This window comes from Centropristis striata, chromosome 2 (genome assembly GCF_030273125.1).
Source record: "Centropristis striata isolate RG_2023a ecotype Rhode Island chromosome 2, C.striata_1.0, whole genome shotgun sequence".
Lineage (NCBI taxonomy): Eukaryota > Metazoa > Chordata > Actinopteri > Perciformes > Serranidae > Centropristis > Centropristis striata.
The window spans coordinates 30,432,613-30,549,021 of NC_081518.1; the positions used below are offsets into that span (position 1 = coordinate 30,432,613).

General features: G+C 41.6%; 3 protein-coding genes across 8 annotated transcripts; 2 read left to right on the forward strand and 1 right to left on the reverse strand.

Annotated features, from left to right (window-relative positions):
* The first annotated feature begins 22,346 nt into the window (after positions 1–22,346).
* On the forward strand, positions 22,347–78,974 carry fhod1 (formin homology 2 domain containing 1). 6 transcript variants are annotated; one of them, XM_059354699.1, is made up of 28 exons: positions 22,347–22,614; positions 27,901–28,007; positions 32,452–32,516; positions 42,613–42,680; positions 43,255–43,360; positions 43,951–44,045; positions 44,502–44,613; positions 46,031–46,125; positions 46,871–47,014; positions 47,174–47,601; positions 50,508–50,618; positions 51,657–51,719; positions 52,559–52,585; positions 53,093–53,143; positions 53,568–53,731; positions 53,828–53,878; positions 54,447–54,581; positions 54,830–54,990; positions 58,663–59,277; positions 65,420–65,575; positions 66,999–67,181; positions 67,546–67,665; positions 68,284–68,445; positions 68,585–68,775; positions 69,360–69,552; positions 69,733–69,904; positions 72,574–72,753; positions 78,257–78,974. In XM_059354699.1, exons 1-28 carry the CDS (start codon positions 22,450–22,452, stop codon positions 78,334–78,336), a joined length of 4,200 nt encoding a protein of 1,399 aa, XP_059210682.1. In that variant the 5' UTR covers positions 22,347–22,449; the 3' UTR covers positions 78,337–78,974. The 6 variants fall into 6 exon arrangements, with proteins under 6 accessions (XP_059210682.1, XP_059210690.1, XP_059210721.1 ...); XM_059354707.1 differs by having other exon boundaries at positions 50,511–50,618; XM_059354738.1 differs by lacking the exon at positions 52,559–52,585 and having other exon boundaries at positions 50,511–50,618.
* A 3,760-nt stretch (positions 78,975–82,734) lies between these two features.
* Positions 82,735–100,005, forward strand: slc9a5 (solute carrier family 9 member A5). The gene is made up of 16 exons (XM_059359576.1): positions 82,735–83,336; positions 89,885–90,187; positions 90,809–90,972; positions 91,677–91,755; positions 92,029–92,206; positions 92,431–92,651; positions 92,783–92,985; positions 94,382–94,471; positions 94,897–94,967; positions 95,896–96,022; positions 96,216–96,307; positions 96,516–96,642; positions 96,837–96,986; positions 97,492–97,561; positions 97,639–97,770; positions 99,413–100,005. Exons 1-16 carry the CDS (start codon positions 82,964–82,966, stop codon positions 100,003–100,005), a joined length of 2,973 nt encoding a protein of 990 aa, XP_059215559.1. The 5' UTR covers positions 82,735–82,963.
* A 5,613-nt stretch (positions 100,006–105,618) lies between these two features.
* Positions 105,619–115,889, reverse strand: LOC131991532 (apoptosis regulator BAX-like). The gene is made up of 6 exons (XM_059356990.1): positions 115,654–115,889; positions 114,148–114,196; positions 111,716–111,877; positions 110,260–110,392; positions 109,198–109,302; positions 105,619–108,458 (listed from the first exon to the last, which is right to left on the reverse strand). The coding sequence occupies exons 1-6, from the start codon at positions 115,721–115,723 to the stop codon at positions 108,360–108,362; spliced, it is 618 nt and encodes a 205-aa protein (XP_059212973.1). The 5' UTR covers positions 115,724–115,889; the 3' UTR covers positions 105,619–108,359.
* Positions 115,890–116,409: the final 520 nt, after the last annotated feature.

Consider the following 116,409-nt stretch of genomic DNA (forward strand, 5'->3'; position numbering starts at 1 on the left):
CCAGAGGATTGTGAGTGAAAAGACAAATTTTCCTACGTTTATATGCATAAATTATTTCTGTAGAGTGGAATTTGCGGCCTGGAACGCAATTTTTCAAATTTATTTTTTGACAATTTTTTCTCTCCCTCTACACTGGTGATGATGTCACACACTGTGACACGAACATTCCATGCAATACACACCCATTATAATCTCAGAATTTCTCCAAAAATGATCATGGTCATTGAACAGGGATTGATAAAAAACTATATGACCTATCGAAATGTGGATTAATACACCTTTACACAATACTTGTGTGTCTTGTGACTTCTGTTTAAAGTTTAAATGGAGTCTCTAGGTGAAATTATGCCGGAGAAGTAGACGTCTGAAAATCTCCAATTATTGTTCTTTTTCGCTCATTGCCTCTTACCACCTCCTCCTTCCTCCTCCTGTCTCCTCCTGTCTCCACCTGTCTCCACCTGTCTCCTCCTGCCTCCTCCTGTCTCCTCCTCCTGCCTCTTTAGAGACTAAAATACTTTAATACTGACTGTTTGACACATGATGAGCAAATATCAAGAGATAAATCAACAATAACTGAAGGAAACAGGACTCATTTCAGTCAGGATCACATGGAGACTTCTAGACAGAGGTTCAGAAACATGTTTCATTAGATAAAACCTTTCCAGAGAGTCTGTGGGACTGTAGATCAGTGACAGAGTGAGGTCAATCTGCAAATTCATGTTTTGTATAATTTGGCCTGATGGAAGCAAGTAAATATAAAATAGAAGAGGACAGTGGATAGAGCCCTGTGGAACTCCACACAGCATGATTCATTATTTCCACTTCAGACGACCCTGTTCCTGTCCTGCAGATCTGACTGAAACCTCTTTGGATCAGAGTCAGGCCTCATATTTTATGGACGCTTTGATCTAATCAGCCTGAATCAGGAAATGTGTCCTGAACGCCTCACCTGAAGCCTCGTGTGTGTTCAGTGTGTGTTCAGTGTGTGCCTGAGAATAATGAGCAAACAGAGCCGGGTGAAGGCCTGGCCGTGCTGCAGGTCCTGGTCTATTCAGACCTGTCCTGGTCTCTACAGTCTAAATATTAATTCCTCAGATAGCACAGAGTGACCTGGATACTCAGACAATACGGCCCGGCCTCGCTTTGTGTTTCCTGTGTGCTGTATCGCTGTAATTTCCAGCACTGATAAGATGCAGATAAAGACAATCTGGCCTACTTTTCTCTCTCTCTCACCTGACAGCAGGAGCACTGAGAGCGGCCAATCAGCTCACTTAGCTGTGGGACAGTGTGATGACATCATTTATTACAGTAATAATCTGAGCTCAACTGTCATAAAGTGCTTCATGTAAAATACGCTGAGTCATGCTGCAGGACAGACTTCCTTGACAACATGCAGGAAATGTTACTGAACAGAAGCAGCTGTTAATGCTGCTGAAATATTCAAACATGTTAACTGACATCACTGCCCTGTTTCCTGTTTACACAAATAAAAACTCTTAAATCAAAACAGTGTTTTAATCTGAGAAACATCTGTGGACACGGCTTTGAGACATTCTAGTCAGAAACACACACACACTCGGTGCGGACTGGACTCGGTGCAGGCTGGACTCGGTGCATTGTAGATTTAGAGCAGACTGGACTCGGTGCAGCCTGGACTCAGTGCAGGCTGGACTGGTGGAGGCTGGACTCGGTGCATGCTGGACTTGGTGCATTGTGAATTCGGTGCAGCCTGGACTCGATGCAGGCTGGACTTGTTGCAGTCTGAACTCAGTGCATGCTGGACTTGGTTCATGCTGGACTCGGTGCAGGTGGAATCTGTGCAGTCTGGACTCGTTGCATGCTGGACTCGGTGCAGCCTGGACTGGGTGCATCGTGGACTCGGTGACCTGCTGCTCGGCTGAACGGTGCTGCTGACCTTTGACCTCCTCAGCTCCTCACAGGTTAATGAATAAACCTCCAAGTCGTTCAGAGACTCGTTATGGGATCATTTGTCTCCGTCTCGGGTTTTTATGACCAATGAGTTTGATCTCTAGGGCAAGCAGACGGTCAGAGTCCTCCAGACATCTTCAGAGGACAAACAGTCCATCAGGTCTTTCTTACAGTTCACTGTTAAACTGTTTCACCTGAATAAAAGACAACATTGTGTTTCTGATAATAATATAATAAATGCAGCAGCTGTACCATGTGATTTAAATGTATCTGAAGTTATTTTAAAGCTGTTCCAACCTTCTGCTCTGGATTGACTTGGACTCAGATTGTGTATGTATATGAAGAAGTTTCAGAGCCAGAACTTCTTCTCCTCCTCCTCCTCCTCCTCCCAGCTGCATGAAGAGCAAATAGTGTTTCTCCAGTATTCAGGTGAACTTGGATGAAGAAATAAAAGGTGCATAAAGGGCAATAAAACATAAAGTCATGCAGAGAGGAACAAAAATGAAACAGCTGCCAGGAAAAACAAAACAAAGCAAAGGGACAACAAACACAATAAAAATCACAGTTAGAGAATAAAAAACTGGATAAAGAGAAGAGAACATATGGAAGAGCTTCTAACCACAAAACAGCTTTTATTTAACATTAAAAAGTTTCAAATAAACCACATACACACACAACAGCCAGCAGGTACAGAGAGGTGTGAAGCTTCATGAACGCTGACTCAACTTTTGATTTCCCAGAGGAATAAAAGTGACTAAAAACATTTGTTTCCAAAGTCCTCAATGGATGACAGCCTGCAGAGAAACTGTGTGTGTGTGTGTGTGTGTGTGTGTGTGTGTGTGTGTGTGTGTGTGTGTCAGATGAATGATGTGTTGGAGGTAATTGCTTCAGTTTGCAGAGGTTCCTGCTGCTGTGTCTCATTAATCGGGGCTGTAACTCAGTGAGGCTGTGGCCTGGCAGTGAGGTTAGCGCCGCGGCTAGCGCTAGCAGCAGGTAAAGATGTCACACTTCACGATGAGGTCACCATGATTCACTGCCGAGGAATGAAGTCAAACCGCCGCAGAGAACCATAAATCCACAGCGGAGAAGACGTAGCAGCAGCTGATCTCAGAGCTGCAGGAGAGCTGATCATCACTGATCACATGTCTGACAGAAACTCAATAACATGTTTAGTGTGTTGATGGAAACATTTAGTCCTGAGGCAAATAATTTCTTTAATTTGTACTTTTCACTTATTTTTAAACCATCTCTGTACATCAACAACACAGTGACAGACAGCAAAAAGGACTTTATTTTCTCTGTTGTTCCCTTCAGTATGTGTCCTACTGCTGCTGCTGCACACTGCTGGTGCATGCTGCTGCACGCTGTTGATGCACGCTGCTGATACACTCTGCTGCACGCTGCTGCTACATGCTGCTGCTGAACACTGCTGCTGCACGCTGCTGCTGCACGCTGTTGATGCACGCTGCTGATACATTCTGCTGCATGCTGCTGCTGCACGCTGCTGCTACATGCTGCTGCTGCATGCTGCTGTTGCACACTGCTGCTGCATGCTGAAGGCTACAAGCTGCGGCTGCACGCTTCTGCTGCATGCTGCGGATGCATGCTGCTGTTGCACACTGCTGCTGCATGCTGCAGGCTACAAGCTGCGGCTGCACACTGCTGCTGCATGCTGCATGCTACACGCTGCTGCTACACGCTGCTGCTGCTGCTGCATGCTGTTGTTCCCGTCAGTCTTTGTCCTGCTGCTGCTGCTGCTCCTGGAGGACTTCAGGATGTTTTATTGTCTGGTCTGTCGCCGTGGAGACGCTGCAGTAGCTCCTGACGTCCCTGAGGTCTGGACCTCTGAAACCACAGACTGTTTCTGGTTTGTGGACGACAGGCTGTTGAAGCAGCAGCTTCAGTGAGTTCCTCTGTGGACGCAGAGTTTCTGTTGGCTGAGAGAGAGAACATATTCATGCAGTCAGACTACTTCTTCTGATCAGAAGTGACACTACAACGTCTCTGACGGGAGGAATCACTGATCACACAAAAAATAAGTGGTAAAATGTGAATCAGTGGTAGGTATCCTTGTCTCACTGCTGCAAAACAATATCCTTAAAGTGTATAAAGTCATTAATTTGTGTCAGCTGCAACAATGTCAACACTGAGCCTCCTGCTGCTGTTCTGACTGTATATATTGAATATTATTGTACAGCTCCAGGCAGGCAGCTCTGCAACCAAGCTACCAAAACCTCCAGACCAGCAGGAGGAGCAGCTGCAACTCACACTCTCAGCTCCTGCTTTAAGTCTGTGTGTTGCATCTTTCTGATTTCAGCAGAGATCAGCTGGAGGAAGAGGAGGAGCAGGAGGAGGAGCAGGAGGATGAGGAGGACGAGGAAAGTAGGAGGAGGAGAGAGGAGGAGGATCAGCAAGAGGAGGATCAGCAGGAGGAGGAGGAGGAGAGAGGAGCAGGAGGAGAGGAGAAGGAGAGGAGAAGGAGAGAGAGGAGGAGGAGAGGAGGAGGAGGAGCAGGGGAGGAGGAGGAGGAGGAGGTGAATGACCGCCTAGGGACCTTTGAGCAACAGTTGAGCGTGCCGTTCTCGTGTCCTCAGTCAGCTTCTGGACGATGGAGGCTGAATGTTTCCTCAGAGTCTCAGGGGAGGGGGGTCGTCCAGCTGAGCCAATCAGGTTGGCCGATTGGCGATGACCCCGACAAGTCAGCGAGAGACAGACTGAAGGAGGGACGGAGAGATGGACGCCACCCAACTGGAGTCCTGTTGGAGGGACGAGAGGGTCAGACTGGGTGAAGCTGTTGCTGCGCTGTGATTGGTCCACAGATATTAACTCGCAGAAGAAGAAGTAGAGCCTGATATTTGCATTCAAAAGTTGTCAGAATAATCTGAAGAGTGAGTTCCTGACAGGGAAGATTAATGTGAAAGCCGTCAAGTTTTATGCACATTTTATTTGTGAAACATTTTAGAATCCAGTGAGAGACTAAAGACAGGTGTTATCAGTGTTGGAACAGATCATCGGTTACAAAAAGTGACCAAAATTTGTGTTAAAATGTTAATATTTGTGTCTCAGGATTCAATTCTGGGACCACTTTCAAATTTGGAACTCTTTGAACCCCCCACGTATGTTTTCTTTAAAAGAACGAAACTGTAAAAACAGGCATTATCATCAGAGTTAGAACTTTCCAACGGTCCTTGAACGGACCATCAGTTATGAAAGTGACCAACATGAAGCTTAAAATGTTGATATTTCTGTCAGAGTCAGGCTGTTTACACAGAGCAGAGAGGAGAGGACAGGAGAAAGCTGTTTACACAGAGAGGAGAGGACAGGAGAGGTTGGAAACATAACAATACTTCAATATGTACAATATTTGGAAACTTTTGCTACCTTTTGTTACTAAATAATGATAATATTAATGAGCTTGATTAAGTTTCAGTGAACAGCAGGTTGAATAGCTGCAGGTTCAGGTGTTCTGTTTGTGGTTCAGGTGGTCAGGTCCTCAGTGAGGCTCTGTGTCTGCAGCCTGATCTCTGCCTGCAGGACGGTGTGGTTATGAAACAGATCTCCTGGCAGCGTCTAAAAGGCCTGTTGCTCAACGATCCCTCCTTTCATCATCACAGCTCACAAATTAAACAGAGCTGATGGTTGGAGATAAGATAATCGGAGCTGATCTGCAGAGTCTCAGCTCGGCGGCGTTATCTTCAGACTTGGCAGCCGGACGGCGTGATAGCAGCAGCACGTCGTCATGACACCACTGTCTGACCTTTGTCACCATTAAACCAGTCAGTCACTTTATCACTGGGAACATTTCATTCAGCAGCGTGTGACGGGAAGAACGGCAAGGTCGACTGACCGCAGGTGTGACCTCACCCAGAAACTCGCCGACCAATCAGATCGCTCCAACCGCACACTGACGAACCAAAGATCAGAAATAATGTCTAACAGTCTGAAGACACGCTGGACAGCAGCATGTGACCTCATTAACCCACAGAGGCTTTTATTTTGACGTTCTTCCCCTCTTGCTGGTGCAGTTTGATTCTTGTGATTTCATGATATTTCAGCTCAGAGTTTAACTCCAACTTAACTTAACTTTAATTAGATACACACAGAGCAGCACACACACACACACACACACCCACACACCCACACACACACACACACACACACAGAGTCACACACAGATAAACACACACACACACACACACACAGTAACACACATAAACAGATACACACACACATACACACACACACGCACACAGAGTCATACACACAGTGTAATACACACACACACACAAACAGAGTCACACACACAGTGTCACACACACACACACACACACACACACACTCACTCTCTCTCTCTCTCTGCCACATCAGAAATGTGCCGCTGCAGCTGATTTATTGTGATTTATTGTGATTTATTCTGCTGGATTAGCTGCAGATCAAATTAAACATGAGTTATTACACGCAGAGAGTTACAGTCATTATGTGAAGAACGTAAATCTGAAACATTTGATTCGATTGGAGACACGTGGAACCATCCATCATCTGACAGCAGCAAACACACAGAACCAGCTCAGAGAGGATCCACATCTCTGTTTATTACAGTTTATTAAATACAGCTCATGATGCACAAATAACACAACATGTGTTTCTACCTGAGCTCCAGCACCAGGTACAGATACAGCTGTGTGACGTTACAGGACAGACGGAGTCTTTGTTTGATCCATTATGAGATGCCTCAGTGTAACACACACACACACACACACACACACACACACACACACACACACACACACATGAACATCAGTTTGATAAAAAAGAGTTTAAACAGCTTCACCTTTCTCCTGACATGACGGGGGACGGTCGGATTCAAGGGACACCATTAAAAGAAATGAAAGTACAACAAACTCAACTGACCCCTCAAATACACAAAGACACACACACACACACACACACACACACACTCAGTGGGACCTTATTAATCACTGGTGTCTGTTGGTGCTGATGGAGCTGCTCGTTGCATCAGCATGTTTTGAAACTCCTCCTCCGGGAGCCACACGCCACACACACACACACACACACACACACACACACAGCAGCGGTGCTGGGGGGACGGGGACCAGCTCTGGAGGAGCCTGGTCCAGCAGGCCGGTTGAGCAACAGCAGCGAGCAGAGTGGAGCGCCACCCTTCACCCAGTTGGTCTGCGCTCTGATTGGCTGAGGCTGTGGGGGGAAGGTGGTGAGGAGAGTGACCTCCTCTGAGTGCTGACTGACCCACGGAGACTCACATCAACACACGCTGCCAGGCGACGGTTCAACTCCCCGCTGGGCCGATAACACGTGGAGCCACAAAAACTGCTGCTAGGACCACCCTGAACCCTCAGTACTACTGTACTACTGTAGTACTACTGTACACACTGTAGTACTATTGTACACACTGTACACACTGTAGTACTACTGTACACACAGTACACACTGTAGTACTACTGTACACACTGTACTACTGCAGTACATTTCCATTCAGTCATTTAACAGACGGTTTTATCCAAAGCGACTTACAGGAAAAAAGGTAAACAATCAAGGTATGATTGTATGATTGCAGTACTACTGTACTACTGTAGTACTACTGTACACACTGTACACAATGTACACACTGTAGTATTACTGTATCACTGTAGTGCACGTGATGCACTCTGTATGTTTCATGTTTTATGATGAAAGCCTTCAGAAAGTGAATGTTTGATTGTTTTGTTTGTGCATCAGCTAAGCTCCGCCACCTCTCCCCCTGCTGCAGACAGGTTAAAACAAACGCCCCCCCCCCCCCCCCCCCCCCCCCACACACACACACACACATCTGCTGCCAGTGAAAAATAAAACTATAAAACAGGAACATGCTGCTGCTCGTTATCAGCTCTCACCGAGCCGTGGCATCTTCTCATGATGGAACACAAATAAATCAGAGAGAGGCCTGACACACACACACACACACTGTGACATTGCTGACAACCAGAGTTTGGGCTGTTTCAGCCTGTTCACCTGTGAGAGCGCTCAGTCCATTTCTGAACATCAACATTTCACTAGTGCAGTGCCCGTAGGAAGTATGTATTCGTATAGTGGGAAAGTAATTCGATTTTTCAATTATGGCCAAATGAGGTTGTGTGTGAAAGTGGGATGTACAATGTGGTGTAGTTATTTTGTAACTCCATAAAACACTTACTTTTCATAAGGTACGCACACCACCCAGCTCATACACATATTGGAAAATCGAACATTGTAGCGCACTTTAAAACTCTGAAAGATAGGTAGGCTAAATAGACTTAAAGATGAGATGAGTCAGGCATGGAAATCCAGAGTGAATTGAGTTACTGACCAGGTGTAGGCCTATCACACAATGGGACGGATATCCCCTAAAAGGCGTCCGATCGGAAACAGTGCAATGCCGCAACATGTCCTACGTAAATAATGATATTTTGAAAAATCGAGGATGCACACCTTCGTGCCATGCGCAAGTCACATACGATATCTGAGGTCAGTCTGAACGGTCAGCGAGATATGCCCTAGACACACACACACTTCCAAATTTCCAACCAGTCAGAAATAAACCCGGGGATATTTCAGCCCTCAGCCTCGTACTCACTGCTGCTCTGTGAGAGATAAACACCAAACCAACCAAAAGCACCGACTTAACTCTGATGCAGACGAACGAGATGGATCTGAAACCCGAAATGTTTCCATTTTACGTGTCTGGAAACCACAGGAACTTGTTTTTCTTTGTCCGACGACGAAGCGGCATTTGGCGCTTTTAGCCATGTGTGCCGGTCATTGTACAGGTGGTAGAGCGTCGAGGTGACAGGACATTAAAGTCCTGATGTTGTGAACTGTAACCAGATGGGATCGGTGACTAACCCGAACCAAGGGCTTTTACACAGGGATTCCACTGGATGCTTTACAACTCTGAAACGGGTCAGTCCGCAACTACTACGTATCTCCACAGTCCGTCAACACCATAGACTGTATAAAGGTCAACACACACCGGATCCGTCTGTGTCAAGCTGTTGCAGACAGCGGAGTCCTGAGGACGCACGAGATCTCGCGAATTCACGAGTAATCAAGTGATATAACCGGAAGAGAATCAACATCTCCTCATTAATGACAAAGCCAGCGACTCGGTCTTAACGAGCGCTAACATGGTCGTTCGGCAAGAGCCTCTTGTTAACAAGCCAGCCAACATCGTTAGCGGCAGTTAGCTACAGTCAGCTATGTAGCAGTACAGTGTGTATGTGCTGCTGCTGCAGGAGCTGTTCACTTAGCGATCTCTGTTTGTTTGCAACAAGCACCGGAGTGAGCGGTGTCAGTGGGGTGAAAAGACGAGTGAAAACCTCTAACCTGTTGACTTCAGGTCTGTCCCCGCCCATCATGACATCTTCAAGTTGTGAAATACGATCCACCGTTAACCTGAGGTACTTTATTTTGAAAAAATACTGGATGTTTTATTTTGTGTCTGTGCATGACTTCCTGCCCCGAACGATCTGCTCTGTGCTGAATTGATGCGCCGTGCTGAATTGATGCGCCGTGCTCCGTCGTCCGACAAAAATAGAAGCTCTGTGCAAGTGTTGCGAGGGCTGACGGATGGCCGTGCGACGTCGGACTCACTACACAGCGGATCTGGAGGCTGTGGAATCTCACACATTGATTTTAATGAGCGCGTAACAGCTCCGCCAATGGATCTGCAGCCTATTTGCAATGTGTTTACATCATGTTTGTTTGGAACGTGCTGCAGTCGTCACGTGTCACCAGGAGAACAGGTCGCAGCAGTTCAGACACTTTTATTTCATTCAAAATATTTTTGTTTGAATTATTATTAGACTTCTATACATTCAGGCTTCTTTTTGCAGCCAGTGGAGTCACCCACTGCTGGACACAAGACAGAATACAGCTTTAAGGTACTTTGCAATGGACTTTACTTTACAGACCCAGTGGGCGTTGTTTGCAGCACTGGGACCAGAGTTTGCAGCACCGGTATCAGGGTTTGCTGCACCGGGACCAGGATTAGCAGCACCGGGACCACAGTTTGTAGCACCGGGACCAGGGTTTGCAGCACCGGGACCAGAATTAGCAATTTGCAGCACCAGGACCAAAGTTTGTGTGCAGCACCGGGACTAGGGGTGGCACCACCATGACCAGGGTTTGTGTGCAGCACCAGGAACAGAATTTGTTTGCAGCACCAGGACAAGAGCGTGCAGCACTGGGACCGGTTGTGGTCCCTGAGTGAAACAGGGCAGTGTGTGGTGAGTCTGACAGCAGGTGTGGTGTGTCAGCAGCTGTGGCTGGGCGGGGCCACCTCACACCTGGAGTTGTTTACAATAATAACGCTAATGTCTCTAAATGAATTGTAATGATTTATTAGTGTTAAATGTTTGTTAAAGCAACAGAGCACACCTGCAGGATGACGCAGACTCACCTGTGTGTACTGGTCCCTGTTGTATCAATAGAGGTGCTGTTGACAGAGCGTTTACAGCCGCTGTCTGTCACCGTGTTGTTTTAGTCCTGCAGCCAGAGAACATCTGGCTGCCGCCCAGCTGCAGGTTCACACTCATCAACCTGAGTCCTGCTGCTTCTGCAGGTCGGACCAGATCCACCATGTCACGGGAAAAACGTCTCTCCACTTCAACAGCAACACGTTCTCCGCTCTGAAGCATCTGTCAATCACACACACACACTGGAAATTCCAACACACACACACACACGTTCAGGTATGATGGACAGGTGTGAGGTGAAACTGGAGTTTTAGACTTTGAATGGCGTGTAAATAAAACAACAGAACTCTTTGTGTGTGTTTTCTGATGTGGCGTCACTGGGGGAAGTTTGGTTTGGTTGTCTCTATATTTAGACTATTAAGACCCTCTAGAGACTCTTTGTCGCTATATTTAGACTATTCAGACCCCTCTAGAGACTCTGTCTCTATATTTAGACTATTAAGACCCTCTTAGAGACTCTTTGTCTCTATATTTAGACTATTAAGACCCTCTTAGAGACTCTTTGTCACTATATTTAGACTATTCAGACCCCTCTAGAGACTCTGTCTCCATATTTAGACTATTAAGACCCTCTTAGAGACTCTTTGTCTCTATATTTAGACCATTCAGACCCTCTAGAGACTCTTTGTCTCTATATTTAGATTATTCAGACCCTCTTAGAGACTCTTTGTCTCTATATTTAGACTATTCAGACACCTCTAGAGACTCTTTGTCTCTATATTTAGACTATTCAGACCCTCTAGAGACTCTTTGTCTCTATATTTAGACTATTCAGACACCTCTAGAGACTCTTTGTCTCTATATTTAGACTATTCAGACCCTCTAAAGACTCTTTGTCTCTATATTTAGATTATTCAGACCCTCTAGAGACTCTTTGTCTCTATATTTAGACTATTCAGACACCTCTAGAGACTCTTTGTCTCTATATTTAGACTATTAAGACACCTCTAGAAACTCTTTGTCTCTATATTTAGACTATTCAGACCCTCTATAGACTCTTTGTCTCTATATTTAGACTATTCAGACACCTCTAGAGACTCTTTGTCTCTATATTTAGACTATTCAGACCCTCTAGAGACTCTTTGTCTCTATATTTAGATTATTCAGACCCTCTAGAGACTCTTTGTCTCTATATTTAGACTATTCAGACCCTCTAGAGACTCTTTTTCTGGTGTTATTGGAGACTTTTGGAGTCTTCTTAACGAGTAGCAGGCGCCGTCCCAAAGCACTCACAAGGGGCCCAGTCCTCCAGCAGCAGTCTCTCCCAGCTGCAGTCAGAGCAGGAGATGTTAACCCCTCAGCGTCCAGTCTGCACCAGTCTGACAATGAATCATACCTCAGCCTCAGCCTTATGATCTTTTTTCTGAACCTAAACAAAGAGTTTTGTGTTCCTCTTCCCTGAGAGACAGAACCTGACTCTGTCTGATCTGTCACTGAGGAAATGTTGGTCCATGCAGCGGTGACTTCATATTTACCGGAGCAGCTCTCAGGGCCTCTGTGGGGGGAGGAGGGGGAGGAAAGGGGTGGGGGGTGGGGGGGTCGGTCCAGAGTTTGCAGGCCGTCCATCACTGGTCCTTTCCTCCCACAGTCAGCAGACTTGCATAACGTTTATCAGATGCTCTGTGTGTATTTTCGTCTCCTCTCTAGAAACCGAGCAGCAGCGGTTGTGAAACAGCTGGCGAGTCGCTCCAGGGCCGATCTGGAACAAAGTGCTGGCTCAGCAGGATGCATGCTGGAGGTTAATGAAGCCGGCTCTGTGCGAGTCCTCCATCAGCATCACGACATCACGACTAAACACCGAAACTATCACTCAGAGAGGAGGCTCGTTCTTCAGTCTCTCCTGTCCCTCTGTCAGTCAGCAGGAACATCAGAACTCCAACACAACGAACTCTCCAGAAACAAGAAGCCGACTTCAACATGAACATCAGATCTGATCAAACCATCACAGACTCTGCAGGGACACAATCAGGCTTCTGTCGGCTCAAATCATCTGTCACTACATGATTATTATGAGCAATGTTTGTTGTTTGTCTTTATTTCTCATGCAGTGTATCATCCAACTGACATATGTGTATATGTACAACATACCTAACCTAACTTAACCTGTGTAGTATGCAACTATTATTATCTCTCTCTGCCCCCCCCCCAACCCCAGAACCAGAGTATTTATTAATATTTATTACTCTGAGTCTGCACATATCACTCCTTCTGTACAGTGCATCCATATTTTATATATTTATATTTTCTCATTAGACTGCCTTATTTCATAATGTTGTATATAATGTCCATATTTTGAGCTGATACACACATATATTTTTATTTTTTATATTTATTCTCGCCCTGCGATAGTCTGGCGTCCTGTCCAGGGTGTACCCCGCCTCTCGCCCAATGACAGCTGGGATCGGCTCCAGCCCCTGCGACCCGATTGCGGATAAGCGGTTAATGGTAATGAATGAATGAATATTTATTCTCCTTATTTAAGTTCTTTTGTTGACCACGTGAGAGCCCTGCACAAAAAAACGTATGTGTTAGGACTGTGGTCTGTTCACAAATGGCAAATAAAAACCCTGAACTTGATTTGTATATTTATTGAATTACTGTAATGGACAGCTCTGTTATTTTCAGCTCCTCTCCTCTCATCCCTTCAGCTATCGAGGCTCTCTCTCTGAGGTAGTTTTCTCGTGTTTGGATGAACTTAGGAGCCTGAGGAGAGTTTGCAGATGTAGAAGAGGTCCTGGTGCTGTAGCTCAGAGGGAGAGGTTGAATGGTGAAATGTTGAGTTGCTCTGTCAGTGTCCAGCAGCAGCAGGACCCCACTGTACCACCAGTCCTCATTCACACGGTTCACCACCAGAGTAACGAGCTGGACTTCATTGGTTTCACACAAATATAGGAAAAGAGATGTTAGAACCGAGCAGCAGGAGCAGGAGGAGGAGGAGGAGCAGCAGGAGGAGGAGCAGGAGGAGGAGGAGCAGAGATCGGACTGCTCCGCCTGCAGTAAACCCTGTTTGTTTCTCTCCTTACAGGAGTTCCTCTGGTGCCTAAACTTCTCTGATCAACTTGTTTGAGACCATCAGACAAAAAAAGTTTTCATAGTAAATTATACAATCCTTTTCACGTTTTGATCAATAGAAACATTGCAGAGTGAAGCACTGAGCAAACAGAGAATCACAAACACAATCAGAATCAGCTGAAGATCAAACCGCAGCTTGACTCTCACAATCTGATCTGACTCCATAAAAACACTGAAGATTCTGTTGGAAACACCTGAAACAATCATTCATTCATTCATTCTCCTTAACCGTTTATCCAAACTGGGCCCTTAGCGGGTGGAGCCGATCAGCTGACATTAGTGAGAGGCAGGTTCACCTGGCCAGCTCTCAGACTATTACAGGGCTAACACATAGAGACAGACAATGACGCTCTCATTCACTCCTACAGGACATTTAGAGTCACCAGTTAAACCTAAGTGCATGTTTTTGGCCTGTGAGAGGAAGCCGGAGAACCCGGAGAGAACCCACGCTGACAGGGGGAGAACACGAGAACTCCGCATGGAAGAGCCTCAAATTACACATAGAAGAGCTGCAGGTAGCCCCCTGAAACAATCAGACTGTATTTATTTTGTACACACACACACTCACACAAACAAGCTGTAAATAACTTAATAATTAATATTGTTAGTTAGAACATTCAATAACAATAAAAACAAGAAGTGAGCTGAAACACATTCAATTATATAAATAAACTGAAACTATAGAAACCAATAAAGAATTCAACAGAAAAAAAACAACAGTCATGACAATAATAATAATTAGAATTATATACATTTTAAAAACCTCATTAAATACTACACTAAATTAATATACATCAAAAAATAAATAAAAATAATAATATAAAGAAAGAAATGATAACAATAAGTATCATTATTGTAATAAAACATAATTAAAGACTTCACAAAAAAAGTAAAATACGGTAAATAATTAAATAAATAAAGCTTATTAAAAGCCACTAAAACAGGAAAGATAATAAATAAGCATGTAGATAAAAAACATTCATAAGATTTAGAACATTAAAGTTTATTAAAGATTTATGAAATGTTTGAGTGAGCTGATGGCGCCACCTGCAGGTCTCACACCAACTATCCATCATTTATCATTTATATTTCTTTTTTATATATATTCATTTATACAACAACAACAACAACATGGTGCTGTGTTTTGACTCATGTTTTTTTCTCATTCAATCATAAAAACTTTAGTTAAAGTCAAAATAATCTCCATTAAAACATTTAATTCATTCTGCCTCCACAATAATAATGATTTAATTAGTCAGCTGTGAGGGTCAAAGGTCAGAATGTGTCGAACCTGTTCAGACTGAAGATCTTCAGATCACAGATAAATAAAAATGTAACATAAAGCTGAGTTACAGCGTCTCCGAGTCTCCAAGTCTCCAAGTCTCTGAGTCTCTGATCTGTTTGTCTCTGCGAGGCGTTCGAGGACACTTTCAGCGTCCGACGTCTGGCACTCTGATGAGGTCACAGAAAACAAACATGACAGATAAGTGTTTGTATGAAAATCTGCAGAGACAGTTTGATTGACAGCAGAGCGAACTGCAGGTGAAGCCCCGCCTCCTGACTCCTGCCCAGGTGAGTCAGCTGATAGCTGTCAGGAGCCTGCTGATAGGACGAGGTCAAAGGCCACCGTGATGAGTTTATTCCATCTCCGCTCTTTTCATCTCCTTCTTCACCTCTTTTTTCCTTCCTTTCCTCCTTTCCTACTCACTTTTGCTTTGCTTCCTTGAATAATTTCCCTCCCTGCTTCCTTCAATCCTTCCTCACCTCCTATTTCCCTTCTTTTATCCTCTTCTCCTCCTGCAGGACGTGTCCTCTGGGACACTGCAGGACACTGCAAGAAGTGTCCTCTGGGACGCTGCAGGACGCCACAAGACGTGTCCTCTGGGACGTGTCCTCTAAGACCCTGCGGGATGTGTCTTCTGGGACGTGTCCTCTGGGGTTGACAGCGGGTGGAGCAGCTGGAAACATTCTGGCTGTCAGAGGTCTGGGACAGAGCCGGTAACCGTGGTAACTGTGGTAACAGTGTCTGCTGCATCATGAATCATCAAGATGCCTGAAGGTCAAAGATCATAGTTGATAATCCAAGACACAAAATATAAAACATGCAAAAGTTAAATTATATATATAATTTATTAATTATTGCATAACCTGATGACTCATTGATTCATTAAATAATTTAATGATTGACAGCTGAGAGGAAATAACCCACACTGTCTCAGTTTGTCCTGTGTGTATGTGTGTGTGTGTGTGTGTGTGTTTCAGCCTGTTTCAGCCTGTTTCATCACTTTTCTTATGCAATCTCACTGCAAGCTGCTCTCACCGTGACTGTAGAGGAACAGCTCCACCTGCTGGACAAACACTGAACTGCAACAACAGCTGCACACGTTGTGCTTAATTATTATTATTTTTATTATTATTATTATTACTTTTAGGAGGAGGAGAGAGAGAGGAGGAGGAGAGAGGAGGAGGAGGAGGAGGAGAGAGGAGGGACAGAGTGAGAGAAGGAGAGAGAGGAAGAGCAGGAGGATGAGAGAGGATGAGGACAGAGAGAGAGAGAGAGAGAGAGGAGGTGAGAGAGAGGAGGAGGAGAGAGGAGGAGGAGGAGGAGAGAGAGAGAGAGAGGAGGAGGAGGAGGAGAGAGAGAGTGGAGGAGGAGGAGGAGGAGGAGGAACTTGCTCGCTGCCTAAAGAGAAACAACATAGAGAAATGACCTGACCCAGTCGGGACACAAGAAGTTTGACCTGCTGTTATCAGACTGACCCGTCAGCCATCAAGACCTTAAATTAAGTTTTTTTTATTTTGCACAATAATAAGACAAAAATTTCTTCTGGGGAAATTCTGAAAGGGCCACAGGGGCGACTGTGTGTACACTATGATGAGATTCTTCAGAGATTTCAAACAATTAATACTAGTAATGTTATGATACTATATAATATACAAGGAGCACACCTACGACAAGCATTCCTTTTCAAGTATTTATTTATACAGCAACCTATGCCCTTTAACCTCAAAATGTGTGTGTGTGTGTGTGTGTTTGTGTGTGTGTGTGTGTGTGTGTGTGTGTGTGTGAAAAATGTGTATTTGCATGCATGTGTGTGTGTGCCCATCAATCTATTTTCCTCCACTTATCCGGGGCCGGATCACGGGGGCAGCAGGCTAAGCAGGGCATTCCAGACGTCCCTCTCCCCAGCCACAACGTCCAGCTCCTCCTGGGGGACCCCGAGGCATTTCCAGGCCAGGCCAGAGATATAATCCCTCCACCATGTTCTGGGTCTTCCCTGGGGCCTCCCAGCAGTTGGACGTGCCCAGAACACCTCTAACGGGAGGCGCCCGGGAGGATCCTTACCGGATGCCCAAACTACCTCAGCTGACTCCTTTCGACACGAAGGAGCAGCGGCTCTACTCCGAGCTCCCTCCGGATGTCTGAGCTCCTCACCCTATCTTTAAGGCTGAGCCCAGCCACCCTACGGAGGAAGCTCATTTTGGCCGCTTGTATCCGTGATCTCGTTCTTTCGGTCACTACCCAAAGCTCGTGACCATAGGTGAGGGTTGGAACATAGATGGACTGGTAAATAGAGAGCTTTGCCTTCCGGCTCGGCTCCTTCTTCACCATGACGATCCAGTACAACGCCCACATTACTGCTGACGCCGCACCAAACCGCCTGTCCACTCCGTTCTACCCTCACTCGTGAACAAGACCCCGAGATACTTGAAGTCCTTTGCTTGAGATAGTACCTCTCTCCCTCCCCACCCAGAGGGGACAGTCCACCATTTTCCAGCAGAGAACCATGTCCTCAGACTGTGAGGTGCTGACTCTCATCCTTACCGCTTCACACTCGGCTGTGTGTGTGTGTGTGTGTGTGTGTGTGTGTAACTAAAATCACATAAAGTTACCTGTTTGTGTGTGTGTGTGTGTGTCTGGTTCTCTCTTTCTGTGAGAGATGGATGAAAGGATGAAAGGCTTTGAGGTCGACCAATCAGAGCAGAGCAATCAACAGCTGTTGAATCTTCTGGCACAGTGGGGGCAGCCAGAGGTGGACAGACTGGAATTTCTGGCCTCGAACAGAAAGCATTTTTGGCAAAACCATAATATCTATCATTGATCCGACTTCACTTTGAGCGTCCCGAGTTCTTCCTGAACAGCTACATACGTTTTTTGTGAAGATAAATGAAGAAATTGCTTTCTAAGAGTGATCTGAAAAACTGTTAAATATGCTTTTCTACAGAAATCTTCCTGCGTTTTTAATATGGGAGTCAATGGGCCTGTTGGTGCGTGTTGGTGGCGCATCTGTGCGTCCTACGCCCAAACTATAACTCTGACAGCTTTACCAGAGGATTGTGAGTGAGAAGACAAATTTCCCTATGGTTCTATGAATAAATTATTATTATTATTATTTTTTTATTGGTGAAATTACGTAACAAACAAGGTGACATGAGAGACATATACACTACACCATGTGGACCACAAGTAGAGACAGCAGACATACAGTGCAAACAACAACAAAGAAAAACATAAATGATTAACGATTTGCACAGAGGCATCACAGGTGTATGTGTGTGTGTGTGTGTGTGTGGGTGTGTGTGTGCGTGTGTGTGTGTATGTGGATGAAGGGCAGATGCTACGACATATATATAAATATATATAACATGTCTCACTTATATGTATAACACAATGAAAATAAATAGGCATGTATAAATTATTTCTGTAGAGTGGAATTTGCGGCCTGAAGCGCAGTTTTCAAATTTATTTTTTGACAATTTTTTCTCTCCCTCTACACTCTGGCGATGACGTCACACACTCTGACACGAACATTCCATGCAATACACACCCATTATAATCTCAGAATTGGATTGATAAAATAAACTATATGACCTATCGAAACGTGGATTAAAACACCAATACACAAGACTTGTGTCTACTGTTTAAGGTTTAAATGGAGTTTCTAGGTGAAATTATGCCGAAGAAGCAGATGTTTGAAAATCTCCAATTATTGTTCTTTTTCGCTCATTTTTACGTCGCGAAAAATTCATATTCCGTAGAGAAAAGTAATAGCACACCGATTCCGATCAAACCAAACATTTTGATATATAATTTGTCCTGCAACTCGTCCTGACACAATTTCGTCTCGCTACTCGTAGCGAGACGAAATTGGGTCCGAAAGAGGAAGAAGAAGAAAAAATGTTTTATTGCATAGCTGTAGGGGCCACTGCTCAGTGCGATTGCCCCATGGCCCTAATAAGAAAAGCATAAAGAAAAAACAACAAAACCAAGCTGCAAGGTAATGGCAAGAAGCAAAAAAGGGCTTCTCCAGTCCTCTACCTATATTAAAATTCACAAGTTCAATTAAAAACAAGTCACTATGAGATAGGAAAAAAATAATTACCAATGTTGAAAATTGTGATCTCTGATTAATTATTTTATCAGTATGTATTCAGTTTTTCTCTTGTGCTTTTATTGATTTAGGCTATTTCTACATTTTCAACTGCCATACTGTGAAACAATCTGAGTTTAATTTAAAGCTATTATTGTTGTTGTTGTTGTTGTTGTTGTTGTTGTTGTTGTTATCAGTATTATTCTTATTATTATCATTATATGTGGCTCAGTTGGTAGATCGTTCATCAAGTGATCGAAAGGTTGGTGGTTTGATTCCCGACCATTGGAGCCTACATGTCGAAGTATCCTTGAGCAAGATACTGAACCCCAAATTGCTCCCGGTGCTGCGTTCATCGGTGTGTGAATAAATTCACAATAGTGGCAGGTGGCACCAGTGTGCCCTGGTAGCCTCGGCCACCAGTGTGAATGAGCGTATTGTTAAGTGCTTTGGATAAAAGCACTACATATAAGCACTATATAAGTGCACAATTTACCATTTATTATATTGTAAAAATGAAGCAAAGTTATAATAATGTTAAATCGTAAAATAAAACAAAAGTGTAGAAATGTGTGTATGTGTGTGTATGTGTGTGTGTGAACTACTTAGTGAGCTGAGCATCAGAGCCACTAAACTGCTCTTGAATGAATTAAGAGAGGAAAACGGTATTGAACTATTAAACTGATCATTCCAGATTATTGTTCCTCTGTATTTTACAGAGAATTGACCGAGGCTAGTACAATAGTGAGGAGGTGAAATCTTGTCAATTGTCTAGTTTTGTACTTATGTAATTATGAGTTGACATGGAAATATTCACTGAAAGCTTTAGGAATGGAATTTAGACTATACATATACTTAAAGATAACAATGCATTTCTGGTATATTGACCTGAAAAATTGTCATTATCTTGAGTTTTTGGAAAATGATAAATTATATAAATATGTTCTTTTCTTTGTTTATGTTTGTTTGTTGTTGTTACATTTTTCTCCTGTTTTTAAGTTCCTACTATTTATTTATTTATTTTTCGCTTTGGTTTATTTATTTTAAATCTAGCATTGACAGGGATTGCACTTAATTTCATTGTACATGTGACAATGATAATTAAGATATTCTATTGTATTCTATCATTTTATATTATATTATATTATATCATATCATATTATATTATATTATATTATATTATATTATATTATATTATATTATATTGTGTGCTGCAGAGGTTCTTCCAGCAGGAGGCGCTGCTGCAGCAGCTCATTAACCTCCACAGTCTTCTTCATGTGCTGTTAAACTGTGAATCATATCAGGTTTCTTCTTCGTGTGTTTTTGGGTTATAATTGTCAGTGTTTCCACATGACGCCATCCTGCTGCTGACTCTCCTCTGCTTGGTTTTTCCTGCTGCTGTTTCCATACAGGACCGGAGTGACGTCACCGGCAGGCACCGCCCACCACCAAGCCTAACTTTACTTTTCCAGACCGGATGTTGGGCGGCATGTGCTTCAAAAATAAAAGGCTAAATTTTTTTCATGGAAGCTACAATAAGTAATCACAATGGTTTCTTCGAGTTTATTTGTTAGAATTAGGTTCATTTTGTGTCATTAATGTTGACATGAAACAGGATAAATTTTAATGAGACTAATTATTTTTGCTAAAACACTGAACTCACAATAAAATGAGTCACAGATGAATTTTAATGATTATTTGTAGTCATTGTTGTGTCTTTATTGATGATTTTTGATCATTTTTATTCAGTTAACTGGTCAGTTTCCCAGCATGATTCTCTAAATGATTTTCAAACCTTCTGCTCACGGCCTCTACTCTATTCCTACTATTTAATATTTATTTATTTGAAATCTAGCACTGACAAGAAATGCACTTAATTTTGATGTACATGTGACAATGATAATAAAGGTATTCTATTCTATTCTATTCTATTCTATTCTATTCTATTCTGTTACAGTTTGACTCTGATTCTTTCTCCTCCTCAGAACAAACTGATCTGATTCTTCAGGAAGAGGTTTGACTCTGAAACTGAGGAACTAAAAGCTTCAAACGTCATAATAATAATAATAATAATAATAATAATACACACACACATCAATAAGTTGCAGATCATTGAGTTATTTCTTATGATTACCATACAGTGAAATCATGATATTGTGATGCCTTTATTTTTAGTCATTGTTGTGTCTTTATTAGTTCACTTTCCCAGCATGATTCTCTCAATTATTTTCAAACCTTCTGCTCACAGCCATGATTAAATCTGCACAAAACTTTATTATTATTACTATTATTATTGTTATTCTTCTTCTTCTTCTTCTTCTTCTTCTTCTTCTTCTTCTTCTTCTTCTTCTTATTATTATTATTATTATTATTATTATTATTATTATTATTATTATTATTATTTATTCTCAGTCTGAAACCCTGGAGTTAATTAAAAATGATCATGTGAAAGATTTAACTCCTCACAGTCAGTATCTGTGTGTGTCGGTGTCCTGATGTGGTTTGTTTATGAGTTTGCATGAGCAGGTTACTGCAGGTCAGTCTGCAAACACACACACACACACACACACACACACACACCTGTTTGAAAGTATACAGACTTTAATGTGACTCAGTTTCTCAGTTCAGAGAGGAAAAAAGGATTTTAGAGTTCAGTCATCAACCTGTGTGTGTGTGTGTGTGTGTGTGTGTGTGTGTGTGTGTGTGAACCAGAATTTGCGTGTGAAAGAATCTAATTTTCCTCTGAGCTCATCAATTTGTCTCATCATTGGACAGGAAGAAAACTATTTTTAATCTTTCAAAAATACCTCAATTATTTATAATATATACAAGTTAAGCTAAAGAAGGACAACAGAAATTAAAAACACAAGTTGTAAAAAGATATGCATTGTATGAAAACATATAAGAACAATAAATACAGGACAATGGAAATAAACAAGTAAAAAAGTCAACTGCAACATATAACAACAGTGTAAATAATAATAATAATAATAATAATAATAATAATAATAATAATTCTATACTTTTTTATTATTATTATTCAGTTGTATCTTTTACTCTTTTTTTAGTTTATTGAAGTTTTTATCTTGGGTTTTTATTTTTTTTATTTTTTAATGCCATACTGTGAAGCTCTCTGAGTTGCACTTAAAGCTATTATTATAATTATTGTTATTATTATTATTTTTATTAGTAGTAGTAGTAGTAGTAGTCGTAGTAGTGTTATTATTATTATTATTATTATTATTATTATTATTATTATTATTATTATTAGTAGTAGTAGTAGTAGTAGTAGTAGTAGTAGTAGTGTTATTATTATTGACTGACTGACTCCAGTTTTCATCAGAACTGGTATTGTCGCTGCCTTTATTTTGAAAGGCGTAGCCGGAAGCAGCCGGCCGTACCGGCAGCAGCTTCACCGGTCCGGTTCTCTGGGAGGAGGACCGACCGACCGGGCTGCTTCACTTGAACAGATCGTCCGGACCGGGCGGATCTACCGGTACCCTCTCTCTCTCTCTGAGCCGCCGTCGGGTCGCTCTCAGCCGGCCATGGCCTCCGTCCTATGCCGGGTCCAGTTCCTGGAGGATTCGGATCCGTTTATCTGCACGAACTTCCCCGAGCCGCGGAGACCTCCGACGGTCAGCGTGGAGGAGAACCTGCCGCTCAGCGAGCAGCTCGGCGGGATACACAAGCTGCTGGAGGCGCCTCTCAAGGTAAAGTCCCTCCGCCAGTAGACACCTGTAGACCTCCAACCAGGGGAAAGTTACCTGGAACTTTTAAACTGTTACTTTGTAACCTATAAACAGGACTTTAAACTGTTGACAGGTGTTTTACTGACTCACCTGGACAGGTAACAACAACCAGAACAGTTTAAATGACAAGCAGAAAGCTCTGTTTTCCCGTCACGCCGAACTCCGTTTAAAATCGGCCAATTGTATGTGTTGTTTGTTATTTGACCGCGTAGAGAATAACTTAAAGGGTTAAAATGTTATTTCGTGATACATTTAATAGAGGTGTGAATCCTCAGAGGTACTTGAGTCACGATACGATTTTATCCTGAAACTTGAGTCACGATATGATATTATTGTGATTTTAATCATTGTATGATATGGTGAGTATTGATACAATATTGTGATTTAACTGTTTAACTGCATTTTGGGTCACAAAATTAAATTCAATCAAGAATTGTTTTGTCAAATCAGAGAAAATTCTCAGTGTATTTAATCATCTCACTTCAGTCTTTTTATTTGTCCACAATGAGAGTCAAACCCACAGACTGACCAACAAAGTATTCAGTCAAACTGAACTGAACTGATACACACTCAAACATGTATGAACGACAACAACTGCAACATTTTATCAAACTTTCACAAACAACAAGCTTCACTGCTAAAAATGTTTCTGAATGACACAGAAAAAACGACAAACTTTGCCGTGTTATTTCCACAACTTCCCCACACCATATCCTGACGCATATCCCATCTGTAATGAGCCCGCTACATCCTCTGGAAAAAGAAAAAATGGAACGCTTATTATTGATACTTGGCAGTTATGAATAGATATTATATCGCCACGCAAAATATCGCGATACTATGTTGTATCCATTTTTTGCCCCACCTCAAACATCAATAATATTTCTGCTGTGAAAATGAGATGAAATGCTGCTCGTTGCTGAGGTTACCAGCATGTACTGATCAGCAGTGTGTTTTCTAGGTATGGTTGGTGATTATTTGTTCCACAGTAGAAATGCCATGTTTGTGATGGGAGGCTGGCATGAGGGTATTTCTGTCCCACATTTAACAACTTGTTTTTGGACAGCTGGAGTCCTCAGGGATCACTGAACATTTAGAGTCACTCTGCTGCTTTATTTGTTCGTCAGGCCAACTTTTCAGTTTGACATATGTGAGAAGATGTGTGTGTGTGTGTGAGAGTCAGGGCTCAAACCCTCTAGTTTACTCTTTATGAAATAATGATAGCTCGATAGTATAGTTAGGCCTGTCACACCATCTTAAAATACCCGGATCATCCACTATGCAAAACCTTTATGGACCAAAAAAACAGCAGTGGACTAACTGAATTTCCCCTCAGTGATAAACGAAGTAATTTTGATTGATTGATTTGATAATGACTATATCGACTTATCGTTCAGTATATAAAAATGGACACAATCAGGTTTTTTGGACTCAATATATTGACTTTTTGTGCTTTTTTGTGTTTAAAGTAAAGCTGTAAATGTTTGACAGGCAGTATGAATTGACAAAAAAAACCTATATTCCCCAAGCAGCCATTCCAGCTATTTATATGTTATTTTAATAATAAAATAAAATAATATAATACATAATGATTTTCTCAGTACAATGTTTTGTTAACAGCCTGAAAGTCTATTTCATTTGTTTTGGTTGTAGTTCATTTATTTATGTTTTATTTATGTAGGATATTTTAATATTTCTTTTCCAGATTTCAATTCCAATGTTTAATATTCTCAAGATTTAAAAATTCATTGTTGTGGAACAGGACGTACTTATTATGGTCTAATATGGTTATAAAACCAAAACAACATTGATACAACGATACTATTGTTCATCCTGATAGTTTCTGGGGAAATATATTTAAAAATGTGTTATGTAGCTACTGCGCTCTGGTTTTGCTGTAAAAGATTCTAATAGTAATGCACAAACAGAGTGCAGTAACTACAATGTTGTTTTCAATGTAACTTTCTTCAACAATTCTATTAAAAAATGTGTGTAATTTAGACTTAATATTATAAAATAATGTTAGATTTTAGTCTTAATATCATTTTATCTCACTTTTTTACTTAATCACTATCTAGATAATAATTTCCCTATCAAATAAAGTTATGATTTCTATTATTCTTGTCTTCACTATTCAACACAATGAAGAAATACAAGGCTGCACTGTATCACACTGTTATTTCTCTAGAATAAAGCCAAATTGAAATCTAAAAAAGGAGTTCATTTTTAGTTATAACTCAATTTCGACCAAAAATATAGTTACTGCAGTTGGGCTTTGTAGGGCAGATCTGGTCTTGATCACTAAGTGTCTTGTTTTATCCAAGAAACAGTTAAAACATTCATTCAGTTTCTTGTTGGCAGCCTGGAACAGTCCTGCAGAGATCTGTTGGTCAGAGTCTAAATGTTTAGAATATGACGTAGAGAGATCAGTCAGAGCCTCCTGACGTCACACTGACCAAACTAAACTCTGATATCTGAGGTGTGAGCGTCTCAGCCTCGTCACGTTAAGGTCTCAGTGATTCGTTAGCAGTTTGAATGTGTTTGTGTGGAAACAAAGACTCTGCTGCAGCAGCTTCCTGCTGAGCTCACTAATCATCTGAGACTCCGTCCTGTTGGACCAGCGGGGAGCTTTCCTGACTGTAAGCAAACGCAGCGTCAGAGTGAGGTCACACAGAGGCTAGAGTCTACTGACTGAGAGGAGACTAGAGTCTACTGACCGGGATGAGACTAGAGTCTACTGACCGGGATGAGACTAGAGTCTACTGACCGGGATGAGACTAGAGTCTACTGACCGGGATGAGACTAGAGTCTACTGACCGGGATGAGACTAGAGTCTACTGACCGAGAGGAGACTAGAGTCTACTGACCGAGAGGAGACTAGAGTCTACTGACCGAGAGGAGACTAGAGTCTACTGACTGAGAGGAGACTAGAGTCTACTGACCGGGATGAGACTAGAGTCTACTGAATGAGAGGAGACTAGACTCTACTGACCGGGATGAGACTAGAGTCTACTGACCGGGATGAGACTAGAGTCTACTGACCGGGATGAGACTAGAGTCTACTGACCGAGAGGAGACTAGAGTCTACTGACTGAGAGGAGACTAGAGTCTACTGACTGAGAGGAGACTAGAGTCTACTGACCGGGATGAGACTAGAGTCTACTGAATGAGAGGAGACTAGACTCTACTGACCGGGATGAGACTAGAGTCTACTGAATGAGAGGAGACTAGACTCTACTGACCGGGATGAGACTAGAGTCTACTGACGGAGAGGAGACTAGAGTCTACTGACGAAGTTCAGGTCCTGACTCAGCATTCTGTGTTTCTACACACTGATCTTCATCTTTCTTCTTATGATCAAACAAACAGTCATTTTAAACTCTGATGATTCTCTGCAGCATGACTTTTATTCTGACTCTATGAGCTGTGTATCAGGTCAGATGTTTCTCTCTCTGCTGTGAGAGAAACTCAGAGCTGCAGTCTGGCTTGCGAGGCGTTTGGGAGCTTGGTTGGAATCTGCAGGATCAGATAAAGTCCAGAGACCAGCGGTCCCCGTAGATTACATTCCTCCACTGACCCCATAATTACTCCCATCATGCTCTGGGGCTCGACCTGCAGGCCCAGATCCAGAGAGGTGATACGACCCACACAGACTCCAAACAGAGCTGCTCTGCTCTGCTCCTCCTCATCCTCCTCCTGCTCCTCCTCCTCCTGCTCCTCCACTTCCTTCTCCTGCTCCTGCTCCTGCTGCTCCTCAGAGGAGTGGTTGAGGACCAGGGTGGGGCTGTAAACAGCAGATAAGCTGGATGATGGAGGATGTAACATTAACAGCAGCGTGTTGATAAGAACTGGAGAAGCTTTTGCTTCCTGCAGGAGGGTTAGCCTAGCTTAGCACAAAGACTGGGAGCAGAGGGAATCTGTTAGGGTTAGGGTTAAGCTGTCTCTGTCTCTGTGTGTGTGTGTGTGTGTGTGTGTGTGTGTGTAGAATGTGGTCCTGCTGGTTCAGGTTCTCTATCAGTCTGATTGTTTTCAGCTTCATACCTGACTGAGTCACGGTACACGCCTGCTGCCAGCTGCACACTATATATGGACACACACACACACACGTACATGCACACACACAGCAGAGATTAGATTATGAGTTGTTGATTATTGAAGGAACAGGATGAAACCAACAGCTTCATCACAGTCCAAACTCAACTCACACTTTTTCTTCATCACCAATCTTAAGATATAATGTCTCTTTTCATAGATAAATACTGGAGCTGATGCTCATGAAGTGAATGAAAGCTTCAGAGTGTTAACAACACACACACACACACACACACACACACACAAATGAATTACTAGGAGTCCGCTGCCTGTAAATCAGTTCAGTTCACTGTTCAGTGTGTGTGTGTGTGTGTGTGTGTGTGCGTCCATATCATACACCTCATACACAAACATACACACACACACACACACACACACACACACCGTCACACAGGAAAGTGAACAATGTTCAACAACAAAGTGTAATGGCGTTATGATGATTATTATTATAACTCAGTAGAGATCAGAGTGTTTCCTCCTTATGAATGATGTAACGTAACATTTATAAAGTTATTAAAGGCTCTGAGGACTCACTCAAACTCTGTAACACACAAACAAATACACATAAACAATAAGTGATTGGTGCTCTGCCAGGATGAGACCTGGTGTTATTATTTTCAGAGAGAGGATGTTAACGTAAATGTTTAATGTCTCTCTGGTGATCAGAGGTGATCCGTGTGTGTTACAGTAAACAGTAGAGTAAAGCTGGTGTGTGTGTGTGTGTGTGTGATGAGCTCATCTTTATTTGTGTGTCCCAGCTGCTGCAGGATCAGATCAGACTGAAGCTTTTTATATTAGCAGTCTGACTCACAGCATGAAAATAACTGATTATTCTGTTATTCAACATCACTTAACATAACAGGAGTTAGAAGAACATATTCTGAGCACTTTCACTCTCAGGTTTGTTTTGTCCTTGTGTTGCACTGCAACATATAAAACCTATATAATCTATATAATCACCAAGTCCTGCAGCACTATGGAATCAGAACAACTCAACATGTCTTTGTGCAGAATAACACAGTTAGAATGACAGAAACCAGAAAAAAAGTTGCATTTCTCTCATAAATTATTTTACGGTAATGTGACCAATAATAATATTAATAATAATAACCTGTCCCCTGACTCTCTGTCTGTCTCTGTTTCTGTCTGCTTCAGCTGGAGGAGTGCACCCTGCAGTTGTCTCCTAATGGAAACTATCTGGACCTGGACTCATCTCTGGCCGAGCAGAGAGACGAGCTGGAGAGCTTCTACGAAGACGTGGCGTAAGGACACTTTAGTTACATATATTCTGTCTCAGCTGTCCTCTGTCCCTGTCTCTGTCCACCTGTCTCTGTCCCTGTCTCTGTCCCTGTCCCTGTCCTCTGTCTCCCTGTTGACAGTCCTCAGCAGAGACCTGGTCCTGGTCTCAGGCTGCTCTGACAGCAGATCAGGGTGTGTGGTGACGAGGGAGGGACCTCCAGTTTTGTCTCTATTGTCTCTGAGCTGCTGGTATGTTTAGTCCTCAGAGTGACTGTCTGTCTCACCAGGACGTGAGAGGGTTAACCCCTCGTGGTCCTGCTCTGTCACAGAGGGACAGTCCGTGAGGGGGATCAAAATTTAACCTTTTCCTTTACTGGATATTCAGAACTCCTCCAGAATCATTCAGACACCCAGCAGAGAGAAACATTCATGCTGTGATCTGGTTTCAGACACTTTTTGTGTATTTTGTGCGATTGCATGTCAGCTCTTGTGTTGTGTTTCTGCTTATTGTGAATGTAGTGTCTCACCCATCCTCTGAATGCTCTAGGTCTCTAGTTTGTGGTTTATGTCTCATTCTCAATTATGTCTCATAAATTGTTGCAAAACTTTTGGGCTTGATACCATTTGTTGAACAGATCTGGTGCTAAATTCTGCCATTTCAAATGACTTGACATTGATAATAATGGTCAGAAAGTCCTCCAGAATACCACATTAAGACGCTAAGACCTAGAGGAACACCAGAGAAAAATCCAGCTGTGATTTGGTATCAAAAACATTTTTAAGTTTTCTGCATTTTTTGGTAACCTTTGAAAACTGCTGAAAAACTCTTCAATATACTTAGGAAATCTATCCAAAATATTCTCTAGGTCTCTAGTTTGTGGTTAATGTCTCATTCTCCATTATGTCTCAGAAATTGTTGCAGCACTTTTGGGTTTGAAAACATTTGTTGCACAGATTTGGTGCTAAATTCTGCCAATTCTTTGTGCTTAAGATTCCTGCAAGAACTACCGTTTTTGTGCGATTGTATGACAGCTCTTGTGTTTTGTTGCTGCTTATTGTGAATCTAGTATGCCAGCCATCCATCCTCTGAATGCTCTAGGTCTCTTGTTTGTGGTTGTAAAGTTTCATGAGGCTGTGATTATCCTGGAGGTCACAGCAGCTCATTTTATAGACTGAGCTCAAGTTTCACTCACTAACATCATCACACATGAAGAACATTGGGCTCACTGAATCCACAAGAGTCTCAGCTTTCCAGTCAGACCCCATTTAAGCAGCTCACAGACTCTTTAGGGACCCCAGGATGCACAAAGATTCACACACAAGAGGACACAATAACACATTTTACTCCCTTTCTCCTGGAATGTTATTGATTTTGGTACCAATGAATTGGAGGACCCAGAATGGAGCCCTGCGGAACTCCGCATGTCATTTTTGCTTGCTATCTTCATGAAAACCTGTATGGTTTCTACCGCAAACTACATTTGATTTGCATAAGTAGGCATGTCTGTAAAGAGGAGACTTGTGGGTACAAATAGAACACATTTTTATTCCGATATCTTGAGGTCAGAGGCCAAGAGTCTCAGCTTCCCAGTCAGACCCGATTTATGCAGCTCACAGACTGTTTAGGGACCCCAGGATGCACAAAGATTCACACACAAGAGGACACTACAACACATTTACTGCAACAGGTGTGGTGCGTTCAATGTCTCCTGTTAGTGTTAAACTCTTCTCCACAGTGAAGTGCATGTTGGGAGAGTGACACACAGTTTCTGTCGGTGTGTTAGGGTGTGTGTTCAGCTGAGAGTCTTTATAACTGTGGGCCCAAAAATATCCTTTTTTAGCCTCAGACAAACAAACTCTGCTTCTTTTTCTCCTTTTTCTCCTTTCCCTCTCTCTCTCTCTCTCTCTCTCTCTCTCTTTCTCCCTCTCTCTCTCTCTTTCTCTCTCTCTCTCTCTCTTTCTCTCTCTCCCTCTGTCTCTCTCTCTCTCTCTCTCTCTCTCTCTCTCATTCTTTCCATACCTCCATGCTGTCGTTCTTTCCATACTCTAATCCCTCACTCAGCCTGTGAAGCTCTGTGTGGAAGCTGATCTGTTCTCTGCCCGGAGATAAAATATAATATATAGAATGAAAAGATATAAATAAGTTTACAGAGGAAGGAGACACAGAGCTCAGAAACACTGTGTGTGTGTGTGTGTGTGTGTGTGTGTGTGTGTGTGTGTGTGTGTGTGTGTGTGTGTGTGTGTGTGTGTGTGTGTGTGTGTGTGTGTGTGTGTGTGTGTGTGTGTGTGTGTGTGTGTGTGTGTGTGTGTGTGTGTGTGTGTGTGTTTCTATATTTATCTGAGTTATTGTGTTGCCGACTGACGAGTGTTTCTAAACAAGTCAGTGAGTCAAGTCACTCTGACTCACTGCATGTTCATGTCACGCCAGTTAATTAAGTCACAATTAAGAAGATTTTAACTTAACTTAGCTTGTCTTTGTGTTTGTTCAGAGTTATTAAGAATAAAAGGACACAGGGGCGGGTCCTGGGAGTGTCTGTCACGTCATCCTGAGCTGTGATTGGCTCTCTGAGGGCCACAGGCAGAGCACACACACTTTTCAGACCCTTTTTCTTCAGTTTCTTGTTCATTTTAATGGCTGGCACAACTAAAGGTACATTTATTTGGACAAATATAGTTATAACAACAAAAACAGCTGAGTTTAATTCAAGCAATGGTATCTAGACATTTTCCATTGTTTTATTCATAATAACCAAAATAATTATTAATAAAACCATGGAAAATGTCTAGATATCAGCTCTTACATTACATACTATCAGCTCTTACATTACATACTACAAAAAAAAGCTGGTTCTGTGGTTGGAGCCAGGTTGGACTCACTGGAGGAGGTGGTGGAGAGATGCACTGTCAAGATGTTCCAGGCCATCTTGAAATACCCAGATCATCCGCTACACAAAACCTTTATGGACCAAAAAAACAGCAGTGGACGGCTCCTCCTCTCTCTGTTGCAGGACGGAGAGATGCAAAAGATCCTTCGCTTCTACAACCATCAGGCTGTCTCATTCTTCAAGAGATTCTACCAGACTAAGTGAATTTCCCCTCTGGGATGAATAAAGTAATTTTGATTTGATTTGATTTGATTAAACTCTTATCAGCTATTTTTGTTGTTATCATTATATTTGTCCAAACAAATGTACCTTTAGTTGTACCAGACATTAAAATGAACAAGAAACTGAAGATAAAGGCTGGTCTAATAATTTTTTTCATGATTGTACATTATGGGATTAGAACACTGACATAAATCGCGCACTTGTAATGAGACTGCGCGCGCATATTTTTTTTCCGAGCGCTTTCAAATCACTTGCGAGCTATTTTGTATCCTTTATCTCTGCTCCCTTGAGCAATATTGTAACCTGCAAGGAGAAAATCACGCTTTGCGCTCGCAGGTCCGCAGGTTTTTTTTTTTAGTGGGCGGTTTTTGTCAGTAAGGGGGCAGGCCTTGGCAGGCATGCCAATCACCATTGTACCGAATATGATTGGTTGAGCGACTTCGCTGATTAGACAGCAAGGTAAGGCAACTCCACCAGGACAAACAAAAGACATCGCTCAGACAAGCATATTGAAGTACATTGCTCTGTGTGACAAACTTTCAAGTCAAGGCAATATATAGTACCAAATGACAACCCATGTTCTTCAGGCATTCAGGGCTGTGAGATTTGTCCCGTTTGTCCTAGTGGAGCTGCCTTACCTTGCTGTCTAATTAGCAAAGTCGCTCAACCAATCATATTCGATACAATGGTGATTGGCATGCCCGCCAAGGCCTGCCCCCTTACTGACAAAAAATGGCCACTAAAAAAAACCACCAAAGTTTTGGAAGCGAGCAGAGGAGAGTGGACCCGCGCGCAAAGCGTGATTTTCTCCTCGCAGGTTACAATATTGCTCTAGGGAGCAGAGATGCAGGATACAAAATAGCTCGCAAGTGATTTTAAAGCGCTCGAAAAAACAATATACTCGCGCGGATGTTTGATTTGCGCGTGCACGGGTCTCATTACGAGTGCACGATTTATGTCAGTGTTCTATTCCCATAGTACATTAAAATAAAAAAAACTGTCACAAACTGTAATGTTGTTAATCGAAGTGAACATTAGAGACGGAAATGAGACATGATTCTGTTCAGCCCTCCTGAATAAATCATCAAAACATCTGGACAGAATATTACAATAAAAACATCTGAAACAAAACCATTCAATAAAAGCGTTTTCTAAGGAACTGTGCAGGATTAAACAAAACCTGATCAACTGATGTTCAGAATCTGCTCACGTTGTCATGTCAATTTAGTCCTCTTACTTCCCTTTCATTTCCACAAATGTTTGTTCATTCCCATTAAATCTTTGCTCTGTAAATAATCAAGTTCAGTTTGATTCTCTGCTCAGTCTCTCTCTCTCTCTGTGTGTGTGTGTGTGTCCACAGAAAGGGGAAGAAGCCGATCCTGATCCTGAGGACTCAGCTCTCCGTACGCGTTCACTCCATCCTGGGTAATTATCAAAGCGATGATTCAGGGGAAACTCTGTGTGTGTGTGTGTGTGTCCTCACCACAGAGCTGCTGCTGCTCCACATTCACTTTCTCTCTGTCTTCACTTGTGATCTGAGCTCTTATTGTGAAGGAAACAGACAGACAGACAGCTGCAGGTCTGGGCTCTTATTGTGAAGGAAACAGGCAGACAGTTGCTGGTCTGAGCTCTTATTGTGAAGGAAACAGGCAGACAGTTGCTGGTCTGAGCTCTTATTGTGAAGGAAACAGGCAGACAGCTGCTGGTCTGAGCTCTTATTGTGAAGAAAACAGACAGACAGCGACTGATCTCAGCTCTTACTGTGAAAAGACAGACAGCTGCTGGTCTGAGCTCTTATTGTGAAGGAATGGACTCAGACAGACAGTTGCTGGTCTGAGCTCTTATTGTGAAGGAAACAGACACAGATGCTGGCCTGAGCTCTTATTGTGAAAGAAACAGACACACAGCTGCTGATCAGAGCTCTTATTGTGAAAAGAAAGACAGCAGCTGTTTCTTTTTGTCTTCACTCAAACTAAAGTTTATCAGCTTGAACTTTTAATGTGTCAGAGTGAGATGAAAAGTGTCAGCCTCCCTCAGTGTGTTTCATTATCTCACTGAGTCAGAAGCTGTTTGGTGGATCAGTTCCTCTGCAGTTTAACCACAGCAGCTATTCCTGTGATCCCATGACTCTTGTGGATCCAGCTGCTTGTCAGTGTGTGTGTGTCTCTGTTTGCAGTGTTGGTGTGTGAGCTGCATACTTTTTTCTCGCAAATTTGTCACTTTAAATCTCGTAAATCGGCAACTTTTTTTTTTTCTAGATTTGCCACTTTAATCTCGTAAATTTCCTACTTTTTTCTCGAAAAATTACCCCACTCACCCGGGTCCGTATTATTATTATTATTATTATAACTTTTTTCGTACTTGGCCCTAATACACCGTCTTACATTCCAACTGTTGATGTGTTATTTTAATAATAAAATAATACAATACATCATGATTATCTCATTGCAATGTTTACATGTTGCAATGTTTTGTTAACAAAGCCTGAAAGTCTATTTTATTTGTTTTGGTTGTAGTTTATTTATTTATGTTTTATTTATGTAGGATATTTTAATATTTCTTTTCCAGATTTCAATTCCAATGTTTAATACCTGTCACGATAACACCGTTTTTAGGACGATATATTGTACCAGAAACTATCAAGATAAACGATAGTATCGTTGTATTGATTGTTTTAGTTTTACAACCACATTAGAGCATAATAAGTTCATCCTTTTCCACAGCAATGAATTTTTAAATCTCGAGAATATTAAACATTGTAATTGAAATGTGGAAAAGAAATATTAAAATATCCTAGATAAATAAAACATAAATATATAAACTACAACCAAAACAAATGAAATGGACTTTGAGGCTCTGTTAACAAAACATTGCACTGATGTTAACATTATGTATTATATTATTTTATTATTAAATGTCATATAAACAGCTGGAATGGCTGCTTGGGAAATATAGTTGCTTTTTTCATTTTTCGTCAATTCATACTGCCTGTCAAACATTTGCAGCTTTACTTTAAACACAAAGAAGCGCAAAAAATCAGGCATGTAAACGACAATATATTGAGTCCACAAAAAAACCCATCATGTCCATTTTTATATATTGAGCGATAAGTCGATATAGTAATTATCGTGACAGGCCTAGCTAGTTTCAGACACTCAGCTGCTGATCCGAGCTCTTATTGTGAAAAGACAGACCGCTGCTGATCTGAGCTCTTATTGTGAAAATACAGGCCGCTGCTGATCTGAGCTCTTATTGTGAAAAGACAGACAGCTACTGATCTAAGCTCTTATTGTGAAAAGAAAAAGGAGGAAACAAAGATATAGAATCAGCTATAATATAATTTTCTGAGATAATCACTTGTTTCTGTCTGGTATGAGAACATGAAGCTGACAGAAATGTTATAATGTTGCCTTGGCAACTCCTCCTGAGTCATGAGACGGTTCATCAGCGTCTCTCGTCTCTTCAGTGAACACCAGATCGCCTGTTCTCCTCTCACTCTGTTAATAATCATTTATTAATAAACTTTTATTAATGCTGACTCGTGGTCCAGTGACTGAACAGATCAGTTCTCTCTGAAAGAAACATGAAGTTCTGATTATTGATTTACTCCAGCTCTGAATGTGATGTGGTCTGATGACCTGATGAAGATCCTGGTCTGGTCTTCGTCTCAGTGACTGGAAGGGAAAAAGTAAAAACTCCTCACAGAGAGAAATAGGATTCAACATAATGAACTATTAAATTATTACTTCAGCGTATCTACGTTTTTATTGCTTTAATCCCAGTGTAAAAAGTATCCGTATTACAAACTGTTGAGTCATTGAACAGAATGAACTCTGATCTGATGGTGAATCAGTGAATCTGAGTTCTTAGTGTGAAGGAAACAGACAGACAGCTGCTGGTCTGAGCTCTTATTGTGAAAAGGAAGACAGCTGCTGATCTGAGCTCTTATTGTGAAAAGACAGACAGCTTCTTATCTGAGCTCTTATTGTGAAGGAAACAGACGGATAGCTACTGATCTGAGCTCTTATTGGGAAGGAAAATTGTGTCAGTTATACCAGATGACGTATGTAGAGCGACAGAAATTGATGTTTACATAGCCAGACTTGCCCATCTCTACTTTGAGACTAAAATGCTCAATTCTGCTTCTGCAACGTTTTTCTGCAGCATGTTCTGACTCTGGCTGCTCACAGTCTACTGTGTGTGTGTATGTGTGTGTGTGTGTGTGTGTGTGTGTCTGTGTCTGTGTGTCTGTGTGTCTGTCTGTCTGTCTGTCTGTCTCTGTGAGAGAGTGTTGCTTGCTGCTTTGCTTCTCCAGTTCTCACTTTCTGCAAGATTATTTATTTTTACGCCTTAATTCCCCCCATGTCATTCAGCCACATACATCCACTGATTTTATGGGCAATAGACAAGCTGCTGCTGGTCTTTCAGCGGCTCCGCTGTCCCCCGGCTCGTAGCGAGATCACCGGCGTTACAGCAGCGAGCAGTAGCGGAGCTAGCTGGTAGATTAGGCTTTGGCCAAATCCTGTCAGAAGCAAGGCTAAAACATCCCTTTTCGTGGTGAAACAGGAGTTTAAAGTCAAACGTTGTTCTTCTTTTAAAATCAACTTTCGCTCTAAACTATTTAAAACGCCGTCTACAGCTAAAGAGAGTTTCGTGTCTGCTGCAGCCATGTTGGATCCGTAAGGAAACTACAAAACTACATGCTTCCGTCTGCCGAGTAGTACGCGTCATCGTCTTGCCGTCCCTCCCCGTTCTGTGATTGGATCCCTAAAACAGGGCTAAGAAACGGCCGTAGTCGCCAGACCGCCTGCAGGTTCGAAATGAGATCGAGCGCGCAAGGCATTATGGGTATACCCAGGCTAGTCCCCTTCAGTCCTCTTCAGTCCTCAGCTCAGTTTCTGTTTCCTTGTTGCTGTTTGCTGTTTGTTGTTTCTGCGGTTTCAGGCTTTTATTTTCAGACCTTTTTTTTTTTTTTTTAGCCTTATCTGAGAGTCTTGTGTTCCTGTTGTGTTCCTCTTCTCAGCAGTTAAACTCCAACAGTTTCACTTCAGTTTTATTTTCTTTAGGGATTTTATATGAGGCAGAAGGGTGTGAGCTGTATGAACATGTGAGGTTCTGATTGGTCCTGACTGTTTGTTTGTAAACAACCTGCTGCAGATCAGAGGAAATATTCTGAAAGACACAACCTTCAAATCCAAGTTTTTCTCTTCAAACTGAGACTAACTTCTGTTGTTGTAACTCGGCTAAAACACATTTCTTTAAACTGGACAGAAACGAAATAAAAGTCACCAGCAGCTTCTTTCCGTTCTAACCAACACAAACTCTCATTAGGACCAAACTAAACTGTAACTCAGTGATCCAGTCCTGTAAGTTATATTGTGATGCTTTTTGTAATTGTTTTGGAAACTTTGGAGCAATCTGGAACTAGAATTTCCTTCTGGATTAATAAAGTTCTATCTTATCCTATCTTATCTTAAGTCTCTGCAGCAGACTGACTCCTGGTGGCAGCTGCTGTGCACTGCTTTTATTGTGAAAAGACAGACAGCTGCTGATCTGAGCTCTTATTGTGTCAGCTGTCAGTTCAAACATACTGAAGGAGTAGCGGCTGAATTCATCATGCTATTGAAAATCAAACCTCTGATGACCCGTGGTTCTGTGATCCTCTGATCCTGTGGAGCTGTCCAGGCCCAGCTGAATCATTTAACCCTTAAAACAATAATATAAATCTAATTTAGAGCGTTTAAGGTGAGCTGCAGTGGTTGAAGGTTGATCTGTGATGGAGTTTTCTGAAGCCTTCAGGGCTCATCTTGAACATTTCGTAACAAATTGTATTGGTTCTAATGAAATCTCTGCAGGTAGCAACACATCTGAGCTCGTTGTTTCCGTAGAAGACAATCACTCTGATGTCTGACTAACTTTCCTCAGAAACAGAAAGCAGCAGATTAACACAGAACACGTTCAGACCTGAACACCTTTCTCTCTGACTGACTTCACTTATTATTATCTAACAACAAACAGCCTGAGCCTATGCAGCCTGCAGGAGGCGCAGCAGGTGGTGCAGGAGGAGGACCTGTGTCAGTGTCCTGCAGGAGGCGCAGCAGGAGGTGCAGCAGGAGGCACAGCAGGATGCGCTGTGTCAGTGTCCTGCAGGAGGCGCGCAGGAGTACCTGTGTCAGTGTCCTGCAGGAGGCACAGCAGGAGGCTCCTGCTGTCAGACTTCTCCTCCTCCTCCTCTCTTTCCTCCTCTTCCTCTTCCTCCTCCTTCTCCTCCTTTCTCCTCCTCCTCCCTCTCTCTCCTCCTCCTCCTCCCCCTCTCCCGTGCTGCCTGTAATGACCCTGCCCTTCCTGCTCTGAGGGGATTTCCCAGCATGCTTCCTTCAGGCTCTGTCAGTTTTTTCAGTGAGTCCGTGGTGCGTTCAGGGTCTGTGAACAGAGCGACTCTGTTCTCACGGCGTGTCTCTGCTCGCGCTTCTTACCACGGCAGCTTTTATCTGATACTTCTGGAAACAAATCCAGAAGAACAAAGAGTCAGTGAGAGCAGAGACAGCTTACCAACAGGCAGATATACAAACGTATACAATATTATACTTATAATACAGATATATAGAGAGTATTATACATATAAACCTACAGCTGGATGGATGAGACAAAGACAGAAACTGTTGCATCATGTTTGTTCTCGTCTCCTTTGACGATGCGTTCAGGTGATCCAGCGCAACTCGTAAAGTCAGGAACCTACAGTAAATAACATCCTGCAGGATGTAAACAATAATAAAATCTGCAGGACGTGTTTGTGAATGATTATAATATAATAAATATATTGCTGTGTGTGTGTGTGTGTGTGCGTGCGTGCGAGTGCGCGTGTGTGTGTGTGAATGTATGTGCATGCATGTGCGCGTCACATCCTGACACTAACATGACTCAGCATGGAGCTACAACTCCATTTCTCAGGAACATGACTGTGTATGATGACAACATGAATCAGACTGTTTCCTTCCATGTTTTGTTGCTGGTTTTAAACTCTGTTGTTGAGACTGTCAGCAGGAAGTGACACACATACACACACACCTCACAATTCTACATGTCAGCATTTGGACGCTTTTATCCAAAGTGACGAACATCCTACAACACAAGCAGAGATCTGACAGAAGACAACACGAGTCAAAGTGATGGGTTCAGTCAGAATCCATCAGGACAAGTTGTCAGACAGAGAACAGCTGTTTTATTGTTTTTTAATTATTACCTGCAGTAGAGACCTGTAGTAGAGACCTGTAGTAGAGACCTGGAGTAGAGACCTGCAGTAGAGACCTGTAGTAGAGACCTGCAGTAGGCTACGTTCAGACACTAGGGCTTAATGCTCAATTTGGATTTCTTTGTGGAATCCGATTTTTTTGCAAGGTCGTTCACATTTCCAATTAAATGCGACTATGTGATTTCCAGTGTGAACTTTAAACGTACCAAAAGTGTCCCGCATGCGCATTGGAGGACACGACGACGTCACACGCAGCAAGCGTGCTCAGTGTTTACGGAAGTAGCGGAAAACGTGGCCGCGAGCAGTAAAGCCAGATTTCCACTGGGTGCGTTACAGCCGTATGGTCAGGATTATCGCGTGTTCTCGTTATCTCGCGTATATATGGCTGGCTCGCTATGCTGCAGTGCCGCGGCTGTAATGCGCCCGGTGTGAATTGACGCTGGGCAGAAGACGGAGCAAAACCGCGGTGGAGCCGTTCCGCGGCTGTAACGTCAAAAGATCAGATATGTATCAGTTTTAGGACCACATATCCAAGGCCGCGTTCAGACTGCAGGTGAATCTGATTCAAATCAGATTCCTACTCAAATCTGATTTTTAGGGCTGACTGTCCACACTGTTTTTAGCAAGTGTCCAAATCGGATATGGCTCTATTCAGACTTGCCACATTATTGACTAAATAATTAGTGACTAATAAGGTCACTTCAGTATATTGGCCTTATCACTGTTTAGTAGAGGTGCAGAACATCTCAGACGCACCAGGGGAGAAACCGGGTGGATAGACTCCCCCGTCGGGCCCGTATGAGTCGGGCGCAGCTGCCGGTGGACACCTCGTCTCCGCGCTGCCCGTGCTACGCGTGCCGCGTAGAGTGACGTCACGGACAGTCAAAACCGATCTGAGTGTTTGGAGCGGTTCAGACTGAGACGCATCTGTCCAAATGCGATCTGAAACTACCTCCCAAAGGTGGTTTCGATCCGGTTTGCAAAAATTGGATTTCATGTGATTTGTGACTGTTCAGACTTCAAAAGAGCCATCCAGTTCCAATGTGGATGGGCTAAAAATCGGATTTTGGCTGGCAGTCTGAACGCGGCCCAAGTGGCCTGGATCGCATTTGAAAAAATCGGATCTGTGTCGTTCAGATTGTCATTAAAAGATCAGATGCAGGTCGCATAGGGGCGAAAAAATCGGATTTGGGTCACTTCAGGCTGCAGTCTGAACGTAGCCGTAGAGACCTGCAGTAGAGACCTGTAGAAGAGACCTGCGGTAGAGACCTGCAGTAGTTTGATGAGTTGGACTCATCATCATCAGAGAAACTAACAGGAAATACCAGCAGTTTATCTGGGTCACATCCTGTTCCTGCATAAACACATTGTCCTCCTGTCTGTCCTCCTGTCTGTCCCTCTGTCTTTGACAGTGTAGGACTGTAATGTTGTCAGGTAGACTCTCAGCAGAGCAGGTGTCCTCTTTGTTGATTCAGGCGGTCAGGTGTGTTGTGTTCAGGTGTGATGTGTTCAAGTGTGTAAGTGGGACAGAGACAGGGTGTGTCTCTCTGTGTGTGCTGCTGGACTGAAATCTGATCAAGTTATTATGACTCTGCTGGGAGGGAAACTCAGACAGACAGACAGACAGACAGACAGGTTGTGTTAAATGGTGAATAATGTGTAACACTCTAACTTGTCACCTCATGTTTTTAAATTGAAAAACATTTATTTGGCATTAATGTTCTTTAGAAAAATAGTTTATATATTTTATTGTGAAATCTCAGTGTAATGTGAGTCATGTGACTCTGATGTCGCTGATTTATTTTTACTCTGTGAATCAGTTTGAGCTGCTGTGGTGAAACACAGAGTACTCTGGGATGGACTGTGTGTCCACTGAGACACACTGAGACACACTGGGGGACACTGAGACACACTGAGAGTCTTCTTGTTGAACACAGAGACGTGTGTCCTCGTCCCTTCTAATCTGTCTCAGCTGTTTGTTTGTTTCATCTGTTCGGCTGTAATTTATTCTGAAATGACAAGTTAAATCTGTTTGTCCCTCAGAGCAATTTACAGTCATTACTGCTGAACTCTAAGGCCCCAGAGAATCAAATCTCTGTCCAAACCCTGTCCAAACTCTGTCCAAACTTTATTCAGTCTTTGTCCAGACTGTGTCCAAACCCTGTCCAGACTCTGTCCAGACTCTGTCCAAACTGTGTCCTCACTGTGTCCAAACTGTGTGCTAACTCTGTCCTAACTCTGTCCAAATTTATTCAGTCTTTGTCCAATCTCTGTCCAGTTTGTTTTAATCGTGGTGGAGATCTCAACGTGTCCACATCAGTTTGACACGTGTCTCAGATGATTCAGCAGATCATAATATCTGAAGTCTGTGGTTTGAATATTTGCCTCCCCATCACACAGTATATATTATATATTATTATATATGATATATGATCTGTGTGGGCTCAGAGATTCAATGACTGTCCCCCTCCTGTCTGTCCTCTCAGCTATCTGTCCTCTGCAGCTTCAGAATGTCTCGTCCTGCCGTCTGTCCTCTTAGCTGTCTTTCCTCCTGCAGTCTGTCTTCCTGCAGTTTGTCCTCCTGCTGTCTGTCCTCTGCAAGTCCAGAATGTGTCGTCCTGCTGTCTGTCCTCCTGCAGGCTCAGAATGTGTCCTCTTACTGTCTGTCCTCTCAGAATGTCTCGTCCTGCTGTCTGTCCTCTTGCAGTTTTTCCTCCTGCTGTCTGTCCTCTGCAGGTTCAGAATGTGTCCTCCTGCTGTCTGTCCTGTCAGAATGTCTCGTCCTGCTGTAAGATGTTTGTCCAGTCCTTCCTCAGCTCTCTGTGAGACATAACTCATAATAACTGCTGCTATTTCTGGATACTGATGCAGAGCTGCAACATTTCATTTTGGTTTCATTGTTCAACACACTGACACGTCCACACACACACACACACACACACACACACACACACACACACACACACACAGAGTGTCTGGTAGATCTGCTGAGTCAGTGACAATCTGAGCGCTCAGATAAAACAGATAATGTGTTTTTTGTATAATCTGTGTAAAATGTGTCTGTTGTTGTTTTCTCCTGATAAATATTAAATATAATCATTTATTTATCCTGCCGCATGTTATACAGGAAGGGTTTCTTTAACAAAACTCACCAAAATACTATAATAATAATGATAAAAAATAATATAGACAGAAAGTAAAAACATTCATTATCAACATTTTCTCAACTTTCTGGTGCATGATATGGACACACACACACACACACACACACACACACACACACACACACACACACACACACACACACACACTGAGCACTGTGATACGGCAGCGGACTCCCAGTAGTGTGTGTGTGTGTGTGTGTGTGTGTGTGTGTGTGTGTTCATGTTGTGCAGTTTGTTTGTGATGTGACTTCCTGTCTCAGACAAGCTGTAAACGAAGGAAAGAGAGAAAAGACTAAAGAATTCTTCCTCTCTGGTGTTTACGAGCTTCAGTCTCTGAAACACTCTGTTGTTTCGCAACAAAAGCTGTTGAAATGTTGTAGCTTTTAGTTTATACTGTCTATTAACCACCTCATTTTATTTAGGGTGTTAATGTGGTCATTAGGGTGTTCAGTGTGTTTTTGTAGGGTGTTCAAAGTGGTTTTTAGGGTGTTTAATTTGTTTTTTTTCAGGGTGTTTAATGTGGTTTTTAGGGTGTTCAGTGTGTTTTTAGAGTGTTCAGGGTGTTTATGGTATTGATTGTAGTTTTTAGGGAGAGAAGCAGTCCACCAGGCTCCAACAAGAATCATTAAATATGAGATACATTTACAGAATAAATAAACACACAAACTGACTAAAACACACTAAATACCCAGAAAAATCGCTTAAAACCCCTTATAACCACATTAAACACTATAAATGATGTTAAAGTTGAGTTGTGTTGTGCAGCAGGATGAGTCACAGGTCGTCACCTCTGTAACAAACAGGAAACACTCATTCCTCTCTGCCGACCCTCCTCTGGTCTGCTGCAGCTCCTGAAGTCTCAAAGCTCAGCTCAGATTCAGAAGCTCTGATTGTTTTACAGCATTAATGAAAGTTTATGCTCCTTCTCTCTGGAGTGACGTGTCTTCCTCTAATAAACAATCTATGCAGTTACTGCAGACACTAACCTGCTCTCACACACTTAACCTTCATCAGCTGCAGCTCAGTTAATCACAACAATAATATTAATGTGTTTCTTCTTCTCCTTCTTCTTCTTCTTCTTCTTCTTCTTCTTCTGTGGCTTCAGAGAAGCTGTATAACTCTCAGGGTCCCGAGCTCAGACGCTCTCTGTTCTCCCTCAAACAGCTCTTCCAGGTAACACACACACACACACAAACACAAACACATTATATAGATCCATTACACACAGAATGGAACATTTCATTCATTTAATTTCTTCTAATTATAATGATTATGGCTAACATTTAACGAAGATATAAAATTCAGTGTCTGAAAAAAAAATGTGAATATTAGAAAAGACAAATTTTGAAAATTATGTTTAACATGGAATTGTTGGACTCTGAAAAGTATATCCATCTATATGATTCAATACTTGGTTGACATGAACTACTGGAAATGGACTTTCCATCATATTCTAATGTATTGAGATGCACCTGTATACTTAAAACATGTTCAGCATGTTGGTGTCAGCCTTACCTGTATGGCCTGATCATTGTTTTTCATTTTGTCTCACTGGATCAACATTTAGAACCAAAAACACGCACAAAAACATAAAATCACACACAATCATGCTCAGTGAAGAAATGAACCAGTAATGTACCTCCAGATGGTGAACTCTCACACACACACACACACACACACACACACAGAGTTGTGTCTGAACATGTCTCTAACCCGTGTTGTGTCTGTCCTGTCCCTGTGTCTACAGGACGATAAAGACCTGGTCCCAGAGTTCGTGGCCTCTGAAGGTCTGACGTGTTTCATCAAAGTCGGAGCAGAGGCTGACCACAACTACCAGAACTACATCCTGAGAGGTGAGACTCCCTGACCTGCTGCAACACACTGCATGAGTGTCAATCAGTCAGAATCAGTCAGCTGACTGTTCACTGCTCCCAACAGCTCATTAAATCTCTCTTTCGGATGTCTGAGGTGACAGTTTAGGAACATGTTGTGTCAGTGGACAGCAGAGGTCAGACAGCGCTGTGTCTCTGATCAGACCAGCAGAGACAAGTCTGACATCAGCGTAGGCCCGGCCACCAGATCTACAGGAAAACTATAGTTTTACATTCACAAACTGCAGCAGAATTTTTTTAAATTGCAGTGTTGATAGTTTTGCGCTCAAATCTTTTTTATTACTCTTTGACTGAATGAGAGACATGTCCACCCTGTGATGGTCCATCTGAACTCCTGATGTTAACAGACTGAAGCTGCAGATCAGCAGCTCTCAGATCAGATCAGCAGCTCTTCGTCTGAAGACTCAGAGGACGGAAACAAACCACAGAGAGCTGAGTCATACATCTGGAGCTGCTGGAGATGACTGTGGAAACATGAAACATGACACTGACCTGTCTCTCTGTCTGCCTGTCTGTCCCTCTGACCCTGTCCCCCTGTCTGTCCCCCTCAGCTCTGAGTCAGATCATGCTGTTTGTGGACGGGATGAATGGGGTGATCAACCACAGTGAGACGGTGCAGTGGCTCTACACTCTAACAGGAAGTCTGGTGAGTCTTAAGATCAGATTAGAACGGATCGATCAGGTTTGGACTGATTGATTCACAGTAAATATCAGAGATGTTATTGAGGCGTCTGTCCATCTGATCCATTTCATCACTATAAATCATCCTGGGAAACCTGGGAAATACTGAGTCAGTAGATGGATGCACTGTGTTCCCTCTGTCTGAACTCAATCTATTCAGTCTGAAAACATATTTTCAAATGTAACCTGAACCGAAGGGGACAGATAATACAGCGTGAGACTCTCAGACAGAAGAAGACTTTCACCTCAGACGTCTCCTGTTAAACAGAAACGTCTTTAAATGGGTGAAAGTCTGAACCGTGAGTAAGTTCAGAACAAATGAGTCAGTTTAATATCAGAGCAAAGCAGAGACGCCACCTGGTGGTCACCCACTGAACATCTCTCTGTCTGTCTCTCTATCTGTCTCTCCGTCTGTCTTCAGTCTCGTCTGGTGGTGAAGACGTCTCTGAAGCTGCTCATCGTGTTTGTTGAATATTCGGAGTCCAACAGTCCTCGACTCATCAACGCTGTCAACACAGTGGATGAAAAAAGAGGTACACACACTCAGACACACTGACACACACACACACACACACACACACACACACACAAACATACACAAACATACACAAACATACACTTTAAATGCTACACAGGACTGGCTTTAAAACATTTAAACTATAAAAGTCAGCAGCGTTCAGCTTCTCTGCTGCACCAGACTCCATAGAGAAAACTATTGTTTTAACAGCAGTGTTCTTGTTCTTCAGACCTGACAAAGCATCAATTCAGACTGTTTCCACATCAGCATCGTGTTGTAGTTCTTTCAGCACCTTTAGATTCGTTTATTCACGTTAAATCACAGATAATATATTCATCCTAATTAATGCGTACTGATTCAACATAATACTAGACAAATAACATAAGATGATGAGATTCAACTTTATTGCCATTGAACAGAGTAACAAGTACTAGGACAACGAAATGAACGTGAATGTATCCCTTAATTTATACCTTAAATTATGTAAAATCTTCAGGAAACTTTGCATAATTTGTTGTGTTTTGAACTCTTAAAAACTCCTGAAACTGTCAAAAGTGGAACACTGGGGGAAAAAATCTGGAAAGACTAGTTAACATAAAAATAAATAAAAAAGGAAACCAACAAAAAAAAACGTTTAAACAGTTTAAAAATAAGTTTAAAATAGTAAAACAAAACAATAAAAAATAAAAACCAGTAAAAATAAATAAATAATTAAAAAAACAATTTAAAGTCAGTTTAAAAAATAAAACACCGTACAAACCATGCTAAAAACAACTGTCAAAAGGACGTTTATAAAAAACAATAAAAATAGTTTTAAAAAACACTAAAAACAACAGTTAAAAACAATGAACAAACAAACAAACAAACAAACTCTTAAATTGTTTTTAAAATTTTATAAAAAGAGGTATAAAATACAGTAAAAAAAACGGTTAAAACATCTTTTAAAAACTGTACAGTGAAAAAAATTATAAAAACGATATTCATTGATTTATAACTCTGCTGCACCAGACCTCATTCAGGAAACCAACGTTTAAAAATTGTTCACAAAATTGTTTGTAAATTGTTTGTTTTCAAATAGTAAAACAAAACAATAAAAACTGTATAAAGTAAATTCAATAAAACATGTAAAAGCCAGTAAAAATAAATATATAAATAAAAACCTATTTAAAAACAGTTTAAAAAAATAAAACACAGTACAAACAATGCTAAAAACGAAAAACAACTGTAATGTATGTAAAAAACAAAAAATGTAAAAAAAGTTTAAAAGTGGTTATAAAAAAACACTAAAACAAACTCTTAAATAAATTGTTAAAATGGTTTTGAAAAAGGTACAAAATACAGTAAAAAACACTTAATGTTGGAGTTATTTCATCACCTTTAGATCCGTTTATTCACATTAAATCACACATAAATCTCTTTATCCTGGTCTGTAGGTGTGAAGCCGTGGAGCTACATGATGGAGGTTCTGGAGGAGAGAAACGGGTCGGACACAGAGCTGCTCATGTTCGCAATGACGCTCATCAACAAGGTAAACAAACAGTCAGAGAGGTAAACAAACGGTCAGCAAGGTCAACAAACAGTCAGTCAGAAAGGTAAACAGTAAGCAAAGTAAACAAACAGTCAGCAAAGTAATCAGTCAGCGATGTAAACAAAGTCAGAGAGGTAAACAGTCAACGAGGTAAACAGTCAGAAAGGTAAACAAATGGTCAGCAAAGTAAACAGTCGGTCACCAACGTTAAAAAACAGTCAGCATCGTTAAAAAAACAGTCAGCAGGGTAAACAGTCAGCAAAGTAAACAAACAGTCAGCAAAGTAAACAAACAGTCAGAGAGGTAAACAGTCAGCAGGGTAAACAAACGGTCAACAAGGTAAGCAAACAGTCAGCAAGGTAAGCAAACAGTCAGTGAGGTAAACAGTCAGTGAGGTGAACAGTCAGAAAGGTAAAAAAATGGTCAGCAAAGTAATCAAACAACCAGTGAAGTAAACAAACAGCCAGCGAAGTAAACAAACAGCCAGCGAGGTAAACAGTCAACAAAGTAAACAAACATTCAGCGAGGTAAAAAACCAGTCAGCAATGCAAACAGTCAGCAAAGTAAACAGTCAGCGAGGTAAATAAACAGTCAACAAGGTAAACAAACAGTCAGCAAAGTAAACAGTCAGCAAAGTAAACAAACAGTCAGCAAAGTAAACAAACAGTCAGTAATGTAAACAATCAGCAAAGTAAATAAACAGTCATCAACACGTGTGTGTGTGTGTGTGTGTGTGTGTGTGTAGACTCTGGCGGTGCTTCCTGATCAGGACTCGTTCTACGATGTGACTGACAGTCTGGAGCAGCTCGGAATGGAGACTATCATCCAGAAACACATGAACAACAAGGGGACCGAGCCAGACCTGAAGGCTCAGTTCACCGTCTACGAGGTGACAACAACAACATAAACATCACAGGTACAGTCTAGACAACAAATACGACAGCGATGACAACAGTCTCTGTGTGTGTGTGTGTGTGCGTGTGCGCGTGTGTGTGTGTGTGTGTGTGTGTGTGTGTGTGTGTGTGTGTGTGTGTGTGTGTGTGTGCAGACAGCTCTGCGGAATGAGGACGGTGATGTTGAGGACTCGTCTCTCTCGCTGCGTAAAGAAAGAAGAAAGTTGGCGGTCGGCGAGGCGGAGGGCCGTAAAAGTCGCCGCTCGTCGAGTCAGAACCTCCCGGACCTGCTGGCGTCCTCGGCAGGCTCCTCCCCCTCTGCCTCGCCCACGCCTCCCACTTTCCCCTCCCCCTTCAGCCCCGTGTCCCCCTCTGCCGCTAACACGCCAGTCTCCCCGTCCGTCTCCTCCGCCTCCTCGCCGAGCCCCACGGTGGGCAGCAGGGCCTCGTCCCCGCTGACCTCTGACCCCGGCAGCCCCGCCTCCAGTCCGTCCGGATCCCAGAGAGGTTCCCCGCTGCCCCCCCACATGGCCCCCAACGGCCCTGCCACCACGGAGCAGGACGATAAGTCCCCATCCAGCCCGTAAGTACACACACACACACACACACACACACACACACACACACACACACACACACACACACACACACACACTGATCCTGGTCCTGTTTCCGAACCCCAACCCAATCCTGATCCTTATCCTGATTCTCATTCTGATCCTGATCCTTATCCTGATTCTTATCCTGATCCCGATCCTTATCCTGATCCTTATCTGATCCTGATCCTGATCCTTATCCTGATTCTGATCCTGGCCTGGAGTCTCTGAAAATCCAGTCAGTTTAGTTTGGTTTTAATAAAACAGAATGAACGATGTTTGTGTCGATGAAGAGAATAAAGTTAAGTCTCTAAAACAACTTTCAGAAACATTTAAAGAGTTCATTTGAACATTTCACATAGAAAACAGACTCAAAGTTTCCTCACTGGAATTAAAAAATGAAACTAGTGGGCGGGACCAACGCTGAGACTCGTCTCTATTGATCAGTCTGATGAGCAACAGGTTGTTTACAGCATGGTTTATATACATTTTTAACATAAATGTATTTTACCTGCATCAGAACATTTTTTTACTCTCGGACCTGTTCTGTCTGTTTGATTATATAGAAAAGACCCAAAAGTAAATAAAATAATTTTAATAACAAGTGATTGTTCAGTTGAACTGGACTGACATATACAGTCATGGAACAATTATTAGACCCTTGTTTTCTTCAGTTTCTTGTTTATTTTAATGTCTAGTACAACTGAAGGTACATTTGTTTGGAAAAAAAAGAATGATATAAGGATTTTTTCCACGACTGTAGATGACCAAAAAAGACAGAAAATGACAAAAAATTGTTGTAAAAATTATGAAAAAATTACACAAAATTATCAAAATAGAAACAAAATGACCAAAAATAGATGGAAGAAATGACTAAAAAAAGACACAAAATGGCAAAAAACACAGTCATGGAAAAGTATTATACCCTTGTTTTCTTCACTTTCTTGTTCATTCTAATGCCTGGTACAACTAAAGGTACATTTGTTTGGACAAATATAATGATAACAACAAAAATAGCTGATAAGAGTTTAATTTAAGAGCTGATATCTAGACTTTCTCCATGGTTTTCTTCATATTAAGCAAAATCATCATCAAAGACATTTCTTAAATATCAATATAATTTAAAGTTTTTGGATGTATAGATGTGATCTGCAGGAAACATTAGATTTTTTTCCCCAAACTGACTTTTAATGTTGAAGTAAATAATTAAATAAACCAGCAATTGCTTTAACATTAATATTTCAGATCGATTCAGCTTATGGATTATTGTGAAAAATATCAAACCAAATTTCATTTATGCAACATTGCAGAGAAATCCAAAGGCTTCACTCACAATACACTTTTATTTTGTGTTGTTTGTCTTAACGTATTGAAAACCAATGAAGTTTTGGAAAGTAAGAATAACATTGAAACATGGTTGGATTGATTTTCTAAAAGAATAAGTAAGTATAAATGATAAGTTTCCAGTGTGTAGTTGTGGACATTGATGAAACTTTTTTTTTTCAGTAAAGAAACTCTTTTCTTGATAATGATTTTGGTTATTATGAAGAAAACCATGGAAAATGTCTAAATATCAGTTTTTAAATTAAACTGTTATCAGCTATTTTTGTTGTTATCATAATATTTGTCCAAACAAATGTACCTTTAGTTGTACTAGGCATTAAAATGAACAAGACATTGAAGAAAAAGGTTGGTCTAATAATTTTTCCATGACTGTAGAAATGTCCCTGATAACTTCAGATCAGTGAATTCGACAGAACATCAGTCTGACGGTTTCTGATGAGGAAAAAGGTGCAAAATGTGACATTTTGAGTCCAGCAGACTGTTGGAACAAAGAGACAGTAAAGTCTGACTGTCAGACTCTTTCCAACATGAAGCTGATTAATCTGTGTCACCTGGTTAATTTAATCCAGCTGCCAGCTTCAGTGATTTCTGGTCTGATGAGAGAAATAAACGAAGAATGAAGAGAAAACAGCAGAGCCGACCATGTTTCAGATGCAGTAACATGATTATTCTAACGACCAACCAAACCAACAGAGCTGCAGCTCAGATCTTATCTGAGGAACGGCTGTTTGTTTCCGTCCTGGTCTGCAGGAAGTCTCTGAGCGTTACCAAGTTTAGAGTGACACGCCGACCAGGAAACGTGTTTTATCTGGAAACCAGTTCCCTCTGAGTTAAAGCAGCAGGAATGTTTCTGCTCGGGGAAAATGTTTGTGCAGGAACAGCAGCGATCATTACATGGCGACTCTTTAACCTCAAGTTCAGATTTTAACCTTAAAAAGTGAAATAAAACTCAAACATTCAGTATCAGAGAGATCAGATCTGATTAATCAGGGCCACTTTACTGTCCTCTGCTGTCCTCTATTGTCTTCTGCTGTCCTCTACTGTCTTCTGCTGTCCTCTGCTGTCCTCTCCTGTCCTCTGCTGTCTTCTGCTGTCCTCTACTGTTTTCTGCTGTCCTCTGCTGTCTTCTGCTGTCCTCTACTGTCCTCTGCTGTCCTCGACTGTCGTCAGCTTCTGTTTGTTTGAGTTCAAACCTTCCAGTGTTTCTGCCTTGTGTGGAGCTGAAATCATGGAAGTCACATTAAAACTAAGTCCCTAAAGTTTCTGAAACCAAAGAAAACAATCAGGAGTGTTTGTGAATATTTATCATTTACATTTTCAACTTTTTTTTGTTTTTTAGATCAATCGACAGAGAAAATAACGATCAGATTAATCAATAATAAGAATAAAGATAAGTTGCAGCTGTGATCACTCAGGAACAGTCTAAGGTCTCTGCATCTGTCTGGGTTCTGTTCTGGTTCTGTTCTTGTTTTGGTGACTTGGTGGTGGGTTCCTGTCTCTGACATCACTGCTGTCCCCCCCCTCCTTCCTTTTGGTGTTTCTCGACCAGTAGGAGTCGCTCTTTCCTCAGCCACCACATGTCTGCTCTGGGTCTGAGCAGGAAGTCCAGACTCTTCTCCAAAACCAGCTCCATCTCTGAGGAGCCTTCAGCCGGACACAGGTCTGTAAAGAGTCCTGTTAGCTGCATCTGCAGGTCTGCAAAGAGTCCTGTTAGCTGCCCCTGCAGGTCTGTACCAGAGTCCTGTTAGCTACCCCTGCAGGTCTGTACCAGAGTCCTGTTAGCTGCCCCTGCAGGTCTGTACTAGAGTCCTGTTAGCTCCCCCTGCAGGTCTGTACCAGAGTCCTGTTAGCTGCCCCTGCAGGTCTGCAAAGAGTCCTGTTAGCTGCCCCTGCAGGTCTGTACCAGAGTCCTGTTAGCTGCCCTTGCAGGTCTTTACCAGAGTCCTATTAGCTGCCCCTGTAGGTCTGTGCATAGTCCTGTTAGCTTCCCCTGCAGGTCTGTACTAGAGTCCTGTTAGCTGCCATTGCAGGTCTTTACCAGAGTCCTGTTAGCTGCCCCTGCAGGTCTGTACCAGAGTCCTGTTAGCTCCCCCTGCAGGTCTGCAAAGAGTCCTGTTAGCTGCCCCTGCAGGTCTGCAAAGAGTCCTGTTAGCTGCCCCTGCAGGTCTGTACCAGAGTCCTGTTAGCTGCCCCTGCAGGTCTGTACCAGAGTCCTGTTAGCTGCCCCTGCAGGTCTGTGCATAGTCCTGTTTGCTGCCCCTGCAGGTCTGTACCAGAGTCCTGTTAGCTGCCCTTGCAGGTCTTTACCAGAGTCCTGTTAGCTGCCCCTGCAGGTCTGTACCAGAGTCCTGTTAGCTACCCCTGCAGGTCTGTACTAGAGTCCTGTTAGCTACCCCTGCAGGTCTGTACTAGAGTCCTGTTAGCTCCCCCTGCAGGTCTGTACCAGAGACTTTGAGTCAGGGTTATTATTCATGGACCTCAGGTGGAATCTCCTGACCCGGTAGACTGTCAGAAACACTTTGACCTGACAAACAACAAATGTACACAGCCTGCAACAGAGGAATGAACTGGCAGAAAACAATGTTTGGAAACCAAAAGTCTTCACTCTGTTCTGTTCACTCATTCTGTGTGTGTGTGTGTGTGTGTGTGTGTGTGTGTGTGTGTGTGTGTGTGTGTGCGTGTGCGTGTGCGTGTGCAGCTCCTCAGACGTCTCCTCTCATCAGGAGTTCAGCAACAGGACAGAGACTAAAACCAGTTTAAAGTGAGTAAAGAACTGTTATAGAAAGAACTGTTATAGAAAGTTGATGCTGCAGATTAATGTTAGTCTTGTTTTTTTTATTGTTGTTGTTTTTTTTAAACATTCTTCATGTTTAACAGACACACAGGGACCGGTCTAACTTGTGTCTGTGCAGAGTTTCACGAGTTTAACCCTTTACAGCTCTGATATCAGCTGCTGATACAGCGAGTTTTACATTATCTGCCTCTTTATGTTCTGATGATTTCTGTGTCGTCTCTTGTTTCTTCTGGTTCTGCTGTGGATCTTTGGTTGATAATCTCCTCATCAGTATTTTATCATTTCGAGAGGATCATCATCTTCTGACCTTTTCTGGATTATTTTCTAATATTTTTCTAATACGTTTCTGGCTTTATTTTGATAATTTCTTGACGACCTCTGGATCTTTTGTGGATCATTTATGAGTAATATGTTTATAATTATTGCATTATCTTTGTATCTTCACTCTTTATTTCTACTGGAGTATTTTTCTGTTGTCTGTATGTTTCTGTTTCATTTCTGGATTATTTGTAGGTTTCTGGATTGTCTTTGGATCAGATCTGGATAATTTATTTAGTTTCTGGATCTGGTTTGTTGATTTATGGATCCTTTTTTTGAGTCAAAGAACAGACAAGAAGAAGAGCTTCTGTCTGTCTGTCTGTCTGTCTGTCTGTCTGTCTGTCTGTCTGTCTGTCTGTCTGTCTGTCTGTCCGTCCGTCCGTCTGTCTGTCCGTCTGTTATAACATTATAATAACTTTATAATGTTTGTCTGCTTTAATCTTTTTCTCCTCCATCTTTTCTCTTCTCCTCCCTCGTTCCTCCCCAAGCTCTGGGGAGGAGGACCAGCCCTTCTGGTGAGTACACACCTTCCTCCTCCTCTCCTCCTCTTCCTCTCTCTCCTCCACTACCTCCTCCTGCTCCTCCTCCTCCTCCTCTCTCTTCTCCTCCTCCTCTTCCTCCTCCTGCTCCTCGTCTCTCTTCTCCTCCTCCTCCTTCTCTGTGTCAGTTTGATGCTCAGCTGCATAAAACGTGTTTATGATCTTTAAATTTCGGCTTTGTTGGTTTTATATTGTTAAAATAAGTTTTTATGCAGCTGAGAAGTTTCTTCAGTTTTGAGGTGTTGAAGTGTCCAGCTGCTGTCAGAGCAGAGAGGATGCTGGGAAACTCTGTGTGTGTGTGTGTGTGTGTGTGTGTGTGCTTTCACTTCATACATAGTGAGGACCGGAACACGTTTTTAACCAACTGTAAAGGCTTGTTTGAGAGTTCAGACTTTGTTTTAGACCTGTCCAACAAAACAGAATCCTGCCTTATATATATGTGTGTGAGTGTGCGGTGCTCAGCTCTGTGTTGTGTCTCTGCAGCTCAGATGACTGTAATGTAAATCAGGACAAGCCGGTTCTGAGAAAGTTTCAGTAAGTACTGCTGCAGCCCCAAAGCATGCTGGGAGCTGGAGGAGGCTGGCTGGGCTGGTGTGTGTGTGTGTGTGTGTGTGTGTGTGTGTGTGTGTGTGTGTGTGTGTATTGCTGGTGGCTCTGTGTGTGTTTGGGTGTAGTCTAATCTCTGGTGTTGATCAGTTGTTGTGTTTTGCAGTGATGAAGGGGTTAATCTATAGATTCTTTGTGTTCAGACTCTAATCCGTCTCCTCCTGAACATGAAGAAGATGTAGAATATCTGCAGACTTTTACTTTGAAAAGCTGGACTGTGGTGCTGGAAAATCAACAAATCAAAGTGTTTGATCAGTGTAATTATGTGATCAGCATTTGTTCCCCGAGTGTCGCCTGCAGGCAGAGACAGGCTGTGTCTCACCTGTCCTTGTGTCCCTCCGTGTCCCTGCAGAGACACTTTCCTGCGCAGCCTGGCCGCCACGCAGTGGGAGAAGAAGAGAAGGAGTAAGGACCTGAGCAAGGCCCGGCTGTCCTTGTCTGATGATGTCATGACTCCGAACCTGCAGCCTGCAGAGCAGGGCAGCAGTGACCCGCCTGAGCAACTGTCCCGCCAGGGTCAGCATGTTTTATCATTATTATTATTATGATTATTATTATTATATAAAATTATTAGTTTGTTAATTACACGTGTGTATGTGTCTGTGTGTGTAGTCTCCAGCAGCGTGGACACTAACGGACACTCAGACTCCCAGAATGCTCACGGTGAGGGTATATTACATTACATGACCATTACTGTCAGCCTCAGTGTAGAGCGCCCTCTGCTGGAGGTCAGGAGTCACTGTGCTGCTTTGTATAAATCAGCATTTTAAAAACAGTAAGAGATTTTATAATATAAGATAACATATAACTTTATTCATCCTGCAGTGGGGAAATTTAGTCGTCACAGCAGCTCAAGAAACAGACAGATACAAGAACAGAATAAGAATATACAAAATAAGACATATACATACTTTCTATACACATTATATACATACGTTTATGCTATTTGGCATTAAATATTAATATATATTATTGTGTTGTTTGTTTTCCTGATTGCATTTTACAGATATTGCATGTTGGAAAAAATATATTTTAGCATGTTAAATATGTTAAATAAGTTCTTGCATGTAGTGGTATGAACATCAATGAATAAATATATTTAATATATTTGTTTGTCAGTTAAAGTTTCAGTGTAACAGATTGTTAACATGATCACATGGAGGGGACACCTGCATGATCAGATTCATCCAGTTCTCCTCTGATGACTAAAGTGTTCACTGTGTGTGTGCAGCTCCTCCGGTGCAGCGTCAGTGCAGCACTCTGTCTAATGACCGCAGGTTTCTCCTCGACATGCTCTACTCTAAAACACCCAGTAGTAGCACCGCCGCCACCACCGACACCAGCGAAGAAGGACACTTCCTGCCCAGTAAGGACATGCCGCTCTGCTTATATATATATATATATATATAGATATATATATATATTATATCAGCTACAAATACAGAATAAAATAACTGACGGCTGTTTACTGTTGGAAACTTCTGCTGCAGACTTTTACTGTTTTTCCTGATTATTTCTACAGTTTGCCACTTAAATATAATTGTCTGTCTGTATGTCTTCCCTCTCTCCTGTCTGTCTGTCTGTCTGTCCTCCTGTCTGTCTGTCCTGTCTCAGGCGGTGAGCTGGAAGGACGTGGTCGTGTCTCTGAGCGTTTGTCCAATCTCAGAGCTCTCTCTGTGGAGCCTAGCAGCCCAACAGAGAGCAGCGCCTCTCGCAGGGCCGAGCTGGAAGGACTGGAGGGGACGGCACAGGCAGCCAGGATCAGACTGGAGCAGGTCACACAATACACAATATATGCAATACACCAAATATACACAATGTATAATACACACAGGTAGCCAGGAGCAGGCTGGAGCAGGTCACACAATACACAATATACACAATATACACAATATACACAATACACAATACACAATACACACACACACACACACACACACACACACACAAACAATATACAATACACACACACAATACACACAATATACAATACACACACACACAATACACACAGAAAATACCCTATTTATTCCTTTTTTATAGATGTATTGATGTATATTTATGGAATTCCCAATTACAGGATTTAAAAGGTTGTACAGACATTAATAGATTTAAACAAATGTATAAATGCAGAAAAAATTGTCAACATGTACTAGAATCTTAAACTGATTGTTTATGATCAGTTGTTTTTTTTTGGTCTTTTGTTTTTGAGATGATAACATGTGCTTGTATGGGTTTTTGTTTGTTTTTGTCTTGTTTGTTTTTGTTGTTTTAAGTGTTTTGTTAAAGTCAAAGTTTTGTTGGTGTAGGCTACTGAAAATCCATTGTATGTGATGTCAGACCATCTTTTTTTACTTTTATTGTTCAAGTAGGGGGCAGACAAACATAAGAAATGTTTTCTTCTTGCTGCTCCTTTCTAATCATGAAGGTGTAGAGTGTGTCTCTGTACACATTTTGTTGTCCACTTTCATGAAAGGAACAAAATAAATAAATAAAATAAAAATAAAAAAATAGATTAGATAAGATTAGATTGTAACCCCGAGAGCCAACCTCAATTGGAAATAAGGTGGCGTGCCATCCTGCAAGGACCTCCTCTTCAATCAGGTCCTGGTACTTAACTGGCTAATCTGTCTTCCCAAGGCACTGTTAATTCAACTACGACAATTGTTTTCAAACTTCTTGAGAGAAGGATCATATCCGGTCGGAGTATGGTTGCCACCACCTATTGAGGGAAGACCAGCTTCCTCTTTAGGTTCATGTACAGCTCCCAATCTGTTGCTTGATGCAGAATGGATGGTGGGTTGTTGGGACTTTTTGCCTTGGGAGACTTACTACCCTCTCCTTGGAAGGTTGTGAATCTGGGCGGTGGTGCCAGCTGTTTATTGGCAATAACTCTCTGCCACTCAGTCCACTTGGCGACCTCGGTAAAGACTTTGTTGTGTCTCCATCTATAGCAGCCACCCGCAAGAGCCCTTGGACAGCTAGACAGGATGTGGTTCAGGGTGAAAAAACACATTGACTGCAGGATGAATCCTCCTCCATGCCCAAAATCTTCAAGTTACTTGGGGTGGGTAAGAGATTAGCCACAGCACGCAGCAGGAAGTTCATCTTCCTCTGGTCCGTACCCCAGAGCTCCTTCCATGACAGCGGCCTCTCGAGTACCTCCTCCCACTGAATCCAGCGGGCCTGGGAGGCTAGTCCTACCGCTTTAACATGGTGGTCTTCCTCTGCAGTGGCCCGGACCATTTGCACCACCAGCTCCCTTCTTCCTTGTGCATCAGCTTTTGCCCAGCTCTTGGTGCTGTAGTTGCCAAGGCCCAGGCGTCCCTGACACACTGTGCTGACGATTTCTTGGTGCCTCCAATAAGTTTCTGCCTCCTTCACTGCTTCCAGAGGATTCCATTTTATGCCACAGCTGATGGCGTTACTTGCGTGACGAACTTTCTTGTCCTTGGACAGTAAGAGTGTACAAGCTGCCCTTGCCTTGTTTGCCTTGAATTCCTAAACAACGGAGGACAATGGTAGCCGGAGCTTTGATGTTTTACTGTAGATGTTAACTGAACTAAAAGCTGAGGGGACACCCAACCACTTTCGGATGAACCTACACATTCTCTCCATTCCTTCAACCTTGGTTAGTGGGAAATCATACAGCAGGAATGGCTTGGTGTGATGTCGTACTGGAAGCACCACAGATGAACCTGCCCAGCAGCAAACTATCTTCGATTTTCCTCAACCACTATTTTAGGTGAGCTCTGGTCTCTTTGAGATTCCCACTGTCCTTCAGGGTGTTGTCATAACTCTTCCCCAAACACCGGATTCCTTGTCCCTGGATGGTTTGGATCTCTGACCCCTGGATACTGAAGGTATTCTTGGACAGTTTCTCCTTCATTAGGCACAGGCTCCTGGATTTCCCAGGCTTGAAATGCATGCATGCCCAGATGGCCATCTTATCCAACGGGCTCAGAACCCATCATGTCCCCTGAACAGATGGGGTCATCACAGTGATGCCATCCATGAGAGCCCTACTGGCCGGATGCCTTGTCCTGTCGTCTGCCGTTGGCCCTCTGCTCTGCATTCCTCCGGCTTTAAGTAGCAGGGTCATTGCATGCACAAACTAGCTTGTGCGCTACATTTAGGTATGCTTTTGCTATGTCTAACCAGACCACTAAGAGAGGGCCAATTAAAGACGTATGCTCCAAGCATCCCGAGTAACCTGTGACTCCTCCTTTCTAGACGCTTGCGTCAACATAGCTGTTGGTGAGTAAGTACGAGGTTAACTTTATAGCGATAAATGAACAGGAGACTTTCCCCATCGAGACCTTTTGAATTCAGCTCTTAGAGATGAAGCAGCCCTCGGCGAGTGTCCGAAGCCAGGGTTCCTGCTTCTTCTTCCAAAGTGTATGCAGAAGTGTGGCCAATCTCTACATAACTAATCTAAAAGACTATTTACAGTGGAAATGTGGGTGAAAAATAATGTATAACAAAATGGCTGACGATGGGTGGTCATTTAAGTAAATCAAAATGGCGGAAGCCCTTTTGTTCTTGAAGAACAATAGACCATGCAGCCTTGAAAGTCTATATGTTGTAGGAAGCCAGATAAGTATATTTTATGTGGATTAGTGTGTGAGCAAATCAAATTAGTTATAGTTAATTTACATGTACAACTTGAGGTATGCAGAGCAAGATTAATCATGCAACTTCAAATGATCTTGCTACACAAAATATCACAACAAATATACTTTAACACATAACAGATCAACACCATTAATTAAAGCTTAACAACTTGTTCTTGCTTGTACTTACTGCCCAGTACTATACCACAGAGTCCAGTGTTGAAAGGGGGAAGCAGAAATCCTTTTGAAGAAGAATCCGCTCCTGGTTGGGTTTTGGTGTTTCCAGAGTTATTGGCTCCAAAAGCTTGGTGAAGGTCTCTGTGATTATATCCAGTATAGATCACAGGCAGGAAACTTAGGTGGTGGGCCCAAGCTTGGTTTGGGGCCTTGCCGGCCTTCCCTTAGAGCTGGGGAGAGAGGGAGATTGTCTGGTCTTCTGGAGTGCAGACTAGGCCAGCAGCGGTGCTGACCCTCCCAGGGAGAAGAAAAGAAGAGAGGGAAGAAATGGTTGCAGGAGACTTTTGTCTCTACCTGGGAATTGTATTTCCTGTTGGTATTAGCCAATGAGACGCCTTTAGGTATATGCAGATACCTGTGGGGGTGGGGGTCGTTTGTCTTTGTTTGGAGGGGAACAAAGAGAGACCTCCATCTTGGAAGCATGAAAAGAAATTATTGACACAATTCTCAATGCATTCAGTCCATAAATCCAAATGAAACTTGTGAAATAGCTGTGACCCCTACACTTGATACACAGTTTCCACCATCACTTTATGATATGTAGTGATTTATTGATTTATAGATGTATTGATGTATTAACCCCTGACTGTCCCTCAGACTCGTCAGCTGCGGCAGCAGAGCAGCATCGACACTGAGAGCCATGCCCTGCGGCTGGAGGCCACCCAGCTGACGCCGCTGGCCCGGGGCGGCACTGGAGGCCCTGGTGGTGCCGCAGACGCCTGGAACCAGCTGCAGCTGAGTGCCGCCGCGCTGAAGATCAAAGACTTGGACTTCTCTGACCTGCTGGATGAGGAGGACATCGACGTACTGGACATGGACACCTTCGACTCCTCGTCCTCCTGCATCTCCGGCCTCCCTCCTCCTCCTCCTCCTCTTCCAGGCCTCGCTGGAGCTCCTCCTCCTCCTCCCCCTCCTCCTCCTCTTCCAGGAAGTCTGGCCCCGCCCCCACCCCCTCCTCCTCCTCCTCCCCCAGGTGCCCCTCCACCTCCTCCTCCCCCCCCCTCTTCCTCACCCTTGGCGGCGACGGCGTCCTCAAAGCTGAAGAAGAAGACAGTGAAGCTGTTCTGGAAGGAGCTGAAGCAGGCTGACGGGCCGCAGAAGTGTCGCTTCGGTCGCGGGACGGTGTGGGCGTCGCTGGACAAGGTGGCGGTGGACACTTCCCGACTGGAACACCTGTTTGAGTCCAAGGCCAAGGAGCTAGCTGTTGCCAAGGTAACACACATAGAGATAATATTAATAATTTGTCTTAAAGACCAAAGATCAGTCAAGTAACATATTATTATTAATACAGATATTTATTATGATAAACTGCATCACAGACATATATTGGCCGCGTTTCCCAGATTCGCTCTTAGCGCTTAAGAAGTTCTTAAACGCTAAGAGCGTCTTAGGGACGCTCTTAAGAGCGCTGTGAAAGAAGGAAGTGTTTCCCAGAGTCGTTCTTAGCTTAAGAAGATCTTTCACTAAGAAGGAAGTCTAAGATCGCCCTGATCCACTCTTAACAGCCTTCTTAGCGACCAAACGCTCAGTGCAGCCGCATCAGGGAAAGTTATATCGGACACAAAGGAATACTAAAACCCTGCGTAATGATGAATGTGCGCTCATAACTGCAGAACACTGACGCAAGAAAAATAATAGCATAAGAAGAAAAACAACGATATAAAAATAAAGAATTGCCCATGTGTTCCTGTAGCTACATAAATAAAATAAATCATCATTACTATCACTCCTTACGTTTTCACACACATTCGGCATCTGCATATGAGTTTACAGTAGCTATAAAAACATCAACAACCCTGTGGTATTTCACAGATATGAGGGAAACTGACAGGTGTAATTGAACTCAGCTGGAACCTCATCAAGAGGGTCTCCACCTGCAAGTCTATATAAAGGCGTTGCCGAAGTCCACGCGTGTGAGACACCATGGCTGCAATACAGCATATTCTCGCTGCGAACCAACAGCGTCGCCGTGCGCGAAGCCAGACGGTTTATATAAACGCTTATGTGCGTCAGCACTTCTCCTCACTCGACGTGCTGTCGGACCGGGCTGTCCAGTCCAAGTACCGGCTTCCTCGTGAGGAGATCCACCGCCTCGTCACGCTCGTGTCACCACACATCCAGAGGGCAACCCGCTGCAATTTTGCCCTCAGCCCGGAGGTGCAGCTCCTGGCCGCGCTGCGTTTTACGCAGTGGGGAGCTTCCTGGAGGTGGTGGGGGACGGCACCGGCCTCAGCAAGGCATCGGTTTCACGGAGTGTGGCAGCCGTGACACCGATCCTCCTGCGCCATGCCCGGAGACACATCAGGATGCACACCACGCGGAACGAGGTCCACCGTGGATTTCAAGCCATGGCTGGGATCCCCCAGGTGATTGGTGTCGTGGATGGCACACTGATCCCAATCCACAATCCCTCCCTGATGGATCCGTGCTGGATTGGGAGGAAACATTACGCTGCCATCAACACTCAGGTGGTGGTGGACCACGATGGCCTCATCACCGACATCGTTGCCAGGTGACCAGGAGGCACACACGACAGCTTCGTGTGGGCCAACTCAGCTGTGGGGCAGAAGGCTGGCAGAGGAGAGTTCGGCAGGAGCATCTTCCTCGGAGACAGTGGCTACCCTCTCCGGAGTTACCTCGTGACACCGGTAACCAACCCAGCAACACCACAGGAGGAGAGGTTCAATGAGGCCCACACACACACTAGGACCCACATTGAACGGGTGTTTGGCAGGTGGAAGTCCCGTTACCGATGTGTCCATCGTTCGTCAGGGGGACTGCGCTTGTCACCTGTGAAATGTTGCCGCGTGATTGTTGTCACCGCCATGCTGCACAACATAGCAGTGCGCGTTGGAGCAGATGAGCTGCCTCCTGTGGATGACGATGGGGAAACATCGGAAGACGACGCCCTCAACCCCCGCGAAGCCCGAGCAATACTCCACCAAGCTGGTGTCCAGACCAGAGAGGAGCTTGTGAATCTCTTTTGAAGTCTCAGCCCCTACCCCCGTCACCACCAAACACAAATATCAGCACCACCCTACTCCCATCATCAAACCCACTACAATCATACAACCCATATCATATCAACCATCATGTATAGGGCTTGAAAGCTAGGAAGTGAAACAGATGTGCGGGTAAAACACCCAAATATTAATAAATTAGTGTTGGATAATGTCCCGCACAACAATTTATTGTTGCAATGTTTGGGTGCTTTACCTGTTTAAGGTCTAGCACAGGATGTAAAGGAATAATTCTTGCATACAGTATGCAAATTTATACATGAAATCCAACTTTTGGATAGAGGAGGCCAGGTAACAAGTGGGGAATTAGCGGTGCTGAAAGTAGTGATAGGATAAGCACGTGCGTCAGGGCGCACATGTCATGAATCTACTCAAATCAATGACACAATACAAATTGCCTGGGATTTTTATTCGCTAGGTTTGACACCCTTTTTTCAATACAAAATTATCCACACAACACATGATTGAAAAGGAAAAGTAGTTTATTTAAAACACAAAACAAAAAGCAATGGCACCGCTGTCTTTACTGGGCGTCTGCATCACCTGCATGAAGAGAGGTTGATTAGTGAAATTGAACGGGGTACATTGTGCAATGCGGAGGAAAAAAATAGAAATGCCCCTTACCTGCGTCCTGGGGGAGAATTATTGGGACCGAGATGGAGGGACTGTTGAACTGCGCCTCGGCAAGTGTCAGCTGTCTCCGGTGCAGCTCCAACTTCTGACGTTTGAGACGCACCATCTCCTCTTGGAAGGCAGTCTGTCTCTCCAGTTGGCCCTCTATCCCCCGCAGCACCGCCAGTTTCTCCCTCTCGAGACGCACAGGCGTCTCGCTGCAGGTGCAGGTCGTTATGGAGGGGCGTCCCCGTGTGCGGACACCGGGCCCTGCTGGTTGGCATGCGGGGACAGGGCTCGGTTGCGGGGGGTCGTCCTCTCCTGGGGACATGCAGGTCGCTGCTCCGCTCCCAGATGGCTCCTCCTCCTCGCCTTCGCTGTTGTCTGAGAGCCCCTCGTCCCCCAGAAGATCGATGCCCCCACTAATGCCTTCAGAGGCCGTCTTTCCAATAATGGAGAGGACTTTTTCCTCGTCGGGAGTGAGGGTTGTACCCCCAGGTGCGCCACCGCCCGTGCCCATGCTCTCTCGCCTCACCTGTGCGCTTTTTTTTTTTGTTTGGCTCTGGAACTCCTGCCACTTCTTCCGCACGGCACACCAGTCTCGCAGGCCACAGGGACTAGAGGGGGACATCTTCTGGGCTATTGCCTGCCAAATGCGTTTTTTTAATGTTATGTCTTTTTTCCCCCTTGTTCCCCCAAATAACACCTCGCGGTGCTGCCAGACCTCGTCCACTAATGTGGCCATCTCCTCTGCAGTAAACGAGGGTGACCTCTTGCTGCGTTTGCTGCCTGCTTTCTCCATTCTCATGTGTGTGCGTATCCACAGTGGGGTATATATGCGTTAATGGCTTGATTACTACTCGGATACACCTGTTAGCTGTGATCACACACACACACACACACACACACACACACACGTAGCCTTATTGCACAGGTGGGGTGACTTAAGCGCTGATAAGGTGGTGGGTGATCGATTTGCCTGGCATCGATTGATTTATATTTCAGCACCACGGCGGTGGACAGCTCCCACTAAGAGCTTCTTAAGAAGCTTCTTTGGCGGGATCTTAAGAAGGCAGTTAAGAACGCATCTGGGAAACACCCCTATCTTAGCACTCCTTCTTAGCCGAACCCTTCTTAAGAGCCTTCTTAAGTCCTTAAGAACGAGCGAATCTGGGAAACGTGGCCATTATCTGTTAATATTATTGAATATTGTTATTTAACTGGTATTATGACTAACTATTATTCACTGCTTGTAAATTTTATTAACTTGTTTGCCGCGTTAGTAACATGTTATTACAGTATTAACACATTATTATGGTGTGATTAACATGTTATTAATGTGTTATTAAGGCAAGGCAAGGCAAGTTTATTTGTATAGCACAATTCAACACAAGGTAATTCAAAGTGCTTTACATACACATTAAAAACAGCAAGACACAATTGAAAACAATAAAAACAGTCAATTAAAACAGGGAAGATACAGCAGGATAAAAAAAAAAGAGATAAAATAATAAAAAGCACAAGTCAAACATTGTGTAGTTAAAAAGTAAGGGCAGTAGAGTAGAGCAGATAAGTGTTAAAGTTAAGAGTACGCTTCAGTAAACAATAGTGTTTTTAGTCCTGATTTAAAGGAGCTGACCGTTTTGGCAGACCTCAGATCTACAGGTAGTTTGTTCCACAGGTGAGGAGCATAATAACTGAAAGCTGCCTCACCCCGCTTAGTTCTTGTTTTTGGGACACGCAACAAGCCAGTTCCAGATGATCTAAGGGGTCTGGATGCTTCATAGAGAGGGAGCAGATCAAGCATGTAATTTGGTCCGAGACCATTCAGAGCTTTGTAGACCAGCAGTAAGATTTTAAAATCTATCCTCTGACTCACAGGAAGCCAGTGTAGTGATTTAAGGACCGGTGTAATTTGGTCCAGTTTCCTGGTGTTTGTGAGGACTCTGGCGGCAGCGTTCTGGATCAGCTGCAGCTGCCTGATTGATTTTTTGTTAAGACCTGTGAAGATGCCATTGCAGTAATCCAACCTACTAAAAATAAATGCATGGATAAGTTTTTCCATGTCTTGTTTGGACAGAAGACCCTTAATTCTAGCTATGTTTTTCAGGTGGTAATAGGCAGATTTAGTGATAAGCTTTAGATGGCTGTTGAAGTTCAGGTCTGAGTCAATAATTATACCAAGATTTCTGGCTTGATTTGTAGCTGTCAATGACATAGAGCCAAGGTGAGCGCTGATCTTAGATCTTTCATTTTTAGGGCCGAAAATGATCACCTCTGTCTTCTCTGCATTTAGCTGGAGAAAGTTCTGGCACATCCACTCATTGATTTGATGAATACAGTTACTCAATGAGAGTAAGGGACTGTAGTCGTGTGAGGACACTGAAATGTAGAGTTGTGTGTCATCGGCATAAGTATGGTAGGAGATGTTGTGATGTTCCATAATCTGAGCTAGCGGTAGCATATAGATGTTGAATAGAAGCGGTCCGAGAATGGACCCTTGAGGAACCCCACATGTGATCTTAGTTCGCTCAGACTCATGGTTTCCAATTGACACAAAAAAGTCCCTATCTTGTAAGTAAGATTTAAACCATTGTAGCACAGTGCCAGTGAGCCCCACCCACTGTTCCAGTCTGCTGACTAGTATGTTATGATCAACTGTGTCAAATGCAGCACTGAGATCCAGTAAAACCAGGACAGAGGATTTGCCTACATCAGTGTTCAGATTTATATCATTTAAGACTTTGATAAGTACAGTCTCAGTGCTGTGGTGTCGCCGAAATCCAGACTGAAATGTGTTAAAAAGATTATTTTGCATCATAAAAGCATGAATTTGCTCAAAAACAACCTTTTCAATGATTTTCCCCAGAAATGGCAGATTTGATATTGGCCTATAGTTACTAATTGTTGTGGAATCCAGATTAGATTTTTTTAGGAGAGGTTTTATTACTGCAGTTTTCAAAGTCTGTGGAAACTGTCCTGCTTGGAGAGAAGAATTTATTATCTGCAGTACATCCGGAGCTATGCAGTTGAAAACAGTTTTAAAAAAGTTTGAAGGCAGAATATCAAGGCAGCAGGTTGTGGGCTTTAATTTTGAAACTGTTTCCGTGAGTGTTGTGTAATCTAGGAGGCTAAAATGTCCTAGCTTGACTAGAGGATGGGAAGGCACCAGTGTTATCATTCCTGATAACACTGGTGCCTTTAATAACACATTAGGGTTATTAACATGTGTTATAAACATGTTATTAAGGTGTTATTAATGTATTAACACACTATTATGGTGTGATTAAGGTGTGATTAAGGTTATTAACACGTTATTAACGTATTGTTAAACATGTGTATTTAAAGTGTTATTAACATGTTATTACAGTATTAACACATTATTATGGTGTTAACAGGTTAGTAATGTGTTATTAACACAATATTATGGTGTGATTAAGTGGTTATCAACAGTTTATTACAGTATTAAAACATTATTATGGTGTGATTAAGGTGTTATTAAAATGTTCTTACTGTTATTACCGTGTTAATACAGTGTTATTACCTGTTATTACTGTGATATTACTGTGTTATTACCATATAAACACATTATTACAGTGTTATTACGCATTATTTACCATTGTTACCATGTTATTACTGTGTGTCTGACGTGTTATTACCGTGTCATTAACTGTTATTATCATCGTGTTATTATAGTGTTACTACTGGTTGTCTGTGTGCAGAAAGGGCCGGAGATGAAGAAGTCTGAGATTCTGGTTCTGGACCCGAAGAGGAGCAACGCCATCAACATCGGAATGACCGTGCTGCCCGCCGTGAACGTCATCAAGACTGCCATCCTCAACTTCGACGAGTTCGCCATCAGCAAAGAGGGCATCGAGGTGATGTCACTTCTTGTCAGCGGAACACACAGAATAATAAGCTTTTATTTAAAACATATTTTAGACAACAGAACAAAACAGAAGTAAAACACAAGGTCATTGAAAACAAAACACAGAAAAACAACAAACAAAATAAACAGAGCTTATTGTAGGGCTGGGCGATATGGACCAAATGCCATATCCTGATATCTTAAGGCTGACTATCGATATACGCAATCATACGCATCGATATATCGCAAAGTGAGCACAAATGTTCAGTCAAAGCCAAATATGACATGTCACAAGTAGTTTTATTGAAACCACCTATTTAAGTGAACATAAATACTGTATAACAACAGGAGAACCTTTTATTTTTAAATCAAAGCTCCATAAAGTGTACATTTAAATAACAAAAAAATCTTGAATAAAAATAGCCTATGAAGTAGGGATGGGTGTTATATCGACATAAAAGATATATCGATATATTTTTGAACGTGATATGGAATTGGACCATATCGCATTTCAATATAGTTAAATTTTTTTTCTTTCTTTATATATAAATGCTGCGCTTACTAAGGTTTGTCATATTTAATTCTTTTGTAATATTCGTTATTCTTTTCTCATATAAATATATTTATTTCAGAAGAAGATTGGCCTTTTTTATTTCATGGGCTATTTTTATTTAAGATATTTTGTTATTTAAATTTGCACTTTATGGAGCTTTGATTTTTAAAAAAGGCACTCCTGTTGTTATACAGTATTTATGTTCACTTAAACGGTTTCAATAAAACTACTTGTGACATGTCATATTTGGCTTTGACTGAACATTTGCTCTCACTTTGGGATAAAAATATCAGGATATATATTGTGTATCGATATTCAGCCTAAATATATCGGGATACGACTTTTGGTCCATATCGCCCAGCCCTACAATGAAATAAAATAGGGTAATCTTTTTCTGAAATAAATATATTATTATGAGAAAAGAAAATAATAAAAGAAAATAACTAAATATGCAAACCCTAGTAAGGGCAGCATTTATATATAAATAAAGAGAAAAATAATGGAACTATTTATTTGAAAATATATTGATATATTTTTTATATCATTTACTGCCCAGCCCTAACCCTAGAGGTCTTATTATGCTCTGTGTGATTACTGTACATCAGAACAACAAGGACACACTCACACACACACACACACACACACACACACACACAGAAACAGTGCGGAGCTTCACTAACAGCTGATTCAGTCTGCAGAGGAATAATAAGTTATTTCTCTTAACTCTAGTGTGTAACAGTAGCAGCTGCTCTCCAACAGGTGGAGCTCGTTCTAAACTTTCATGTGAATCGGTGAACCAGGAGGAACAAACACACACACACACCACTAAGATTTAACTGCCAGACTGACACCCCCCCCTCCCCCCCACGTGTGTGAGCAGAAGATCCTGACCATGACGCCCACGGAGGAGGAGAAGAAGATGATCCAGGAGGCACAACTGGAGCAGCCGGACCTCCCTCTGGGCCCCGCGGAGCAGTTCCTGTTCAGCCTGGCCTCCATCAGTGGCCTGACCCCCCGACTCCAGCTCTGGGCCTTCAAACTGAACTACGAGGCCCTGGAGAAGGTCACACACACACACACACACACACACACATACACATACAGACACACACATACACAGAGAAAGAGACACACATACACACACACACACACACACACATAGAGACACACACATACACAGAGAAAGAGAGACACACACACACACACAGACATGCACGCATACATACAGAGAAAAACACACACACACACACATACAGAGAAACAGACACACACACACACACACACAGAAACACACACACACACTCACAGACACACACACACACACTCAGGACTTTTATTGTGAAGTGTTTCTAAACACACCTATTGGTTTGGCGTCTGTGTCCTGTTGCCGTGGCGTCTCTGTCCTGTTGCCGTGGTGACCCCTGCAGGAGATCGCCGAGCCGCTGTTCGACCTGAAGCTGGGCATGGAGCAGCTGGCATCAAATCAGACGTTCAGGAGAATCCTCGCCACGCTGCTCGCCATCGGGAACTTCTTGAACAGCTCCAACGTGAGAACACAAACGTTAATTACACATTAAATATGAACGTGTGTTTATATTATTTTAGTTAGTTTATCTGATTATTTAACCCTCTGAACCCCAACAAGTAGCTCCAGGGAGGTTTCACTCTGTTTTCATTCTTCTCTCTGTGTCCTCCTGTTTCACTGCAACATATATAATCTATAAATCTATTAGTCCTGCAGCTCTATGGGATCAGCACAATCAGAACAACTCAAACAGAATAACACAATTAGAATGACAGAAATCAGAAAGAGATGACACAAAATGGCCATAAAAAAAGGAAAATGCCCCCAAAAAAGACAAAAATGACCCCAAAAATAGAAAAATGACCAAAAAAAGACACAGTGTCCATATTGAAGTATTGTCATGTTTCCAGCCTCTCTTCTCTGCTCTGTGTAAACAGTGTTAGAGTCTGTAGAGTTCAGCAGCTTTTCACCTTGATGAGTCTGTTAGTGTATATGATCTGATCTCAAATCTGATTAACGTTCATATCGTGTTCTGATGTCTAAGCTGCAGATTAGTGTGTTGTCTGTAAACAGTGTGTGTGTGTGTGTGTGTGTGTGTGTGTGTGTGTGTGTGTGTGTGTGTGTGTGTGTGTGTGTGTAGGCTAAAGGCTTTGAGCTGAGTTACCTGGAGAAGGTGGTGGAGGTGAAGGACACGGTTCACCGCCAGACGCTGCTGCACCACACCTGCAGCCAGGTGGTCGACAACTACCCACAATCCTCTGACATCTACTCCGAGATCCCCGCCATCACCCGCTCCGCCAAGGTACCAGCACGCCGTCCTGTCAGTCAGCAGGCCGTCCTGTCAGTTAGCAAGCCGCCCTGTCAGTTAGCAAACCGCCCTGTCAGTTAGCAAGCCATCCTGGCGGTCTGAGCACGCTCAGTGACGGGTCTCGTCTCTGCAGGTGGACTTCGAGCTGCTGGCGGAGAACCTGGTGCAGCTGGAGAGGCGCTGCAAAGCATCATGGGACAACCTGAAGGTGGTCGCCAAACACGAGACGAAGGCCGTCCTCAAGAACAAGATGACCGAGTTCCTGAAGGACTGCACCCAGAGGATCATCATCCTCAAGGTGGTCCACCGCAGGGTCATCAACAGGTGAGACACGTGGGACAGGCAGAGACACACCTGAGACACACCTGAGACAGACAGAGACACACCTGAGACAGACAGAGACACAACTGAGACACCTGAGACAGACAGAGACACACCTGAGACACCCGAGACACATTTGAGATGGACAGAGACACACCTGGGACACACCTGAGACACCTGGGACAGATAGAGACAGACAGACACACCTGAGACACACAGAGACAGACAGAGACACCTGAGACATACCTGAGACATACCTGTGACAGACAGAGACACCTGAGACAGACAGAGACACACCTGAGACGGCAGAGACACACCTGAGACGGCAGAGACACACCTGAGACGGACAGAGACAACTGAGACAGACAGAGACACACCTGAGACGGACAGAGACAACTGAGACAGACAGAGACACACCTGAGATGGACAGAGACACCTGAGAAAGACAGAGACACACCTGAGACGGACAGAGACACCTGAGAAAGACAGAGACACACCAGAGTCACACCTGAGACAAACAGACACACCTGAGACAGAGAGACGGACAGAGACACTTTTGATAAAGTCCCCCTCCTGTCCCCCTGCAGGTTCCACTCCTTCCTGCTGTTCCTGGGACAGCCGTCCTCGTCTGTGCGGGACATCCGTGTGACGTCTTTCTGTCGGATCATCAGTGAGTTCTCTCTGGAGTACCGGACCACCAGAGAAAGGGTCATCTCTCATAAACGCAAACAGGCTGTAAGGAGAGAGAGGACCAAGACCAGGGGCAAGATGATCACTGAGGTCTGTCCCCTGTCCTCTGTCTTACTGTCCTCTGACCTGTGACCTCTGACCTCTGTCCTGTCCTCTGACCCCTGACCTCTGACCTGTCCTCTCACCTGTCCTCTGTCATGTCCTCTGTCCTCTGTCCTCTGACCTCTGTCCTGTCCTCTGACCTGTGTCCTCTGTCCCACGTCCTGTCAGACGGAGAAGTTTTCGGGGGCGGTGCCAGCAGAAGACACTCCGTCCCCTGTGTCTCTGGCGGTGGAGGCGGAGCCAGGTCAGGAGGAGGAGCACGAGAACATGAAGAACCTTCTGATCAGCAGCAGCCTGACGGACCAGAGACCCGGACTGAGACGCTCCAGAGCTGTCCGCAGTAAGTCCTGACCCCAGACCAGATCTAAGACCTGACCCCAGACCAGATCTAAGACCTGACCTCAGACCAGATCTAAGACCTGACCTCAGACCAGATCTAAGACCTGACCCCAGATCAGATCTAAGACCTGACCCCAGATCAGATCTAAGAACTGACCTCAGATCAGATCTAAGAACTGACCCCAGATCAGATCTAAGACCTGACCTCAGACCAGATCTAAGACCTGACCTCAGACCAGATCTAAGACCTGACCTCAGACCAGATCTAAGACCTGACCCCAGATCAGATCTAAGAACTGACCTCGGAGCAGATCAGACCTTAGATCAGATCAAACATCTTTTCATTTTAAAACACGCTATTTTTCTTTGTTTACAAACACAAAGAAGGAAACAAAGTGAAACACAGAAGTGTTGCATTATTATTATTAGGCCCACGGGGCAATCGCACCAAGCATTATTGTTATACTGTGATATGATTTTTTCTTCTTCCTCTTCTGGATGCAATTTCGTCCCACTACAAATTATATATCAAAACATGCGGTTTGATCGGGATCGGTGTGCTATTACTTTTCTCTACGCAGTACGAATTTTAAAAATGAATAGGCGTGCGTACAGGCACGCGTATTGCTAGTACACCAGATAATGAAGGGGTGACGGGTAAAAAGTGTCATGCCACTTGCGAACGTAGCGGACGCCTGTGCGCACACTCATCTCAATGTACAAATAATTATTTACTTAATGATAACAATTTTGAGTTTAACAGCCGATTCGCTTCACAATTAAAGCAATCCGTGTATCACCAAGAGAGACCGATACACGTGCACACGTTAAGGCGTCTGAAGAGTTGGCTTTAAGACAGTAACACACACGTGTTAACGCCTGTAATGCCTGTAATGCCTGTACGGCGTACGCCTATAACAGTATATCAGGACTGGACCATTGCTCAGGAACAAACTGAGGAAGAGGCTGTGCGCATTTACGCACAAGGTCCACTGGATCATCAGGACCTGACAGTTATTAATTTTCTATGTTCTGCAGCATATCTACACAGATCACCTGTTATACATAGCAGACGCGTAGCCAGTAATGGGCCTCGGCGGCACTGGCCCACCCATTTTACTCACTGGCCCACCCATTTTACTCACTGGCCCACCCAGCCAAGTTTGATAAAAACATATATGTAAGAAAGGAAATAAATGTATAATTGTATTTGTAACCCGGCCCTTGTGGGATGAGCCTCTCCACACCCAGGAACTCTGCGTTGTGTTGTTTATGGGCTGTTTTGAGGGAAGTGCCTGACGCACGATACAAAGGGAAGTGAAAGTCAGCAAAATGCAGCAGTTTTACCTTATTAGTTAACCACAAATGCCTGTAAAATATAATGGGACTGTGCATAAGTGCCGAATTGGGATAAACAGTGTAGATATAAGGTCTGATGGAATCATATTGTGAAGAGACTGTGTCTTCCACATGGCTACTTAATATTAATTGAATGCGTCCACATGGCTTACTTACTTACTTAATATTAATTAACATAAAGTGTATAGAGAGAGAGAGAGAGAGAGAGAGACACAGAGAGACACAGAGAGACACAGAGAGACAGAGACACAGAGAGAGAGAGACCTAAAGCCAACGCTTCAGACGCCGTAAACGTGTGCACGTGTAGACTTGAAACAGCCTAAACTGTCTCATCGGTCTCTCTTGGTAACACATGAACTGCTTTAATTGTGAAGCGAAGCAGTTAAACTCAAAAGTTGTCATCATAAAGTAAATAATTATTTGTACATTGAGACAGGCGTGCGCACAGGCGTCCGCTACGTTGGCTCGTGGCACGGCAGGAACGAGCCCTTTCTATTTGATTTCAACAAACACTACACAGCATGTGTCTGTACGCTCATGTAGAATTGTACTTAACATTCACACGGGTCTTCTTTGAGGCGTAGTTCACCCGTCATGTAGCCGTCACATAGGCGTATGCGCAATAACGCGTGTGCATCTTCTGCGTGACGCCTACGTGACACCCATCTGTCCATTGAAAGTGAATGGAATTTACAATGTATAATATATATATATATGTATAATGTAAGCACGCACACTCCTCCAGATACACGTTTCACACACACACACACACACACACACACACACACAGACATTTTGAGGTTAAAGGGCATAGGTTGCTGTATAAATAAATACTTGAAAATGAATGCTTGTTGTAGGTGTGCTCCTTGTTTATAATATAGCATCATAACATTACTAGTATTAATTGTTTGAAATTTTTGAAGAATCTCATCATAGTGTACACACACCGGCAGTAGCCCCCGTGGCCCTTTCAGAATTTCCCCAGAGGAAATTTTCTAGTTATTATTATTATTATTTTTATTGTTGGGTTTATTATTAAGGTTCATTATGAACTGCTGTGATCCTGTAGTTCCGTGTGCTCCAACAGGCTGATAAACACACACGCACACACACACACACACACACACACACACACACACACACACATTCCTGCAGGATTACTTCATATTTCTGTGTTTACATTCTGTGAGCAAACATGAGAAACACTAAACTGAGACTGAGCGCAGAGACTCTTTCAGTCTGATGGTCCACCTGGAGTTCCCCTGAATAAAGTCTCCTGGTCCTGGTTCTGACTGTGGTTCTGGTCCTCAGGTATGGGCAGAGTGAGTCCGTCCCAGCTGTCTGCGGCTAGAGACGACGGGAGCCCTGGCAGTCCAGATGACGCCACCGACGAGATCATGGACCAGCTGGTGAAGTCCGTCACCCAGAACCCTTCAGACCGAGCCGCCAGCCCCAAGACCCGCAAACGGTCCCGCCTCAACAGAAAGTCATGTGAGTACGGCCCAGTGGGAGGCTGTCCGGACCTGAGTTCTGTTGGTCCGGACCTGAGTTCTGCACTGCAAAAAAGGGGTGTCTAACAACAAGATAAAAACACAAAATCTGAGGGAAAAGGTTTTCCAAGCAAATGAAATGATCTGTCCTTGCAGCAAGAAATAAGATTATAGTGTAAAGTTGAAAAAAATAACGCTTAAAACAAGATAAATTATCTAACACTTCTAAATCTAAAGTTTTTTTTATCTTGGTAAGAACCAAATAATTTGCAGCATGCTGGTCTGGACGTGAGTTCTGCAGGAACAAACAAAGTCTCATTTAAGGAGGTTCAGATGGATCCAAGCAGGTCCAGACTCTGTACAGGTTCTGGGTGTTTCTGGGTCAAGGTGGACCTGGGCAGGTCCGGTCTGGTCTGTTTCAGACCCTGTGTTCATCCTTCTTGTCGAACACACATTTCCCTGAAAGCAAACAAATTTATCAAACAATAATCTCTGGTTGACTTTTCATGGAAACAAAAGCAAAAAATAATCCAAACAACATGGCTGTATATGAGATCAGAACGGGGCTAACTAATGTGGGTTTTTTTGGTTTTGTTTTTTACTTTGTTTATTAAGCTTTTTTCACAATAGAACACAGACAAACAGGAACACTCAGAACAGAACCCCCACCCCATAAAGTCAAAAAAATAAATAAATAAATAAATAAATATATATATATATATATATATATATATATATATATATATTAGGGCCGGGACTCGATAAAAAAAATGTATCTAATTAATTAGAGGCTTTGTAATTAATTTATCGAAATGAATCACATTTTAATTGCATATAAATATTTGACCAGAGAACAGTGAGAAGTATTTTTTCATATGGATTTTTAGTATACCGTTGAATACCACATTAGCGTCCATGCTAGCTGCTATATGTTTTGCATTGAGGTGATACTTGAGGCTCGATGTGCTTCGGTGATATGCGAATTCCTTGTTGCATAGCAACACAACCATGCTCTTATCGACGATTCCATCCGTTCGTTTTTTGTAACAAAATTTCCCATCCACGGGGCCAACCAAAGCGGTCTCATTAGCTTCTTCATTCATGTTCACTGTGGTTTGCTGTTGTCTGAACTCATGAACGCTAGTTGGTGCTCCAGTATAATCGGTCTGCCTGAAACTCATCCAGTGAGAAACATTCTGCGGTGCAAAGATAAGCGTGATTAAAATGCGTCAATTTTTTTACCGCTTAACGCTTTAATTATATCCAGGTTTTTAGTATATTTTTTATTGCTACATGGCAAACAAGGTACCAGTAGGTGCAGTAGATTCTCAGAAAACCAACAAGACCCAGCATTCTGATATGCAGCTCTGAAGGCTGTGCAATTGGGCAATTAGTTGAAAGGGGTGTGTTTAAAAAAAAATAGCAGTTTGGCATTCAATCAGTGAGGTCATCAATTTTGTGAAAAAGCAGGTGTGAATCAGGTGGCCTCTATTTAAAGATGAAGCCAGCACTTGTTGAACATGGATTTCTCTTTGAAAGCCTGAGGAAAATGGGTCGTTCAAGACATTGTTCAGAAGAACAGCATAGAAAACTTATAAAGAGGTGCAAACAATTTTAGGCTGTTCAGCTAAAATGATCTCCAATGCTTTAAAATGGAGAGCAAAACCAGAGACACGTGGCAGAAAATGGAAGATAACCATCAAAATGGATGGAAGAATAAGCAGAATGGCAAAGGCTCAGCCAGTGATCAGCTCCAGGATGATCAAAGACAGTCTGGAGTTACCTGGAAGTGCTGCGACAGTTAGAAGACGTCTGTGTGAAGCTAATCTATTTACAAGAAGCCCCCCACAAAATCCCTCTGTTAAAAAAAGGCATTTGCAGAACATGTTACAATTTGCCAAAGAACACATCAACTGGCCTAAAGAGAAATGGAGGAACATTTTGTCGACTGATGAGAGTAAAATTGATCTTTTTGGGTCCAAGGGCCGCAGACAGTTTGTGAGACGACCCCCAAACTCTGAATTCAAGCCTCAGTACACAGTGAAGACAGTGAAGCATGGTGGTCCAAGCATCATGATATGGGCATGTTTCTCCTACTATGGTATTTCTCTTTAGGCCACTTTATTTATCACATACCAGGGATCATGGATCAGTTTGCATACGTCAAAATACTTGAAGAGGTCATGTTGCCTTATGCTGAAGAGGACATGCCCTTGAAATGGGTGTTTCAACAAGACAATGACCCCAAACACACTAATAAACCAGCAAAATCTTGGTTCCAAACCAACAACATTGATGTTATGGAGTGGCCAGCCCAATCCCCGGACCTTAATCCAATTGAGAACTTGTGGGGTGACATCAAAAATGCTGTTTCTGAAGCAAAACCAAGAAATGTAAATTAATTGTGGAATGTTGTTAAAGACTCTTGGAGTGGAATAACAGCTGAAAGGTGCCACAAGTTGGTTGACTCCATGCCACACAGATGTGAAGCAGTATTAAAAAAAACTGTGGTCATACAACTAAATATTAGTTTAGTGATTCACAGGATTGATAAATACTAGAAAGAAAAAAGTTTGTACAAAATAGTTTTGTGTTTGTAAAGTCAACGGCAGACACTGCTATATTTTTGAACACACCCCTTTCAGCTAATTGCCCAATTGCACAGCCTTAAGAGCGTGCATATCATGAATGCTGGGTCTTGTTGGTTTTCTGAGAATCTACTGCACCTACTGGTACCTTGTTTGCCATGTAGCAATAAAAAATATACTAAAAACCTGGATTAATCTGGTTAGTCACATTGGACTGCTATTACATTGAACACTACTACACTACACTAGATTGATTAATAATAATAAATAGATGAGTGAATCTAGACTATATATGTTAAGCATGTTGTAAAAGACGACAAATATAAACATAAAAAGGAGAAAATGTTACAGAAAACAAAAAAACAAACAAGCAAAAACATTAGAGAAGTACAGTACAAACGGAATAATATTTCATCTAAACACAGTGAAATCAGTGTTAGTCCTCATTAACTTGAGTCATGCAGCTCTGATTTCTCTTCCACTGATCTCAGAAAAGGTTGCTGATGTGTTTTAATATCTAAAACTGTTTGCTCTGCATCTCTCCTAACCCCAACTAAAGAACTTTTCCTCCCTGTTCTCTTGGCTGGACGTGACCTGGACACACCTTTCTCCAGATGAGACAGGAGTTATTGGGTAGATAAGCAAAATAATTGTGCATTTTATGACTAAAGCATGAAAGTTTCAGTATATAATCTACATACCCAAAGGTTGTATTTTAGACGTGGAGGCAGTTTGTATTTGACCTCTGGTAAATGTGAGAGGTCGTTGACCTCAGTGTTGAATTTTTTAATTTTTTGCCCCATCACCCTGCTTTATAACCATGTATATCTTTGACAAAATTGCAACTTTGCTCTTATAAAGATACTTTTGCTCCCTCAGCCATAGTCCTGTAACAAAATTTTGTTTAAAGCCTCAATTTTGCTCAATTTGGGCTCTGTACCCTACAAGTATATGGGCATTTTTTTCAGGTATAAAGGTAGAGACTTGGACTTGTTACATGGAATTTTATGACTGTCAAATCTGAAATGCCTCTGCGTCTGAATTAAACTTCATGGTCTATAGAAACCATGGAGAAAGTTTCATGCTTTAGTCATAAAATGCACAAATCCTTCAATATATGAGCTTAGCTGCTGCACTAAATCAACCCACAATCGGAATCAGGTTCATATTTCATCAAACTTAATTTCCAACAATAATAATTCAGAATAATAATAATTCATAATTTCCACCATAACTCAAAATACATTTTTCCTTTAAAAATATTTTAAACATAAAACCTCTAAATGTCTCCAACAGTCTGTGGAGACAACAACAGCTTTGTGTCCACAACAGCCTCATATCTGTTGTCTCTTCCTCTCTAAGTTCTCTGACAGCAGATAAACTGGAACTCAAAACACAAAACACAGTCGGTCTGACCTCAGAGAGTTGCAGGGACACTGATTATATTTATATTATATATGTAGATGAAGGACAGTTCCAGTCCATCTGAGACACTCAGATGTTGCTCTGTTTATATACAGGATCATCTCAATACATGAGAATGTGATGAAAAGTCCATTTCCAGCAGTTCAAGTCAAACAAGTATTGAGTCATATAGATGGACATACTTTTCAGAGGCCAACATTTCATATTAAACATACTTTTTAACCCTTTGAAGCCTGAACCATGAAATAATTGCCAGAAAATTCAATTTTTTTAAAAAACTGGAGTGTTTATTGAACCTACTGACAAATTTATATATATATATATATATATATATATATATATATATATATATATATATATATGCAATTTTTTGTGCAATTTCTTGCTCACAGTTTGTTTTTCTTGAACTAACAAAAACATATAAGACCTAACATTTTTAACCAATTAAAACTTTCCTTTTAACATTTCCCTCAAACATACAAAATTTTTTTTTTTCCTTATAACACAACATCAGACATCTGCTGATATGAAGTTTTCATGCTGCAATGACGGATCCACCAGTGGAACCAGTTATTTTTTTTCCAATTATAACCAATTATTTTTGCTACATCTGGTATTTTTGTGCAATTTGTTGCTCAGTTTGATTATCTTCAACACATCTGCAATGCTCAAATTTATTGCCATCTAAAAATACGCACCAAAAAAAACAAATGATGTATGTCTTTGAATTGTTCGAGAGATATCTCAATTTTACTCTAAGTTAACCTAATTATGTCAGTTGAACCTTTATTTAGTTTACATTAATACCTGCTGGATCAAATGTGATACACACATTTTCAACACGGTTTTACAAAAAATTAAGTGAAATATTAATTAATTTTAAATTACATCAGTCCATTAAATCTTCCTATTCAAGTATCAGTAACAATTTGAAAGTTTTTATTATCTTAACTTTTCCAAAACTGACAAAAATATTTTTGAATAATGACATGTGTGTCTCTGATTGACTGTGCAAGCCCTCAGGTGCATTAATTCCTGATCCCTGGTGGATTATCTAGGTACTGCATGTATCTGATACATCAGGTTTCTCAGGAAAAAGAATATCACCCTGATTATGTAGAGGTCTCAAAAACTAGTGTATCAAATATGATACATTCGGCTTTATAGGGTGTGGCTACAGAAAACAAATATCCAATTACGTAATACAGACAATACAATGAAAATGCTCTGTCCCATTACGACTGACAGTGATGTAGCGAATACACATCCAGAAAGAAGTGAAGAGTCGTTAAAAAAAAACAAAAAAAAAACAAATTTTTCAAAAATCTCAATTTCCATTTTGAGAGAAAGTGCAAACATTTTTTGATAATTAAAAATAATAATTTAATTTATTGAGATGCACCTGTAGATCAGAGTCATGGCCCGTGTGTCCCCGCCCCCTGCGTGAAGCTCCGCCTCCTCTCACCTGAGCTGTGTGTGTGTGTGTTTCAGTAAGGAGGACTCTCAAGAGCGGCCTCAGTCTGGACGTGGTCCAGGCTCTGGGACTCAACAAGTCTGCAGACAGAGTGTGAGACTGATGGAGCAGCTGAACCTGAACACCGGATGGATTCATCAACTCTCATCAGTTTGAATCTGAACTCACAAGACTGAAACATAAGAACTGTTTCCTGCAGAATAATTTGACACTTTTCAGCCATTCTTTCTTAATTTATGCAGTTAAAGTTCATATTTTCCTGCTGAGCATCAAGCCAAAGATGATTCACTTCATTTAAAAAGGAAATAATTTAACATTTAATTATCATCTTTACGTCTTTTTACAAAAACCCGCAGAATTTAAATAAGAAATTATTTAAAATATCCTTATTAAAAGTTCAGTCACATGATCTGAAGTCACTCTGTGTCAGAAGGCTTCACACCAAATATCGACTCTAAAATCCAAAAATCTGTTATTGACAGTGAACGAAACTTATGAATGAGATTCATCTCAACAATCTGACGTCAATGATTTGACTTTTAATCCTGCAGATGTTCCAAACAGATCAAACTATAAAATCAATATGTGTGTCCTCTCAGGAGTTTCAGCTTTAAAAAATAGTTTTTTACATTTTTTAGCTTTTGAGCAACAAAATGCAGTTTCAGTCTGAGATATCAAAAATATATATAAAAATAAGGTATAAGAGTCACTGAATCACTGACACTCTGTGTGTGTGTGTGTGTGTGTGTGTGTGTGTCCGTGTGTGTGTGTGTGTCCGTGTCCGTGTCCGTGTGTGTGTGTGTGTGTCCGTGTGTGTGTGTGTGTGTGTGTGTGTTATTATCTCATATGTTTCATCTGAGCACAAATTATTAGAATATTATTTCTGTACAGTCGATGTGTTTTGGGTTTTTTTTCTTCTGATTTCAGATCAGTTTCATCAGTTTATTAAACTGATTTCAGATCAGTTTCATCAGTTTATTAAACTGATTTCAGATCACTACATGTTGTTCAGTCCATTAAACTGATCTGAAGTCAGTCTGTGACCGTTTAGATTCTGTTGTTTTAACTTAAACTAAAGATGAACATTTTACAGAACGACTAGAGGAAAGATTGAATGTGTTCCAGTCATTAAAATTAATAAAGTTTTTCATAAAGAACAGAACAATTATGAGAGTTTTCTTCACTTCCCGTCTCAGAATCTTTGTTTTCAGTTTTAATCATTTATTTGTCTTTATAATGTAAAACAGAATGATTCATAAACAGAACAGAGATAAATACTGTCATGATAATAATAATAATATGTGTTAAAAATGTCTATTTAAAATTAAAATATATATATATATATATATAATAAAATGTCTAATCTTTAAAAATAAACTATTTTTTGTATTTTTGATTGAGTTCAATATGTAATTGAAATAAATGAATATTTTAATCAGGACAGAAAGATGCATCATTACTTTAAAATATAATTATATTAATACAATAATCATAAATAAATAAGGACAAATATAAAAGAACAATTATTTGACTTCAGGAGCTTTTTATCAAATCTGTTTCTGTCATATTCTTAAAAAAAAAAAATGTGTTTGTATGTTCAGCATTTAATTCAATTCAATAAAAACAACCAGACAGTTCAAAACCTAAACATAATTATAATTATTATTGTTTCAGATATTTGTTACTCATTTTGTGGTAGAAACAAATAAAAGAAATATCACTGATATATAAATGAGTTCAATATAAATAAAACGCTAAATAACAGATGTAGAGTAAATAAATGATGAAATATTCTTCTGTACATTTCTTTAGTGTTGACCAGTTGAAGAGTCTTAAACATGAATCTGGCTATTTTGGTCATTTATAACTCTTTTTTTTTTTTTTTAGGTTCGTACGTCATAAATGTCTAATAATAATTTAATCAGGACACACAGATGCATCATTACTTTAAAATATAATTATTATGGCCTAATATTAATACAAGAATAATACATAAATCAGGAAAATGTTATAAAAGAACAATTAATTTGACTTCAGGAGGTTTTTATCAAACCTGTTTCTGTGATATTCTAAAATATATATAATTGTTTGTACGTTCAAAAATGTTTGATTTTATTAAGTTCAACAAAAACAACCAGACAGCGTTTACAGTCTAAACATGATTATAATAATTATTGTTTTAGATATTTCTTACTCATTTTGTGGTAAAAACACATAACAGAAATATTACTGATATATAAATAAGTTCAATATAAATAAAACTCTAAAGAACAGATGTAGAATAAATGATTAAATATTCTTCTGTACATTTCTTTAGTGTTGGCCAGTTTTGTATTCTCTTTAAACATGAATCAGGCTAATATGGTAATTTCGGTCATTTAACATTTTTTTTTTTGGTTCTGAGGTCATTAATGACTAATAATAATCAGGACATACATGCATCTGTAGTTTCAAATTTAATTATTATGGCCTAATATTAATACAAGAATGATAAATAAATAAACTCTCCACCTTACAGCGATCAAAGCGAGAGGGTGGGCTGGCCTTCCCAAATTTTAAGAGGTACCATCAGGGCTTGACTGCTCCTCTCAGGTAGCCTGGAGGGATATAGAGGAAGCGCTAGTGCTTCCATACAAACTTAAAGGGATCTTATTTTCTGGATTAACCATCAACCAATGCATGTTACGCTTCGGGCCTGTTATTACGAACTTGATACGAAACTTCAGGGTGGTTGAGAAGAGTTTGGGGGGGAATTGGAAGTGGCATCTGAATACTCCATTGTGGGGGAATAAGAACATTATGTCAGGGAATAAGCTGTTCGAACCAGCATCATGGTCCTCAAAGGGAGTGTACAATCTCGGAGATGTATATGACCCAGGGGGGTATGCTTAGCTTCCAGACGTTGTGTTCTCTTTTTAATCTGCCAATAACATCTCACTTTCTGTACCGCCGACTGCTGTCGGCTCTTCGCGCCTATGGTGTGCAGACCAACTCTAAGCTGCAGACACATCCTGTCGTGGACTGGCTTTCCGCAACGAACACTAGAGGGCTCGTATCAGCTGTGTACTCACAACTTCAAACTCTTACACAGAAAGAGCCTTGGGGGCGTCCCGGTGGCTCACACTGGTAGAGCGCTTACCATGTAGGCTGAGTCCTTGCTGCGGCGGAGCTGGGTTCGAATCCGGCCTGAGCTCCCTTTGCCGCATGTCTTCCCCTCTATCACCCCCTTTCTATCTATCACTATCAATAAAGCAAAAAATGCCAAAAGAAAAAAGAAAGAGCCTTGGCTGTTGCAGAAGAGGACATACATTGGGAAAAGGTCTGGGGGAGCACATTGCACGTGTCCAACAACCCCAACCATCAGTTGATTCATTATAAGCTGTGTCAGGAGGCCTTTCTGACGCCACTTTTGAGATTCCGTATGAAGTTGTCATCCAGCCCAAACTGTGACCTGTGCTCCCTGAACATGCCAGGAACATTTAAGCATATGGTATGGGACTGCCCAGAGGTTTATGGTTTTTGGAGGAAGGTTACAGTGATTTTATCTAATGTGATTGATAAGCCTGTACCTCTGGAGCCGACTCTACTTTTACTCAATGATGATTCACATTTGGGGCTGAATGAGAAACAGCGTAAAGTTTGGATGGCTGGCCTGATGGCTGCCAAAAAACTGATAGTACAACACTGGCTACCTCCTCACAAACTGTACGCTAAGAAATGGCTGCGATACTTTCAGGATGTGGTCATGGTTGAACTATCTACAGCACGGGTGAACAAAGCCAAGAGTTCTACACTGGACTCATGGAAGAGAGCCGCTCTGGCTATAACAGATCTGCTCAGTTCAGAATAAAGACACATTATAGGAGACACTAGACCGAGAGGGGAGGTGGGAGGGAGGGGGGATAGATTTGTTTAAGATGTATGCACTACTATGTATGACCTTGTTGTGAGAATCTATATTGTCAATAAAACAGTTGATCACAAAAAAATAATAATAAATAAATCAGCGCACACACACACACACACACACACACACACCCATATATATATATATATAGGGTTGTACATTCAAAAAAGGATTAATTAAAACAACAAAAACAACCACTTTACAACTTAAACATTTTAATAATTATTATTGTTTTAGATATTGTTATTAATTTTGTGGTAGAAACACATAACAGAAATATTACTGATATACAAATTAGTTCAATATAAATAAAACTAAAACATCTAAATTATAAGAGATGTAGAAAAAATATTACATTTTTAAATATTTTTTATTGTAATAATTTTACATTTCTTTAGTGTTGACCAGTTTAAGAGTCTTTATATTCTCTTTTTACATGAATCCGGTAATTTGGTCATTTTGGTCATTCATAACTGTTTTTTTTTAGGTTCTGACGTCATTAATGACCAGCCTCCTGTCGTGTTAGTGACGTCAGAGCGCTGTAGTCACCTGGTAGTATTTAGTGTGTCAGTATTACTGTAGTATTATTGAAGTACTACTGTATTTTTACTGCGGGGAAGCTGCGTGTTTCTGCGTGTCTATGCGTGTCCCCGCAGCGTCTTCTGTCCCCTCAGCGTCTCCGTCTCTTTAACGCGGCCGGCGGGTCACATGTGCAGCCCGGTGTCCCTCCTCCTGCTGCTGCTCGGGTCTACCGGAGCTGTGTCGGTGTGTATATAAAGGTCAGCGGGATGTCAGCGCGCTGAGCTCCGGGAGGAAGATGCTGCTGCTCGGTCTGATGCTGCTGACGGCCGCCGCCGCCGCCGACCCGCCGGGGAGCGCCGCTCCGCCGCTCCGGGGGCCGGCACCGGGGCTGGAGACGGGGCTGGGGCCGGGGCTCGGCTTCCCCCCGCCGGTCCCCGCCTCTCCCTCCGCCCCGCCGCTCCTCCGGGCGGAGTACGCGGCGCCCGGCGTCGCCTCGGCCCGCTCCGCCGCGGAGGAGCCGTCCAGCCCCGGGGAGGAGGAGGAGGAGGCCGGGCAGCATCACCAGCATCACGGCGGCGGGTACCGGGTGGTCCAGTGGGAGTGGAGCTACGTGCAGACCCCCTACATCATAGCCTGCTGGCTGCTGGTGGCCAGCGTGGCCAAGATCCGTGAGTACTCTGTGTGTGTGTGTGTGTGTGTGTGTGTGTGTGTGTGTGTGTGTTTCTTCACAGGATCATCTCAATAAATTAGAATATGATGAAAAGTAAATTTCCAGTAGTTCAAGTCAACCAAGTATTGAGCCATATAGATGGACATACTTTTCAGAGGCCAACATTTCCCTATTAAACATACTTTTTAAATTTGGTCTTTTGTAGGCTAATATTCACAATTTTTTGAGACTGAATTGTTTGTTTTCATCAAATGTAAGCCATAATCTTTATAATTAGAAGACATTTAATAAATGAAGACTTGAAATGTTTCATTCTGTGTGTAATGGATCTATTATAATGTGTTATTTCACCTTTTTGAATTGAATTACTGACATAAATAAACTTTTTATGATATTTTAATGTATTGAGATGCACCTGTCTGTTTGATGAACCAGTGAAGTTTGAAGATCAGTCCCAGAGAGACAGACACTTCAATGCAGAAATGTCTGAAAATCATGAATTGCTTAATACATTTAATTATTATACTGAAAAGTAAACTAGAAGCTGATTCTGAGACGATATGAAGGGAAAGTATTGATTCAAGATGTGTGACTAGTGATATTTTATTTAATATTTAACTCTGTGAGGATGCTTTCTTATTAAACTTTATTACCTAATAACAGTAGTGAACACTAAAAATTATAAATAAAGAATAAACATCAATATTATAATCTGATGTTCATATTAAACCTGCAGGAAGTTTTCAGCCCACACAGACAAACTGCATTTATATTAATGTTATATTCATATAACGAGCTAAAATAATTTCACAACATTTAAACTGCAGTTATTTAAATAAATATTTTGTTTATACATCAGCGGAACATCTAATAACTCTTCTATTTTATATATATATATATATATATATATATATATATAACTCTTCTGATTTTATATCTATAACTCTAACGTTATTTTTTCTATAACTCTACTTATTATATCTATATAACTCTTTTGATGTTATATCTATTACTCTTCTGATATTATACCTTTAACTCTTCTGTTATTATATCTATTTAACTCTAATGTTATTATATCTATTTAATTATAATGTTATTATATCTATATAACTCTTCTGTTATTATATCTATTTAACTCTAATCTTATTATATCTATATAACTCCAATGTTATTATATCTATATAACTCTTCTGTTATTATGTCTATATAACTCTTCTGTTATTATATCTAACTCTTCTGTTATTATATCTATATAACTCTAATGTTATTATATCTATATAACTCTTCTGTTATTATATCTATATAACTCCAATGTTATTATATCTATATAACTCTTCTGTTATTATATCTATATAGCTCTTCTGTAATTATAACTATATAACTTCTGTTATTATATCTACATAACTCTAATGTTATTATATCTATAACTCTCCTGTTATTCTATCTGTATAACTCTAATGTTATTATATCTGTATAACTAATGTTATTTTATCTCTACAAATCTTCTGTTATTATATCTACATAACTCTTCTGTTATTATATCTATATAACTCTTCTGTTATTATATCTATATAACTCTAATGTTATTATATCTGTATAACTCTAATGTTATTATATCTCTACAACTCTTCTGCTATTATATCTATATAACTCTAATGTTATTATATCTATATAACTCTAATGTCTCTATATAACTTCTCTTATTATATCCATATAATATATATCATCTGAGCCCCAGTTTAATGGACACAGACCATTATAATAATAATAATAATAATAATAATGATAGTATAATAATTATAATAACAACAATAATGATAATATAATAATAATAATAATAATAATAATACACACACACACAGAGTTAACAGTTCATGGCGTAGAGGTCCAGGCTTGTAACTGGATGGTCACAGGTGCTAATCCCAAAGTGATATTCTGTCCTCTCTTAGTGCAGTCTGGCGTCAGGAACGAGGTGGAGGAGATGATAGTCAGAGCAGTGGTTGGTGTGTGTTAGATGTCAAATATCCCGCTTCGCCCTGATGTCCAGTTCATAGTGGTCCCTCCTCAAACAGTCCCACCAGTGTTCCTCTCTGTGACTCTGGAGGATCACCGGTGGATCATTTGATTCCGGCATCTCGCTTCTGGCGCGTTCATAGTGGCAGAGAGACGTTACAGAGCTGTAAATGTCCCAGCATGAAACAGCTCTATGAAAGGGGCTACAGACTCACACAGAGATTCATCACATATCTGTGGAGACGAGCAGGAGGACAGGTGGACCTAATGAAGTGGCAGCTAATACAGAGTGTAACACACTGTGTTTCAGAGCAACACCTACAATTGTCTCTGTGTCTCTGCTGCATTTAAACATTTTGTTCCCCCATCACAGCTCTGTGGACACACACACACACACACACACACACAGTGGTGAGTCACTGCTGCAGGAGAACAACATGCTATACATGCTGCTTATTAATGTGGTGATGTTACACACACACACACACACTCACATACACACAGTGTCACACACACACACACACACACACACACACACACACATACTCACACACACACACAAACACACACACACACACACACTGTGTCAGCTGTTTGTCATCATGTGAAACAGACGCTGACGTGTAACATGAACACGAAATATAATAAACTAAAACTGTAGTTTTTTCATGGATTCACAACTCCAGACAGTCTCTGTCTGTCCCTCTGTGTCTCTCTGTCTCTGTGTTTCTCTCTCCAGAGGACTCTGTCTGGTTCTGGTTCTGTAGCAGATCAGAGTCTCTGTCAGCTCAACATTCAGCTTCATGTTTATATTAATATATATTTCTATATGTCTTCTATAGAACATGTTTATGATAATTGTTGATGCTCCTGTCAGTCTGATTATGTTGAGTCTTTACTCAGAACTACTGAGTAATCTATCTTTCTCTCAGTCAGTGATCTCTTCCTGAACCTCCTAAGTTCTGTTAAATGAACTTAGAAACTGAGAAAATAGAAAGTCTCCTCACTGGGCGGACTTTATCGCTCTATGCAGCTCTCCTGTGGTGGAGCTGTGGGCGGAGCCTCAGATAAGAGGAGGGAGTCTCAGTGTGTTAAATCTTGTATTTTCTGATCAAAGCAGCCAAAACAAACTGTCATCTTATTTCTCAGTTTGAGGTCAGATCAGATATTTCTGCGTCCACTAGTGACAGCCTGATGACTGAAAGAGAACTTTTTTGTAACTTTATATTTTACTTTGCTACATTTATCTGACAGCTTGAGTCTATTTTCAGGTTGAGATTTATAATCAAAACATAATCAGTTTAATATGATTATTATAGATTAACAGATTATTCAGGAGTTAAAATGAGCTTCGTTCACAATAATAATAATCAATGATATGTAAACATTCTGCATAAAGAGTACTTTTACTTTTGATACTAAGTTCATGTTGATACTTTTGTACTTTTACTGCAGTAAAGTAATCTGATTACTTCAGTGTGAGGCCTGTGAATCAGTCAGATGATACTATTATTATTATTATTATTGTGCTGCTGCAGGTGACTGTAGATGATTGAAACAGACGAAGAGAAACGGACTGAGTGAGTTCATTATGATGAAGATGAAGTCTGAACACAGAAACACAGCGATCTCTTTATATTTCATATTTTGTGTCTTTGCTGTTTGAAGCAGCTGAACGTTCTCACTGTTCTCACCGCCGTCTGCTGCGGGGGAGGAGCAGTGTGTGTGTGTGTGTCTGTGTGTGTCTATGTGTGTGTGTGCCTATGTGTGTGTGTGTGTGTCTATGTGTGTGTGTGTGTGTGCCTATGTGTGTCTGTGTGTGTGTGTCTATGTGTGTGTGCCTATGTGTGTCTGTGTGTGTGTCTATGTGTGTGTGTCTGTGTGTGTGCCTATGTGTGTCTATGTGTGTGTGTGTGTGTGTGTGTGTGTGTGTGTGTGTGTGTGCCTGTGTGTGTGTGTGTGAGTGTGTGTTATCAGTAAGGTGAATGTTTAAATTTAAAGAACTGGTTGGTTAGAGAACATGCTTCCTCGGATCAGACAGGAACTGGTCACAAGGGTCATGTGGAGGACACACACACACACACTGATGATGAGTTCAGGTCTGAGTCAGGAAGCAGGAATTTTAGGCTCTTCAGTGAATTAGAATGTGGAAAACTGTAAAAAATCTGGCACCAAAAGTTTCCAAACAAATTACAGTAAGAGAAAAGTTATTTTACAGATCATTTCTTTAACATACAGATAATAAACAGTAAATATCTGTATTTACAGATTAAATCTGTAGAATAAAATGGTAAATGAATAATGTGTTTTACTGTAAGAGTTTAACAGTTTTAAATAATTAAGAGTATTTAGAGTAGCAGTTTTAATTTTACATTCAGAAATATCATGGGTTTTTAAAAAAATTCCAGACCATTAAGCTACTGAATAACCGTCCAAAAATTATTATATTGTTATATTAATTTACCAATAAATAAATAAAAGGAGGAAAAAGATGCTTTTTATTTGTTATAAAAGTAGAAAAAAAGGAGAAAACTCCTGTAAAATAATACAGTAAATTAAATTTGTTTACAGTTCAGGAAAAAAGGAATTTTATTCATTTACATTTGTTTATTTACAAATAAACACATGAATCCCTGAAGCTCAGAATGAAAACAGACACCAGATACATGAAGAGAAACAGACTCACTGTTTGATCTGTGTGTGTGTGTGTGTGTGTGTGTGTGTGTGTGTGTGTGTGTGTGTGTGTGTGTGTGTGTGTGTATGTGTGTGTGTCTGTGTGTCTGTGTGTCTGTGAGTCACTGCAGACCCTGATGATGTCACGGTGAACGTGTCGTGGTTGTCGTGACAACGATGCAGCAGCTGACTTTGTGAATGTTAATGAATCTGTCATTCATCATCATACTAAACAGAGAGCAGAGGATGAGATGACTAATCACTCTGACACACGTGCAGATCTCACATGTGACATGAGGAAAATAATCCAGAAACAATTTCTTCCTGAATTAATGCGGAAGACAAAATATGGCTCAGGTCCGAACCGTAGATCCAGTTTATCGTAGACAGAAATTGTAAGAACAGATGTTAAACGCTCTGTTAAAAGTGACCAAAACTTGTGTTAAAATGTTGATATTTCTATCAGAATCTATTTATTCTACATGTGTCAGTGTTGGTGCTTTAGCTCTGTATCAGTTATATTCTGGAGTTCCTCAGGGTTCAATTCTGGCACCACTTTTAAATTCTGAACTATCTAAACCCCACGTATGCTTTCTTTGAAAAAATCACCAAAAATCCTCCATTTATCACAGAAAGAAACTGTAGAAACAGACATTATCATCAGAGTTTTAACTTTTCGACAGTCCTTTGAGAGATCATCATGTTTGAGATATAAAAAGTGACCAAAACTTGTTTTAAATGTTGATATTTGTGTCAGAATCTCTGTATTCTACATGTGTCATTTAAAATAAAGCATTTGCACTAACCAGATCCTGTTAAAAACATTAAATTCTGCTCCTCAGAGACACTGTGAAGACATGATTGATTCTGCTGAGACCAACGGTCACGCGACAAATATTCACTGAAAATCTGTTTACACAGAGCAGAGAGGAGAGGACAGGAGAGGAGAGGCTGTTTACACAGAGCGGAGAAGAGCGGCTACAAACATGCCAATACTTCAATATGTACAATATGTGGAGAAAACTGTTTTTAAAACATTCAGGGCACTTAGAATAGTATTTAAATAGAAAGTTTGTTTCAAATTTTTTTTTAAGTATCAGAGAAATTCAACTTTTTTCTGATTTGTCAATTCTAACTGTGTTATTTCTTCACAAAGACATGTTTGAGTTGTTCCCACTTCTAGAAATGATTGTCCTGATTCCACAGAGCTTCAGAACTTGTAGATTTTATATAGATTTTATAGAGTTTTTATACAGACTTTACAGAGATTTTATACAGACTTTATGGAGATTTTATAGAAATTTTACAGACTTTATGGAGATTTTATAGAATTTTTAAACAGACTTTATGGAGATTTTATAGAGATTTTATACAGACTTTATAGATATTTTATACAGTTTTTATACAGATTTTATACAGATTTTTTTGCAGTGAAACAGAAGTTACTGTTATGCTACCTATACATCAAAAGACTTTGAAAAGATTTGGAAAAGACTCCCGGAAAACTATCAGCTCACACCTGCTCACATCTAAAGACAAATGTTTAGAGTTTTTAGTCTCAGATTGAGATTTTAGACAGACTGTGAATCTTGCAGGGTCACTATTTACAAGACTAGCGATAATATCAAATACATTTGATATGATCGCAAACCCAAGATTAGGAAAAGACTGATATGAAATAGCGCAGATTACTACCTTACACTTAACGATCGAGATGACGGGAGCTCGCTGTGACTCCAGTAAAACTCCTAGATTTACTAAAGACTTTCCGTTTTTAGTCTGGGACTGTGAAAACCGTTTGGTGTAAGCCCAGCATTAGTTGGGCTTCAGAGAGTTGAACTGCTCCGTCTCTCCCTGCAGTGTTCCACTTCTCTAAGCGGTTCACCACGGTGGTCCCTGAGAGCTGCATGCTGATCCTGCTGGGTCTGGTGCTGGGCGGGGTCGTCCTCATAGCCAATAAGAAGCAGCTGTACCAGCTGGAGCCCGCCCTCTTCTTCCTCTTCCTGCTGCCAACCATCGTGGGCGACGCTGGCTACTTCATGCCGGCTCGCCTCTTCTTCGACAACCTTGGCGCCATCCTGACGTATGCCGTGGTCGGCACGTTGTGGAACGCCTTCTGCACCGGATTCTGCCTGTACGCCGCCAAACTGCTGGGGGTCATAGGTCAGTCTGAGCTCACAATTATACAAATATATCATAAATTTATATGTCTGTGACGGAAAGTCCCACAGTGCTTCACTGTTAGTGTGAAAACCACAAATGTTTGACTCAGAGAGAAGTTTTTTTAGAGAAGTACCTGCATAGACCTTCCTGCACCAGACTCCATTCAGAAAACCATCGTTTTAACAGCAGTGTTCTTGTTCTTCAGACCTGACAATCCGTTTATTCTCATTAAGTCAACCAGATAAATATCTTTATTTAGCTTCAGACTGATGTGTTAGAGCTGAACCAGCAGTCATCAGACGCAGGAGGATCAGATTATTGATCAGACATGGAGACGATGCTAAATGATCGTCAGTATCTTGAATAAACTCAAATATGATCCTGTGGTAAATCCTGAGATTCAGTGATGAAGACGAGTGGAACATGGATGTGTTCACTCTGTATGAAACAATCGAAATTGATATATCTATAATTATCGATCACTGCGATCGTGTTTCAGTCCAGTCTCGTTATTAAAATGCCTTTAAAAACAAACAAATCTCCACAATATTGATCACATATCTGTGTGTGCCTGTGTGTGTGTGTGTGTGTGTGTGTGTGTGTGTGTGTGTGTGTGTGTAGATGGGCGTGTCCAGGCTGACCTGATGGACTTCCTGTTGTTTGGCGCTCTGATCTCGGCCGTGGACCCGGTGGCTGTGCTCGCCGTGTTCGAGGAGGTTCACGTCAACGACACACTCTTCATCATCGTGTTCGGAGAGTCGCTGGTCAATGATGCCGTCACTGTGGTAACACACACACACACACACACACACACAAACACACACACACACACAAACCCACACACACACACACACACACACAGACACAAACACTCACGCACACACAGAGGTGTATCCTCTGGAGAGCAGGACTGTCCCTTTAATGCTCAGAGTCCCCGCAGCAGGAGCATTTACTCGGTAACGTGCTGAGTGGAGATTAACCTGAGAGCAGATTAACTCTTTCTAATCCTCAGCAGCACTCAGAATATGAGCTAATCCACCAAAAAGTGTGGGAACTCAGTCCCTCTGACTGGACTACTGCTGGAGACGGACAGACACAAACACACAGGGACAGGGACAGAGAGGGGACAAAGACAGACAGACAGACAGAGACATCGAAAGACAGTCTCTCTGATCAGTTTCTTGTTCTAATCTGAACTTTGTCTTTTCATTTGTTTGGAATCTTTCTTTGTCCATGACACGATTTAAAACATATAGACATGTTAACATATTAATATATAAACATAATAAACATATAAATATATAAACATATAAACATATGAATATATGAATACATAAATATATAATTTATTTTCGTCTGTCGCCTAGCATCAATCAACCCTGAGGACTTCATAAAGACTTCCTGACACACACTGAAGCTTCTGTCTGTCTGTCTGTCTGTCTCTCTGTCTCTGTCTGTCTCTGGCTCTCTGTCCCTGTCTCTGTTTCAGGTTCTATATAAAGTTTATATTTCCTTTGTGGAGGTCGGAGCAGAAAATGTTCAGACGGCAGATTACTTCAAAGGAGTCGGTGAGTAACTAACCCAGTCAAAGTAACTAAACCAGTCAGAATAACTAACTAAAGTAACCAAACCAATAAAATAATCTCCTCCTCCTCTCACCTCCTCCTCCTTTCTCTCCTCCTCCTCCTCCTCCTCCTCCTCTTCTGTCTCCTCCTCTTCTCCTCCTCCTGCTCCTCCTCTCCTCCTACTCCTCCTCTTCCTCCTGCTCCTCCTACTTCCCCTCCTCCTCCCTCTCCTCCTCCTCTCTCTCCTCCTCCACCTCCTCCTCTCATCCTCCTCAGCCTCCTTCCTGATAGTCAGTATAGGGGGGACTCTGGTGGGTTTGGTGTTTGCGGTGATTCTTGGCTTCATCACTCGTTTCACCAAGAAAGTTCGGATCATTGAGCCGCTCTTCGTCTTCCTGCTCGTCTACCTCGCCTACCTGACCGCCGAGCTCTTCTCACTGTCCGCCATCCTGTCGTAAGTCAGTCAGCCAGTCCCACCAGAACCACAGCAGAGACCAGTACCACCACAGAGAACAGTACCACCAGTTAAACCAGAGAAACCAGAACCACAGCAGAGACCAGAACCACCAGTTAAACTACAGAGACCAGTTAAACAGTCTCATGTCTTCTATATACATACATATATATCTCCCCCCTGTCTCTCTCTCTCTCTCTCTCTCTCTCCGTGTCTCCCATCAGAATGACCTTCTGTGGAATCGGTGCCAATAAGTACGTGGAAGCCAACATCTCCCAGAAGTCTCGGACCACAGTGAAGTACACGATGAAGACTCTGGCGAGCATCGCTGAGACCATCATCTTCATCTTCCTCGGGATCTCCGCCGTGGACAAGTCCAAGTGGGCCTGGGACACGGGCCTGGTGTCCTGTACACTCATCTTCATCTTGGTCTTCAGAGCCATGGGTCGGTCTGCTGCTGCTTCTTCTTCTTCTTCTTCTGTAAAATAACTAACGCTTGTTTACTGATATTTGATGGTAAATGTTTTTTTGCTGCTAGACCTCTGTCCTGACCTGTGGTGACCTCTGTCTCCTCAGGTGTGATTGGGCAGACGTGGGTCCTGAACCGGTTCCGGCTTGTGCCGTTGGACCGGATCGACCAGGTGGTGATGTCGTACGGCGGGCTGCGGGGGGCGGTCGCGTTCGCGCTGGTCGTGCTGCTGGATGGCGAGCAAGTTAAAGCCAAGGACTACTTTGTCGCTACGACGATTGTGGTTGTCTTTTTCACGGTCATGTTCCAGGTAGGAACCTGAACCTGAATTTATTTAATTGTTTTACCTTTTTAACCCATTTTACTGGGTTTGATAGTTTATAATGATAATAGATATAGATATCTGAACTCCAGCAGTGGTGTCATGGTCTCTGTGACCTTTGACCTCCTGCTCCCACAGCTCCAGAATTAACTTTAATTTTTTCTGCGTCAGATATGATATATATGAATATTTCCATCTGGTTATAAAACTGTGAGACAAAAACAAAGATCCTGTTTGTGACTCAAAAAACTCATGCAGCGCTTAGTGACAGTTTGCAGTTCAGGTTATTAGGCTTGTAGTTGTCCTGCAGGGGGTGCTAGAGGACAGAGGATGGAGGGGTTCATCCTCTGAGGAGCAGGAAGGAGATCAGAGTTAACAAGTCAGACTCAGCTTTGTTCTCAGACATCTTTCTGCTCTAAGGCCTGTCATGTAAACATAGACAGAGCGGCAGTGGCCGAGCTGATCGTGTTTCAGTCACAGATGGATTAAAATATTCTGCTTCATCAGAAGATTTTTGGGTCTCAGTCTGAGTTCTGTTTATGTCATGAATCAGCTGAGAATAAACTTCCTTTACAGCATGTTTCTGTTTCAGCATGTGGGAATAAAGTCCCACACACATCTCACAGTGTAAACACACAATAAATCTGAGAGTTTAATCATAGAAAATATTTTAGGCTGCTTTCATTCAGGTTTACATTTTATTCCTGACACCATTTTCACAGTCACTGTTTTAACTTTGAACCCATCTTTAATAATATTTAATAAATATAATAAAGCTGTCTGTCAGTGTCTCCTCTGAGCTGTGGAGGAAAGTAAAGGAGAGTGTTGCATATATCTGCTGTATTGAAGCTTTAATGAGCTCTGAGTGTCTCTGTCACCATCAGACGTCTGCTGCGCTGCTTTAAACTGAAGCTGAGATAATGAAAAGTGAGCAGATGGCCTGAAACACTGTTACTGACACGTGAAAACCTCTCGTCTGTCTGACAGCACAGGAGCAACCTGGAGACACCAGGTGTCCTCCAATACTGTTCTTCAAATCATCTTTATGTTTATTTGTATGAACACAATCGGTTCAGAGACACGACGAGGATTCACATCAGTCTGTGTGTTTCTTCCTGCTGCTGTTACTCAGAGACTCGGACTGCTTAATATTTCTGTTTGTCCAGAGAACCTCTGAACCCAACAAGCAGCTTCATCACGTCACATTCTTCTCACAGCAACATATATAATCTATGAATCTATAAGTCCTGCAGCTCTGTTGAATCAGCTCAATCACAACAACTCAAACATGTCTATGTGCAGAATATTATATGTGAGATATTATTATTTTATTATCTGTCAATCGAGTTTATTTCAGCTGTGTGTGTGTGTGTGTGTGTCTCAGGGTCTGACCATCAAGCCTCTGGTGAACTGGCTCAAAGTTCCTCGATCCACCAGCAGGAAGCCGACGATCAACGAGGAGATCCACGAGAGGGTGAGGTCACGATTATTAATACTGAGACACACACAGAATGATAAGAACATAAATGATAATAATGATTTAAAAAAAATTAATAGACAAAAAATTAATAGATGAAATTAACTTAAAAAAATACTAAATAATAAAAAGTAAAATGTATCAAATATAAAATAAAAATGAATAAGTCATTAAATAAAAAAATACATAAAATAAATACATTTACAGAAAATAGTATCAGTAAATGATAAGAATCATTATAGCAGGCTTTCTGTGTCATTATTAATGCTTGAGTTAAAGTTTCCTGAAACAACAACAGAAAGAACCATTGTTATATTTTAAATTCAACTCTGAACTGAAACATGAAATGAATTCATCAGTTTAATGAAGCAGATTGTGTGTTATTTCTGACTGTTGTTGTTGTTGTTGTTTGTGTGTCTCAGGCCTTTGACCACATACTGACGGCGGTGGAGGACATTGCAGGGCTGCAGGGCTACCACCACTGGAGAGACAAGTCAGTCACACACTCAAATATTATAGTAAATAATATCATAAAAACATAAATGTATATATGTTTACAGAGTTATATAGGTCCTGATAAAGACTTCAATAGTTATATTAATAAAATATTTATCATTGTAGTAAATAACAGGGACCAGCAGGGGGAGCTGCTCCCTCACTGCTGATGAGACAATCTGTCTCTGTCTGCCTGTCTGTCACTCAGCTGCTGCTTTCTCTGCAAACATGTTTATGTATTTTTGTTTTTACATGAAAATAAAAACATTCAGCTTCTGTTTTGTAAAAACTGACAAGTTGTTTATTATTCTCATAGATTTTTCTTTGTTCTCTGAAAAACAACTACAAGCACTTCACTGCTTTTATTTTGGTGAAAACTTTATTTAGAACAACAGAAAACAAAGAAAACATATATGTATATGTATATACATACATATATATATATATATATATATATATATATATATACACATATATATATGTATAAAATGAGCTGCTGTGACCTCTAGGATAATCACAGCCTCATGAAACTTTACAACCACAAACTAGAGACCTAGAGCATTCAGAGGATGGATGGCTGAGACACTAGATCCACAATAAGCAGCAACACAACACAAGTGTTGCCAAACAATCGCACAAAATACACAAATCTACTAAATGTCAAAAGTTCCTCAAACCAGATCAAAGTAGGATTTTTCTCTGCTGTCTGAATGATTCTGGAGGAGTTTAAACATGTTTATTTTATTCTCTATATGATAAAAAAAATTTGCATAATTCAGCACCAAATGTGTGTAACGAACAGTATCAACCCAAAAACTGCTGCAAAAACTGATGAGACATAATGAGCCTGAGAATGGACTCATTTTATCTTGTTCTAAACATTTTAATGATTGAAATGAATAATATGTTGCTGTCTCTGTCCTCAGGTGGGAGCAGTTCGATAAGAACTACCTCAGTAAGCTGCTGCTTAGCAAGTCTGTCTACAGGAAGAGTGAGTTGTGGGAGGCCTACCAGAAGATCAACATCAGAGACGCCATCAGCGTCATCGACCAGGTGAGACAGTGGGGACAGAGACAGAAGGGACAGAGGAGACAGAGGGGGCAGTAAGGACTGTCCACTGTTAAAGTTAAACTTCACTGTGAACAAACTGGAAGCATCTGGAGAAAATCAAACAGCTGAAGGTTTCACTTTACTCATTAACTCTTGTGTCTTCTGTGTGTGTGTGTGTGTGTGTGTGTGTGTGCAGGGAGGGAACGTCCTGACCTCAGCCAGACTGTCTCTGCCCTCGATGGCGAGCAGAGCTTCGTTTCCCGAAGTCACCAACGTCACCAACTACCTGTGAGTACCGACCGACTGTCCCATAGAGACCAATGAGAACACATGTTTTTCCTACAGACATGAAACCTCCATCAACACATTCAGAGACTTTTCTTTCTCATCGGCAACATTCTGTTGTTAAGACTCACCTTGTTTTTGATGCGTTGTTGACATGTTACTGTTGTGTTGTTGACGTGTTGTTGATGTGTTGTTGATGTGTTGTTGGCAGGCGTGAGAACGGTAGCGGTGTGTGTTTGGACCTTCAGGTGATCGATAATGTCCCCGGAGCCAAAGTGGAGGAGGACACAGAGACACACCATGTCCTAGCAGGGAACCTTTACAAACCCAGGAGACGGGTAACACACACACACACACACACACGCACACGCACACACGGACACACACACACACACACACACACACACATTCACACAATCACAAACACACAGAGCTGAAAGTTCTTACCTGTTTCTGTACTGATCGTGTGTTATTGTGTGTGTCGTTGTGTGTTGTGTGTGTGTGTGTGTTGTTGTGTTGTGTGTGTGTTTAGTACCAGTCCCACTACAGCCGTCACTTCATGCCTCTGGGGGAGAAGGAGCGTCAGGACCGCGAGGTGTTCCAGAGGAACATGAAGAGCCGCATGGAGACGTTCAAGTCCACAAGACACAAACGGCACAAGAAGGAGCGCAGCCTCAAGAAGGTCCCACACACACACACACATACACACACAGACATACAAACACACACACTGAGATGTAGTCAAAGGCCAGCCTCTGGCTGAAGCTTCCCGTGTGGCAAGCACACTGTATAAATGTTCTCTTAGCTCATTTTTACACACTTTGGTCATTCAAAATAAATCTGTAGATTTTATATATTTGCAGCTTTACAAAATACATACACAACAACAACAACAACACACACAACACAACAGCACACACAACACACAACACAACAACACACACAACAGCACACACACACACACACACACACACACACAACAACACAGCAACACACACAACACACACAACCCACAATACCAACACACAATACAACACACACAACACAACAACACACAACACAACAACACACAACACACAACAACACACACACACACACACACACACACTGAGCTGTAGTAAAAGGTCAGTATCTGGCTGCAGCTTCCCCTGTGACTGTTTGTTTGTTTGTTTGTTGTGCTTTTACAGCGGCGAGGATCTGATGCCAAGGAGGAGGGCGGGGACAAACCCAGACGGAACGTCAGCTGGCACGACAAGAGTGAGTGACTGACAGTTAACTCAAAAACTGAAGATGAAATATGAACACACTGATGTTGTCACTGTTTCCGCTGTCAGACCCTGTGGTGGTCCCCGTGGAGTCAGAAGAGGACAAGGGAGAACATTCAGACCCGGAGAAGGAGGACGACGTTGGCATCACCTTCGTGGCTCGAAAAGCTGAGACGCCAAAACAACAACGACCCAAATCAGGTGATCAAACACACACACACACACACACACACACACACACACACTGGCCCTCATTTATCAAACGAGCGTACGTCAGAAAGTGAGCGTAAGGTGGGCGTAAGATGATTTCTACGCAAGCCTCGGCATTTATCAATTTGGACGTGAGCGGACGGTACGATCAGATCTCACGTCTGCTCTCAGCTCGTGTACGCAAATCTGAGTCAGCGTGAAGTGCACACGTCTGAGTCGGAGAATTGATCTTAGGCTATTGCATCGATGCCTGGAGCTGATAAAACTCAGTGGTGTTTTGATTTTTAATAGTGACAAAGCAAAACATGTTTAGACTACATCATTTATCATTGAAACATCATCCAAAAATAAATACACCCTGCAATCGTGAAATTCTTTAAACAGAATACCAGACGAGGATATTAAATGTTGTTGTCTTCTGCTGTTTACTGTTGTTATTATTATTATTATTATTATTATTATTATTATCCAGCTCCGACACCGGAGCGTCAGCGTCTCCTTCACCAGCTGTTCTGCCCGAATAGAAACATTTCCAATCAGCTCTGTCACACGTTCCTCTGACTAGGACATCATTATTAGTAAATGTAAAGAGGTGAATAATATCTCTCCATCATAATAATAGCAATATTCGGATATTATATAGATTATTAGGCTTTATATATCACAATGTAATTACTCAAACCTCGCTGGGAGTTTAATAGTCCGCTACTCTGCTGACAGCACCACTGATTTCCAAACAAATCCAGTTTGTTGTGTTGCAGCTGTTGGACGTCAGCGTTTCACTTTCTGACTGAGAAATTCCTCTTCTTTTAGAATTAAAACTTACTTTAAAACATTGTTTACCTCCTTCAACCAAAAAGCTGAAAACTGTTAAGTCCGTGCTCCAAATGTAAAATATTCAGTGAACTTGTTTGAGTTTATAACTATAAGTACTTTTATTTCATAAACCTCCGTCGCTGCGTATTTCTTTAATATGTCTACCCCTATTGTTAATTGTAACGGTGCACTTTGCTAATAAAGCTGAGTTTAGAGGGTGAAAAAAATCCTCTTTTTGGCCGTATTGCGCCCTTCGGTGTCGTAAACTCTGAAGGCGAGTCTTCTGAATCGGGTATATATTAGGGCGTGGTATTTAAATTACGCATGTTTCGAGCCGCCACATTTATCAACAGCCGATCATTCTTACGCTGTGATTGGAGAGATACGATCGTTTGATAAATCACACGTGAACCCTGTCGTAAGACCAAATATACACTCGGATCTGCGCTCGTTTCTACGCTCGCTTGATAAATGAGGGCCACTGTGTTCAGGACAAAGATCCAGGTGCCTACTGTGAGTTCCTCTTCCAGCTGTCTGTCTGTGTTCAGAGCCTCTTCAGAGTATACCACAACAATCATACTTATTATCACATTAAAGCTTTAGGAGAGTTTTACACTTTGAGCAAAGACATTCAGAAATTTTAAGAGTCTGCAAGATGAAAACATGCTGCAGCATTCTACATTCAAATCAGTCCAAAATGCACAAATGAACCAAATCCACAACAACATTATCATTAAAATCTATCGTTTCCTATTTAATTTTATTTAATAATATTTATCTGATACCTCCTGTCATTCTCTCTGTCTGTCCTCTTCAGTCCCTGCAGCTCTGGACGGGGGTCAGAGTCCCCCTGTCCTCCCGTCCTCTCCCCCCAGTGGAGACAGCCACCTGCCGTGGAAGGGCGGCGTGGGCTCGCCCCCTCCCTGCGTGTCTGTGGAAGCTACAAAGATCATCCCGGTGGACCTGCAGCAGGCCTGGAACCAGAGCATCTCGTCCCTGGAGTCCATCTCGTCCCCGCCTGCGCCTGCCGAGCCCGTCCACCCGCGGGTCAGCGCCCTGTCCCGGCTGGGAGGACCGCGCCCCGCCTCCTACACGCCGCCAGGCAGCGCGGCGGGCAGCACTGCTGGCAGCACCTCCTCCATCGGAGCGCAGCTGTCTCAGGGCTCCTTCAGCTTCCCGGAGAAGAAGAAGGAGGAGGAGGAGGACGAGGAGGAGGAGGCTCAGCAGGAGCTGCAGCCACTCATGGCGTCTCTGAGGCCGCCTGGCACCCTGCCGCCGCCGCCGCTGCCACCTGGCCCGGCCCCTGGCCCCGGGCGGAGGAGGAACCCCTGCGTCTACCTGAGGAGCCTGGTGACGGCACCCCCACCTGACAGCGGAGAGCCACATAGCCGAGGCCCCACCCAGCTGTAACCACTGACCACACACACACACACACACACACACACACACCCACTAACATACACACACACACACACACACCCACTAACACACACACACACACACGCACACACACACACACACACACACACACAGACACTCCGTCCAATAGGAGAGCAGCTTCCTGACCTCCTCCTCTGACATCATTTTTGTCTGGATGATTCTGGTTTGAGTTAAAATAAGTCAAAATAGACCCTTTTACTGTTTGTACACAATAATGACGTAGAACCTTTCTGTCAACAGAAGTGGTGTTGTTCTCCAGTCGTTCTGACAGACAAAGAAGCATCAACATGTCTGGTTGTTGCGTATACGGTTGTACGAATTGCTATTCCACTGGAGGACTAAAGTTTTATAGGATTCACAGGATCACGACCATTTCATTTGGAGTGTGTAAACGGTTCCTGGTCGGTCAACACAGGGAAGAAGCCGTCTCCTAGGGCCGAAGTGTAGTCTCACCTACTTCGGGGTTAACCCCTTCACTTTTTGCATTAGTGCGAACACAAAAACACAGGAGCTCCAGGTCGACTGTGAGACGTTGAGGCCTTTTATTGTCGCCACCTGTAGCTTATACTGTACATTCATTACTCAGCCTAACTCCTGCTCGGACTGACTTGCTCTTTTGCCATCTGTGCGTTAAATAAACGTACAAACGTTATTTGATGACTTTTCTGACTACTATGCATAGGACAGACAATCACCAATGTAACAAGGCTTCCTGTTAAATCAAAGACTAGATAGATTACCTTACCTGATATAAAGGAATGTCCTCATTCCAGTCCACATGTTTAACCACCTGCAGCCACAGACGCCGCCGGTTGCTCTGACATGGTCATGATCCTGTCGGAATCCTATAAAACTTTAGTCCAGCGGCGGAATAACAATTCGTACAACCGTATACCAGCAATCAGACATGTTGATGCTGGGAACAGTTTGTAAATGCTTATAAATGCTTCTTTGTCAGTCAGAACGACTGGAGAACAACACCACTTCTGTTGACAGAATGCGCGCAACATTTTCTGATGTCGGCTGAAAAAGGGTCTATAAGAAGTTATCCCTGATGTCATCTCAGGGGGCGTGTTTTAGTAAAGTGGGCGTGTCCAGACTGCAGGGGTCAGAGGTCAGAGGTCAGCTTACCGTCCAATCACAGCTACTCGTTTCTGCACATCAGCAGCTCCCGATCACACAGAGCGTCCTGGTTTAATGTTCAGTATGAAACCAGCAGACAGCGTCCTGCAGTCAGACCTGCACCTTCACATTTCGTCATAATAAATACAGGAGGAGTTCTCTGCTCCCAGTGAACAGCTCTGTGTGGCCGGGTCACTCAGTTCTCTTTAATCTAATTTTATACATTTCCTGACAGTTTCTTTTCTTCACATGAAGTTTGTTTTTATCGTCACATGACGTCCTCCTGTGGCTCTTTATAGGAAAACACTTCTGATCAAGAAACACCATGTAATCAATCACATCCACATCAGTCTGAACTCCATCCGTCCCTCAGACTGAAGCTCTGATTGTCTCCGACACCTGTACACACGTCTCATATGTCTTTATTCTGTCCCAGCTGCTCGTATCAGATCTAGAAAAAAATGTATTTTGTAAAGCTGCAAATATATAAAATCTACAGATTTATTTTGAATGACCAAAGTGTGTAAAAATGAGCTTAGAGAACATTTATACAGTGTGTTTGTGTCTATAACTGCCTTACTCTGTCTGTCAGCGCTGTGTCTGTGTGTGTGTGTGTGTTTGTGTGTGTGTGTGTGTGTGTGTGTGTCTCTGTTGTGTGTCTCTGTTGTGTGTCTTGTTTTGCCAAAGAATGTGTTTCGCCTTAGTGTTGAGCTGCTTCACACACGTCAGTCTGACCACGGCCGCACGCTTTCCTGTCACACACACAGGGGAAGAAGCCCCGCCCCTTCTGGTGTGACATCACAACACATCTGTACGCTGTTAAAACAACAAGGAGGAACTTTGAACTGAATCCTGGAGTCTCTGTCTGATCTGCAGCAGCAAACGAGACAATCAGCGAGACGTTTCTTTTGTTATTCTACATCAGGTCAGAAAGACGTGCTTTTATCCACCAAACCCAACACAACGTTAAGTTCCTTTTAGCTGCTTTAACAGCGAGACAGAATCATTTTTTGATCACGTGTCAATTGTGCCATGAATTCAAAGATGTTTATAGAGACTGTATCTCAAATCGGACACCGTTCGTTACTATATCCCAAATCGGACACATCTGCATTGCCACAATTTCCGGTATTTTCACGGTCATTTAGAATAAGATCTCCACCACCAGTGTAGGTGTAATTGATTTATACATATTTAACAATCTCCATGTGAAATTTAGTTTATGTACATGGAGATTTACATGTCTAATTACAATAGGAAAGTAACTGATGAGAGAATGCAGTAAGAACACACGGGCTACGATCTTAAAAGTACATCTGTATTTTTACTGTACTGTATTTTATTGTGAAGGACAGAAGTACGGTCTGGGTGTGTTGATACAGTGGTTGATAACGATGACATTTATTATTACCCAGAACCATCCAATTTCCCCCAAAAAACTCAGCAGCCCCCATTTTTTTTGTTTTATTGTTTTACAGCAAGGAGATCGAAGTGTCCGATTTGGGATACAGTGAGCTCACAGCTATTTCACCAGCATTATCGTCCTTTAGCCGACTCTGACAAACCCGAGCCTAACGTACACAGTTAAAACAATATAAGGTTCGAAAGATAAGAAGTTAGACTTTAGTTTCACACCATTTAATTAATTGGAAGCATAACATGATCATTTAAATTAGTAGTTAATGTGACATTTTGATAGAATGTTAGCTGTACGGTGTCCGATTTGGGATACAGTGACGTTATAACTTGAAAAGATCATTTTGTAGGTCAAGAAAGTCTCAGTTTGGTGTTATAACATTCAGAAACTGAAGAAACTACGTCTCTCGTCTTGCACAACACACGTCAGCGTCACCAGCAGCCTCGCCACATTCACTTCACAGGACAATAAAACAATGAACAGAGGTGAACTCAGAGTGACTCCCGGTCTGTTTATCAGCTGACCGGTGAGTCCCTGAAACTCATCTTAGCTTCAGAGAGAGAAAGCTCTTTTAACAGTTTCACAACAGACTTTTCTTGACTTGTAAAATTGTCTTTTAACTTGAGATGTGTCAACAAAGAATGAGAATCTTCTGGTCTTTATGTCTTAATGAAACACTCTGACCCTGTAGGTCACTGTGCCTTTAAATATTCCTGCTTGAGTTGTGCTCCTTGGCTTTGAGCTTCTGATGAGGTGATTTGAGTCTCATTTAGACCTTAAGCTGACTCCAGACCAGCCTCCTCAGCCTTAATGTGGCTTTTTAATCACTCTTTATTTGAACCCAGACACAGGAATGTCTCTGTCTCATCTGTGATTCTGCTTGTTGTTTGGAAATCGAATGAAACTGATCCGTCTCTGTGCCAAATATCTGTCAGCTTTCAGCTCCTAGTCAATAAATGTGACGTGTTTTTATGAATGAACTCACGACTCTGCTTCTTTACTCTGAAGGAGTTTAACAGGAGACTGTTTGTATAGATCATATTTTACTGTTTCTACATGTTTCTGATGTTAATCATGTATTTCAGTCTCTGGTTCATCACTATTCCTGCTACAATTGTACCATAAAGACAAAAGAACACTCCTAGCAACTAGCAGAGAAAAGATCATTGAAAAGTATAAGTCAGGAGATGGCTACAAAAAATGTCCAGCTCACTGGACATCCCACAGAGTTAACTCATTGAGTTGAAATCATTTGCTGACAACCCCTGCAGTCAAAAATCCCATCTGCGCCCCTGTAAACATCAACGAACACAACCGCGAGGAAACAGAAAATCTCTACATATTGATGCTTGTGTAGACATATTAAACTCACCTGTGAACACAAACAGATAAACACACACCACACACACACTACACACACTCGCTTTGGCAAAATTGTTGTTGTGGCATTCATACCAATACATATGAATTTAATTGAATCAGATTATTGATTATTGTAAAGAATATTGCAAAGAAATAAATCTGTTTAAACACAAAATAATTTTGTGAACTGAAAAGGAATGACAATGCTGCTTGCGTGCGTGTGGGATAGCGGAGCGGAGAGCCAGCAGCTGGATTTTGCACTCACAGTCAGTATTAGTGGTGTGTGTATAGGCAAACAAACAAACAAACAACAACAACCACAACAACCATTATTAGGGCCCGAGCAGGCAACGACCTGCGAGGTCCTTATTGTATTTCGAAGAAGTAAAGAGGACAGTGGTGGAAGAAGTATTCAGATCCTTTACTTCAGTAAAAGTACTAATACCACACTGTGAAATGACTCCACTCCGCTCATTTTAACTACCTAATAAACTTTTAAGTGGTTTCATTTATAAAAATGGGTAATCATTTTAAATGTGTCATGTTTTTCATTTTCAATCTTGACCTGAAAAGTAACTAAAGCTGTCAGCTAAATGTAGAGGAGTAAAAAGTACAATATATGCCTCAAAATGTAATGGAGTAGAAGTATAAAGTTACATAAATTGCACATAAAAGTACCTCAAAATTGTACTTTAAGTCCAGTACTTGAGTAAATGTACATAGTTACTTTCCACCATTGCTACCTGCCTCTTCTAACTTATACATATCAGTTAAGAGTCCTCCTCCAGACACTGTATGAGGATTAAAGGGATTTGTGCATTATTATACAAAACTTGGTACAATTATTGTCAATGCCCTCCTGAGGATAACCCTTTAAGGTTTTATTGATCGGCCCCTAGGTGGCACTGTGGTGGCAGTCTAATTTCATATTTGGTACCGTGGCCACACTATAACACTTAAGGCAATGAAATTCATAGGGGTGGTATAGACTGGCCCCTGTAACGCACACACCCCGACGGCAGCATGCCCCGACACGCATGTACTGCAAGGGCCCGTTCAGTACTGCTTGCAGTCCTAGTTCTTTGTGTTATTACATTTGTGGGAACTTATTACAATATTGAAAGTTGAAGATTTTCACTTTACCACAAACGTAATAAGTCCCTGCAAACGCAATAGTTATTACATTTGTGGGAAATTGTGTGTTATGTTTGTAGTAGGCAGCGGCTGTTACGGTTGTGGAAAATGCATTACATTTGTGGGATTATTGCATTAAAAGCTGCAGATTTTTATTACGTTTGCGGTTTATCACATTTGAGGGCATTATATTCGCGGGCGTTACACTCCTCCATCCTGATTCTGAAGGGCGTGGCTTTAACCACCCCCATCCTTCTTTAGTCTTGGTGTGGTAATTATACTATTCAAGGCAGCCATTGTTCTGCAGTTGTCGTCAGTCTGGCCGCACAGAGGCGGGATATGCAGGGGACGAGCCATGACACCAAGGACTGCACCTCACCCAAGACGCTTCATAGGAGATGGAATAGGGGCCAGAGTCACTGATGCTATTAGCATCAGTTGTGCAATGCGAGTATTGCACAACTTTATTTTGCAAATTTACCAGGACAAATGTAGCGGCCTTTTCACACACAGGACACATTTCGTGCATTCACACAGCAAGCCATGAGTGGTACAACACTTGTTTAATTTATTCACACAGATGGAATCAAATCATATTTCTACAACAAAAAAAGAAAACATCAGGTCACATTAAAAAACACACCAAAAGACAGCAGATAAATAGTGTGATACCCCTCTTAAAAGTGCATGGTAAACTTGGTAGCAAAAAACCCTGACAAAAGCTCATGCGGCACAAGATAATAGGTCTGCCATAAACCACTGAGTGTTCCCATATAATTCATCCACCAAATCATCTGACCCTAATACATCGTAATAAGCACAAAGCATTAGCTTAAATAATTACATCTTTAACTATAAACCAGAGAACAATGGAAAATGGTTTCTTATACTCTAAAAGTCTGGTTCTTTCCCATCATGTGTTTGTTGTCAATCTACATAGAGGATATTACAAATTTAGAAACTCACACACATGGTTATTTTTTGGATAACAGTCGCAGAGGTTTTACAGTTTTAAAAATCAACTAGGAATTGTTCAATATAAAAATCCATTGGAGAAGTGAGTGTGTGAAGATGAAGTTGAAATACTGCAAAGAACAAATAGGCTGGAAAACCAGAACTAGACTATGATGCTGGATGGGTTAGACTATTCTATAATATTGTAAGAAAAGGAGCTTCTACACAGGCTACATACTGTTATTCTTGAAAATATTACCACACAGACTGACAACCAGCTACTTTAGGTTGCTACTCTGTTTGTCACCAGCAGGTTAAAGTTTGAACGTTTGTTACGTTGCCTTTTTCTTGTTATTTTCTATTCAGTGTTGTCATTGACATTTTTTTCTGTCAGTGTGGTCAGACAAACAGTAATTTTATTGTGGTTCATAAAGCTGTTTACCATGGCTAACAGCAGTTTCTAGGCTGCTGGGTTCCTCAGTCAAACCACTACTGTATTACATGCAGGTCAAACATCTGTATCAGTGTGAACAACTACATTCACTTACAACAGGAAGATGGCCACAGAAAGACAGTGACAGAAATGAGCTGCTGCTGCTGCCACCGCAGAGAATTAAACAACCCCATCTGTAATTGTAGCGTACATCATTCAGCGAGACACCTGAGCCTGTGTGGAGTTGAGGCATGTTCACAGTAAAGTGCTGGTCAGCTGACCACAGTTCCTTAGATAATAAATGAACTTTCTGTAAACATAGAATCAACACCAGCAATAAGGTTTCCTATCTTAACTGCTAAAAGACCTAGAGAGCTGTGTAATGGGAGGGCCTTAACCCAGTGTCCCATTTATTATCTACTTCAACAACGTTGGATGGTTTAATGGTTATTTCTGGCTGAATTAGCAGTAATTACAAAAGTTTAGTAACTGTGTTAGAACATATTTTTCTGTAATTAATATATATATTATAAATAGTCAAAGGTACATACAAATAAAAAATAAAGTCAACAACAACTATGATGAAGAATTCTGAAAAGAAATATCTTATAATGGAGCTTAAATTCTGTTGAGAGCTAAAGCTTAAGATCACGCTTTGTAGAAATTTGATTAGCAGTTTAAATAAATTTACTTTCAGATACAGGTACCTCACTGCTGTTTCTGTTTGCAATAGACCTTTTCCCTCTGCAGACACTTAGAATATTGTGTTGTTTACACAGTGCAAGATCCCATAGAAAAGGCAAAACGGAATGGTATGCAGCCATTATTAATGTTGTTAATGACAAAGACAAATGTTCTGCTGTGAAAATGGTCTAAAGCAACAATGAAGCACTCTGAATTTTGCCTAAATTCTGCCGTGAAAAACATAGCTGTAATAATTAAACTACTGGCCATAATATAAACCTTTGGCACTTTTACATTTGCCACCATGTTCCTGTGTTTTCATGAAGAGAATAATATTAAAAAGCGGGTTCTTATACTGCTTAAAGCAGAATATTTTATCAACTCTTTTTAATCCTGCTGAGACAGCCAAGTAGTTTTTTCCAGGTTCTGTGACTGATTATTTATGTCCAGAAGAAGTGGTTTATATGAATTGTCTTTGTGATGGTGTGAAGCATCTTTCTTTGTTACTTTATCTAGCTCTATATGTACACAGTGGGGAAACCCATGATAGACTTGAATTTTTGTCTTGCAGCCATGCAAAAGTCTAAAAACACACAGGCCTGGTTTACTGCAGAGCCAACGTGGCTGCCCCTTGGCTGAAATACATTTTGATTTCCAGCATAATCAAACATGAAGCTACAGTACATTCAAGTCAGTAATTTTTTGTATATTGATCAGCTGACTTAAGATGAAACATATGGAATTGTTGTTTTCAGACTTATTCAGGTATTTTTATGTCTTCCTAGGTCGTGTCCAAATTTTAATTTAGACCCAGCCAGAACCGAACCTGGTTCCAGTAGAGTCTGGTATTATAGTCTGTGTGAAGACATATGTAGCTATGTCCCATGTTCATAAGACCATCTTCTGCAGACAGCCACTGCTGAGAGCTTGGAGCCTCCAACATGGCTGCTCTAGTGACTCTTGTACTTCCATACCACCACTGGTGAAGGATAATGGAGATGCTCAGTAAACAGCTGGCTGCAAATGCACGTTTTGTTCAAGGTGTCCTGAGAAGAGAGAGGTGGTTGGCCCTCTAAGTACAGTGCTTGACCTCTGCTGGTTAATGAGATGGAGGCTGAGGAGTGGTTGAAATTAATGTCCCAAATGTCGTTCTCATTTATTCTGCTTTAATCCAGGAGATAGGAGTGCAGCCCTGGTGGTGAGGTTGTAAGCGAGCCGTCAGCGTGTCTTCCTGTAGTAAACAATAGCTGCCACCAGTGCTATTGATGCTGCTATTGCCACTGTCCTCCACTGAGAAAAACCACGGATCACCCCCTCCTAGAAAGATCAGAAAAGCAACATTAAGGGCTTTGGAGCGTACTGACAAGTCCATACATGAGACCATAAAGGGTCAATGAATGGCAACTCACAGAATGTGGAACTTGGTAGATTTAAATCAGAGCTAGATTTAATGATTTTTGTGATTCTTTGTTTATCTATTCTAAGCCCCATAATTTTTTTTTCACTAGACTGGTTTGAAATTTGTATAGCCAAGAAACGCTTAATAATAACAATAATAATATACGATATTTATTCATGTGAATGGTTTCTACTAAATGATTTACAGTAATCACATTAAATAAAATAAACATATTTTGTTTTAATTTAAAAAACTAACAAATGTATATCTTATATTATCAATCAATCAAAGTTGCAAATTACATCTTGTAATAGCTGGGTTTATTGCATATTAGATGATGTCATCTTGTTTTATGTATCTAGACAAGATATTAATCTTGGTTCCTTGGCTCAATACACATATATAGTATATTTCCCAATTGCAAACTTTTCTGAATGAATTTCTGACATTATCAACTAGTAGCTTTATAAAACAGTAACATCTGTGCTAATCCCAGAATTATATTTAAAAAAAAGCCATCATAACTTATTTCATCATTAAGTAGTTTGATACAACAGTAAGTAAATTATGGGGTCTGAGATGAGTTGGTATGTGTGTTGGAACGACCCTAAACCAACATTTCAAATCACAGAACTTTATGTAAAAAGCATCACTTACCCAGCCTCCTTGCTGTTCAATCCAGGTATAGAGTTGCTCTCTGATGACCTGGAGAACCCAGCCGATGATTGTTCTGATGTTCTCCAGGTGGTTGGTGGTCAGTGCCTAAACCATCCAAAAACCAGTCAGAACCACTCTAAAGTTGCTGAAGCCAGGTTCATGTGTATAATGTAACAATGAAATCCTTAAGAGGTACTAAGGGCTGGGAAATTGTCAAATGTAGTTATTACAATGTAAACAAAGTTTTTTTTTTAACTGAAAACTAATGTAGATGATAGAAGCTACAGAAGTTCTCTTGTGCATGCCTATATGTCTCCGCCTTCTCGGCAGTCGGCAAGTATAATAACAACAATGGCAGACTACATCGTCTCTTTACAAATGTTGCTCCTGGCTTTGTAAGCCTACATTGGCACCCAAACATGTACAACACATTTGTGCTGCCCTCCTAGATTGATATGGACGGTGATTACTTTGTTATTAACACTGAATGCAAGATGTTAATGTTGGATTTTTTGTAAGCTAACGCTAGCCCGCTAGGCCGTATCAATCTCATAGCAGTTCAACAACTCAAATGATTGAGACAGGTTTTAGTTGCTCTCTCTTAACGGCACTGAGTTGGTCTTGTTGGTCACAATAATCGCCCTTCAGGTCTCTCCTGGGATTGGGAGCAGAACAAGCCCAAAACAGCGACTGCAATTTTGGAACAAGCCCAAAAAAACGCAACCTGCAACTGCCAATATTTACAAGCGACTTTTCAGAATAAGAAGCCTGAAGTAGCTTAAAACAAGTTGACCTGTCAACTATGGTTGCACTTTGAACCCGACCAGCGGCTCATAAGGGCGTATTGCTCCGTGCAGACTGGACCAAATAGTTCAGTATTTTACCACATACTACTGTGTCCCTACTGGCTACCTGCATATAATTTACAATTGTGTAGTTGAGGTCACTAAAAAGGCAGAGCTTTTAAAGATGGGTGTGGTCTGTGCAAGGACCCTGGACTTCAATAAATGAGGGTGCCGTTGAGAAGCACTGCTCTGTGAGATATTTGTTTCTGTATGTTACCTTGCGTATGAGTCTGTAGGCCAGATGGAATAGAGCCACCACTCGACCCCAATTAATGCCATCAGCAAAGATACTTCTGGCCACCTTCATGAAGATGTCCTGAGCACAGTTGCCTGGAACCTGGTTTATCAGTCTGAAAAGGAAGAAATGGACAAATTCAAATGTAACACCATTTTGATTTGATTTAGTTATTATTAAAATTCTCTAAAAGTAGAGTTCATAGTAGAGGTGTTTTAGTACTGCTGTTTTATAATACCCTGCTGAAACAAACTGACAGTACCAACTCAGCCAATAACTACCATCATTTTTAGATGTAAATGGGATCACAGCACAGCTCTTACTCCTTTCTCGCAGATTGACTTGAATGTTATAGTATTTTTGAAGTTCTCAGTGCTGGAGGTGACAAATTACCATGTAATGTATTGCGGTATCCAGATTACCTTTTTTGCTGTAAGGATTTTGTTAGTTTTTAAATGAAGTAATCAGTTATTAAGCTACATTTCTAAATAAGCATTCTATTACAATTTCTCCTTCCTCACACACTGTCACTGTTTGTGTCCTTTCTGTGGAGGTTAACATTAGCTGCTTACTAGCGAACGGTATCCAATCCTATGTATGTGTCAGTGTCAGCTAGGGAGATGGCACAGAGGACAGAGAACTTTTAACATGATGTACTGTAAGCTGCATGAGACTAAGTTTTTATTGTTTTCACAGAGGAAGTTATGCCTTACTGTGTATAGTTCGCTGTCAGAGGCTGTACAGGTGCCGTCAAGTACCATTCATTTCTATTTACTTTCATGCACTTTAAATAATTCTATTTTTTTTCATTGCAGTTGAACTGGAAAAGAAATGGCATCCGTTATGAACTTGTAAGTATATATGCATGGGCCTTGGCACCCTCTTAAATAATAGGTTTACTTGTAATCAAACATATTGGAGCTGGTATGATATTGCGTACAGTCATATTGCTGTAATTAACCTGCAGGAAACTGATTATGGGCTCTAGATGAGGTTTTGCATTGACGGTAGTCAATACATTCAAAGGTAGACACACAGTAGGCTGTGTGTCCTCTTGACAATAAAACCATTTAGGTTATTTTTGGTAATGCAAAAGTACTCCAAAAATTTACTATTTCCATGAAGTGGCGCTGTGATGTAACTTTTGAAAGTAAGGACACCCAACACCCATAGATGATCTGCATTTCTGTGTTAGTGTGAACAAAGTTCATTCCTCAGTAAAGCAAACAGAGGTTTGTTTATCATTCAAAACTAGCTCTCAGATAATATGCAGTCAAAACTGTGACCAAACCAGTCAGAAAAGACTGCCAACAACAGCCGTGAGAACACTATGAGAGTTTTTGTAGATTGACATGAAGCACTGTGATGACCAAATAACCAGTGGGTCTGTTCACTGATGCTGTCCACCCGTTGTGTTTGTACATGATGCAAAGCCTACCGTTGCAGCTCAGCGTTCCTGTTCAGCTCATCTGCAATCTTGAGCAGCTGTTCCACCACTTCTTTGATTTGTGGATCCCGTTGTTCATTAGGTCTTCCTCCCAGATGCTCAGAGCACACGTGTCGCTCAGGCTCCTCAGTGTTCATACGTTCAATCACATACCTGGAACAGAGAAAACTGCTTCACCAAGGAGATCACATATTTAAGCAGGAATTTCACTGAACTACTAAAGTGACTAAGGCTGTGTTCAAAATCACATACCAACATATTGTCTGCTGCATAGTCAGTCTGTACAACATACTGCCTTGGAAAGTAACATTACTTTCTCACCTTCAAAATATTAAAACTTAATAAAGTGACATACCTGCCGTCACAGAAGAAACTAATACAGAAACCTATAAGTCTTCTGATGTACATGTGTTCTTATTATTGGACTTGGGAAAATGGGAACCTGAGACAATGGAGGGCAACTAGAATGTTACCTCTTCACTGGGAAAGCTATACTGCCCTACTCTAAGCCAAACTGCAGTAACTACTTTTTTGGTCGAAACTGAGTTATCACTAAAAATAAACTCCTTGATGTCTGTTTAATTTTGCTACAAAAATTTAGATTTCAATTTTGCTTTAATTCAGGGAAATAATGATAAAAAATTGCCATAACTACCAAATCCAACTCCAAATTTGATAGGGAAATTATTATCTAGACTAAGACTAAAATATAACATTACTTTACAATATTAAGTCTAAAATACACATATCTTTGAATCGAGTTGTTAAACACTTTTAAATACACTTATCACAAAATCAATTGGAAAATGTTTATTCACTGAAAACAAAATATAAAATCCAAAAGAAGACAACAACATTGTAGTTACTGCACTCTGTTTATGCATTACTATTAGAACCTTTTACAGCGATGCAAAACCAAAGTGCAGTAACTACATTTTTGGGGTCAAAGGTTAAGTAAATCTTACATCATCATCATGTTCACTAACCTACCTATAACGCATTTGGCTGGCCAGTTTAAAAATGTTAAAAAAAAACTTTAAAGCTGTTTTTCTCAGTTTAACTTTATGCATAGTTACTGCAGTTATTCTTTGTAGGGCAGTATATCTAAAAGCATAGTATCGTTAGCTCAATGTCAATAAAAATGTCATACATTTAAAATCATCATTTAAATATGTGCATTACAATAGAAAATTTCCAGTGAAAATCCATATGATTTGTGAGAATAACACAAGACCTGCAGGACTTGTCATGTTTTGCATATTGACAATAGGTGTACACTTTTAGGAAAATAGAAAAATTAATATGTAATTGATACAATTTTGAGCAAACTGATTAGAGCATTAAAAAAAACTGGTATGGTCCTTTTTCATTAGGGTCTGAGCCTCGACAATGTCGGGCAAGGAACCTATTGAAATTGAAGAAATTATTGTTATTATTTTCTCCCTATTTGATGGCCTTTTGGAGGCTTTCCCATACTCCAAAAGTTGTGGCATTTTGCGAGAGGCTCAAAACCATGGTGAAATTTTCATATGGTAAAGGTCTTGCGAATGGGCGTGGCGAAGTACCCAAGTGGCGCCCCTTAAAAAATGTAAACAGAGCGACACCTTATGGGGAGCATTCACATAAACAAGCGAAATTTGGTACATATATGTATCATGGGGAGATGCACCAAAAAGCCTTTTGGACCCATATCCTAAACCCATACTTTAACTAACTCCTCCTAGCGATTTAACCTGAACAACTTCAAACTTGGTGAGTATCATCTCAAGACCTTTGTGATTAAACGATATTTCCACATTTTTTATGTTTTAAAGTATGTGGGCGTGGCATCACGGTGAATTTCGAGTACTCCCCATTTACAGGAATTTGCTTTAACTTGAGCATACATTGTCAAATCTGCCCCAAATTTGTTGTGATCAGAGTACAGCCCTGAACACATAATAAAAATATTTATACATAGTTATAGCACCATCCAGTGGAAACAGGAAGTAACATTTTTATGCAGTTTTTAGCGAGAATGCTGCTATTTGTGACAAACACAAGGTAACACACCAGCACACCGCTGTGCATATGGAGGGGTGAGGACCCGTTCAACGCTGCTCATAGCTGTAATTCTTTTTGTTTTTCCAAAGTCTGTCTATCTCAATTTCACAAAAACATCTTGCTTCCCTGTCAACAAATGTCAAAGCTGCAGCCAGAAACCTGGGCGGTATGTTTTTATCGACCTAAGAACATCTGAAAAATCAGGTCGTCTCTCTTAACTTGATCTCAAGAAGGTCATACATGTAATTTTGGATAGATTATTTTAATTAAATGTTTTTTATTCTACTTCAATCACAGAAAGTACTTTGTAACTTTTGTTTGAAATGTGCTGCATAAATTAAGTTTGTAATCATTTTTCAAGTTTTAATGACAAGACTTACCCTCTGAAGACCACTGCTCCTGTCTCCAGGATTGGATCATCAATGACATCTGGCACAATGAGAAGACTGATTTATACAGCTGCATTCATTTCAATCACTGCAGTGTTTGTTTGAATGTATTTTCAAAATAACTAAAATCAAAGTTTCTTGTTTTAACAGCATAACAGCTTGTTATCATGGTAAAAGTTTGTTGTTTTGCGCAGAATTGGGCTGACTGCAATCATTGTAATAAGATAGCCTAATTCATACAAGGATGATTGAAAAAAAAATATTGTTATACTTTTCGCAGCAATAGCATAGTTTTTTGAACTGGGAAGATGACAGAGGAAGCAGAATTGGGGAAATTGGTGAAATTAAAGTAATGTCATGTTAAAAAGGACAATTGGAGATCTGATTTCTGAAACTTCATCTCAGCAATGTACATGTTACATACTTTATCATCTGAATATTTCTTTAAGTCTTTTGGAATCAACTGTGAAAATACACAACTGTATCAAAAGTGGCATATGAAAGTTTCTTCCTTTGGCCAGTTTCTCTTTCACGTACCATGTGACGTCACCGCCCCAATGACATCAGCAGCAAATCAATTAAATCATACCATCAACAGTCCGGTCTTTAACCCCAGCATTAAGTTGTCTTTGTTGTGATTGGATTTATGTTTTTAAAATGTAATTTGTTTAATCGTTAAGTGTACCTCAAATTGAGTCAAAAACCTTGTCCAAACTTAAGGGGGCAGCTTTCACAACCACAGCAGACCCACAGACAGATTACTTTATTCATCCCAGAGGGGAAATTAAGTAACATACAGTAAACTCTGACTCACACTGTCCTGACTCAGGCAAAAAATCTGCCTGTTTTATTGCTTTGTTTATCAACGGCAGCACTAAAGGTACAGGGTAGAGCACAAAAAGGCCTCTACGGTTCTTTGTAATTCACATTTGAATCCGTATCCGTCCAATGAGCTCATTTCAACGACCTTTATCGACAGTGAGCTAAACCTGCAGCACTGACCCAGCTTAAACACACAGCGTATGTTGATATTAAAAGTTGTTTTTGTTCTTTTTGCTTATGCTTTCTTTTATTTGTAACGAAAAAAGTTCAGCCAGGTAAAGTTGCATACTTGCGGCGTATAACACTGCTAACGCTAACTAAAACTTGTGAGAGGTGTCGAAGTCACTCCCTCCTTTGTACCGGGGTTTCCTCTGGTAACAACGGTGGTTAGACTGGGTTAGGTCGTGGTTAGCCGCAGTACAGATACTGGGTTTATGTTCAGATGAAGTTAAACACCACCACAGACTGGTTGGGTGGGACAGGGTTCAGGTTTAGTGAAGGGAAACATCGACGGGGAAACAGACTTTGCCACGACGCCGGTCCCTCCGTTCTTTATAAGAAAATATGACGTTACTCGGGACTTAAAAGTGGATTATATTGTTAAAAGGATCAAAGTTCTGTTTTAGTGGGAAAGTCCACTTAACTTTGTCAGTACACCTGACAGGCTTCACATACCTTCCCCACCCACGGCGCCCTGAGGCTCCTGGTTTCCTTCTTCTCTCTCCTCTTCTCGGTTGTCAGCCATAACTTCTAACTTTCCGTCAGCTCGGAGCAAGCTCGGAGCAATGAATGAGAAATTAAATGTATGTTTCCAGCATTTAACGCTAACTTTGCCAGAAAAGCCCGCACTAGTCCGGACGTGTCCTCTCCGTGAAAAGTTTTCGCCTTCCACAGGAGAACAAGGAAGTGACAAGGAAGCGCTCAGCGGCCACCGGCTGATACGCCTCGTTTCCCCCCAGCGGCCAGTGGGCACCAAGCATGGAGGAAATTACACTTACAGAAAACATACACTCACGAAAACATTGTGGATGTTGGAACCATACCATAGATAGACTGTATATAAATGAACCGTATGCGCGCAGATGGCACTAGGGAGGGGGGGTGGGGGATGTCCCCCACAAGATTCATAGTGATCCCGATCTGTCCCCCCACTTTCCCTACATCAGGAGACAGAAACAGAGGATTAATGTGCCCATTAGTTAGACTTATTTACACTGCAGCACATATGGTGCGTTCAAGGTCTACACGAACGTCAGAATTTTCGACATTGTTCCGAGCTACAAGTTCCGACTTTCAGTGTAATTTTAACACACCATAAAGCGTTACGGAAGGAACGTGTTGACCCGCCTTCAAAATAAAAGCAAACACATCTAGCTTTCAAAATAAGAGCACATGGATGTGTTAGCACAGTCCACCACAGAATTTACAAGA

Bases quoted from the DNA above. Each gene is read 5' to 3' on its own strand.
- fhod1 (XM_059354699.1), top strand. From the start codon at position 22,450: ATGGCCTCCGTCCTATGCCGGGTCCAGTTCCTGGAGGATTCGGATCCG. The intron at 47,015-47,173 runs GTGACAACAACA...GTGTGTGTGCAG, and splicing joins CTCAGTTCACCGTCTACGAG to ACAGCTCTGCGGAATGAGGA. The intron at 53,879-54,446 runs GTGAGGGTATAT...GTGTGTGTGCAG, and splicing joins AGACTCCCAGAATGCTCACG to CTCCTCCGGTGCAGCGTCAG.
- slc9a5 (XM_059359576.1), top strand. From the start codon at position 82,964: ATGCTGCTGCTCGGTCTGATGCTGCTGACGGCCGCCGCCGCCGCCGAC. The intron at 92,652-92,782 runs GTCGGTCTGCTG...CTGTCTCCTCAG, and splicing joins CTTGGTCTTCAGAGCCATGG to GTGTGATTGGGCAGACGTGG. The intron at 94,968-95,895 runs GTCAGTCACACA...CTCTGTCCTCAG, and splicing joins TACCACCACTGGAGAGACAA to GTGGGAGCAGTTCGATAAGA.
- LOC131991532 (XM_059356990.1), bottom strand. From the start codon at position 115,723: ATGGCTGACAACCGAGAAGAGGAGAGAGAAGAAGGAAACCAGGAGCCT. The intron at 111,878-114,147 runs GTAAGTCTTGTC...TCTCTGTTCCAG, and splicing joins GGAGCAGTGGTCTTCAGAGG to GTATGTGATTGAACGTATGA. The intron at 109,303-110,259 runs GTAACATACAGA...TGGATGGTTTAG, and splicing joins CCTACAGACTCATACGCAAG to GCACTGACCACCAACCACCT.